At 55.8% G+C, this 104,460-nt stretch overlaps 1 protein-coding gene across 1 annotated transcript; it reads right to left on the bottom strand.

Moving 5' to 3' along the window:
* Positions 1-5,157: 5,157 nt before the first annotated feature.
* Positions 5,158-88,247, bottom strand: LOC122101940 (adhesion G-protein coupled receptor D1-like). The gene is made up of 22 exons (XM_042672427.1): positions 88,170-88,247; positions 88,016-88,052; positions 81,999-82,082; positions 80,287-80,382; positions 78,540-78,662; positions 71,106-71,285; positions 64,617-64,871; positions 60,804-60,865; positions 59,477-59,632; positions 58,941-59,000; positions 56,423-56,540; positions 55,428-55,538; positions 53,908-53,983; positions 52,431-52,572; positions 35,414-35,487; positions 30,346-30,469; positions 21,830-21,933; positions 19,920-20,031; positions 19,494-19,647; positions 13,370-13,436; positions 11,931-11,997; positions 5,158-5,253 (listed from the first exon to the last, which is right to left on the bottom strand). Exons 1-22 carry the CDS (start codon positions 88,233-88,235, stop codon positions 5,158-5,160), a joined length of 2,364 nt encoding a protein of 787 aa, XP_042528361.1. The 5' UTR covers positions 88,236-88,247.
* Positions 88,248-104,460: the final 16,213 nt, after the last annotated feature.

The raw sequence follows: 104,460 nt of genomic DNA, 5'->3' as shown, positions 1-104,460 counted from the left end.
GGGTGTGGTGGTGGTGTGAGGGTGTGGTGGTGGTGTGAGAGTGTGGTGGTGGTGTGAGGGTGTGGTGGTGGTGTGAGGGTGTGGTGGTGGTGTGAGGGTGTGGTGGTGGTGTGAGGGTGTGGTGGTGGTGTGAGGGTGTGGTGGTGGTGTGAGGGTGTGGTGGTGGTGTGAGGGTGTGGTGGTGGTGTGAGGGTGTGGTGGTGGTGGTGTGAGGGTGTGGTGGTGGTGTGAGGGTGTGGTGGTGGTGTGAGGGTGTGGTGGTGGTGTGAGGGTGTGGTGGTGGTGTGAGGGTGTGGTGGTGGTGTGAGGGTGTGGTGGTGGTGTGAGGGTGTGGTGGTGGTGGTGTGAGGGTGTGGTGGTGGTGTGAGGGTGTGGTGGTGGTGTGAGGGTGTGGTGGTGGTGTGAGGGTGTGGTGGTGGTGTGAGGGTGTGGTGGTGGTGGTGTGAGGGTGTGGTGGTGGTGTGAGGGTGTGGTGGTGGTGGTGTGAGGGTGTGGTGGTGGTGTGAGGGTGTGGTGGTGGGGTGAGGGTGTGGTGGTGGTGGTGTGAGGGTGTGGTGGTGGTGTGAGGGTGTGGTGGTGGTGTGAGGGTGTGGTGGTGGTGTGAGGGTGTGGTGGTGGTGTGAGGGTGTGGTGGTGGTGTGAGGGTGTGGTGGTGGTGTGAGGGTGTGGTGGTGGTGGTGTGGTGGTGGTGTGGTGGTGGTGGTGTGAGGGTGTGGTGGTGGTGTGAGGGTGTGGTGGTGGTGTGAGGGTGTGGTGGTGGTGTGAGGGTGTGGTGGTGGTGTGAGGGTGTGGTGGTGGTGTGAGGGTGTGGTGGTGGTGTGAGAGTGTGGTGGTGGTGTGAGGGTGTGGTGGTGGTGGTGTGAGGGTGTGGTGGTGGTGTGAGGGTGTGGTGGTGGTGTGAGGGTGTGGTGGTGGTGTGAGGGTGTGGTGGTGGTGTGAGGGTGTGGTGGTGGTGGTGTGAGGGTGTGGTGGTGGTGGTGTGAGGGTGTGGTGGTGGGGTGAGGGTGTGGTGGTGGTGTGAGGGTGTGGTGGTGGTGTGAGGGTGTGGTGGTGGTGGTGTGAGGGTGTGGTGGTGGGTGTGAGGGTGTGGTGGTGGTGTGAGGGTGTGGTGGTGGTGGTGTGAGGGTGTGGTGGTGGTGTGAGGGTGTGGTGGTGGTGGTGTGAGGGTGTGGTGGTGGTGTGAGGGTGTGGTGGTGGTGTGAGGGTGTGGTGGTGGTGGTGTGAGGGTGTGGTGGTGGTGTGAGGGTGTGGTGGTGGTGTGAGGGTGTGGTGGTGGTGGTGTGAGGGTGTGGTGGTGGTGTGAGGGTGTGGTGGTGGTGGTGTGAGGGTGTGGTGGTGGTGTGAGGGTGTGGTGGTGGTGTGAGGGTGTGGTGGTGGTGTGAGGGTGTGGTGGTGGTGTGAGGGTGTGGTGGTGGTGTGAGGGTGTGGTGGTGGTGGTGTGAGGGTGTGGTGGTGGTGTGAGGGTGTGGTGGTGGTGTGAGGGTGTGGTGGTGGTGGTGTGAGGGTGTGGTGGTGGTGTGGTGGTGGTGGTGGTGTGAGGGTGTGGTGGTGGTGTGAGGGTGTGGTGGTGGTGTGAGGGTGTGGTGGTGGTGGTGTGAGGGTGTGGTGGTGGTGGTGTGAGGGTGTGGTGGTGGTGGTGGTGTGAGGGTGTGGTGGTGGTGTGAGGGTGTGGTGGTGGTGTGAGGGTGTGGTGGTGGTGGTGTGAGGGTGTGGTGGTGGTGTGAGGGTGTGGTGGTGGTGGTGGTGTGAGGGTGTGGTGGTGGTGTGAGGGTGTGGTGGTGGTGTGAGGGTGTGGTGGTGGTGTGAGGGTGTGGTGGTGGTGTGAGGGTGTGGTGGTGGTGGTGTGAGGGTGTGGTGGTGGTGTGAGGGTGTGGTGGTGGTGTGAGGGTGTGGTGGTGGTGTGAGGGTGTGGTGATGGTGTGAGGGTGTGGTGGTGGTGGTGTGAGGGTGTGGTGGTGGTGGTGGTGTGAGGGTGTGGTGGTGGTGTGAGGGTGTGGTGGTGGTGTGAGGGTGTGGTGGTGGTGGTGTGAGGGTGTGGTGGTGGTGTGAGGGTGTGGTGGTGGTGGTGGTGTGAGGGTGTGGTGGTGGTGTGAGGGTGTGGTGGTGGTGTGAGGGTGTGGTGGTGGTGGTGTGAGGGTGTGGTGGTGGTGTGAGGGTGTGGTGGTGGTGGTGTGAGGGTATGGTGGTGGTGGTGTGAGGGTGTGGTGGTGGTGGTGTGAGGGTGTGGTGGTGGTGTGAGGGTATGGTGGTGGTGGTGTGAGGGTGTGGGGTGGTGGTGTGAGGGTATGGTGGTGGTGTGAGGGTGTGGTGGTGGTGTGAGGGTGTGGTGGTGGTGGTGTGAGGGTGTGGTGGTGGTGTGAGGGTGTGGTGGTGGTGGTGTGAGGGTATGGTGGTGGTGGTGTGAGGGTGTGGTGGTGGTGGTGTGAGGGTGTGGTGGTGGTGTGAGGGTATGGTGGTGGTGGTGTGAGGGTGTGGTGGTGGTGTGAGGGTATGGTGGTGGTGTGAGGGTGTGGTGGTGGTGTGAGGGTGTGGTGGTGGTGGTGTGAGGGTGTGGTGGTGGTGTGAGGGTGTGGTGGTGGTGTGAGGGTGTGGTGGTGGTCTGAGGGTGTGGTGGTGGTGTGAGGGTGTGGTGGTGGTGTGAGGGTGTGGTGGTGGTGGGGTGAGGGTATGGTGGTGGTGTGAGGGTGTGGTGGTGGTGTGAGGGTGTGGTGGTGGTGGTGTGAGGGTGTGGTGGTGGTGTGAGGGTGTGGTGGTGGTGTGAGGGTGTGGTGGTGGTGTGAGGGTGTGGTGGTGGTGTGAGGGTGTGGTGGTGGTGGTGTGAGGGTGTGGTGGTGGTGGTGTGAGGGTGTGGTGGTGGTGGTGTGAGGGTGTGGTGGTGGTGGTGTGAGGGTGTGGTGGTGGTGTGAGGGTGTGGTGGTGGTGGTGTGAGGGTGTGGTGGTGGTGGTGGTGTGAGGGTGTGGTGGTGGTGTGAGGGTGTGGTGGTGGTGTGAGGGTGTGGTGGTGGTGGTGTGAGGGTGTGGTGGTGGTGTGAGGGTGTGGTGGTGGTGGTGTGAGGGTGTGGTGGTGGTGTGAGGGTGTGGTGGTGGTGGTGTGAGGGTGTGGTGGTGGTCTGAGGGTGTGGTGGTGGTGTGAGGGTGTGGTGGTGGTGTGAGGGTGTGGTGGTGGTGTGAGGGTGTGGTGGTGGTGGTGTGAGGGTGTGGTGGTGGTGTGAGGGTGTGGTGGTGGTGGTGTGAGGGTGTGGTGGTGGTGGTGTGAGGGTGTGGTGGTGGTGTGAGGGTGTGGTGGTGGTGTGAGGGTGTGGTGGTGGTGGTGTGAGGGTGTGGCGGTGGTGTGAGGGTGTGGTGGTGGTGTGAGGGCATGGTGGTGGTGAGGGCACCGTGGTGGTGGGGAGGATGTGGTGGTAGGAAGAAGGTGCCATGGTGGTACGAGGGTGTGGCGGTATGAGGGCACCGTAGTGGCACCTGGCTCCCAGGGAATTTCTCACAGCAGCCCTCACACAACGCTTTCCGTGGAAACAGGTGGGTGTGAAGGAGGCTGCCTCTTCAGAGGGTCTTGGAGAGCAGCGAAGGGCAGGGCAGTGGAGGAATGGGGGTGGCATGTGGTGGGGCAGTGAAGGCCGTGGTCCTGCAAGTGCTGAACCTGGATAGCATGATAATGTCTGCTGGAGACAGACTTCAGACAGACACTGGCTGGCCTTGAATACCCAGGGACCTCAGGAGCTGAGGGGAGGGGGAGGGGGAGGCGGGCAGGGCCTTCGTGCCCAAGCTGAGCTGGGTGGCACGCAGGCCTGGGGCAGAGCTCCAGGTGAAAAAAGGAAATTACTCTGGCCCCTCTGAGCACTCCTCCCAGGGCTCAGCCTTGAAAGTCCCTGGGTTGGAAAGCCCCAAAGGGCCACAGCTACTTGTCAGGTTAATTTACAGTGTTTGGATTCCTTACAGAATAATTACCTCATTGATTTGCTGTTGGGCTGTTTGTCTCTTTTACTTTCAGATCAGAAAAGATAGACTGTAGCTACAGTGACTTACAGTGTCAGCAGCCGTGTCTACGCCTCTCTAGAGCGTCCACACTAACCGCAAGGGGCTGCCTTGCCCTGCCAGCCCGCTGTGCAGGGCGCCCCAGGTTGGGGGAGGGCCCTGAGGCCTGGGCCCAGGGTGAATCCCACCCCACTGTTCCTGGGAGGCAGGCTTCCTTGTGCACAGAATGCCAGGCACAGCTGTCCCGCTCCAGAGCGCAGGGTGAGTCTGGAAGCTGATGTGGAGGACAAAGTGGTAAAGGGGGTCACCATCCTGGAGCTGCAGAGCCCAGGTCCAGGCTGGGGACCTTAAGGTGGTCTAAGCCATCAGCAGGCTCTAATCTTCCATGCCAGGAGGCTGTGTTCTGTGGAGCCCCGTTCACGCAGCAGTGCCACCAACAGGTGCTATTCCCCTTCTGGGCTGAGAGCCAGGAGCCTGGAGTACTGGATCCCCCCAAGGTGTGAATCTGCTGAGTGTCCCTCTCCCTTCTGCGCCCCTCTGGACGGCCATCCCTGGACACCAGCAGAGCCCTCCCTCTCCCCTCCGCACGGCCATCCTGGACACCTGCCCTCCCTCTCCCCTCCATACGGCCATCCTGGACACCTGCAGAGCCCTCCCTCTCCCCTCCGCACGGCCATCCTGGACACCTGCCCTCCCTCTCCCCTCCACACGGCCATCCTGGACACCTGCCCTCCCTCTCCCCTCCACACGGCCATCTTGGACACCTGCAGAGCCCTCCCTCTCCCCTCCACACGGCCATCCTGGACACCTGCCCTCCCTCTCCCCTCCACACGGCCATCCTGGACACCTGCAGAGCCCTCCCTCTCCCCTCCGCACGGCCATTCTGGACACCTGCAGAGCCCTCCCTCTCCCCTCCACACGGCCATCCTGGACACCTGCAGAGCCCCCCCTCTCCCCTCCGCACGGCCATTCTGGACACCTGCAGAGCCCTCCCTCACAGGGGCCACACTGTGTCAGGGCTTGCCCCCGGGGTCCCTGGGATGAATGAGCCACCAAGCGAGGCTGAGAAGCCAGGGCTGCCTGTGACCTCACAAGGACATGGGCGATGGGTTGGTAATGGCAGGAGATGGCTCACTGACCCTCCAGCAGCCTCCAAGAGCTGCACGGGGCAGCTCATTGGACTTACTTGAAGGCACTGGGGTCCCCGTGTATCTTGTAGTTGTCCGCGCTGATCTGGGAGATAACTCTGGTGACGGCGACGAGAATGCCCACGTTCACCTGCAGGGGAGGAGCAGCTGAGGTCAGGGCCACCACCTGCGGAGCCAGACCCAACTCCCTGTAAGGCTGCAAAGACCCCTCCCACCCCCTGCACCAGCGGCACTGCCAGCCCAGGCCTTGCTGAGGCTCCTCTGCAGAAGCGGCCTCAGCCAGAGCCTGAGGCATGTTCCATGCCTCCCCCTCTCCCCCAGCCCTTGGACTCAGGGCCCAGTCATTTCCCACTCCCAGCCTTGTCCCCCTCACTCCCCCTCCCAGAAATCAGCAGGAGCCTTTTGTTGAGCCTTTCATAGCAAGACAATTCCCAGGCTGTGCTGAGGCCCTGGGCTCCACTGGCTGCTTCTGGGGAAAGGGGACCCATGTGAGCCGGCCCCTAGCTCTGTCCAGCCTCCTGTTTATCCTATGGCAGGAAGTGGACGGACGCTTCCTTGTCACTTCCCCTGCATGCCGCATCTTCCCAGCAACTCAGTTCTGCTCATTTCCCCACAGAGGATAGCGCCCCCCCCCCACTCCGTGAGGGTAGCACCAAAACTGCCCAAAAGCTGGGGGACAAGAGACATAAATAGGGGAGCAACCAACACAGCATTCAGGGAGAAAGGGGGACGTGCTGATGGTCACAGTGACAAGGAAGCCACATTCACTAGACATGGAGGGGCAGAGGGACAGCAGCCCCCCACCCAGCCGGGACGGGGGCAAAGCTGAGAAAGCGACTTAGCGACTGCTTCAAAGACAGACACCCGTCCACACCCCCAGGGACCACTGAGGCCCAGCACAGCTCGCGCTCTGCAATCAAGCTGCTGCTGGCCTCAGGCACAGAAGGCCGGCGTCATGGGCGGGTGGACAGGGAACAGCCCTGGGTCAAATACCATAGGCCCTGCTGTTCTGAGATTCAGTGTTTTCTCTTAGAGAAAAAAAAGCTTCAGTTGTATGCCATCGGTTCACTTCCACAGTTCTAAGTGAGAACGGCAATTGCAGCTGTCCCTGTGGCTTTTCTTGGGGCTCTTACTCTAAAGGTTCTGCCTTCCACTTTGGAAATCTCCATCCTGGACACCCCACTGCAGGTGGACTAGAGCAAACAACCTGTGTGTCCACCTCCCTGCAGTCTGGCTGCTGAGCGGGCCCTCACCGTGGGCACCAGATGTGGCGCAGACGAGGTAGCTCTTCCTACACGTGATGGGACGCGATGGCACTGCACCCAGGAGGAGCCCGGCTCTGACAGTGCACGAGGTGTCTGCGGAAACCCCTTGGGAAGGGGAGCCAGGCGGGCTGCCTCCCCAGGGAGCCTGGGAAGCACGGTGCATCGCCACGTCTTAATTGAAAACCTATAAATTATTAGGGAGACAGCTGGCCACTTGTGTCCCGTTTCTCAGCTGTGTCCTGTGGCTGGGGAAGGTTTAACCAGTGTCCGGTAACAGCGGGGCCGGGAAGCCTGGGACTGGCTAAGGCTGGGCAGCCCTGAGTTCAGGGTCTCGTCATTGCCTCTGGGCGCCGTGAAACCAGCTCTGCACAGATCGACCAGATGCTAAGAGAGTACACAGACCACTTCTTCTGAGGTAGAGCTGCCAAGAGGCGCTCACAGGAGCCTCAGCACTTCACACAGGGATTTGTTCAAGACATCAGGGCCCTGATGTCTCCCACACTGTCTGTGAGCCACACACACACCCCTCCTCCCTCCCGGGTCTGTCTGGTTTCATGTGGAAGCTGGGCTGGTCCTGTGTGTGGTGGTGTGGGGGTAGAGGCTGTGGCTGCAGAGGGCGCCCCGGACCTGCACAGGTGCTGCACCTGGGGCCAGAGGGGGATTTTATGGAGACGCAGCCAGGACAGGCCCTGTGCTCGACTCCGGTACCTCGGCCCCCACCTGGCACACGTGTTCTGGTAGTCCTGTATGGGGCCTGGGGCGTCTCATGGGTTACCATCCCCTACCAGAACTGAGACATACTCTGATGGCTGACATCAAAGAAACAATTCACAGCCTGCATTTCAGAAGGAATAAGACACATGCTCACAGGCAGCCAAACTGGCACAGCACCCAGGCGGCGGTGACCTCTGGAGGAGGAAGGGGGAACAATGGGCAGGGCCCGGATTGGGCCAGGCGCTTTCTCCATCTGGCTCAGGGTCACCTGAATCTTACCAGGAAAAGGACGTATGTGCACACATGTATGCACACACACAATGTCCATGTGTACTGTGTCTCTATGCAGGAATCTGTGCACAGTACTATAGTTGTTACCTCTGTGTGTCTGAGTAGCTGTGTGTGCTCACAGATCTGAGTATCCAGCTCTATCTGTCTTTGGGTCTGCTGGTGCCTATGCTGCGACTGTAACTATGTCGGCATTTCTGTTTCCACCTGTACCTGTAGTTATAGGTCTGCATCTAGATGTAATATTATCTTCATCTCTCTGTGGGTCTATCTGGACTTGTGTAGTCATGTCTGCAATTAAAGGTACATCTATGACTCTGTATCTACCTATGTATCTACACTCACCTGCATGCCTGTTATGTGTGTCCTGCATCTAAATGTCACTCTAAACGCAGCCACCTTGGCCTCTCTGAGGAGATGAGCATTTTTGAGTCATAGAGACCCCTTTCTTCCCTGGCCTGGAGGCACCGTTGTCCCATGGGGACATAGGCCAAAATGCTTCTGCTCTCCGCGGAGCCCCTCTCTGGGTGGGGACAGAGAGGCCTGTCAAGTAGAATTGGGTGTGCCCCCCCTCAAAACTCCAGAATGTGACTACTTGGAACAGGGTCTTTAGAGAGGTGATTGCATTAAAGTGAGAGTAGGATAGGCCCTAATCCAACAGGACTGGTGTTCACACAAAGAAGAGGACCATGTGAGGACACAGGGAGGCGTCTGGTGCACCCACCCTGGCCACTGACAAGCCCAGGCCAGAGGCCCTGGGAAAACCAACCTTCCATCACTTGGAACGCGAGACTTCTGCCTTCCGAACAGTGAAGGAGTAATTTCCTTATTTAAAGCACTTTGTCACAGCAGCTTGGGCACTCAGAGCACTGGGTGGGACTGAGAAGTCAGGGAATGAGTGTGTGTATGTGCCTGTGCGTGTGTGTCTGCCTCCAGTCAGGTGACTTGGGGCTGCTACTGGAGGATCTAGTTCTACCCTGTCCTCCGCACTCCTGCGGAGGCCCACGGCGGCCTATGCTGTTCCCTACATCTTGCTTTTCCCGTATGGACCTCCTAGGGCACAGGGACGCCAACTAGCCTGACACGCAGTATAGGCTTCCACTTTCTAAAACCGCTTTAGTTTAAAGCTGTGTGAGCAGCATGGGGTGTCTTAAGATGCTCATACTGTGAAGCCGCCCTCCCTGAACCCTTACCTCTCACCAGGGAGCCCCCTCGAGGGAGCTCCAGCCTACATTTTCTTGTCCATTATGCACTTGGGCAAGAACACGTGCCCACAGAGAGCTTTTACACAAATGGGGTCGGGCCACGCTTGACATCCTGAGCCTGCTTTCTTCATGTGGAGGGAAGGCAGGGATTCCTGGGTAAATGGGGACAGGGCTCCATCCTCTGAAGAGGGGGCACGGCACACGCCCCGACGGTCTGCAGGGCCCTCTGCAGCACCCTCAACTGTCTCTGCCAAGGGCTAGGAAATAAGTGCCATCAGCTTTGAGGGCCACGGTCACGGCTGCAGCGTTCATCCCAGGGCTGTGTCTGAGAGCGGCTGCAGTGGGCCTGGCCTCTCCCCTCCACTCCCATGATCTGGGCAGGGGCCTGCAGACTTCACACAGCACAGAACTCCCCCAAACCTGGAGCAGTCACATAGACTGTGATTCCTTTCCAGCATTATTGGTGATGGCGCTCACTGTCTGGAACCCAGGCCCGCAGAGCTCCTGTGGGCTCAGCCAGGACCCAGGATGCCAGCAGAGCTCCTGCGGCCTCGGCCAGGACCCAGCCCAGCAGGTGACCTGGTCACCAGCAGCTCCCAAGGGCCCCTTCCACACTGCCAGCATGACTCTTACTGGGGCCTCTCTGGTGCCCATGGACCCTTCAAAGCCCCTGTCACCAGTAGGACCCCGTGTGGGGAGCCCAGCAAATACAGGAGGAAGACAGGAGTCATGGGAAGGCCTCCCATCCCACACAGCAGCAAGGACAACGAGAGCCACCACCACGGCCCTCACCCCCAGCGCTGTCCCTCTGCAAACCCTTCAGCCAAGAAGGCTGTGGTGTGTGTGTGGCACCAGAGGCATCTGAGCAGAACCTCAACGAAGAAGGAATAAAGAGCCTCTCAGCATCTCTCCTGGAGTCACTGCTAATTGCCCACCCAACGCGGACAGTCACAGGAGCTGGGAACTGACGGGGAAAGGAGCAGGCTAGGCAAGAGAAAACGGGCTGGCTGTGACATCCTCCCAGAGGAGCGGGTCCTCAGCCTTCACCTGCTGAGGTGAGGTCAGTCCTCAGGTCAGCCTGGAGGACAGTCCCTAGCCGCTATCAGGCAGGGCCTGAGACAACCAGGTCATGGAAGGGCTGAGTGTCTGGGTGCTGCCCCATTCATCATCAATTAGCCTTGGTCCCTGTGATTGAGTACCCAGCCCTCGCCAAAGGTTAAAGGGCAGAATAGGGCATCCAAGAACCAGTTGTGCCTCAATCTGGATAAAAATCTGTCTTGGGTACCAGTGTTCAGAGCACCTCAGGAGTTTACGCCGAGAACTCACATAGCCACGATCGAGACCACAGTGACAGAGAGAGGGCTCTTGCTGCAGACCTCTGCTTCCTTGAAGGCAGCAGGCCAACACAACAGCACAGCATGGAAAGACCTGTGTGGTATGCCCTGCCTGTCCCCTCTGGCATCACGCCACGCCAACCTCAGCACTGAGCGTCTGCCCGGGATGTGAGTGCAAGGGAGCAGGAGAGGAAGTGGACCCAGACTCCAGGGCAGCAACCATGGAATACCAGCTACACGGAGTGCTGGCCAGTCAGAACATCCTCCTCCTCAGGCTCAGCAAGGGCCCATAAGAGGTGACTTCTAACCTGGCTCATCAGGAAGGATGAAACTCAGTCTTAAGAATGTTGTGATGGCTGTGGTTTCTAGGATTTCATGGGAGCTGTGGCTGTGGTCTCTAGGATTCTGTGGGAGCCGTGGCTGAGGTCTCTAAGATTCTGTGGGAGCCATATCTGCGGTCTCTAGGATTCCGTGGGAGCCGTGGCTAAGGTCTCTAGGATTCCGTGGGAGCTGTGGCTGTGGTCTCTAGGATTCTGTGGGAGCCGTGGCTGAGGTCTCTAAGATTCTGTGGGAGCCATGTCTGCGGTCTCTAGGATTCCGTGGGAGCCGTGGCTGCGGTCTCTAGGATTCTGTGGGAGCCGTGGCTGCAGTCTCTAGGATTCCATGGGAGCTGTGGCTGCGGTCACTAGGATTCCGTGGGAGCTGTGGCTGTGGTCTCTAGGATGCTGTGGGAGCTGTGGCTGTGGTCTCTAGGATTCTGTGGGAGCCGTGGCTGAGGTCTCTAGGATTCTGTGGGAGCCGTGGCTGAGGTCTCTAGGATTCTGTGGGAGCCATGTCTGCGGTCTCTAGGATTCCATGGGAGCCGTGGCTGTGGTCTCTAGGATTCAGTGGGAGCCATGGCTGTGGTCTCTAGGATTCTGTGGGAGCCATGGCTGTGGTCACTAGGATTCTGTGGGAGCCGTGGCTATGGTCTCTAGGATTCTGTGGGAGCCGTGGCTGAGGTCTCTAGGATTCCATGGGAGCCCTGGCTGCGGTCACTAGGATTCTGTGGGAGCCGTGGCTCCGATCACTAGGGTTCTGTGGGAGCTATGGCTCCGGTCACTAGGATTCTGTGGAAGCCGGGGCTGCGGTCTCTAGGATTCCGTGGGAGCCGGGGCTGCGGTCACTAGGATTCTGTGGGAGCCATGGCTGTGGTCTCTAAGATTCTGTGGAAGCTGGGACTTCAGTCACTAGGATTCTGTGGGAGCCGTGGCTGTGGTCTCTAGGATTCAGTGGGAGCCATGGCTGTGGTCACTAGGATTCTGTGGGAGCCGTGGCTGAGGTCTCTAGGATTCCATGGGAGCCCTGGCTGCGGTCACTATGGTTCTGTGGGAGCCGTGGCTCCGGTCACTAGGGTTCTGTGGGAGCTATGGCTCCGGTCACTAGGATTCTGTGGGAGCCGTGGCTGCGGTCACTAGGATTCTGTGGGAGCCTTGGTTATGGTTACCAGAGAGAGTTCTGTAGGACCTGGGTGGTCTCCATTTTGGGGCCACTGCACCTTGGAGCAAGAGGCAACCCAAGTGTCATCCTGCCCCAGGAATGGAGTGGGGAATAGAAAAGATACTGCGGGGAGTATTTCAGCTCTGTTTCAGCTCTTACCAGCTTTGCTGTCACTCATAACCAGAGGAATCCTAAAAGTGATGTGTGTGGCTCTGCTAGTACCACTGCCCACTCCCACAGCCTGGGGAGATCGAGGCTGGAGTTCTCGCAGAAAGGGGAAGCACCCACACTTCTCTGCACTCGACTAACACACACTGCCGGCCCTGGTGAGCAGGCCTCCCTCCCCAGCGGGCAGGCCCCAGAATCATGCCCTTTGCAAGACTGCAGGAAGCCAGGCTGAGAGTCACCCACCCCAGAGGAGCCATGAGGAGAGAGGCTGAATGACAATGCACTGCTGTACCCTTAGTATGTCCCAGGAGCCCAGGGTCATTGCACAGCCCACTCTTGCCCATGGAGACCTACCACAATAACCAGCAAGGCAGGGCCCACAAAGGCCCAGATGGCGCCAGTCCCCAGCGACAGCCAGCAGCTGTGGAGGGAAGAGAAGAGTTAACATCAGCAGCTTCACCTGCCATGCTATGGGTTTGACCAGGGTCCCGGGGGCACAGGCAAATGATGCAGTGGCCCCCACTGAGAGAACCTTCACCTGGTCAGGCTGTCCCAGAACTGCATGTCAGGTCAGAACCCTTTAAAAGTGCTGGTCAAACCCAGAGTTAGTTTTCCTTGAAGTACCAAAATCAACATGGGCTTGCCAGGACCAGAGCCAGCACCACTGTCCTCGATGAGGGCCCAGAGGACAGACGAGGAGGCTGTGGCCCTGGCCACCCTCCCAGGGGCTGCAGGTCAGACACTTGCATGGTCCCCAACCTACAGGAAAGGTCCAGCCCATCTGACACTTTCCCTAGCATCCTGAGACACAAGAGGCCAGGATGTGAGATTCTTCCTGGCTTTGAGATGTGTGGCTAGAACTCCAAGCAACACAGCTCCCTTAGATTCTGTATCCTTCCACGCCCGAGGTACCACGTGGGATTCTGTGTCCTTCCACCCCTATGGCACTGTCCAGAACCCAGAGCCCCTAGGATGTGTCACCTTCCAGACTCCTGAACACCAGCTACAGTGGCAAGATGGTGGCATGGGTCTTGGACCAGATTCCCTTTTGTGACCAAGCAAGAGATCTTAAGACCTACCCACTTGGGGCAAGTGTGTTCACCAATGTGTTGACTCAGATATAATGTAGTGGGCAAGGGCTGTGTACTTACTAACTACCCAGGAAAGGCCTCAGGATCTCAAACTTGGGCTGTCTGGGTGCCTAGACCTGTAAGTCTGAGCAGACTACATGCATGGAAAAGCTCCAGTCAGAAACTCCCACCAGCCCCACTCCATTCCTGGGGCACCATGACGCCTGTGTTGCTAGTCCCAAGGGCACAGCTGAAATGGTTTCTCCTTGCCTCTGGCCCAGGCCTTTCTTACTGTCAAGGCCTGGGGTAGCCCCCCAGGGCCTACCTATACCCAGATGCACATGTGTGGATGAGGGCTGCAGGAAGACCCGCCCCCAGGGGCCTACCTACACCCACATGCACATGTACGGACAAGGGCTACAGGAAGACCCGCCCCCAGGGGCCTATCTACACCCAGATGCACATGTACGGACAAGGTCTACAGGAAGATCTGCTCCCCAGGGGCCTACCTACACCCAGATGCACATGTATGGACAAGGGTACAGGAAGACCCGCCCCCAGGGGCCTACCTACACCCACATGCACATGTGTGGACGAGGGCTACAGGAAGACCCACCCCCCAGGGGCCCACCTACACCCAGATGCACATGTGTGGACGGGCTACAGGAAGGCTCACCTCCTGCCCCACTGCCCTCCAAGGCCTGCAAGCCCAGGCCCACTTACTTGTTGTTCCTCCCATAGCTGTCCATGGCTGCTGACATGGAGACAATGCAGATGAGAAGAGGGGTCCCTGCACAGACAGAGGCCAAACATTAAACGGGTTCACTTAATACCTGATGTCTGTGAGAGCTGTGGATACGCAATGGGACACGGAACATCTCCTGTCCTGAAGGAACCTAACAGAGATCATACCTATTCTCTCACTTGCCTACATTCTCACTGAGGATCTGCAGGGGTCTTTGTTGTGGGAGGACCCGACTGGGCTCTGGTTCTCAGCCAGGCTGAGCAGGTCCCCGGGGGACTTGGGCCAGTGGCTGCAGACATTCTGTTTATGATAACGGGTACACGCTGCACGTGGTCTGGATGCCTGCCAAACTGGATCCCCAATCTCTGTGGCTCAAGGATGGGCATGAGACCTGGATGCACCAGTGCGACTCAGCCAGAAACTTCTTTAAGAATACCAAGAAAGAGGAGCTGTCCTGCTGCCAGGCTCCTGGGAAGGGTGCGAGGCATGGAGGGCAACTCTGCAGCTATCTTGGTACCACGGGAGTGGGGATGAGGGAGTTCAAGACGCTGAGAGTGAGGGGATCAAGGAAGGCCACTCCGACTGCACTGAGCCATGCCTGACCTCCCCCACCGCGAGCCTGTTATATTGCACAAGCTGCTAAATTCTCTTTTCACCTAAGCCAGTTTGAGTTGGATTTCTGATGCTTAAAACTGAGTGTGACTAATTAAATGTGTTTAATGTTTTATAGAGCCATGTCACACTTCCGGGGAGGCAATGGCAGAAGAGAAGTTTAACAAGGTAGAAAAACATCTCGACCAGCAATTCCCAGAGCTCTCAGTCTTGCTACAGAGAAAGGATTCTGGGGTCAAACTGCTTTTACAGACTCTGGCCTGACCAGAGTGAACTAGTCTTTAATCTCACTTTGAAGCTCAGGGGGTTTATATGTGAATTCGGCTATGAATCTACAAAGGGAAAATGTATTGTGTGCTCCCCAAGCTAGACCATCCCCGGCGTTTGTTCTGGAAAAGCTGTCCACTTCCATCCCCGCAGCTGAACTCAGAGGCAGATCCCTTGCGAATGTGGTCTGTTCCTGCAGACCATCTGCTCCGGGCTGCTCAGAAGGCACAGCATCAGGCATGAGGCACCCATCCAGCCTCCCACCCCAGCTCTGTGCCCCTGCAGGGCTGAAAGTAGGGATGGGAGGGGCTGGCTCTCTCCCACGCTCTAGGCCCTGCAAAGCCGGTATTTAAGAAAAGCACTCCTAAGGCAAGCTGCACTGCTGGTTTTGGGGAAGTGCTCTAGGACGGTGGCTCTTGGCGTCAGTGCTGGGTGGTCTGGCTCCAGAGGATGCAGAGGGCAGCTTGTCCCCACTGCTTCTCCATGCTACAGTAACCCCCCAGCGTCCCCCGGGAGGGCAGCTTCATGTCCTCCTTCTGAGTGAGGGAGGAAGCTGTCGCTGAGGGGCTCTGCCTGCAGCACGGCCTCCCACTCTGGGTCAGCCTTCAGCTCCTTAATTAATGGCTGAGGTTGAGAGAGCTCTGTTGCCTGTAGACTGTCTTTACTTAGGCCCACAGCCAGCCCAGCCCGGTCGGGATGAAGGATGCCTTTTACAGGCTCTTGACGAAATTAATTAAGGGGAAGCTGACGGGATGATGGATGGAGCTGCGGGTGAGCAGAGCCGCCTGTGCTCTATTTGCGGAGAGCTGCGTCAGGCCACAGCCTCCAGCCCTGCGGGCACCGCATGTGTCAGAATCGGTGCCACACAGTGCCACAGTGCCAGCTGTGCTGTGAAGGTCAGGAGACCTGGACTCCTTGCTTTTCAAAAGAGCACTGAAATTGTATGTAAAGGTCCTCAATTTTTAAACACTGGCAAATAATTACTTTTTTCCAACATTGTACAGATCAAATCAAACCTCTCTCCAGGCTGGAGTGGATCATCTCACACACACACACACACACACACACGTATACACACTGAAACACACTGACGCACCCTCATACACTCACACTCACAGAGAGGCTCCCAGGAAACCCACGGCTCCTTTCTCGCTAAAAGCAGCCCTGTGGCGCCCAGGCTGTGCAACAGAATGGGAGAGACACTGACAAACCAGGTGGCTGGTCTTGCCATCTTCTAAATTGCTCCTACATGAGGCCAGAGGTCACAGGAAGGAGGAGTACTGCTCTCCGGGGAGCCAGAGGGCTGAAGGGGCTGGTCACACTAGAACTGGACTGGGACAGCAATGGGCAAGGCTGGGGTCTAACATGTGTTCAGGTACACACGTGGACCCAGGCAGGAGCAGAGAGGTGGGCACAGGACCCTGGAATGGCCACCCCAATTAGAGGTGGCTCTGTGTCCCCTGCTCCAGTCCCTAGGGCAGCCAGGAGGGATGCATAATTTACTTCCACTTCATCCTTCAATAAATTATATTTGCCAACTCAAAGCACAAAATAAACGTGTGTAATCTGCTGCCTGCATAATGAGAACTGTGAAAACTGCATCTATGGAGAAAACCAGAAGCCAGGAACAGGTCCATAATGCCCCGCCAGTGTTTTCTAACATTTTAAGAATGTCAGGTGCTGGTGTGCAGCACAGAACTCTGGGAGGAAGCAGGGCCCCTGTGCTGGCTGCCACTCCCAGGGTGGGCAAGCGCAATGCAACCAATGAACCATGTGCATGAGCAGCCACCCGGAGACGAGTGCCGTGCAGGCCCATGGCCCCCTCAACTGTCTGAGTAGATTACACAAGCTTCCCTAAAGTTGTGGGAAGTTTACTCAAGAAAATCTTGGTAAGAACGGGGAGGACCAGCTACTCCTGAGCCTCCCTCCCCAGCTCCCCACGAAGGAGGACCCACTCCTGTGAGCTCCTCTGTCGAAGCTCTGGCCCCAGAGCTCTGGCTTCTGCTGACCTCTGGGTCTAGGAAGGGCCATCCAGGTAGGAGCAGCTGACAGGCTGAGTTCCCTTCCTCCAATACTCATTCAGGGTGTGGTCTGTGCAGCACATAGGGCACAGACAAACTCTGCAAACAAGAGGTGACTGCCCACAGGTACCTCTGTCCCCTGCAGGAAGAGTCAGCTTACAGCTGCACTCCTGGGGGCAGCGAGGAAAGCAGACTTTACCCAGTAGTCCAAGTCAGGAAACAGTAAACTAGCAAACAAGGAGCCATGGAAGAGGAAGTCAGGATTTGGATTACTACAATGTATCATCTAAACAGCCAGTTTATAAAAGACGTTAGACACATAAAGAAAGAAGAAAGTGTGGCCGGAACAAAGAGGAAAGCAGGCAGCAGAAGCCACCTTCAAGAATGGAAGACTTCAAAGCACTGTCACAAGTGTGTAAGGAGAGAATGACCCTGCAGCAAAGAACGGAAGGAAGGCACCATGACAGTGTCTTGTCAGTAAGAAATTATCAATTAGGAGGGGAAAGGTTCTTAAGAGAAATGGCAAGAACCAAGCTGAAAAGTGTAATAACTGAAGAAAAGCCTCGCTGAAGACTATGGCAGGAGAAAGTAGTAGGCTTGAAGATGGGCTGCGCTGGGTGAGGGGCAAGGGGGACCAGAGAGGCAACAAGAGCCGTGGACCCCAGGGAGCGTGAGCGCCCCCGACACAAACCTCTCAGGGGCCAGAGGGTCAGAGAGAAAAGAAGAGCACAAGAGAATAAAATGCTTAAAGACAAAGAGAATCCTGAAAAAATGTGTCTTCACACACAAGAACCCTGGGCGGATTAAAAACTGGCATCGTGGAAAATTCCAGAGCTAGAGTCCATGAGAGCAAAATACCAAAAGAAAAAAGAATCCTATGTCAAGCAAAACTGTCTTTTAAAAATGAAGGTGAAATAGAGACATTTCCCAGAGGAATTTGCAGCTGCTAGGCCTGCCCTACGAGAAGACTTCAGGATCTTCTCCAGGCTGGAAGTAGCCCTGACGGTTATTCTAATACATGCATGGACACACACACACACACACACACACACACACGGAAATATACTCAGTACCAATAAGGGAATGATGGCATTATAAGAGACAGCATAAAACATAGCCTTCTTCTCTCATGATTGAGTGAAACAGTAATAGTAAAAGTGAAATTTATATAGTTGTTGTATTAGGCCTGTAACAAGAAGGAAAAAGTCTTCATTAACAGTGCAGAGGAGGCTGAGTAGCAAGGTGTTATCAGAGTGTGGTGATAAAGCCAGATAGTAGCTAGAAGTCACAGGGCAGAAGGAAGGAAGCAGAAACTGCAAATAGGAAGATGATACGACAGATTCAGTAATTCGTGCTCAGACTCCTTTCTTACCTCAGCTCCTTCAGAGGCGTGAGATTCAGTAAAGTAATAGTTATACAACAGACTGTAGAGTTGTACCACATATAGATGCAGTATAACTGTGAAAGAATGAAATAATAAATCTCGCTTCATTTAGTGTAAGTCTGAAATAGGTTTTAATATACTAAGCTGTGTAGAGTAAGCAACAAAGCAGTCGCTAAGTGGTGGAAGTTCATAAAGGGAATTACAGTGTTACAGCAGCCATCACCTGACCCACACGACGGCAGACTAGCCGCCGCAGATGCCAGTCTCTACATACATCAAAGTGTGGATGTGCAAGGGTTCAACAATCCAATGAAAAGGTGGAAAGAAGCACCAAGATCCAACTGTATCCCACCCATGGAGACATGGTTCAGCTGCAAACACACAGACACGTGGATGTGGAAAGTACAGAAAAGAGGCTGGAGGCATGGCTCGATGGTACAGCCTTTGTCTAGCAAGTAAGAGGCCCTGAGTTCAATCCCCAGTCTGCTGAGGAAAAGATGCACCCTGTAGCGAGCAGCTACAGGAAAGCAGATCTCAAGATGAAGAACAACACTGGAGCTAGATACCTCCTCAATATAAAAGGATCTGTTTATCAGAAAGACAAATATAAATGTATGTGTAACCCCCAAACAGAGCCCCCAGAGACACAGAGCAAAACCTAATAGCTGAGGGAATGCAGTAAAATGGAGACACCAATCCTCACTTTCAACCATGGAGAGAAAAAGCAGACAGAAGTCAACAAAGAAACAGGACTTGAGTCACTGTGAACCAGCTCCCTCCAATACCCACAGAACACGCGATCTTCTCAAGGGCAGATGGAATGTTCCCAGGATCCATCATTTACTGAGCTGTAAAGCAAACCCTGATACACTTCAAAGGACTGGAATCGTACAACTTGTTCTGCAACAGAACGGAATTAGGAATCAGTAGAAGTAAAAATATGAGAAACTCACAAGCGTGGAAATTAACACTCATAAATGATCAAGGGGTCAAAGGAGTCAGAAGCTAGAAAACACATGGAATGAACAAAAATGAGGTCCCCCAGATCAAAACATATGGATGCAACTGAGGGAGGAGAAAACACATACCTACATATGCCTGTCCTAAAACCCGACAACTTGTGTTTTTTTCTGAACACACAGGAAGAGAAGCAAGCAGAAGAAAAGCTTTAAAAAAAAGCCCAGGGGAGGAAATAGTGAGGTTTAAAACTGAAATTAATAAACACATCACTGGAAATTATAAAGCTGGTAAAACTAAAAGTTGCTTCTCAGAAAAATGGCCCAATGAGGTCAGAGGCGTAGTAAGTGTTCTGGATGATGTGATGTCTGGTTGTCCTTCCCATCTGGGCCCCTGGAGAACAATGGGGAGCACGCCTGGCCTCCCCATCCTGCCTCCCGCTCCTAGCCCTGCACCTCCTGCCTACTCCAGCCTATCCCAGAACCGCAGAGGTGCCGTAGTCCTCCAGCCCCGCCCCTCCACCTTCCCTAGCCTATCCGGTAGTCATAGAGGGGCTTGCTGTCCTCTGTCCCCAAGACCTTGACGACCATGCTGTAGAGATGCAGCCCCTCCACCAGCATCCACGCGAAGGTGCTCAGGAAGAAGTAGTGCAGAAGCATAGCGAGAGCCCGGCAGGGCACCTGGGACCAAGCAGAGACAGGTCAGACTCTGCTGCTCCAGCAGGCTGTGCAACTGTCTCCGCCTCCCTGCCTCCTCTCTTCTCCAAGGGTCCAGGCTTCAGTTTCTTAGTTCAAGCGGTTTGCCGAGCCCCGTGTCCCTCCCCATCGCACCTGCCCCTCCCCGCCCCGCCCCTCCACCTACCCCAGCCTATCCCGTAGTAGTAGAGGTGCTTGCTGTCCTCTGACCCGAAGACCTTGACAACCATGCTGTAGAGATGCAGCCCCTCCACCAGCATCCACGCGAAGGTGCTCAGGAAGAAGTAGTGCAGAAGCATAGCGAGAGCCCGGCAGGGCACCTGGGACCAAGCAGAGACAGGTCAGACTCTGCTGCTCCAGCAGGCTGTGCAACTGTCTCCGCCTCCCTGCCTCCTCTCTTCTCCAAGGGTCCAGGCTTCAGTTTCTTAGTCCAAGCGGTTTGCCGAGCCCCGTGTCCCTCCCCATCCCACCTGCCCCTCCCCATTGACTGCAGGACCATGGACCGGCTTGCTCGGAGGCTGGCCTGAACTCTGAGCTGCAGAGGCCAGCAGGAGGCAGAGGGTGATGGCAGGGCAGGGCGGGACCTACTCACCGTGCCAGGCTGCCCCTGGAAGCTGATAAGCAGCAGGACCTGGGCCGCCAGGACAGCAAATGACAGGTTGGCATGGATGTGGTAGCGCTGGTTCCTGATAGTGCTGACGGAGCTGAGGAAAGGGAAGGCAGGGTGTGAGGCCCAGGTCAGCTGGGCTTAGCCGCAACTGCTCAGCCCCAGCTGGGCTCCCTGTCCAGGGTCTCCACAGGGTCCCAACACCCATTCCTCCAAGAGCAATCAGAGTGGTCTTTACAAAACCCAACCTAAGGCTGGTACTCTATCCCCGAGTGACAGGTCCCAGCTCCTATCACAGACCCAATGGCCCAGGAGTCAGCCTTGCCAGTTACTCAAATGGCTCTTTCTGTTCCTGCTCACTTGCCCCAGCCCTGGAACCCCTGCACCTGCAGCCCTTGCCCAGCAAAGCTCTGCGTGGAGACTCAGGCCAGCCTTAGAGAGAGCTCCCACCTGCCTGTTCCAAGCAGCTCACCCCTCAGCACGCATGAGGAGACTGCCATGTGCAAACACTGCTCACACTCTGCTCTCCTTGGTTACTGACTGCCACTCCCCCACCCCCTGTATCTGCCTTGCACCATCATTCCTTGAGGCCTGGTGCCATGGCTGAGGGGCAGGATGGTCAGGGATGGCTGTGTCAGGAAGGTCAGGGATGGCCATGTCAGGATGGTCAGGGATGGCTGAGGGGCAGGGTGGTCAGGGATGGCCGTGTCAGGAAGGTCAGGGATGGCTGAGGAGCAGGAATGGTCAGGGATGGCCATGTCAGGATGGTCAGGGATGGCCGTGTCAGGATGGTCAGGGATGGCCGTGTCAGGATGGTCAGGGATGGCCGTGTCAGGAAGGTCAGGGATGGCTGAGGGGCAGGATGGTCAGGGATGGCTGAGGGGCAGGATGGTCAGGGATGGCTGTGTCAGGATGGTCAGGGATGGCCGTGTCAGGATGGTCAGGGATGGCCGTGTCAGGAAGGTCAGGGATGGCTGAGGAGCAGGGATGGTCAGGGATGGCTGAGGGGCAGGATGGTCAGGGATGGCTGAGGGGCAGGGTGGTCAGGGATGGCCGTGTCAGGATGGTCAGGGATGGCTGAGGGGCAGGATGGTCAGGGATGGCTGAGGGGCAGGATGGTCAGGGATGGCTGAGGGGCAGGGTGGTCAGGGATGGCTGTGTCAGGATGGTCAGGGATGGCTGAGGGGCAGGGTGGTCAGGGATGGCCGTGTCAGGATGGTCAGGGATGGCTGAGGGGCAGGATGGTCAGGGATGGCTGAGGGGCAGGATGGTCAGGGATGGCTGAGGGGCAGGGTGGTCAGGGATGGCTGAGGGGCAGGATGGTCAGGGATGGCTGAGGGGCAGGATGGTCAGGGATGGCTGTGTCAGGATGGTCAGGGATGGCCGTGTCAGGATGGTCAGGGATGGCTGAGGGGCAGGATGGTCAGGGATGGCTGAGGGGCAGGATGGTCAGGGATGGCCATGTTAGGATGGTCAGGGATGGCTGAGGGGAAGGATGGTCAGGGATGGTCATGTCAGGATGGTCAGGGATGGCCGTGTCAGGATGGTCAGGGATGGCTGTGTCAGGATGGTCAGGGATGGCTGAGTCTATCTTTGCCTGAATTGGGTCTCACAAGAACTCCTATCATCCGGCTGGAGGCCTCTCCAGACCTTTCCAGCTTGGTGAGGCATGGTGTCCCCATCTTCTCAGCCTCATCTGTTTTTCTAGGTTCCCTGGCAGCCCCATGGCCTTTCCTGGCACCTGAGCTCAGGGAACAGCCCCCACCCCAGAGCACAGGATGTGCAGACGCTGGGCAGGGCCGGGATGCTCCCAGGGAGGTCCAGCGGGGGTGGTGTGTACATCTACAGGAAGCGGCCAGCAGCCTCCCTGAGCGCGGGGGCGAGGGGTGACTCACGACAGCACAGCGAAGGTGACCAGCGTGGCGGCCAGGCAGAGCACCGACAGGGAGCAGCCGATGTAACTGACGGACGACAGCGCCACCTGGTGTCTGTGAGAGAGCTGCAGGTGCAGAGGGACACAGTGGCGTGAGGCTGGCCGGCCCTGGAGCCTGCTTCCCACCCCAGCGTCTACTTCCACCAGCCAGTCCTGTGCCTGTGACCTTGGTTTTGGCATTTCAGGTGTTCTCAGCTGCCCAGGTCCTCTAGCACCCATCCACCTCCTCGTACCCGGGGCTGCCTGGCTGTCCGGCTGCGTGCCCGGACTCCTCCTCGGGTCCTTGGCTTCTGACCATCACAAGCCTCAGTGTCGTCGCAGGGCCAAGGCCCTGCGTGGGTGCCCTACGTGGGCACCCGCCCCCAGCCCAGGACGAGCAGCCACCGTGATGCCCTGCTGCCTCAGCCTGGGGCCCACCCAGCACGGCTGGGGCGGCTCTAACAGCTTCCAGAGTTTAAATTACAGGCTGCTCCGCCAAGCCAGAGGGGGTGGGGGAGTGGGGGCTGTGCGTGGAGGGACAGACTGTGTCCAGACACCACCCTCAAGCGTGTCCACAGCGGTGCAAGTCCAGGGAAACACAGCTGTTTCCTGAGAAATCAGGTCTGTAGACACCCAGATGGAACAATCTCTCAGATACGAGAATACATTTTTAGGACTGTAATCTTCACCCTTTGTCCAGAGAACAAAGGGGCTGTGAGCTGAGAGAGGAGTAGGGAGAAGCGCAAGTCAGGGTGGGCTGAGACAGGAAGAGGAGGAGCTGTGAGGGGGAAGAGCTCCTTATGGCCCCTCATTCAACAGGTGTCAGACCTCCTGCCGGAGGGCAGAGATCCCAGGGCCCCACTGCCCTTGGCATGGCCAGGAATGCCAGCCTTTTAACAGAGGAGAGCTACGGTCACAAGGGAGGCGCAGGCCTGCTCCGCCCCCTACTCCAATGTGCCCAGAGCCTGGGGCCCAGGACACGTCTAGGCCTCACGCTCAGAGGTAGGCACTCTTAGGCTAGCTGCTCAGAGCTAGATCCTGGGTTGAGATGGAGGAAGTATCTACTAAGTATGTGTGCTTGGGCTAAATCCTTGGGCTGGGTGGAATCTCCTACCCCCCCAGTCCTCACCATAGCACCCAGGAAGCAAGGTCCCCCTGCACTGCATAGGGAGGCCTGCTCGCCAGTTCAGCACACAGCTGTGGGGAGACTGTGCCCTCTAGTTAGGAGGAGGGACCAGGCTGCACCACCTTGGACAGGCCCTCACTGAGGTCATCTGCAGGCACACGCCAGGCCTGTGTGATAGCCGGTCCTGTACTGTGTCCGCCCCCAAGAGAAGCCAGTACTGCCTGCCTGCACCCTGCCCCACCCCACCCTGCCTGAGAGCACCGAGAGAGCTCACCAGGCTCTCAGCGGATCCACCTGAGGCCCACTCCCCTCCTGCCAGCCAACTGCAGCCTGCTCAGCACCTGCCGACCGTGGGTCCTGCCACCAGGGGTCCAAGGTAGCCATGGTACAGCTGACATACTGCTGTCCCAGGAAGGGGTGGCATGTCCTGGCTGTGCCCAGCCATTCTGTTCTTCCCTACCCACAGACAGATTTAGAAATGACCGGAAAGGCCTGAAGTTTGCTTCAGGACAAGGGAGGCTCTGAGTCAGAGACCACAAACTCAGATGCCTGTGGGGGCTCACAGAGGACATGGATAGCACGACACCGCTCCTCGAAGCCACGTCCCTCCAGGCAGACACATCCTCCTCTCAGACAAGAAGGAAGGCCAGGCTACTGCCTCTGGTGCAAGCTGAGGCGGGAGGGGGTCAGAGGTGAGGGGGCAGAGGTGAGGGGGCAGAGATGAGGGTGGCAGAGATGAGGGGGGCAGAGGTGAGCGGGGCTTCGGGTGGCAGGTGCTGAGAACAGGGCCCGAGGCCCATGCTCACTCCAGCCGTTCCTGGTGTGGCCAGGTCTGCTTTATTGAAAACCAGAAAGACCAGCTTTATGAAAATACATCTGTGCTTGAAATGCTGGCTACTGATTTTCCCAAATCGAAACCTCGGCAGTTTCAATTTCAAATGAAACTTGTCTCCAAGCCAAAATCAGCCTTTAGACCACTGTTTTGGCTGTCACATGGCAGGCTGTCTGAGGCCAGGCACCAGGAGGGACTCTGCCCGGAACCTGTTCTGGCCCAGGGCTCCTGCACTTTCGCCAGAGCATGCCCAGTGACACCCCAGAACCTAGAGGAAAAGCCTAAGGACAGGCTGGGGAAAAGCCACTGAAGAGACCATGCCTGGGGGAGAGGCCATGCCTGGGGGAGAAGCCATGCCTGGGGAGAAGCCATGCCTGGGGAGAAGCCATGGGGCGGGGAGAAGCCATGCCTGGGGAGAAGCCATGCCTGGGGAGAAGCCATGCCTAGGGGAGAAGCCATAGGGGGGAGAAGCCATGCCTGGGGAGAAGCCATGACTGGGGAGAAGCCATGGGGCGGGGAGAAGCCATGCCTGGGGAGAAGCCATGCCTGGGGAGAAGCCATGCCTGGGGAGAAGCCATGCCTGGGGGAGAAGCCATGCCTGGGGAGAAGCCATGGCTGGGGAGAAGCCATGCCTAGAGGAGAAGCCATGCCTGGGGGAGAAGCCATGACTGGGGAGAAGCCATGCCTGGGGGAGAAGCCATGCCTGGGGAGAAGCCATGCCTGGGGGAGAAGCCATAGGGGGGAGAAGCCATGCCTGGGGAGAAGTCATGGCTGGGGAGAAGCCATGGGGCGGGGAGAAGCCATGCCTGGGGAGAAGCCATGCCTGGGGGAGAAGCCATGGCTGGGGAGAAGCCATGCCTGGGGAGAAGCCATGCCTAGGGAGAAGCCATGCCTGGAGAGAAGCCATGGCTGGGGAGAAGCCATGCCTGGGGGAGAAGCCATGGCTGGGGAGAAGCCATGCCTGGGGAGAAGCCATGGCTGGGGAGAAGCCATGCCTAGAGGAGAAGCCATGCCTGGGGAGAAGCCATGCCTGAGGAGAAGCCATGCCTGGGGAGAGGCCATGCCTGAGGAGAAGCCATGCCTGGGGAGAAGCCATGCCTGGGGAAGAAGCCATGGCCGGGGAGAAGCCATGCCTGGGGAGAAGCCATGCCTGGGGAGAAGCCATGCCTGGGGAGAAGCCATGCCTGGGGGAGAAGCCATAGGGGGGAGAGGCCATGCCTGGGGAGAAGCCATGCCTGGGGAAGAAGCCATGGCCGGGGAGAAGCCATGTCTGGGGAGAAGCCATGGCTGGGGAGAAGCCATGGCTGGGGAGAAGCCATGGCTGGGGAGAAGCCATGCCTAGAGGAGAAGCCATGCCTGGGGAGAAGCCATGCCTGGGGAGAAGCCATGCCTGGGGAGAAGCCATGCCTGGGGGAGAAGCCATAGGGGGGGAGAGGCCATGCCTGGGGAGAAGCCATGCCTGGGGGAGAAGCCATGCCTGGGGAAGAAGCCATGCCTGGGGGAGAAGCCATGCCTGGGGAAGAAGCCATGCCTGGGGGAGAAGCAGCCCAGTGACGGCCAGCTCAAGGCCTGGGTAGCCACCACAGCCTTCCTGGGTGCCCCCCTCCCCACAGGGTGCATCTCTGGGGCCCTCTGGACATGAGTGAGTGTGGGGTGGGGACACCAGACAGGAGAGTTGAGGCTCGCCTGTGTGAGCCCACTACTCTGTCATCCCACGGTAGCCGGCTGGTCCTCACCCCCTCCGTATCCCAACGCCACTGCTCTCCTTCATGACCTTCCTGCAATTTCTTTTCCAAGTTGGCCCTGTGGCTGTGTTGCTTTCCACTAGAGTCCTGGACAGAAGACACCTGTCATACGCCTTGGCAGGGCCAGCCTGCAGCGGCCCAGGCCGTGTTCAGAGTGCCTGACCACTGTGCCCCTGTGGCCTGCCCTCAGACAGAACACACACTCCAGCCCCCACCTGCCTCCTGTGGTCTCTGGGCCACTGCCCTGAGGGCTGACCCCTCCAGGGCAGCTCTGGAGCACAACAGTTCTAGCCACAGCTCACCTAAGTGGGGTTTGCCTGAGTGAACCCCATTCTTTGATGGAACTGCAAAGAAGGCCAGGAAAGCCTCTGGAAATGAGCTTCAAGGAGAAAACAGGTATGGGGAAAGCCAGGAGAGACGCTGAGGGAAGCGCCATGAGTGTGGAGGGCAGCGGCAGCCCAGCCCAGCCCCAGCCCAGCCCCAGCCCTGCCCCAGCCCAGCCCAGCCCAGCCCCAGCCCAGCCCAGCCCAGCCCAGCCCAGCCCAGCCCAGCCCCGCCCCGCCCCGCCCCGCCCCAGCCCCGCCCAGCCCCGCCCCAGCCCAGCCCCGCCCCAGCCCCGCCCCAGCCCAGCCCCAGCCCAGCCCCGCCCAGCCCAGCCCAGCCCCGCCCAGCCCCAGCCCCGCCCAGCCCCGCCCCAGCCCAGCCCCGCCCAGCCCCGCCCCAGCCCAGCCCCGCCCAGCCCCGCCCCAGCCCAGCCCAGCCCCAGCCCAGCCCCGCCCAGCCCCGCCCAGCCCCAGCCCCGCCCAGCCCCGCCCAGCCCCGCCCAGCCCAGCCCCGCCCAGCCCCAGCCCAGCCCTGCCCCGCCCAGCCCCGCCCCAGCCCAGCCCCGCCCCGCCCCAGCCCAGCCCCGCCCCGCCCCAGCCCAGCCCAGCCCAGCCCAGCCCCAGACCAGCCCCGCCCCGCCCAGCCCTGCCCCGCCCAGCCCCGCCCAGCCCCGCCCCGCCCCGCCCTGCCCCAGCCCAGCCCCGCCCCGCCCCGCCCTGCCCCAGCCCAGCCCAGCCCAGCCCCAGCCCAGCCCAGCCCCGCCCCAGCCCCGCCCAGCCCCGCCCCAGCCCCGCCCAGCCCCAGCCCAGCCCCAGCCCAGCCCAGCCCTGCCCCAGCCCCGCCCTGCCCAGCCCAGCCCAGCCCAGCCCCAGCCCAGCCCAGCCCAGCCCAGCCCAGCCCAGCCCTGCCCCAGCCCCGCCCTGCCCCGCCCAGCCCCGCCCCAGCCCAGCCCAGCCCCGCCCCGCCCAGCCCAGCCCAGCCCAGCCCCGCCCCAGCCCCAGCCCAGCCCCAGCCCAGCCCAGCCCCAGCCCAGCCCCAGCCCCGCCCCAGCCCCAGCCCAGCCCCGCCCAGCCCAGCCCAGCCCTGCCCCGCCCCAGCCCCGCCCCAGCCCAGCCCAGCCCAGCTCCAGCCCCAGCCCAGCCCCGCCCAGCCCAGCCCAGCCCTGCCCCGCCCAGCCCAGCCCAGCCCAGCCCAGCCCAGCTCCAGCCCCAGCCCAGCCCCGCCCAGCCCAGCCCAGCCCAGCCCTGCCCCGCCCAGCCCAGCCCAGCCCAGCCCTGCCCCGCCCAGCCCCAGCCCAGCCCAGCCCCGCCCCGCCCCCGCCCCAGCCCCGCCCGCCCCAGCCCCGCCCCAGCCCAGCCCCGCCCCAGCCCCACCCCAGCCCCGCCCAGCCCCGCCCCAGCCCCGCCCCCGCCCCGCCCCAGCCCAGCCCAGCCCAGCCGCAGCTCCAGCCCCGCCCAGCCCCAGCCCTGCCCCGCCCCGCCCCAGCCCCGCCCCAGCCCCAGCCCAGCCCCGCCCCAGCCCAGCCCCAGCCCCGCCCCAGCCCAGCCCCGCCCCAGCCCCGCCCAGCCCAGCCCCAGCCCCAGCCCCGCCCAGCCCCAGCCCAGCCCAGCCCCAGCCCCGCCCAGCTCCAGCCCAGCCCCAGCCCCGCCCCAGCCCCGCCCCAGCCCAGCCCCAGCCCCAGCCCAGCCCCAGCCCCAGCCCAGCCCCAGCCCCGCCCAGCCCCAGCCCAGCCCCAGCCCCAGCCCAGCCCCAGCCCCAGCCCCAGCCCCAGCCCAGCCCCAGCCCCAGCCCAGCCCCAGCCCCAGCCCAGCCCCAGCCCCGCCCCAGCCCCAGCCCAGCCCCAGCCCCGCCCAGCTCCAGCCCAGCCCCAGCCCCAGCCCCGCCCAGCCCCAGCTCCAACCCAGCCCCAGCCCCACCCAGCCCCAGGCCCGCCCAGCCCCAGCCCAGCCCCCGCCCCGCCCAGCCCAACCCCAGCCCCGCCCCAGCCCCCGCCCCGCCCAGCCCCCGCCCCGCCCAGCCCCCGCCCCGCCCCGCCCCGCCCAGCCCCGCCCAGCCCCAGCCCCAGCCCAGCCCCAGCCCCAGCCCAGCCCCAGCCCCAGCCCAGCCCAGCCCCAGCCCAGCCCCAGCCCAGCCCCAGCCCCAGCCCAGCCCCAGCCCCGCCCAGCCCAGCCCCGCCCAGCCCCGCCCCAGCCCCGCCCAGCCCCAGCCCCAGCCCCGCTCCAGCCCAGCCCAGCCCCAGCCCAGCCCCAGCCCAGCCCCAGCCCCAGCCCAGCCCAGCCCAGCCCAGCCCAGCCCCAGCCCCAGCCCAGCCCCAGCCCCAGCCCCAGCCCCAGCCCCAGCCCCAGCCCAGCCCCAGCCCAGCCCCAGCCCCAGCCCAGCCCAGCCCCAGCCCAGCCCAGCCCCAGCCCCAGCCCCAGCCCAGCCCCAGCCCCAGCCCCAGCCCCAGCCCAGCCCCAGCCCAGCCCCAGCCCGAGCCCCAGCCCCGCCCAGCCCCAGCCCCAGCCCCAGCCCCAGCCCCGCCCAGCCCCAGCCCCACAGGACAAGCTCAGGGTTCTGCAGAAGAGGTGGGCTTGGCAGGGACACAGGTCACAGTATGGGCCTTTTAACTCATGAACATGCCGCACATTTGCTAACACTTGTGGGATCTGCCTTAATTTCTTTAACATTCATGAGAAGGTTCAATTTTAGCAGGGATAATTTTAGACCATTTTCAAATCAACTTTTTCTGGCAATGAATGGATATGATCTTCTCCCACTAAGACACCCACAGACTGTCTAAATCCAGTGTCACCAGTGAGTGGTGACAGATTTATCATCAGAGTGCTTCGGGAGCCTGTTCTTGTGACTTTGTGGAATGCACCTCTTCCCTTTCTCCCTAAAACTGCACAATGCTCTGCAACTTCCTGGTGGTCCCTGGTGCCCCTACCCACCATCCCTAAGCTCCTGGCCCTCCCACCGTTCCACAGACTCTCCTGATGCCCACATTGCTCTGCAGACCCCCCTGATGCTCACACCGCTCCACAGGCACCCCTGGTGCTCACACTACTGGTGCTCACACTACTCTGCAGACCCCCCTGGTGCTCACACCGCTCCACAGGCACCCCTGGTGCTCACACTGCTGGTGTTCCACTGCTCTGCAGATGCCCCCTGGTGCTCACACCACTCTGCAGATGCCCCCTGGTGCTCACACCATTCTGCAGATGCCCCCTGGTGCTCACACTACTCTGCAGATGCCCCCTGGTGCTCACACCACTCTGCAGACCCCCCTGGTGCTCACACCATTCTGCAGATGCCCCCTGGTGCTCACACTACTCTGCAGATGCCCCCTGGTGCTCACACCACTCTGCAGATGCCCCCTGGTGCTCACACCACTCTGCAGACCCCCTGGTGCTCACATCACTCTGCAGACCCCCCTGGTGCTCACACCACTCTGCAGACCCCCTGGTGCTCACACTACTCTGCAGATGCCCCCTGGTGCTCACACCACTCTGCAGATGCCCCCTGGTGCTCACACCACTCTGCAGACCCCCTGGTGCTCACATCACTCTGCAGACCCCCTGGTGCTCACACCACTCTGCAGATGCCCCCTGGTGCTCACACCACTCTGCAGACCCCCTGGTGCTCACACCATTCTGCAGATGCCCCCTGGTGCTCACACTACTCCGCAGACCCCCCTGGTGCTCACACCGCTCCACAGGCACCCCTGGTGCTCACACTACTGGTGTTCCACTGCTCTGCAGATGCCCCCTGGTGCTCACACCATTCTGCAGATGCCCCCTGGTGCTCACACTACTCCACAGACCCCCTGGTGCTCACACTGCTGGTGCTCACACCACTCCACAGACCCTCCTGATGCTCACACTGCTGGTGCTCACACCACTCCACAGACCCCCCTGATGCTCACACTGCTGGTGATCACACCTCTCCACAGACCCCCCTGATGCTCACACTGCTGGTGCTCACACCACTCCTCAGGCCCCCCTGATGCTCACACTGCTGGTGATCACACCTCTCCACAGACCCCCCTGATGCTCACACTGCTGGTGCTCACACCACTCCTCAGGCCCCCCTGATGCTCACACTGCTGGTGCTCACACCACTCCTCAGGCCCCCCTGATGCTCACACTGCTGGTGCTCACACCACTCCGCAGGCCCCCCTGATGCTCACACTGCTGGTGCTCACATCTCTCTGAAGACCTCCTGGTTCTTTACGTGGCCTCTGAATGTCTCCCCAAGGGCAGGCAGCCCAGGGGCTTCTATGAACCCCTTCCAGGCGAGAGGCCTCTGTGGCGTCCTTGTCCCCTCCAGTTCCCCTCACTGTGGGCTTTCCATGTGCATCAGGTCACCTTCAGCTCGCCCTTCAAACTTGGTGACAGTGGGTCTAGTCACTCCCGGGGACATAAAAAGAACGGCACAGCCTGGCCATGGGTCTAGGGCCTGCTCAGCCGATGCCAGGCCACTGGAGCACCTACCTCCAGAGGGACCACCTGCATGAGGATGGCGAAGTTGGTGAGGTGCGAGCAGTGGCAGACGGAGTGGCTGAGGTTTCCTTCTGTGAGCGCACAGCCCTGGCTCGACCAGATGCCTTCCCCGGAGCTGAGGATACAGCAGGCATGATCAGTGGGGCAGTGCCAAACCTTGGCCAGGGCCAGAGAGAGCCACAGCCCTGGCCCCACCAGGCCACACACTCATGGCTACCTGTCTCCCCTGCTGGGGAGCGGCAGCCCAGACCTGCAGCATGGTATTCTTAGAGCCTGCCCAGCAGCAGAGTGGACGCTGCTGGTGTTGAGGGGACGACGGCTTCTGCTGGGATGGGGGGACGAGCTGCCCTGCACGGCCACTCTGGAAAGCGCCTGGACTAGGCCCAGCGTGAGACAAAGTGACAAATGTGTGGGTGCCCAGCTCAGGGGTGCTGGGCTATACACACGTGTGCACGCGCACACACACACAGAGCCAAGGAAACTCAGCAAATCCTGAGTGATTCAAGAAACCACTACAGCAGCAAGTGTCCATCAGAGGAGTGGACTAATGAAAGCAGTGTACAGAAATATGGCAAGGTAGATAAATGAGATGCGGTCCATAGAAACACAATAAAAACAAGATACAGCATATAAAAATATGGCCAAACAGAAGCAAAATGCTATACGAGGAAAATAGGGGGGAAACTACTGCGTCCCTAACCAGGGTGCACTGCTGCAGACACCATGATGCCAGAGCACAGAACAGCCCCACTGTGCATGCCCTGGGGGGTGTCCTGTGGGTACAGAACCAACCGCACAGAGGGACCCTCCACCGTGGTCACCTAGGGAGGGAAAAGGGAAGCTAAGCTGTAAAGGACGCAGGGGACACTTCCTTTATGATGGCCTTGCTTGTAACTGGCACGTGACTAGTATAGTTGCTTACAGCAGGCGCTTAGACAAGAAATGACCTCCACAAGCATGTGGATGGCAGGTGGCTAATGAATGCAGCGAGAAGATGGACAATTCTGAAATCATGGTCTGTACTTCTTTGTATTTTCAAGTTCCCCAAAGGTGTCAGAAGTGGTTCTTCGCAGAGCTGCAGCTTTAAGCAATCAGCAAAGACAAACCTTTGCTTCAAGCAAAGGCAGGAGCCCTTAGGGAAAGGAGTTGATAGAGATGAGAAACAGGACTGGTTTGTCTTTGCTTCATATTGAGTTGTAACTGAAACACCACTGTGGATGCCATAGTGCATGTCCATCCACCGGGACAAGCCGTGCCTGTCCTGCACCTCCCAGCTGAGGAACACACACTAGCAGCACACCAGCGTCCCAGCATGTGGCCAGCACCATGTGGAGCCCTTCCCCAGTGGGATCTGAAGGAGGTGAGAATGCCATTCCAAGGGGAGTCAGAGGACTGAGAGCAGCAGTTCTAGAGATGGATGAGTTACTCGAGGGAGGCAGGCAGGAATGCTCTGCAGAGCAAGGCCAGAGCCACTGAGCCACCTGCTCAGCAGAGCCCGGCCCCATCAGTAACTTCAGGATAAGAGACCGACAATGGTGGGTGCCCCTGCCTCACTCTACCTCGCCCTTACGTCTAATTTCCCAGGACCCAGACAGGGATCACCATATATACTGTTACTTTCTACAGCTCCTGTGTCTGTCTGCTGCACGCACAAATGCAACTGTGATTAGAGGTAACCTGAGAATCAGCAGACACTGAACAAGTAGACATGTCAGGAGGTAGATATAGAAATCCTGCCAGACGCTGTGAGTGCCACAGAGGAAGAACACCGTAAGATGTGATGCTGCCTCGACCGGCAGGGGTGCAGAGCCGAGGGTGGCCCCTCACGGGGTGAAGTTTCATTCCCAAAGCCGTTGTAGACACAAGAAGACAGCTCCTGCTGCACAGACACTGAGGGAACAATCCAGCCTCAAAAATGTGCACAGCCCACAACCTCTGAAGTCTGCAGCTAGACAAGAAGTGGTCACTCAACTGCATGAAGAAAATTTGCAAATACAACAAAAGACACAGCTATCAACAGGGGCAGAACACAAAACTAAGATGGGGTGGAATGATAAAAGGAATGTTAAACTAAATAACACCAAGTACTCCCTATGAACATAGACAATATGTCAATTATTGAGAAATGTGTGTGTGCGTGCATGCACACATGCACACACACTCTCAGTGGTCATTGCTGGGGAGGACAAGAATAAAGCACAAAGGGGAAAATAGTTTATGTGGGCACTGGAGTCTCACACTTGTAATCCCAGCTACTCAGGAGGCTCTGAGTATTATGGATTATGGTTCAAAGCCAACCTGGGTAGGAAAAGTCTGTGAGATTCTTGTATCCAATTAACTACCTGAAAAAACTAGAAGCAGAGTTGTGGCTTAAGTGGTAGAGTGCTAGCCTTAAGCAAAAATGTTCAGGAATAACAACCAGGCCCTGAGTTCAAGTCCCAGGACTGGCACAATAACATTAATACTACTTCAGAATGGGTGTGGTGCCATCTGATACCTAGAGGATCATAGTTTGAAGCCAGTGTAAGCAGTAAAATCCACAAGACTCTGTCTATAAAAAGCAGGGCTGGAAGAGTGGCTCAAGCCGTAGAGCACCAGTTGAGCCAGAAAGTTGTGCAAGGGCAAGGCCCTGAGTTTATTTTATTTATTTATTTATTTTTTTGTCGGTCATGGGGCTTGAACTCTGGGCCTGGGCGCTGTCCCTCAGCTCTTCAGCTCAAGGCGAGCGCTCTACCACTTGAGCTACAGCGCCACTTCCGGTTTTCTGGTGGTTTATTGGAGATAGGAGTCTCACGGTCTCTCCTGCCCCGGCTGGCTTTGAACCGCGATTCTCAGATCTCAGCCTCCTGAGTAGCTAGGATTACAGGCGTGAGCCACCAGCGCCCGGCTAAGGCCCTGAGTTTAAACCCCAGTACCAGCAAAATAAAATTAAAATAATACTTTAAGCCTACAGTAGTGATTCACACACATAATCTTGGCTACTTGGGAGGCTCAGACTGGGAATATCGTGGTTGGAAGTCAGTCCAGGTAAAAAAAAATTCTAAAGACCTCATTTCAATCAATAAAAGGCTAGTCATAGTGACGTATGTCTGTCATCCTTGTACATGGGAAGTAGAAATAGGAGGACTGCAGTTCAGGTCAGCTGGGATGGGGAGGTGGGGAAAAAACTCTACTAGAAAAATAACACAAAAAAAGGGCTAGAGGCATGCTGAAGTGACAGAACACTGCCTAGCAAGCGGCAGGCCCTGAATTGAAACCCCAGTATCATAGCGCTTTGCTTTCTAAAAGAATAATATACTGAGGTATTAGTTACATAACTTCTTAGAGAATAAATTTAGAAAAATAAAGTGGCACAGTGAAAATACCTTTCAGAATAAAGGAGACTCATTCTCTTAACCAAGAGCTGAATTTATTTTCAACAGACTTGCACAAGAAAGGCTAATGGAAAGTAGCACGGGGAAATGTCGCTCTGCATCAGACACGGGTGAGACCTCGGGAAGGAAGCCTGCAGGGCCCCACTGTGGGTGTCACTGCTGTGGTCTTGTTCAACTTTCTACAAGATGACCGTGTCAAGGGGGCAGGCAGAAGCCACGTCAGCTAACAGTTATGGCACCTAGGACACGTCACCTAGCCTTCGTGGCACCAGAAGACACAACTGAGGAGTCAGCCAGGCCTGGGCAGCAGGAGCTGTGGGAATGCCGGTCACACTTCTAAAGCCATGAAATGACACAGTACTGACTGAGGGCAGACAACGATGAACTCAACAAATCTACAGCAAACTTAAGGTAACTGTTACAAAAACTTCAAAAGGAAGCATAGATTAGAAGTCATTGGTGAAGTAAAACAGCATCATAAAAATACTCCCAAAATCAAATGGAGAAAAAAATAAGTAAACAAAACACAAGAAGCAAGGAAAAGATGGAAAAGTCAGAAAACATCTAACAAAAGAGTCCATTTTAATCCAACTGTATCAATAATCATATTAAATTCAAGTTACCTAAACACACCAATTAAAAACAAATTGTCAAGCCTGGGTAAAAGGCCTTGAGTTCAACTCCAGTAGTGGAAAAAAAAAAAAGTAAAGGATTAAAAAAAAAAACAAGAAAAAACATAGTCATATGTAGTCTAAAAAAAAAACCCACTTCAAGTATAAATGCACAAATCAGATCAGACAAAAATGTGGGTGAAGATATCCACTCACAGGACGTAAAGATGCAAGCACAAATCTAAAGCCAAGCAGCTGCCTTTAAATGAGACCAACACACAGGCCGAGGATCAAGGAGGGTATTACATGAAGATAGGAGGCTGGACAACCAAAGCATCTGTGCTGCTAGCAACACAACTCCAAACCCTGATAAGGGAACTGGAAACACTGGAGGAGGAAGAGGGCCTTGCGTCTGCGGCGGTGGGGGGAGGGTTGGGGCACACTGCCCTCTGTGTCCTCACTGGGGGTCGGGGAGCCCACACACTGCCCTCTGCGTCCTCACTGGGGACCGGTGATGAACAGCCCTGCTGGGCACCTTTCCCCGCCCCCACTGTCCACTTGCTTCTTCTCACAAGCTCCATCGTTAGTTCTCATTATTTTTTCCAAGGTATTTGTGGGGGTTTTGACAATAGAACTTGTTCCTATTCCTGGATATGCTTCTGGACATCAACTCTAAATATAAAACCCTGAAATGCTGACATCACCCGGCAGAGGGCTGCTCCCCACACCCGTTCCCAGCCACACGCTCAGGCTCCTCAGGTCAGGGGCATCCAGGCCTCAGGCCTCTGCCCAGCCACATAGCATGCTCCATCCTCAACCCCCTCCCCGCTGCCACCATCAGCTCCCCTCCCACGAGCTGGTTGCCCTGGGCTTCTTGAGGCTCATGCTAATGCATCTGCACAACTGGCTGCAAAACTCAGCACCTGTGATCATGCAACCCTGCTGGCTACACGAGTGGCCTGGATCTACTCTGGACTGCGCGACTGGCCTGGGCTGGACACCTATGCCATCTGGCACACAGCCCCATCCTTCCTGCCGCCGTTGTGCCTGCGGGGGCCCCGGCACCCACCGTACCTGAAGTCCAAGAAGGCACAGTACAGGAAGAAGCGGCTGCTCTCATTGGTGGCTTCAAGGTACTGCTTGTGAGTCTGAAATAAGAAAATAGAGATGCTGCGTGAGGTGGTCCTCATGTGGAAGAGGCCTCCTCACAGCTGGAGATGCAGGCTGGTGCTGAGCGGTAGCGCAGCCACAAAGCGTGGCCATCTGCATTCCACCTCGACTCCTGCCCACTTCTCCTCTGCCCATACTGGCCACAAGCCGGCACTGCTGACCGCAGGGCCTTTGCATCAAATGTACCCACCCTTGTGAATGCTGTTCATCCAAGTCAACCGCAGTGCCCTCCCCCCGTCAGGACTCTCTCAAACTGATTCCTTTGAGAGATCTTCTGGGACGGTTTATGGCAATATCACCAGTCCATCCCCAGACTCCACCCTATCCTCCCTAGCCCCATTCCTCTCATCTATTTCTCATAGTCCTGATCACCACATGGCCAGCTGCATGTCTACTGGTTTGCCATCATCCCCCTGTGAGCACAGTGTGGACAGGCCCTTTGGGTCCAGTGCCTGAGGGGCTACACCCAGCAGTGCCTGTCAGGTGAAGGGATGTAGGAATGAGGAAGTGACAGACGGATGAACCATCTTGTTGTCAAGCCCTCATCCTCTCCTGGACCTCCCTGTTGGCCAGCTCAGGCTGACTGCAGCAGAGCCTTCAACTTGACAGGATAGTGGCTCCTTGAGGGACTGTGGCAGGAGCCAGGCCTCAGGCCTCACCCTGTGGGGACACGAGGGTCACTCCCAGGTGGTTTGGCTCTTGCCCGGGGTCTAGCTCTTTCCCAGTTGAGCCAGGCACCTCTCCCCTGGCGAGATGGCTCCCACTGCATTGTCTGACCATGAACATCCTGGCTGTGAGCCTTTGCTGCTCCCTCCACTGCAGCCCAGCGTTGCTGGGAGCCACACCCACGAGGACAGCACATCAGGCACCCCACGCTGGCCTGCACCATTCTAACCTGGCGGTGGCCACAATGCCCACAGCAAGCGGAGCCCCAGGAGGACCCCGGGATGCTCTTCCCCATCCTGGGTGGCTGGACTCCACGTTTCCCTGGTCATATTCACATTGCCCTGGTCTGCCTCTGAGCTCCTGGCCCTCCTAGGCCAGAGATAAATCATCTTCAAGGCAATCAGACCCAGCCAGCAGGCAACAAGCTGAGCATGTGTGGTCTGGAGGGAGAGCAGACATTCTTCAATCGGATCTGGGGCCAAGATCACAGCTCAGAAGAGGAACTCCCTGACTGGGGTCAGCCCTCAGAAGTTTCCTCTAGGGCTCAGCTCTGGGGCTGGGAAGAGTGAAGCTCCTCCATCAGTGTCTGGAGGAAGGCCCTCAACAAGTTTCCAAAAAAGGCTTCGAGATTCTCAGGCAGATGGGAGCAGGCGTTTTTCAACAAATGGGAGTGCAGTTATGCCAGAGGAAGGAAGGTGAGTCATCTTTCGTGGCCCACACTTAATTCTGAAGAGAAACATGGAAGGTGCCAACATGCTATGCACCTCCCTAGGGGGAAAGGGGCTGTCCCTGGTTTTCTTCATCACCGTTGGGCATCCAAGCCCCTCTGAGCTTCATACCCAGGGACCCTGTTGCTCTAAAACATGGGTATTGGCTCCAGCAGAGAGCTTGTCCTTGACAACCTGGTCATCTTCCATCTAGCAGGAAGCGTGAGCTCCGGAAAGTCCCTGCAAGGTGCAGGCCCCTGGCCACTGTGAACAAGATGGGACGCAAGCGGCCCTCCCCTGATCGCTGCTCACATGAAGGGGGAGAAAATACAATGTCTGAGCACTGCCTGAATATTCCTTGTGCAGAGGTCAGCCAGCATATAGTCTCACCCGTGAAGTTAGAGGGCCAGGACGCCTGGGCAGAGGGCCAGGCTCAGACAGAGGGTCTGGAGCAGCGCAGCACCCCAGCGATGGGTGGGCCCACGTACGATTGAGAGCTTCATAGCCTCACACAGGTGTCCAGGCCCAGCGGAAAACTGTTTTTGTCAGATCAAGGGTCAGGAGACTCTCAACTTGAGAAGAAAATGAACAGACGTCAACACTGAGTGACCCAGCAGAGGAATTACTGACAAGCGTTTTCAAAGCAGCCATCAGAATGCTTTCACAAACAGTAACACTTACTTGAAACAGATGAAAATTACAAAATCTTGGCAAAGAAACAGATGACATGAAAGAACTAAATGGAAATTTTAGAAAAACAATAATAACTGAAATTAAAACTTCAATGAATGGGATCAATAGCAAGATAGAGCAATCAAAGAACAGGAAAAATAATTTGAAGAAAAAAAAATCAACAAATCATACAATTTAACAACAGAAAGAAAATACACTGTAAACAAATAGTAACAGAATCTTGGAGCTTGTGGTACCAGAGCAGCCGATCTCACCTCCGTGCCACTGAAGTCCCAGAGGGCTGGCGAACACTCCAGAAATAATAGCTGGAATGTCTTAAATTTGGCAAAACATGTGAACATACAGATTAGAGAAGCAGAACAAACACAAACCAGTGCCCTACGCCTCATAATCAAGACTGCCGAATGCTAAAGACAACGAAAAATCAGGAGCGCAATGCAGGGTGTGACCCCTGCCAGTCCTACTGTCCAACTCTGTGAGCAGCTCACCCATCAGTGTGACTCAGCATCATGCAAGGACACAGTGATGCTGGCCAGGCAAGCTCCACAGACGTTTCAAGCCACCAGCAGGAGCTGGTGAGTGGGGATAGTTGAGGTGTTCAGACATGCACCCCACAGGGATGCCTGCCTGGAAAGAAGAAACCATGGAAGCATATCAAGTGCTCCCTCCACTCCCAGACCTGTAGGACTGCCTCTCTGAAGTGTCCTGTTACTCCAACCATATGGATAGCACCAAATACGTGGAAAATGCCCTTCCTCCTTTTCTCTATCTCTAACCCCAGCTCTGTCCATGGCAGCACGAGAACCCCAAACTCCATGGATGCACGACACTGGCTGTAGGAACGGCACCACCATGTCCCGGGGTAGGGGGGATGACGTACTTCTGCTTCATTGGAGCTCTGCATTCAAGCACCTCTTATGTGGCTGGGGACAGACCCACAGAGGGCAGGGGACCGTGCTGTGGTGCTCCCACGCCATCTGTATGCACCTCTTATGTGGTCCGGGCCAGATCCGTGGGGGACCATGGTGCTCCTATCCACCTGCAACCTTGGCCCAACAGATCCACCTCACCCACAACAGGACTGTCAGTGTTTACAGTGAGGGCTCTCTTGGGATTGTTTTTCCTCCTAGATGTTCCTAAATTGCTCATGAAATGTTGACACTACAAATTATTTCCCCCTAGATACTGGGCTAGAACTGTTCCGAGATGCTCCACAAACTGTTCTGATGCTACCGTGCTGTGATGTAAAAAGAGAAGAAGTGGAGCCCAAACGGATGCTCTGACGCTGGTCTGCTCAGTCTTTCCTGAGAGTCCACCATCATTCTCCTGCCCCTGAATTCCAATGAGACTGGGATCCCACAAGGCTGGATCTGGGCCTCATGAAGATGGATGGTCTTTATTACAGTAAGAGGAACAGACTGGTTCCTAAATCCATCATCTGAGTTGTTCTTGTTTCCAACACTATGAATTTTGTCCTTGAGCCAGAAAACCTTCCTGGGTTATAAACTGCAGTGCAACCTCCTGCATGTCTGAAAAGGGTTACATCCAGAACAGGTGGATACCATGTCCACCTGCCGATGACACTCAGCCATCTACAAATACAACTCTAATACCATTTCCCAGGCTGGAGGATTGGCAGATAATCGGGAAATTCCAATTACAGGTATGCACCCAAATCACCTAGGAAATACAAGACTTCTGCAGAAATGATGGCCCAGATTTAAAAGGTTGAGAAATTCTGTTTTGCAGCCTGACTCTGCAGCTGTGTCCCCAAACCTGATACCCCTCACTGGAATGAGGCTCTGTTCATGAGAGAGACTCTATGGCTCCCAATGTGCACTCCAGAACCTTCTGAGAAAGGCCATGCCTGGTGCCCTGGTGCAGCTCTTACCAGGGTCTGCTTGCCTCCTATTTCTGTTCTTATTGCTTATTTCACATTATCCCATCTGCTACTCTATTTTATATTCTCATAAATAAAACAGCTTTATCCCAATCTCCCTAGGTCCCAAACACATACACTCAACCTTGTCAATAAAGAAGATGTTCAGCTCGCCCTGAAAGTCCTCCACACAAAGGGGTAATATCCGGTGGGCAAGTCCCATGATGCTCCCACCGATTCTGTAAAATGAACACCTATGGAAGACGCTGCTTAACTCATTAGTTAACAGGAAAACAGGGAGGCAATTACTACCCCTTAGAGGAAAAGTTAAGAATCGTACATAGACGAAGCCATTGTGAATGCTGAGGTAAATCTGCCTAAAAGATACGAAACTGGAAAGCTTGTCAAGATCCACGGGAGAGAGTCCATAGGATAAAATCCACATTTCAGTAGAGAGAGCTTCCGGACCCTCGGCAGCGTGGAGCCGAGGAAGAGGAAGGCCCGGCTGGAAGCACTTAGCACTTCGGCTCTACTTCAGTCTTCCACACTTGTTCCCTCCGTAAGTTAATTTTTAAACTAATTTAATCCAACATAGGTTCAAATATTAAATGGATTTTCACGCCTCAGAAACAGGATAGCAACACAGGTATAAAGGCCAGATGAGACTCCTGTCCACACTAGAGAAACCAGTTAACTGCCTACCAGAACTAACCGCCATGTAGGGTAGTTTATGAACTGGGGCTTCAAGAGCTGAGAAGTTGGTGGTGGATGAGGGACACACCTGAGGGGTGGGAAGCAGGCCCAGAGGGGAACTCCCTGATGGCCCCAGTTTCAACAGAGAGAATTTCCAGATGGTGCTGATGGGTAGCACAGCCTCTGGTGCCTGGAACTGGGTGCAGTTCTAGCAGGAGAAACCCAGGTAAGGAGGGTCCCGAACCCATCCGAGGGCCCACTGAGTGCTCCGCTGGGCTATGGTCAGAACCTGCAAGAGGAGACAGCCTGGCAGGGAATGGAGGCTGCACTGGAGTGTGTGCTGCGCAGGACAGCCTGGGGAAAGCCACAGAGAAGGCAGAGCTACAGGTGGACTGCTCCAAAGGTCCTGCCTTACCAGAAGGATGAAATAGCCAGACAGCTAGTGGGTAGGTGAATGAAAGAATGGCAATTCTACTTATACACTAGAAAATTTAAGTTGACCGACAGCGACAGAACAGAGATGACTGGTCACCTTGGCATGAAGGGCAAGAGGGAAGGTATTAATGGGGGCCAGGAAATGGGGTGTACGTGTGCTGACGATCCTCACTGGAGTAATTCACATTTCATACTTAGAGATGGTAGGCACCCCAATAAATCTAGACTGGGTTGTGTGTTTGCATGTGTGTGCAGACTAGAGCTGCACTGGGGAGGGCCCTCAAGAGCCAGGAAGAGGCGGTGAACAGGGACGAGCCGAACTGTACGATAAACCGGGGAATGCTAGACCACAATGTCGGCAACCTGGTCAACAGCTGCTGGTGTTATGCAGAGCAATGGTGGAAGTTGGAAACATCTCAGATTTCCTACTCTGTGACCCTTCCCTATGCAAAGTTAAACAAAATAATAACACTGGCAGGAAGATAGCCGGGCCCATCTTGGTGGGGTCACCGCCATGCTGCTCCCACTTTGCAGACTCGGTGTGGTTGACTTTTTCTGAAATGTGTCCCTGGTGATAGGTGCTGTTCTACTTATTCACTGTAACAGTTGCTACTGAGTCTAAAATTCAGGAAAACAGCCCTATTTACGGGGTTATTGTGGGGTGACGGCCAATTGCTTCTGAGATGATCACCTGTCATTCTCAGATGAGGAAAACCACTTTAGTCTTTCCAAAGCACCAAGCTTGTTCTGTGAAAAGCTTTTACTTAAAAGATACACATTTCTACTGCTTGGCTGAGCACTCCAGCAGAATTAAGTAGCCCTGAACAAAGACTTCCGTGAAAAAAATGAAACACTTATCCCACACAGAGGCCTAGAGGAGAAGAGGGCACCCATGCTGGTGCAGGAGAGAGGAGGGTGGGCAAGAGCAGGGGCAGCCGCGGGCTCCATCAGCAATGACCTCCCGCCCAGTGACAGTGCGGGGATCCCGAGGAGGCAGGCAGAGGACAGGAAAGGACACACGTCGCTGCGAGGGACCAGCACAAACGCAAGTGACGTGGGAGCTCGGGAGCTGGGTGTGGTGGAACGGCCCAGGCACGCCGCAGGGAGGACTGAGGCCTCCGCTCCACACAGTGGCATCACAGCTGACTCCTGGAGAGGATGCCCTGTGCTGACCTCAGGACAAGATGCCTTGGACCCTCAGCTCCACGGCCACCCAGGACCCAAAGGTGATGTGTCCACAAAGCCTGGCCCTGAGGCCAGCAGCCCACCCTTTGACAAAGCTCACGGTAATCCTCTAAGCTGCTTAGGAAAGGACAGAGCCCTAGGATGCTTTAGCTGCGGAATCTACTTGTGCTTTTGTCCGGGCACCTCTACACAAATTAACGCTGGTGGGGAGGGGGCACAGAGTGCCTGCCCAGCGGCATGGTCTGAGCTGAGCGGAGCCATCACGGATGGTCCTCACAAAGGGACCCCGGGGCCTCCTGCAGGAGAACTACACCGGGCCCCTGGCCTCTGAGGGGTTGTCCTTCACTCCCCACGGGCTCAGCAGCTGCATAAGCTGTCCACCCTGCCCAGCTAAGTGGGTTGTCACTGAAGGACGCTCTTGGTGGGGGCGGGCTGTGCTCACATGGAGGACTCAGGAAGGACTACCAGCAGCAGCAGCAGCAGCAGCCCCAGCCTCAGAACACAGGCCCCGACCCTCGCTGGTCTCAGAGCCTCCACTACTGTGGCTGCCAGCGTCACTTCCCCTCACACATCAGGGTCTGTCCACCTGAACCCACACGGGAAAGGAGGCTGGCAGCATGAAAACAGAATGAGATGCAACACAAACCCTCAAGGAGACCCAGCGGCCAGGCAGTGTCCTCTGGAGCAAGCCTGGCTCCTCCCCGTGAGCCAGGCTTTGTGTCAGGCAAGTCCTGAGTCCCTGGCCGCCCCCATCACAGCTGCCAGTGCCACCAGGCCACCCTGACCTAGTCCAGACCATGGCCGAGGTGACGGTGACTCCATCTGGACAGGAAAACCTGCTACCAACGGCCACCAGCCGGCCACAAGTCAAGTGTTGTTTCAGCTGGGATGCACGGAAGTCCAGCTTCTGGCATGGATTTCTAGATCTCTGGAGACTTCACAGTTCCACAGGCAGGACCCACAGAGGCAGAGCAGAGGCAACTTCCCGGACCACCCAGGGAGCCTCATAAGCCCTGAGCAGCTGTTCTATTTATCCAGATCTCCGGCTGTCTCTGTCTCTTTCCCTCATCTCCTCCAGCCCAGAGCTGGCTGGCTGGCTGGCTGGGGGGGGGGGGGGGGGCGAGGAGGTGGGAAGGGGGAATGGGGGCCCTATTTGGTCTGGTGGGAGCACAATCATGCCTGCCCAGAGTGGCTTTCTCCCATCCAACCAGGAATAAATGCATTACAACGTAGACAACAAAGTATCAGACCAGCATGTCATTGCTACTATTTCTGACTGGTCAACAAGGGAGAGAGGCATGCAGTACTTAGGCTGGAAATCTGTCCACACAAGGGCAAGCCAAGCATGGGGTCATGAAGGCACAGGGACCACACGGGTGGAACATGAATGGAGTGGAGACGTAAGTCAGGGCTGCACCTGGTGCTGCTTCCTCAGAAGAGCTGGCCTCACAGCCGGGGGCTGCTTCAAGGGCTCTGCTTGGCCCTGATGTAGCCCTGGGTTCAGATGGCCCCTGATAAAGGGGGAAGCCAAGTCCAGAGATAAGGCTCTGGACCACCATACCCCTCCCACCCCACCCCTTTCTCCTTTCTTCCCCACCTCCTCCTGCCCCGAGGGCTAGGAAGAGTCGAGGGCTGCCCGGAAGTCGATGCTTGGATCTGTTCACTGCCTTGATGGAGACATGGAGAAGGCCTTCCTGCTGCAGCTGCAGAGGCAGAGGGCACAGAGGCCCAGACCCCAGACTTGAGCCCTGAGTAGGGCTATTCCTGTGGCATGCGGTGTACCAGTATCTGAGAACAGGCCTGCCCGCCCCAAAGCACAGGCAGAAGGCAGAGTCTTTGATGGAGCTCTAAAAAGCGGCTGGGTCAACAACCTGTGATCACTGGGGACCAAACCATGGTAGTGAGGGTGCCTGGCAGGCCCCGCCCTGCACGTCCAACACGCCGCCCACTTAGCTCCCGCTGGAGGCCATGGTTGAAACCTGCACATCTGAATCACATCATGGCTGCAGCCTGGGGGTGCAGGAAGACATGGGAGGACGAGAGGGTGTGTCCACAGCCAGCTGCAGAACAGGCTGGAAGGAAATACATTCCCTGGGGAGAGGCACACACACAGAGGACCTGGGTCTCACTGGGTGACCCCATCCACTAGACCTGGCCTCCCTCCCCAGTGCCCTGTTCTGGAAACGGAGTGTACCAGCTTGCATGCCTGGGTCACACAGACTGGGGACTCCTTTGCCCACAGGAAGGACCACGTCCCTGAGCATGCTATCACCATGGTCCAGCTGGTGAGAGGTCAGCGGACGCACCGTGCAGCCCTGCAGTCCCACACACCTCAACCACAGTCCCTTCTCTGCTCCGGGGATAACACCCCAACCACCCCCTTGTGGTAGAGACCAGAGCATTGGGTGGGGGCTTCCAGTTCTGTGCAGCTATTCCAAGAAACCAAGCTCATCTTCCAAGGGAACTGGAGCCCCACCCCAGCCCTGTTTGTTCACTGAGTGTGAGGCACAAGCACAGCCAAAGGGGTGCAGACTCCCCAAGAAGAGCCTATGTAAAGAAGAGCATGTGAAGCTGAGCTCAGGGCCCTGAGGCGGGACACACATGCACACACAGAGCGACAGGAGACCCCCTGCTCACACTGGAGCCTGTGTGGAGGTGTGCACACTGCACGTGGGGGCAGGGGGCTGCCAGGCAGCAAGCCAACAGTGAGGAAGGTGGCACAGACTGCACGAAGCCTGACCTCTGCCCTCACTTATTCTGCTCCTGGTCAGGGTTAGACCGGGGGTCTGGCTGACTATTCATCAACCGCCAGGAGGCCCTCGAGACCTCCCCATGCCCTGGAGAGCTGTGGGCGCAGGCAGGGCATCCTGATGAGGCTGCTCTCAGACGCAGTGCTCCAGCTGCTCGGACACCAGGACGCATGCTGCCCTCGCTCCTTGCCTGCCTGTCCTCCTCAGCCCTCTGCCTGCCTCACCCTCTCCCTGGCTGTGGGCTGGTGCACAGGAGACCCGCAGATTCCAGTGTGACTGCCTTCCTATCCTTGGGAACCAGGCAAGCGATGCTGGTAGTCAAGATGGAAATACTGCTGCATCATGAGCATCAGCCACAGGCCTCAACTTCTGTGTTCCCAGTCCAGACTTCACTGCCCTCCCCTTTTGCTTTTTTGAGACAGTGTCTCAGCATGCAGCTCTGGCTGATCTGGAATTTTTGATCCTCCTACCTCTACCTCTAGAGCATTCCGATTATAAATATGAGGGCTTGAGCCCTATTATAAATAGGGATTGAGCCCTATTTATAGGGCTTGAGAGTTACAACATATAATACTATAATTTATTATACATCAAGATTACAATGAACCCTATTTGCATTATTATAAAAGATAAGGCTGGAGCCGTATTTGTGTTCCACACACATGTGCACAAGTGTGTACATACATCTGTACACACATGCTGCAAATATTTAAGCAGGTAAACAAGGAAAACAGCAGTTCTTGTACAGTGGCATGAATGTGCTGTTTTGTCTCTGATGTGAATGAACCTTCAAGGGATCACCATTCCTTTCAGACACACTGAAAGTAACTGCCTGGGAGAACACAGACTGATCCCCATTGCGACCCCACCGCGCTGGGTGCTGTGTGGGCAGCAGGCATTACCGAGTCTACGTCTAGGGAAGTAGGTGAGTTTTCATCTATTATTTTGGTCTCAATTGCATTGTTATAACGTAGTTTTTTCAAGAAATAACAACATCACACTGCCTAAGTGATGGTTCCTGCAGTGTTTCTATTTCCCTGTCTTAAAACAAGCGGCTGAACATCCTCTCTGAGGCCAGCTATGAACACTGTGCCATTGGCTAGGTGCAGAAGAGCCAAGTCTTGGCTGGGTGAATTTCATGTCTGGAGGCAGGCAGTGCAGTGCGTCTGGAGAGGCAAACAGCAGGCTGAGCGCACTCTGCAGAGCACAGGCAGGGGCTCCAGCTGCAGGCAGAACTTCTGGCCCCGGGAACACCACCTCATTACAAATCCTATGAGCCACATGCTGCATGACATGGAGAAATGTGCCAAGCTGGGGCACCAATGGACACACAGAGCCTACGTGCCTCCAAGGAATAGACATGACACCGTGGGCCACGGCTGGCCCAGGAGGGCCCAGGAGAGACAGTGGAGTTAAGACACAGGAGGCCCTGGAAGCAGGGGAGAAAACTTGCTCCCCAAGTGTGCTGTGAACCATTGCTGTGTGGAACAGACCAGTGATCCCCCATGTGAAGGGCCTAGAAGTGATGTACACTGGAGAGGAGGGGTGAGGCTGCATGCTGGTCAGGAGGGGTGGGCTCTGTGCTGATCAGGAGGGGTGAGGCTGTGCTGATCAGGAGGGGTGAGGCTGTGAGCTCATCAGGAGGGGTGAGGCTGTGTGCTGATCAGGAGGGGTGAGGCTGTGGCTGGTCAATGGTGAGGCTGTGTGCTGATCAGGAGGGGTGAGGCTGTGTGCTGATCAGGAGGGATGAGGCTGTGTGCTGATCAGGAGGGGTGAGGCTGTGAGCTCATCAGGAGGGGTGAGGCTGTGCTGATCAGGAGGGGTGAGGCTGTGTGCTGATCAGGAGGGGTGAGGCTGTGGCTGGTCAATGGTGAGGCTGTGTGCTGATCAGGAGGGGTGAGGCTGTGAGCTCATCAGGAGGGGTGAGGCTGTGTGCTGATCAGGAGGGGTGAGGCTGTGAGCTCATCAGGAGGGGTAAGGCAGTGCTGATCAGGAGGAGTGAGGCAGCGTGCTCATCAGGAGGGGTGAGGCTGTGCACTGGTCAGGAGGGGTGAGGCTGTGAGCTCATGAGGAGGGGCAAGGCAGTGCTCATCAGGAGGGGTGAGGCAGCGTGCTCATCAGGAGGGGTGAGGCTCTGAGCTTATCAGGAGGGGTGAGGCTGTGCACTGGCCAGGGGGGGTGAAGGCAGTCTCCCGGCCTCTCCTCTGTTTCACTGTGACACTGCAGGTGCTAACCACTCACCGGCATACACACAGGTAGAGAAGGCCATGGGGCCTCCATCGCTGCCCACCCAAACAGGCTGCTTCTGCCCCATGGACTGTGGCTCAACATGCCTCCGCAGTGCCAATGGTCAGCAGAGGACAGAGGGCTGAGGACACAGGGTCTCTAGAAGCTGGATTCTCTTCTGGACTTAAGCCCAACAAGACTGACTATCTGGCCTCCCGACTGCTCTTTCCAGTCAGAGTCGGGACAAATCTTGTTCAGCAGCCACAAGAAGCCAGCAGCAGACCCTTGTTCCAGAGAAAACAGTTGATGTGTCTGTCAATATCAAGATTCTTAACTTACACAAGGCAAAAGTGGTCAGAATAAAGCTCGGGCCGGTGGGCTGCAGCAGCGATGCGTTGGTATGTGACTGGCTGGGAGCCCTGAAGTCACACCACAGCAGGCATCTCATCCACTGACGAATAAGGTATGCAAAGTAAAAGACACGCAGGGGGCCAGTCCTCTCAGAAAGGTGTCCAGTCTTATCAATAACCAAAGGAATGCAGACAAAAATAAGCGGATGTGACTTTTTGTCTATCAGAGATAGCACTAATGAGCTCCACTAGTGACAACATCAATTATTACTGCATTAATCTTTTTTTAACTTTTTTTTTTTTTTTTTTACTTTTTAGGTATGAGGAATCGAGCCCAGACTGTTGCAATTACTAGGCAAGTGCTTTGCCACTGAGCTACATCCCTGCATTAAACTCTAGCATAGCTGGAAGGTTGGAGGGGGCAGAGCTCGGACCCTTGCCCAGCTCCATTGAGCTCCTGTATACAGGGAGGATGCATAGCGGAACATCCAGAAACACAGCCATGGAGACCAGTCACGATTTATGGCTCAGGGGACACTGCAGGATAAGAGCAATGCTTATCTTGCTAACAAGTTGAGCAAGGTAAATTGGATATCCGTGGGTGGGAAATAAATCTTGACCCTAGTTCACAGCACACACACATACAATTAGACAAGCGTCATAGATCTAAATGGGAAAGAGAGCCATAAATGCTGAGGGTAACACAGAAGCCACATCGTGACCTTCAGGTAGATAAGACTCCTTGTCCAGGACACAAGAAGCATGGAGCTCAGGAGAAGAGCATGACGGGCTGGGTGCACTAAAACTGACAGCTGCTATTCATCAACAGTACTGTAAGAGCAAACAGGCAAGACCTGACCGAGGAAGAAATATGCCATTCATGGGCCCAACAAAAGTCTCACATCCAAGACCTGCAAGAACTCCCAAAACCAGTAAGAAAAGTAGCAGCAGAAAAATGGGATAGGACAATTTAAAAGAAAAAGTACCAGAGGGCTGAGTGTGGTGGTACACATCTGTAATCCCAGCTGTGCACGAGGCAGAGAGGAGATGATCACCATCTGGGTTGGCTTGGGAAGTAAGAACCTCTCCAAAACATAAACTACAGCAAGAGCAGCTGGAGACGTGGGCCAAGGGGCAGAGTGTGTGCCTAGGAAGCACAAGCCTTGAGTTCAAACAACAAAGGAGGCGTCAATCACTATGTCCAATAAACACATAAAAAGGGACATCAACCTTGCAGGGAAAAGCAAATAAAAACCAGATGTGGAGACACTCACCACTCTGGCGGTGGACCTGGAAAAGATGTCTGCTCCTAAAACGGGGTGTGTGGAGTACGCTCTGCATCACTGGACACCTAGCTCTAACCCTTTCAGCCTAGGAGTCTACAACTCTCTTCCCTCCCTCTGGAGGGAGACACAAACCCTAAACCTCCAAAACAAACACTAAACCTCTGAATTAAACCCTAACCCTCCAAAGCCAATTTTAAAATGGAAAAAAAAAAAGTGGCCACTTAATCAGGGTAATATGCAGCCATATTAATCAGGCCATTGTGTGGGAACACAGGCTCATTATGGTGTTTGTGATGCTGACACTCTGACACAAGACGGTGATCAGACAGGTAAGTGGACTACAAGGCAGCCATGAAAACAATCCCGAGTTCACAGCTACTGTTCTAGAGATGCACACTGCTGACCTAGGACTGGGGAGCTGTGAACAGTTTGCCGGTACAGCCCCCTCTACACAGCCCCAAGGGCTCTCAGGCCCCTCAAACACTCTTGAGAAGGCAACTGAGGTGTCAGTGCCCACCTGTCATCTCCAGAAGGTGGAGTCAGCGGATGCTTAGCTATGTGCGTGTGTGCATCTGTGCTTGTATGCGTGTTTGAACGGCCGTGTCTGGGCACCACCGTATGCGGGGCTGGGTCAGCCTACTCCCTACTCCCTGAAGCACCAAAGATCAGCCCCATCAAGAGAAAGGAACTCCATAAGACTTTTTCCTCATTTGCCACAGGTGTTAAAGAATTAACATTGCCATAATCCAGATCCAAGAGACACCAAGAGAACAACCAGGCTCACAACTCCCTCAGCCTGGCTCTGAACATGACTTAGGAAACATAAACACAGGACTGCATTCATTAGCTCCAAACTGGAAGGGACTGGACGGTAGGGAAGTGGACAGATGGAGTTTCACACAACTGTTCGTGACCAGCCGCTCCTTCCACAGTGATACAGGCCTGCGATCCCAGGGGGTTTGGCTAGGCCTGGGCCTATCTGACTGTCACAGCTGGGAGAGGTGCTCCAGGCACCCAGTGGGTGGGGAGGGAATACTATATTTAGCACCCACGGCACTCAGGTGCTCAGCAGGGGTCTGACAGTCCTCAGTCTCCCCAGCTCAGTGCTGAGAGTAAGTCAAACTGGGTGATCAGCACCACTGATAGACAGCAAACTACTGCACCGTACTGCACTTGAGTGTGACCCACAATATGACCTGCCCTGCGGAGGCACACCAAAGGGCATGCTAGCCTTGTGCAAAGCCTCTGGGGTCTGGACTTTTGCCCACTCCAGTGTCCCAGCCTCCCAAGACCATATGGCACACATGGAGGGAGATTTCTGTACTCTTGGCAGAGGTTTAGGAAGGGAGACTATTGTCCTGCTGGGCCGCCAAGCCTCTGGAGCATGGGGGAGCCGACTTCCCCCTGCCTGGGCAGCCATGGGCCACGTGTCCTGGCCACCGTGGGCCTGCCGTGGCGCAGGCTGGGGGTGCAGCAGCGTGCCCCCTTGTGTCCCCAGCCACTGTGGGCCTGCCGTGGACCAGGCTGGGGGTGCAGCAGCGTGCCCCGTGTCCTGGCCACCGCGGGCCTGCCGTGGCACAGGCTGGGGGTGCAGCAGGGTGCCCCAGGTGTCCCGGCCACCGCAGGCCTGCCGTGGCGCAGGCTGGGGGTGTAGCAGTGTGCCCCTGGTGTCCCGGCCACTGCGGGCCTGCCGTGGAGCAGGCTGGGGGTGCAGCAGCGTGCCCCTGGTGTCCCGGCCACCGCGGGCCTGCCATGGCGCAGGCTGGGGGTACAGCAGCATGCCCCCTTGTGCGGGAATCACCAGGTGCCCACTCAGGAACCTCGGCATGGGCCCATACCCCAGCCCTCAAGACTCTGGAGAGCCCCATCTGCTCTGTGCCGGGAAAAGGAGGTGCTTCAATTTTGGCTGTGACCTTGGGCCATATGTCACGTCAGAATAAACCTCCATGACCCCTGCTCTGTGTTACCTCCCGTGATGGGTGGGGTGCCTTCCGAGTACCCTCTCAGTGTGTTCCCCTCAACAAGAATCCATGGGAAATGTTCCCATCCAACAAATCAATGCAGCTTAGGACACTCCTCCAAACACCCCCAGAAACCAAGCAACCTTCAAAGAAAACTCCACAGCCTGGAGAACACTTGGCCAAGACACACTTCAATTACTATCCTCTTCTGCTATGATAAAAATTCCTCTCTGCTTCTTTTAGACAAGATTCCTTATTCAAGGCTTTCTTTGTTAAAAATAACCACAGTAACCGGCCATTAACTAGGGCTGCATTTTGTCCACCCTTTCTTTCTGGTTTCCAAATTGGCACCTTCTCCTGTGAACCTTCTGTCGACAGCTGGAGACTGGGGGCTGCATTGGGAGCATGGAGCAACGGCCGCTCCCGGGGCTCACTGCCTCCTCTGAGGAGCCAGTGCCTGGCCAGGGGACGCTCCACAGCCCTGCCTCTCCAGCGTCTGTGTGGGCGGATGGGCAGTGCGACAGCCTTCAAGAGAGAAGCTCCGCTTCCAGAGCACAGCGGCTCAGTTCTGCCTGCAGCTCCAGGCCCCGCTAGAAGCCATCCTGTCCCACCTCCTGGGTGCCCAACTCTCCTGCTATCTCTGTCCAGATGTTCCACTGCCACCCACACCTGCTCCTGTGCCCACACTTCTCAGCTGTGCTGTGTGGGGAGTGGGGGGAGGTGGAACACACATGTGGGCAATGACTTCCAGGCTTTTCTGCCTCCCAGAACTCTGTTCAGATCATAGGATCAGTGTGTCTAAGGCAATCTGTGTTCATTTGAACCAGACAGCTTTAAATGGCTCATCTTCAGAGATGAGTCTCACATGCACACAAACATGTCCCCCCCCCCTCCACACACACACGTGCATGCACACGCATACACATTTTCCAGGAAAGAGAAGCAGTTGGGGCTGCCATTCTGTTCTGCATGCACACCTTTCTGCTCTTTGTCACAGCACAATGACATGGCCAGGGGCCAGAATAAGGGAGCGGAAAGGATAGGGGTCTGTTTGTAAATACTTGGAAACAGCCTAAATGCCAGCAGGCAGGAGCGGATGGCAAGCCCTTCATTCGCCAAGGAAAAAATGTCAACTTCACAGATTAGTACAGACTGCCTGTGAGGTGCTGGGGAGACAGACTGAGGGAGCAAAGGTTCCTTTACTGCCTGCCCTTCTCAGGAGAAAGGAAGGGAGAAGAAATGACACTGGGACACAGCGACACAAGGTTAAAGGGAGGAACCATGGTTTTCCATTGCGAATCTTACACTTTATACCAGCCCGATGAACACCAAAGGGGTGTGAGTGTGCAGGTATGTACATGCGCAGACTCAGAGATGCCAAAGCCAGCCTCTGGGCTAGGCCTCTCCCCTCAGGAACCTAATCATGACAACACCACCAAAAACATCTGCTGTCAACCACCGGCTCTCTGCCCCACAGGGCAGCTAAACCTAGGCCACACAGAGGCGCTAGAGGCCATCAGAGGACCCTGCTGCGGGGCACGGCACCGACCAGACTGCCCTGTGTGCAGCTCACGACTTCTGAGCTGCACAGGGGGCTGTGTGCGTGCGTTGGGGGGGGGGGGCACATACATGCATGCGTTGGAAGGGGGGGGCACATACATGCATCTTAGGGGATGGTGGCACGTCAGATGCCCTGTGTTCCGGCTGCACTTTCCAATAGCAGAGTAAATTAAGAGTTAAGACCACAGTGATGAAGGACCAGGGACTGTTTCTCTCACTCAGAGTCTGTTCTGCAGCCTGTTTCCCACTGTCACTCAGGATAACTGAGAACCAGACAGCCAAAGATCCCACAGGACAGTGGCCACAGCCGCGTCTCACCACCGTGGCTGTGCTGGCTCATCCTCTCAGGCTCAGAGGCCCTGTCACCCAGAACAAGGCACGCCACAACTTCAGGTCATAGATAGGGTCTTGCTGCAGCTCAAGGTCCAAGGATGGAGTTTTGAGAAGGGAATACAACCCCTTTACCAAGCCCCTTCACATGCACACAGCCAAAAACACCATGCAGCCAGAGTGGAAGGCACCCCACTCACCAGTGTGTGCCTGAGATGGACGGTGAGCAGGGGAGAACGGGACAGATTCTGGGAGAGAGCAGGCAGCGGGGACACCTCCAGGGAAATCAGGTGGCTAACCGCAGACAGCAGGCAGTCTCTGTAAAACGCTGCTTCAGAAATCCTGCCAAAGAAATGGAGACTGGTTCCAGATGGAACTCCCAGGGAACAGGAGCTTTCTGAGGCCTGGGTCCTCGGGAGGAGCTGGGCTTTCTATCTTGCAACCTTGCTGCTCTCCATGGTGGATTTGAATCTGTCAGCTGAATTCTGCAGGTCAGTACCTTGTCTCTGAAGTCTGATACCAGAACTACAAGGTTAGATGCTGCTGGAAGAACAGATTCATCACACCAGGCTCTGGATCTCAGCACTGGGACCTCCTTGCTGTGTGACCCTGGGCAGCTCACCCTGGCTGAACTTTCTTCCCTAGTTACCAAATGGTAAAAACAGGGATGGTAGCATCTGCTCCTTCCCTATGGAAGTGCTTCAGTTTCCTTCCAGCAGGCAACCCTTCCTTACGCCATCACTGAGCTTGGAGCTGACTCCCTCTAGCTCAGAAGGTATGAACCAAACAGTACATCACAAGACATTCCTCAAGCCACAGTGCCACTCAGAGATGAGCACAGGACCCACAAGACTCAGTGCAGGAGGTGCCTCAAACCCACAAAGTTGGGGCAGGATGCTGAAGGACAAGGTCTCCCAGCTCAGAATCTCCTGGGGGGGGGGGGGGGGCAGGGGACTGGCTGAGGAGGAAGCCCGTTGCAGGGATGGATCCTGAGATAGAGCCCCATCACAATTGAATGCTAGATCAAGCTGCTCCTGAGCTTATGTGATCCAATAAATTCTCCTTTTGTTCAATGTAGTCATTTAAACTAGATTTTCTGTTATATCCAATCTCCAGAAGGCTGCCTAATGTGAGTGGGGCTTGCCTTGTAGAATTAGAGGTGAATTTTATAGCCCTGAAAGCTCTTCAAGGCTAGAACCAGGGAGTGGGCACGAGGTGCCTGAATGAGGGATGGAAGGAGACCATGCTCAGGATCTGGGAGGACAGCACTGACCGGACCCAGGGAGAGAAAAGAGACTCCAGCCTGCCTCACTGCACCAGTCCTGCAAGGTCAAGGCTGAATCTTTGTCATAGGAACAAACTACAGGCAGCCCTCCAAGCATGGAGGATGGTCACCTGGCTACCCTTCTGGTCTGCAGATGTGGAACTGAGGCTCAAGCAGCTGTCTAAGGCCACATGGTCAATCTTTATGGGGTCTCTGCCCTGTGCTCCATAGCCCCATATAACCTGCCTGCTCTAGGTTCTGTTGGGTCCCAGTGCAGGGTCCTGCGTCTCCTCCAGGCGGCCACGGGCCGTACTCCCTCCAACTGTGAGGTGCTGGAGTTCTCTAACCAAACTGCTGTGCCTGTGCATGGCAGCATGGACGCATCACTGAGGTTAGCTGCCCAGGCGACTCACCGTGTGCTGGCTGGCGGGATGCTGTGCAGGTAGTGGTGCACAGAATGATAGAGGAGGCCCACGATGGTGGTCCAGGCTGCCGGAAAAACAGAGATCACTTCAGGACCCCGCAGGGGAGCAGCAGATTCACCTGCCAGCCATGCTCAGCATGGCTGAGCCTAAGGCCCAAGGCAGCTCCTTGGTGGAAGAAAACGAAGGACAGCAGCAACAGCGACTATAGGAGCAGCAGTGCCATGGTTGTTCCAAGGAGTGCCCAGCCGCAGACCCAGCTTTGGGGAGAGCTGCGATGCCAGAGCCCTGAGGGCAGACGGGCACTCCATGGGCTCTTCTGGGAAGTGCCCTTTGCCAAACGTGTGGCAGGGAACGCCCTCTGCACACACTTATGGCCTTCTTGACCCTGGAGGTGGCAGGAGGAGGCGCTCAGGCTCTCAGGTGCTGGCAGCCACCCGGCGTTCACACACTTGACAGCTGGCCCCTCCTCTGCCCTGCATTCCATCTTGAAAAGGTAGGCATGTGTCCCCTGTTCTCCCACGCCACAGGCACATGGCAGCCTATCATCCAGGCTGCTACACACAGTGATACTTCAGACATGAATCCTGCAACTCACACGACAACCACCATGCAACAGGCACTGCTACAGTTTGCTTTTTGGTCCTGTTACAGTATCAGGAGGGGGACACTGTATTTCCCAGGTACAGAATGCTCAGTAATTTGCCCAAGCCATAGAGCCAGCAGTAGCTGAGCCCAGGTTCCAGCCAGACTCAAGGCTTATCATCAGCATAGCTGCTCCCAAGCATGAAAACTTTCTACATGTGGAGAACTCTGGGCACCCGATACATCCTGCACCCAGACGTGGAGGACCCAGCCCTTAGCGGGGCTGGTGGGGTCTCTCCCTGGGGACAGAGCATGCCTGTGTCCTTACCAGGGGAGCTGGAGGCCAGCAGGCTGTCCTCCAGGTCATAGGCAGAGAGCAAGCAGAAGGAACTGGGCACTTAGGGAGGGGCAGAGCGGCCTGGCTGGCCTGGGCTCCATCCCTTGGGCAAGGACCAGGTATCCAGGTGTTGAGGCCGAGGAATTCATCTCCACTGTTCATGGTCCAAGTGGGTAAGCCTGTGAAGGCAGATCCACCTCTCCAGGCACTAGAGGGGACCTGCACCCTGACAGGCTCCCACAGAGTTGCTTGTCACAGGACTTGACTTAGGTTGCATGGTATTGGTACCTGGATCCTGAACTAACCCCTCACCTAACCATAGCACTCTATCTAGGGAGAGGAGATAGGCTGTTATCTTCGCCTGGTAGGAGCTAAGCAGACCTGGAGACACTCCAGACCCACCTGGATGCAGATTCCCAGAGCTCCATCGCGAATCCCTGTCCAGTCCACGGACGGCACAGTCAGGGCTTCCAGAGGCACCCACCCAAGCAAGGGCTTTGGCTGTCCAGCACTTGGGGGTCCTGGCATCAGGGATCTTTAGCCCACTAGTAGCACCCCGGTATCCTTTAGAAAGTCCATTCGCACTTACCTGGGCTGCGAAGGGCCTCACGGGGAATCTCGATATAGCTCTGCCCATGGGCGGGGAAGCGGTAGTGAAGGGCGCTCAGGGTCTGGGGCAGGACCCTGGCCACAGAGAAGTCTATGGGAGGAACGTTGAGGGGAGCAGGTCAGAAAGCTCACAGGCTGCAGGAAACAGGCTGAAAATCACACTGGTATTTGCTTTAACCAAGTAAATTCCCTGTGGAGTGCAAGTCCCCTGAGAAAAAGTGGTAGTAAGCAGATACATGCACATGCACACACCTATGTGCATGGACATGTCAGCACAGGCATGTGCATGCAAGCACCACACATAAAGAAAGGCTCTTGCTGAAAGAATGCCCTCGCTCCTGCCCTCTGCAGTCAGCCCTCTCAATAGTCAGCCATGACGGAAGCAGGGGTGAGATGGTTATTGTGTGCACGTAGCCTCACGATGACGGAGCGTATGCTAGGTGGCTGGCCAGTCCTGTCCAACCTCTGAGAGCCCATGAGGAGTAGCAAGATGAAAACATCAGGGCCTCAACTTTGGGCAGCAGGCAGACCACCATAGCATGGAGGTGGACCTCCTGGCCGGCAGACATCCAGTGCTGCCCTGTGGTAAGCTGCAGGTGGTGTCAGCTCCTGTATGTACCACAGAATGTTAGTGCTCACAGACGAGACTGGGAATACCAGCCATGCCGTCATTGGAACCCGATTCTGCTGTTCACCATCCACCTTCGGTTGTGGCTTCTGTTTCATTCTGAACCTAGACAGCCACGATGAGACAATCCTTTCCTGTGAGGCTCACGTGTACATAACGAATAACACCTCTACCCTGATACGCATGTGCATTTGCCTTCAGCTATGACTGTGTACAAGGGGGACTGTGATTCAGGAAAATGGTGAGGTCCACCTCAACTCCTGACTTTGGGGGCTCAAACAGCAAGAACCATAGCAGGCCAGCACCCTACACCCTTCCTGCACAGTCCCCCCAGTTGTGACACCTACCTGCCAGGGAGGAAGAGCCTGCCAGAAAGACCTGAGGCGGGGTGGAGTGCAGGTTGGAAGATACATGGCCCATGACAGTGTCGATGGTGTTGATCAGGCCTAGCACCAAAGTGTTCTCCTGCAAGCAACAGACATGAAGGGGCCATGAGGGTCCCCTCGGTCACCAGAGAGCACAAAATCACACCTCCCACAGAAGCCACAGAAAGTGAAGTCCCAGCATCCCGCCCCTCAGGAAAGGAGATGGAGACAGTCTCAGCATCCCACCCCACAGGCTGGGATATAGAATAGCATCCCAGCATCCCACCCCACAGGCTGGGAGGCGAGTCCCAGCATCCCGGCCCTCAGGCTGGGAGGCGAGTCCCAACATCCCGGCCCGCAGGCTGGGAGGTGAGTCCCAGCATCCCGGCCTGCAGGCTGGGAAATGGCCATGGCCCAAGGAGATCAGAGCATGGACATGGGTCACACTGACCATAGTCCTGCTCCACTGCTGCTGAGACAGACACTCTGAGCCCTCCAAGCCCTCAGCAAGTCCCGTCCACTTCATGAGGACAGCCAGTGGCCCTGGGCCTCCCCAGCCTTAGGACACTGGCAGTACTCTGTGAAGGGCTGGCTGGTTCAGAAGTACCACATACTGGAAGCACTGGAGACTGCATCTTCTCTGGCTTCCTCCACTCTCCATCTAAGGCCCTTTCTACCCCTCTGCATCCCCAGAGAGAGAGGAGCCCTGACACTGCCCTTGGAAGATCAGGTCCCTCCAGTTTACACAGCTCTGCTGCCAGACCCTATGTCCACCTCAGGCTGACCCTTCTGGGTCCTTGAGGACAGAACAAGGAAAAGAGTCTGTTCTTAGACTCCCTGTACCAGGCCCTGCTCTGCCTTCCCTGTCTCTCCTCCCACCTTTAGCCTTGCAGATGACATATCTGTCTCAGCCTTCCACAGTCCCTCACCAATCCATTCTTTGGAGAACTCAATGAGCTGGAAATAGAATGCAGAGGCCAATTTTAGGCATCATCTTTAGGCAGGTGGCCTGATTTCAATCAGCCAAGCAGCTCTGCACACAAGGGTCTGTGTGCATTTCAGTTGGGAGCAGATACTTAATTCTCTTTAATGCACATCAGAGCCTGCCGAAGCCCATAGAGTTCCATGATTATTCATATTTTGCAGAAGATCTCCATATTTTGCATTCAAAAACAGTTCATTTCAATGAATGCAGAAACTCATCTGTCTGAGTCCCCCACCTGCTGTCCCCTTGTGACTCCCTGGCTGTAGCCTGTTCACAGCATCCTTTTGAAATTAAAACCTTGAGGAGTAGTGCTTTCTTAAAGAGAGAATCTGTTTCTCAGTAATACTGTACTGACTTACATTCTAAACACTTTCTTCTGCTTCTGCCAATGTTCAACAATCTCATTTCATTTGAAGTTGTTCAAATAAGCAGCTCACCAAATGCAAACAACTCACTCAGCCTTATTAATAAAGAAGGGAATGAGACACTGCCTCTAGAGCTGGAAATCAGTCTAGAATACATGTAATGGTGAAGGGTCAGGGGCAAGAATGCTGTAACAGGTACTTCTGGTCCAGACCCTTCAGGGCCAAGGCTTGGAAGTCCTGCCAGCAACCCAAAGCCACATGTTACCCTGGCAACAGAAGATGGACAGTAGAGCCAGGGCCTGAGACACTGCATGGAGAGGAGTCTCCTCTGACCCAGGGCAGACTCCTGTGCCTGAAAAGTAGGCGTCCTCTGAGCTAGGCTGCTGCAACGTGGGGCTCTGTTGTTACTGTAGTAGTCAAACCCATCCTGACTAACACACAGCATGCAGAAGATTCTAAGGAAAAATAGGCTCAGTCAGACATACGTGTGTGTGTGTGTGTGTGTGTGTGTGTGTGTGTGTGTGTGTGTGTGTGTAATGTAGATGCATATGTGAGAACTGAAACTAAACTATAAGGGATGTACACAACGCTGACTTAGTCTTAACCTTTGAGGTGATTTTCATGCTACGTACTTTTTTATGATTGTCGCTTTCCAACTTCTCCATAGTTATTTACTGACATATGCTTTAAACAGGTAAAATCAATAAGTTTTTTAGAAATAAAAGAAAACCGCTCTGCCTGCTCCCTGGTTATTTTAGCTGCAGAGAACAAGAGCTTCTTGTTTCCACACTTTAATTGTAACACCATAGCATGCTCTATTTTCGCTTTACTCAGAGATCTGTAAATACCAAATATGTTTCTTCAGTACTATTCAAGAATGATATGACGTTTTAAAAGTATAATGCAGAAAATGACAAAGATCAACTCCTGAAAGGAAAGAAGTCACCCCACTCCTCCCACAGGACAGGGACACATCAATGACTGATGCTACAGGGCCCTCTGCTAGGCAGAGGTCAGCTGATACCCTGGTAAAATGAGCTCGGCATTCCAGAAGGCAGCTAGATCTGGGCAGGGCTGTCATGCCACTTCTAGGAAGACAGAATGGTTCCCTGGCACACACATCTTCAGATCAAACTGTTTCTTCTCTTACCTCTGATGTGTAGGTCCAGCTGGGCAGGAGAAGAACTTCGCCCACCGTTCTGAGGAAGGTCTACGGGGGAAAGTGGCCCTGGTTAGTGCACACCCTGAGGCCTCCACTTGGAACCCACCAGGCCTCTAGGGGTCAAAGGCTGTGTTTTGCATACAGTGGAAAGCAATAGTGGCTCACATTAGCGCATTGAAGTATCAGGCTGTATCTTATAGACGCCATCCCGTTCGGTCACTGTAAAACCAGTGACCACCATGTGGATGTCATAGTAAAGCCAGCCCACTGTGAGGATGCAGCTGTGACACATTCATCAGTGCCCACAGGCCAGCGCCCCACACACCCACATCCAGTCAGGTGCTCTGTCCACTTACTCTTCCCTTCCCTGACAGGAGGCCCAAGCGGGTAGGGAAGCAGCAGCACGGAGGGGGTGGGTGTGTATTATGATTGAATACATACAAGGCACCAGCTGTACCATCAATGTTTAGGTCAAGGCCCTGGTCCTGTTTTTAACAAGACTAGTGATTCCTGGGCTCTGTTACCTCCGTGAGGTTCAGTGCTGTTTCTTCAGAGAGGGACTTGTTGGGTAGGCTGCGTGACACATTTTGAAGATAACGCAGTACAATTCCAGGTCTTTCGAAGTTCTTCCTCTCCTCTGTGAGATTGGCTATGATGGGATGGTAGGCATCTGTGGGCACCTGAAGGAAATTGGCCACGTGACCTTCTGCTGAGCACTAAAGCCAGACAAACTGTACAAGTACAGGGTCATACACTGGAGCCACGGCTAGGATCCCAAGATAGTAATGACATGGCACTCTGAGGCACAGCACTACATCCCCACAACTAAGGTGATTCAGTCCATGAACTGAGTGTAGACCAGCTTAGACATGATAGCACCAGGGAGAGGCTGACGGATGGGGTGGGGTGGGGAGGCCTGGAAAGAGACTGACAGGGATGTGGGGGTGAGAGGAGACAGGGGAGAGGCTGATGGGGTTGGGGGTACTGAGGAAAGGCAGATGGGGGACGGGGAGAGGCTGACAGGGATGCAGAGACAGAGGAGAAGCTCACAGGACACAAGAGGACTAGGACTCCAGCCCATGCAGACACTCGAGTGCATACTTGCCACTGAATCTCTCAGACAAAGAGAGTTCTTTGGCTACTCATGCAAGTTTGAGTGGGCAATACTTTTTCTATGAATCCTTTCCTCCAATTCCAAAAGGAAAGACAGGATGGGGGAGCTGAGCAGGAGGCAGCCCTGGTGGAGCTCTGCTCTGCTCCCTTCACTTTTAGGTAATGGAGGTGACTAGAGATAGTAACGAAGAGTGTCCTTTCTTCAGGCACTCTTGGCACCTAGAATCAGCCCCGAAGCTGGCTTCCCTCCAGCCATTTGTTATTTCTTCTCAGACACTGCACTCCTAGTCTGAGAGCACTCAGGCTAAGCAAAACCTGAATGTTGGGGGGGGCGGGGCAGGAGGAGAGAGAGACTGATGTTAGGCTGCTAGCCGCACCTGAACACACTCCTGGCATGGACTGACGTGAAGCTGCTAGCCTCACCCTGAATGTGCTCCTGGCATGGAGGGCTCCTGGGCAGATCCCTGGGGGTGTACCTGGGAAGGGCATATCTTGTCTATGTCTACCTTTCTCAGCTGCCAGGAAATGGACAGCTTTCCTCCACTCCACTATGATGCTTCAGCCTTTCAGACTCAGACTCAAGCAAAGGAACCGGCCCACCCTGAACTGAGCCTCTGAAACCATGAGTCTAAATAAAGCTTCCCCCCCGCCGCCCCCCCCCCCCGGCTGTCTTCCTGCTATCTGGTCACAGAGGTGGAAAGCTGCGGACACATGAGGACAAAAGAAATCCCAGCTCACCATGGTGTAGGCTGTGGGGGTCACGAAGAAGCTCGGTGGTGTTGAAGACAAAGCATGTTTTCCTGGAACAAACCAACCATGCCTCAGCAAAGGTGCAACAGGACTGCCCTTCCTCCCCTCAGGAAGTTCTGTCCTTATTTAGAAGTTACCAGCTAGAGATATTCATACAGCTCAAAATGTCTGGAGTAGGAATGTTGCTTGAAAGATAAGATTAATATATTGGCTAGATTAATTAACATAGCTAGAGTATGTAGATTCTCCCAGCTTAAATTATTTTCCCACTTATATTCTAAACTGTTTTGAGGACTGGGAAGGTGGCTCAGTGGTAGAGTGCTTGCCCTGCATGCATGAGGCTCTGGATTCGATTCCTTAGCACCACATAAGCAGAAAAAGCCAGAAGTGGCGCTGTGGCTCAAATGCTAGCCTTGAGCTGAAGAGCTCAGAGACAGTGCCCAGGTCCCATGACCAACAAAAATAAATAAACTGTTTTGAACAGCCTTCATGCAAGTTATCATATAAAAATAATTATTAAGCCGCGTGCCAGTGGCTCACGTCTGTAATCCTAGCTACTCAGAAGGCTGAGATTGAGGACCACAGTTCAAAGCCAGCCCAGGCAGGAAACTCCGTGAGACTCTTATCTCCAATAAATCACTAGAAAACTGGAAGTGGCGCTGTGGCTCAAGTGGTAGAGCGCTCACCTTGAGCTGAAGAGTGCAGACAGTGCCCAAGCCAGAGTTCAAACCCCATGACCGACAAAAAAAAAAAAAATTATTCAAGGTATCACCAACTATAAATAAGGACAGGAAAAGAGGCACAGACTTGCCGGAGATAAAGAGCAGTGCTTCCCCTGGGAGAGAGGAAGGGAGACTGAACCCCAAAGAGTGGGCAGAGGAGCTCACAGAGATGACTTCATGTCACTATGATCTCTGAGACCAAGGTGAGGCCACATTACTGGTCTGTCTCTTCCACCGACTTCCTAGATAATCCTCTTCATTCTTGGAAACTAACTCAAGATTGCTTTAGGTGACCTGAGGAAATTATATTACTTCCCTTGCTGGCTTGGAAGTGTCAGGGCTTTGGGTTTGGCTGGGTGACAGGAGGGGCAGTCCTGACACTGATAGAAGAGCTTTGTTCTCTATGTCAGAGAGACATTCGCTCCAAGGGGTTAGAGAGTAGCCACAGCAAACTTACACTAACTCATGTGAGGCCACTAAATCCAGGGAAAGTAAAGTCTCCCCTGTTGGTGGTGACCACGTGAAGCCTGAGAAGCAACACTCGGCCTAGCTCAGCCCCACACTGCCCCACCCTGCAGGCAGCTGGCAGATGCAGTGTGTTCCTGGCATACACAGACGCATGTCTTCAAATTGCATGGCTCTGCGCACAGCCTTCACTTTCTCCACTTCCCTACAGAGGAGCTGCTTCTCATCCCAGCGGCCAGGGCAGGGTGACAGATGGTCAGCACTCTGCCTTTCTAGGGAAAGGCCGCTCCTATGCACCTGGACAGGTCCATCAGGAAACGGCATCGGCTCCAGCTGATGGGGTTAGAAGGAGGCGCCTCAGACAGGGCACTCATAGCAATGCCTTCTCTGAGAATCTGAGGTCCCCTCACAGCTGCCTAAGAACAGTTTCTACAGGCTGGATTTCAGCTCCAATGTCAGCCTGTGCATAGCTGCCCCAGCCCTGTCATGTTGAGCCAGCTGAGCCATGAAGAGTTGGGCCACACACAGGACCTTCCAGAGGCCTTCTTCAGTTTTCTTCAAAAGCTTGGTCTCCAAAACCCAGTCTCTGCATGAGAAAGGAGCTGATGGCTATGGACACAGCTTGGGACAGGCACAGGAATTATCTCAGGAGCTCTAAGTGTTCAGAGCCACTGTCCTGGGTTTCCTATGGAATCTAACATCACCTTCCCTACATGTGGAGGGTCCAAGAGGGCCTGGGGCACAAAAGGCCTGGAGGAAAGGACCGGAAACAACTGCAACTATTCCCAATGTCAGTAAAACAGGCACCTGCCAGGAAGTCAAATCTGTTTGTGATACAAACAACACCTTAGTCTCAAAGTGACAACTCTTGAGTCCCGGGCAACAAAAAGCAAAACATTGATACCACTTTCCCTTCTACTGGACACGATGATCCTATCCTTTCTGTGAAAGTAACTGAGTCCCATTTTCCTTGGTGAAGGCTACAGGACAGAAATGCCCAGAGCTGCCCTGGACACTGCTCCCTCTTCTGAGGCCCACATCTCCAATCATCCTTTGGGTTTGGACCAGGCTGACCCCTGCTGTGTCCAGGGATGAGTTGGACTCAGGAATAGCTAATCAGAACTATCATATGCAACCACAGGAATTAGCTGAACAAGCCAACCACACTCAGGTCCCACCCAGCTGTGGGAGGTGATGGGGAAGGGAGGCTCTGTATTTCTGCTGAGGTTGCTGAGGGGAGAGGATGTGGCCCATGAGGGGACACAGCCATCTTGGCAGCCACAAGACCATTTAATACGGACAAAGGCAGTGTCAAGACAGACTCATAGTAGCAGAGATTGGGACATGAACGGAACCAGTTCTGAAGCAAATTCTCCCCTAGACTTTTCATTGTGTGAGATAGGAAAACAGCAAAATAACAAATGGTCTTCTTGGCTGAAGTGGTTCTGACCTGGGTTTCTCCCACCCAGTCAATAGTGGCCCAATGAGGTCAGGTCCTGATCAAGGGTGGACCAGGCTGTGGGACCTGGCTCCCACCGCATGGGTCCTAACTGCCCCTGGGTGCCAGGGCAGCTCACCAAATGTGTAAGGGGCACACATGGTGACTGTCATTTCCTGACAGACTGCTCTCTGTGTAAACAAAGAAGTGGTGGGCACAATGGTGATAGAATCATGCATATTAATTTTAAATCCATCAAAGGCTCTCTGGCAACATGCCACGTTCCTTGCATGGTGCCAGTGGCCTGGTAATTTGTCACACTTTGTCTTTGCAACACCCCCAGGAAAGGAGGTGACGGTATCTTTACCCAATTTTACAAAGGAGAAAGCTATGAACAGAGAGATAAACATTGTACAATTCTATTCGTATGGAATCGACAGAACGGGCAGGCCATGGGGCAGACAGACGGGTCTGTGGCTGCCAGAGGCTGGAAGGAGGGAAATGGCAGGTGACTGCCAAAGGGGCACAGGGTTTCCTTTGGGAGAGTCCAATGTTTTGAAACTAGATGAGGGTAGTGGCCACACACTGCAGATTTAATTTGCTAAATGACACTAAATTACTCACTTTTAAATGGTTGTTAATGGGATTTACTTTTTACCACAAACTTTAAAAAGCCCCATGTTTAGCACAGTAAAAGTCTGAACCTTGGTCCACCTGCCCACAGCCCCTGCTCTGTACCAACCTGGAAGGGGCATCTTTGGGGCTCACAGGGCTGATCAGGGAAAATGGCTCAGGAGAGGTTTGTGGACCAAATGCACTAATGCACCCCATGTTTATTATCCAAACCTTTCTGAAACCACCCATCACATACACCTCGAAGCCCTGTAGTACTCAGGAGAGTATTAATCCCAGAGTATCTCTGGTGAATTGGTGAATTTATCTTAGGGAACAGGTGTTCTGGAAAACAACTGTATTTATCAGGCTCATTATGATATAGCTCACACCTGCAGCACTGCCGGCTGTGACCCAGGAGACTGGGAAGGAGGGTTGCTAGAAGAGGGCCCCAAGACCAGCCCTCATCCCACCTCAGCCCTCCCACTCACGGGCCAGTGGCCCCGCCCACAGCCACTCGCTCACTGGCCAGTGGCCCCGCCCACAGGCCGCCCACTCACTGACCAATGGCGGCTGTGAAGTACATCTCAATCTCGTCTGGAGTCAGGGCCCGTTCCCAGATGATGAACTCGTCAAAAGCTCCGTTCTCATATCGCTTGCTGTGGTCCTGCTCAGACCCAATCACCAGGTTGACGTGGGGCTCGCCGTAGGTGTGTGACACTTTTCCGCTCGGATCAGAGGTGCTCAGGGTGCCATTGACATAGACTTTCAGGCCCTCCTTGGATTTCCATGTAAACAAGATGTGAGTCCAATAGGGACCTGGAAAAGAGAGACACTTGTGAGAGCCATCGGAAGGAGTGTTGTGCCTCGGGCTCTGAGAACAGCCTCCTCTCTCAGGATGACTGGTAACTTAATGTAGGGCCTGAGGCACAAGTTTAGTCAGTTTTAGCAGTTCTTTTGCTTCTACCCTTGAATTTTCACATGCGAGTCACGAATTTAAATCCTGACGAAGGTTGATAAAAAAAAAAATTAAGGCAAGACAAAGAGCCTCAGCCACTCAGACCATGAGCTCATTGTCAGGAACAAGACAAGGGTGCTCTCACAACTTTTCAACTTCCTACTGCCAGTCCTGGCTAATGCAAGATGGCAAAAAAAAAAAAGAGGAAAAATGTATACACAGGTTGAGAAAGATATAATAAGCTATCTTTGTTTGCAGATGGTATGTGACTATGTAAAAAGCCTGAATACACTGACCACAACAAGAAGAACTGAGCTAGGCAGGTCACACAAGCCTATACACAAGGCCTAAGCCAAGGAACACCAGGAGTGGACCTCAGGTGAACTCTGTATGACCATGATGTGTTAATGCAGGCCAGCAGCACCTGTGGGTGCCAACTGTGGGCAGAGGTGGAGACACATAGGATCGCTCTATTCTTTGCACTGAGTTCTGCTGTGGATTGAAAGGTCTGTTGAGAACCACAACAGCACACCATCCAGCTGTACTGGCCAAGCCAGCAGACGCCAAAGAGCTGCAGCAGGGAGCAGCTGAGAGTGGAAGCCTCCTTGAGGACCGGGTCTGGATGCTGACTGGCCAACTGAGGTTGGTTGCCCCATCTGGAAGGCAGACCTGCACCCACCATTCACACCAGAGATCAAGCCCATGTACTGCCGGTCTTTTTATTTCCAAGCAAAACTGGGAAACCCTCATGCTAAAATGAAATCATAAATAATGGCTGAAACTCATCCAAAGTATTTTTAATACTACTTAGGCAATCACAGAACAGGACTATAAAACCTCTGAGGTCCTGGGCCCATGGCCTGTGGTATCGGTCTTAGCTATGGCACAGAATGTATTACAAGAGCCATCTAGGCAAGTGTGGTAGGCTAGACCAGCCCATCATGAGGAAGCCCCTTCTCTTCTGGCCACCTGTCTCATCATCAGGAAGCCCCTCCTCTTCTGGCCTGAGAGCCATGTTCATGTATGAGAAGATCTTATACCACTTTGAGGGCAGCTTGCTGGTGCCCAAAGGGGCCCTTTTGTTTATGAGCTCTGTAAGAAGTTCTAATGGGCTTGCTGCAGAGAAACAGGGCAGCCCTTCTAAAAAACACAGCACCCGCCACCTAGCCATTGAGGATGACCAGCAATTACATCAGGGCTTCTCACTCAGGATTGTGAAACATTCTAAATAATTTTGAGTCTCTGGAGGACACTGGGATCCTAAACAGGCCCACAGTATTATTACTCTGGATTCTGAAAATGAGAATAACAAATCCCTTTAATGTACAAATGAAGAACATATTTCCCTGCAGAGATGTTTACAAAATCTCTCCATTTCCCTGCGTGAAAACAGTAGTTTATCTTAACACGTGTTAAAGTTCAAAGAACCTGCCAGGTGCCTCGCATGATTGTCCCAAGGTGCACTGGGATGAGGCTCTTATACACACACAACTCTGACAGCAAGCAAGAGGTGGTATGGGTCACAGCTGAGGTTCCAATAGTACTATGTACGGCGGAGTATAGGCGGCCGTGGGGATCCAAGAGGGCAAATCTAGAGTGTGTGTTAGGAGCACAGGTAGAGGCATGTTATGGCCTCAACTGCAAATGAAAGACCCAAGCACAGGTGGTAAGAACCTGATTCCACACACTGCAAGGCACAGAGGTGGAATCTAGGTAGACCATGTAATAAGTGAGTCACAACTTCCCTCGAATGAACCAGAAATAAATTTCCCAAAATACTTCAAAGGTACCTCTTTTCTACGGAGGCCTCCATCTTCAGCTTCCTCCCCCCCTCCACCTTTGCCCAGCCCTTTCTGGTCCCCTCCTGGCCTGCCAACTGAAATCCCCCATGGCCAAGTCTCTGCCTTTTCAAAGTCCACTGTGGACCCTCCCTAGCCTTCCTTGTTTTCTCCCTACACCTCAGCCTCAGGCCCAGTAGATGATCTTCAAGGCCTTAATAAGAACCTGAGGACCTTCCCACCCCCATCAAGCTCAGCATCTCAGCATCTCTGCCTCTTTCCAGTGTCCCTAGTACCACCATCACCAAGACCACCGGTCCTCAGTGCTCCTCCACCACCACCAAGACCACCGGTCCTCAGTGCTCCTCCACCACCACCAAGACCACCGATCCTCAGTGCTCCTCCTCCACCACCAAGACCACCAGTCCTCAGTGCTCCTCCTCCACCACCAAGACCACCAGTCCTCAGTGCTCCTCCTCCACCACCAAGACCACCGATCCTCAGTGCTCCTCCTCCACCACCAAGACCACCAGTCCTCAGTGCTCCTCCACCACCAAGACCACCAGTTCTCAGTGCTCCTCCTCCTCCACCAAGACCACCAGTCCTCAGTGCTCCTCCTCCACCACCACCAAGACCACCGATCCTCAGTGCTCCTCCTCCTCCACCACCAAGACCACCAGTCCTCAGTGCTCCTCCACCACCAAGACCACCGGTCCTCAGTGCTCCTCCTCCACCACCAAGACCACCAGTCCTCAGTGCTCCTCCTCCACCAAGACCACCAGTCATCAGTGCTCCTCCTCCTCCACCAAGACCACCAGTCCTCAATGCTCCTCCACCACCACCAAGACCACCAGTCCTCAGTGCTCCTCCTCCTCCACCACCAAGACCACCAGTCCTCAGTGCTCCTCCTCCACCACCAAGACCACCAGTCCTCAGTGCTCCTCCTCCACCAAGACCACCAGTCCTCAGTGCTCCTCCACCACCACCAAGACCACCAGTCATCAGTGCTCCTCCTCCTCCACCAAGACCACCAGTCCTCAGTGCTCCTCCTCCACTACCACCAAGACCACCAGTCCTCAGTGCTCCTCCTCCACCACCACCAAGACCACCAGTCCTCAGTGCTCCTCCTCCTCCACCAAGACCACCAGTCCTCAGTGCTCCTCCTCCTCCACCACCAAGACCACCGGTCCTCAGTGCTCCTCCTCCACCACCACCAAGACCACCGGTCCTCAGTGCTCCTCCTCCACCACCACCAAGACCACCAGTCCTCAGTGCTCCTCCTCCACCACCAAGACCACCAGTCATCAGCGCTCCTCCTCCACCTCCACCAAGACCACCAGTCCTCAGTGCTCCTCCTCCTCCACCACCAAGACCACCAGTCATCAGTGCTCCTCCTCCACCACCACCAAGACCACCAGTCATCAGTGCTCCTCCTCCACCAAGACCACCAGTCCTCAGTGCTCCTCCTCCACCAAGACCACCGGTCCTCAGTGCTCCTCCTCCACCAAGACCACCGGTCCTCAGTGCTCCTCCTCCACCACCACCAAGACCACCGATCCTCAGTGCTCCTCCACCACCAAGACCACCAGTCCTCAGTGCTCCTCCTCCACCACCACCAAGACCACCAGTCCTCAGTGCTCCTCCTCCTCCACCAAGACCACCAGTCCTCAGTGCTCCTCCTCCTCCACCACCAAGACCACCGGTCCTCAGTGCTCCTCCTCCACCACCACCAAGACCACCGGTCCTCAGTGCTCCTCCTCCACCACCACCAAGACCACCAGTCCTCAGTGCTCCTCCTCCACCACCAAGACCACCAGTCATCAGCGCTCCTCCTCCACCTCCACCAAGACCACCAGTCCTCAGTGCTCCTCCTCCTCCACCACCAAGACCACCAGTCATCAGTGCTCCTCCTCCACCACCACCAAGACCACCAGTCATCAGTGCTCCTCCTCCACCAAGACCACCAGTCCTCAGTGCTCCTCCTCCACCAAGACCACCGGTCCTCAGTGCTCCTCCTCCACCACCACCAAGACCACCGATCCTCAGTGCTCCTCCACCACCAAGACCACCAGTCCTCAGTGCTCCTCCTCCACCACCAAGACCACCGATCCTCACTGCTCCTCCTCCTCCACCAAGACCACCAGTCATCAGTGCTCCTCCTCCACCAAGACCACCAGTCCTCAGTGCTCCTCCTCCACCACCACCAAGACCACCAGTCATCAGTGCTCCTCCTCCACCAAGACCACCAGTCATCAGTGCTCCTCCTCCACCACCACCAAGACCACCAGTCATCAGTGCTCCTCCTCCACCACCACCAAGACCACCAGTCCTCAGTGCTCCTCCTCCACCACCACCAAGACCACCAGTCCTCAATGCTCCTCCACCACCACCAAGACCACCAGTCCTCAGTGCTCCTCCTCCACCACCACCAAGACCACCAGTCCTCAGTGCTCCTCCTCCACCACCACCAAGACCACTAGTCCTCAGTGCTCCTCCTCCACCACCACCAAGACCACCAGTCCTCAGTGCTCCTCCACCACCACCAAGACCACCAGTTCTCAGTGCTCCTCCTCCACCAAGACCACCAGTCATCAGTGCTCCTCCTCCACCACCACCAAGACCACCGGTCCTCAGTGCTCCTCCTCCACCACCACCAAGACCACCAGTCCTCAGTGCTCCTCCACCACCACCGAGACCACCAGTCCTCAGTGCTCCTCCACCACCAAGACCACCGGTCCTCAGTGCTCCTCCACTACCACCAAGACCACCAGTCCTCAGTGCTCCTCCACCACCACCAAGACCACCAGTCATCAGTGCTCCTCCACCACCACCACCAAGACCACCAGTCCTCAGTGCTCCTCCTCCACCAAGACCACCAGTCCTCAGTGCTCCTCCTCCACCACCACCAAGACCACCAGTCATCAGTGCTCCTCCTCCACCACCACCAAGACCACCGGTCCTCAGTGCTCCTCCTCCTCCACCACCGAGACCACCGGTCCTCAGTGCTCCTCCACCACCACCACCAAGACCACCAGTCCTCAATGCTCCTCCACCACCACCAAGACCACCGGTCCTCAGTGCTCCTCCTCCACCACCACCAAGACCACCAGTCCTCAGTGCTCCTCCACCACCACCAAGACCACCAGTCCTCAGTGCTCCTCCTCCACCACCAACAAGACCACCAGTCCTCAGTGCTCCTCCTCCACCAAGACCACCAGTCCTCAGTGCTCCTCCTCCCCCACCAAGACCACCAGTCCTCAGTGCTCCTCCACCACCAAGACCACCAGTCCTCAGTGCTCCTCCACCACTACCAAGACCACCAGTCATCAGTGCTCCTCCACCACCACCAAGACCACCGATCCTCAGTGCTCCTCCTCCACCACCAAGACCACCAGTCCTCAGTGCTCCTCCTCCACCACCAAGACCACCAGTCATCAGTGCTCCTCCTCCACCACCACCAAGACCACCAGTCCTCAGTGCTCCTCCTCCTCCACCGAGACCACCAGTCCTCAGTGCTCCTCCTCCACCACCAAGACCACCGGTCTCCAGTGCTCCTCCTCCACCATCACCAAGACCACCGATCCTCAGTGCTCCTCCACCACCAAGACCACCAGTTCTCAGTGCTCCTCCTCCTCCACCGAGACCACCGGTGTTCTGGGTCTGCCTCTCTTGCAATTACTTAGAATCCAGCAAGTTCCAGGACTCATGGATAACATTTTTACAACAGAAATTATCTGCAAGCAAGGAAGAGCAGTGCCTCCCCTAACAGCACCAGCCATGCAGCAACCGCTGGCACTGTAACAAGGCCCCCTGACCAATACCAAGATGAGGGACAACCAAAACCAGGGGCCCAACGGAGACCAGGGGCCCAGAGCTATTTGGTACTATACATCCCTTCCCATGGGCCCAGTTCTTCTACTAAAGCCCCAGTGCTTGCCTGTACAGGGAAGACGGGCTGAAATGCGTATCCTGCCTCTTCTTGCACTGCCTATGGTGTGAATGAGCCTCCTTTCTCTGATCTTTATGTGGTATATTAGGGTGAGGCCTGACAGGATTCCCTGGAGTTTGGACGCAAGGCCTAAGCTGGTTCTCCCATTGCCCTTTGCTTGCAGGTTCTATTCCATTCCCACCTCCACTCCACAATGCACACAGCAGCTTGCAGTGAGCTCCCAGTCAGGACTGCCTGGCCCAGCTCTGAACCCCTTGTCACAGGCTTCATGCCCTCCCAGGGACTCCTTGCTCATGCGCCCCCACAGGCTCCGCCGGGTCCTGCTGTCACAACAGCATCAGGAGCTCTGGGCTAGAGACACCACTCACCTGGAGGGCTGAAGGTAGCCTCCCATGTCATGGAGTTGTCACGCGTGTACAGCTCCACGGAGCCTTTGCCACCACTGGAGCAGACTCTGAAGCCATCAGAGATGACCTGTCCCCCATAGGCAGAGGAGACCGGTCTGGACTGCTCGCCTTGTGTCTTCCAGAAAAAGGAAAACGTGACCCCTGAGGACAGAAAGAGGTGGGTAAGCTGGTGGAAGCAGAATATGTACAAGCCACTCAGAAGCAAAAGTGCACTGAGGACTGCTGGCTCATGTCTGCCAAAGGTTCACTAAATACCTGATGTAGACAGTCTAGTGACTGGCTGAGGTCAGATCCCATGCAGTCCACTCCCAGGCTTGCAAATGCAAACCTTCACCGTGGCCCTTCTTTTTCCCTGTCCAGACCCACCAAAATCTTTTTTGTGAATACATTTTACAAAGAACCATCTTGTATATATGGGTTGATAAACACTTGAAGAAAACATTTACTGCTTCATGAATTTCCTTCCATGTCCATAAATACACTTGTACATTGTCATTTTTATATCTTCACAGTTACATCCTAACAGAGTTCATAGCTTTTTAAAACAAGCTCCTCTGCTGAGTTGTAAGATGTTCTTTAAAATTTTGAAAGAATATTTCAAATGGAACTTGAAGCTAATTTTTTTGCACATCTCAAATTATATGTTTTAAACTAAATTCTCAGGAGGAAAGTTCTTTTCATGGGAGAAATGCACGTTTAAAGTCTGTGCTGCCCCTGGCACTTGCCTCCCGCAAGTGCGAAGGCTCATAGGAGGTTCATGGGAGAAACACATTTTAAAGGCTGCGATGCCCCTGGCTCCCACCTCCTGCCGATGGCTCACAGATGCTGGCAGCAACCATTTTTCTGCAGACACCATCTGCAGGCTCTTCCTAAGTTGACCCCCAGGCCCATGCTGGGAAAAGCAGTTTGCCATGTGGATGAAGTGGTCCCTGTTACAATGGTCAGTGCAACGAGCTGCTCCAGGTGGACCCGACCCCCAGTCTCCAGATATGGAGGGGCACAAAGCCAGCCTCCCACAAGTCTGGGGCCCAGCTTCTCTCTCAGGGCCACAGGGCTCAGCTGTGTTGGCTTGTGGCCTTGTCATTACCCTGTGCATCTCTAACCACCTACCTATACTCTGCTTCCTACCTCCAGTAAGCCATACCCACCTCCCCTTCCCGCTAAGTAAGAAAACAGTTTTCTTGCATATGTATTTACATACTTGTATTACACGTATATGTACACTTGTATTAATGTATGTACATACTTCTATTACATGTATATGTACAATTGTATTAAAGTATGTATTAAAGTATAGTGATGTGTATGTACACTTGTATATGTATGTGTGTATTGCATGTTTGGACACCACAAGTTATATGCATGTATATGTTTGTATGTACAGTTTTGTATGTATTGTGTACATGTATGTCCTGTGTGTTGTGTGTGTACTCATGTGTATGTGTGAATACACTTGTGTATGGTTATACATGTATGCACTTGTGCATATTACATGTGTCCACAAAGATACATACATATCTGTATGTTGTGTGCATGTCTACACATGTGTACATTGCATGTCTGTGTTACATACATGCACAGCCACACATGTGCACTCTGCAGCAGCCTGGCCCCAAGTCAGGCTGGGGTCAGTGACCACCCATGATTCCTGGCTGAGAACAAACAGAGCTGATGAGGATGGGGCAGGGGCAGAGGGGAAAAGGGAGAAGAGTGGGGGAGGAATCACCCTGGAACCACTGAGTCTACAGAAGGCAGCTGCTACTGGTAGAGAAACTGGTGTCTTGTTGATAGCCATCCTCACTGTAGTATCTCTGAATTGACATATTTGTTTCAAGACTTTCCAATGTCCTATGGCAGCTAAATGGCTCTGTATCTTTGTGTGGTCAAAGCCCCAGCATAATTAATATAAACACGGAAACCCTGGCATAACTTTTATAACCCTGGCTTGAACTTCTCACTCTATTGCTTTTGTAAAAGGAAACTCTCACAGAAATAGAAAGTGAGGGAAAGGATGACATTGTCCAAAAAGAAATGCATTCATTGCCTTACTTATGTAACTGTCACCCCTGTGTACATCACCTTTATGAACAATTTTAAGAAGAAAAAGAACCTCAAGATTTTGAATGTTCTCACCACCACAAAGAAACAGTGGCAGTCTGGGTGACAGATTCATCAGCTGAGCTAGTCTGGTCATCCACAATACATACTGGACCCGTGATTATGCACAATCACTCTGGATCAGCTACAAAGGAAAGCTGACTTTCAAAGTAGGACTAGGGACATGGCTCAAGTGGGGCAGAGGCAAAAGAGGGCATGAGACCCTTAGTTCAAACCTCTATACCACAACCAAAACAAACAGAAAACCCCATACCATGAACTTTACAGTACTGGGAGAGTCCTGGACTCTGGAAGTCTCCAGTGTTCTACCTGGGTCCTTGGGGCACCTTGCAGGCTGCTGAGGAAAGCTGAACCATGGGGAGTGCTACATGACATGAACATCATGAGAGACAGCGGAGGCGGCAACCTATTGTCATTGTGGTACATATCACACATCCTGTGGACAGTAAGAGAGGCTGGAGGGCAGCATGCAGGCCACACTCCAATGGTGGGAGGAGGGGACACAGTCCCAGACCTCTTCCTTGTACTCCATGTCACGGAGGTCAGAGTGAACACCAGACTACCCGACTGCCTCTCTATGCTCAGAAACAACTGATTTCATAGCAAGGCACACATGGTGAGTTGTGAAATTTTTGTTATGAAATGTAATCCCAGTAGGATTCACAGAAGTCGATATTTCCCAAAAGAAAATGTTGCCACATTTAATTCCTTTTCCTCAATTCAATATGATGCTGTCCTGGCCACAGGACTCTCCCCAGGAAAAATAAATAATAAAAAAGTCAATACTGTTAGGTAAGGATTAGGTAATAAAAATAAATCTTAAAAACTCAGTGTGGTGTTGGATTGAGGACATAAAAGCAGGTTGTGGACCCGTAGCCTGCTTCTTAGCTCACTCTGCCTAAAACACGATGGGCCCTCTGGGGATGGGCTTGTGCGCAAATGCCAGCCTGTGTCTCCAGTCTGAAGAGACTCAGTGTTGTCACAACCAGAGACTGAGATCAATATGGAGAAAGGAAAGGTAAGGGAAAGAATGAAGCCCGACACTGACCAATTGATTCTATACGTTGTTCTTGCAACGAGCAGTGAATCTGAACCCATCCAAAATGTAAAATGAGGCGCACGTCCTCAGAAGACAGAGGTCCCTGGAAATGACTGGGAGCTGTAAGTTCACAAATATTAGTGCTGTGCAAGGTCACAGATGAAGTCAAGAGATGGATAATCTAAGCAGACAGTCCACCTGAAACACACTCACTCATGTCCACCTACACTTTCGAGGCCCAAGGTGAAATGGCCATAAGAGAGTGTCCAGAGGTCCAAACGTTCAAGCAAAGAAAGCATGGAAGACGAGATGGTCTTCGTCCTGGAGGTGACGGTGGCACAGCGCCGACACCGGCCCGCGGCCCACACGGCGCCGCTCAGCGTCGCCCCTTCACAACTGTCCATCGAGAAGCGTCTGGTCTCCACGTTGCAGACCACGGCGCTCGGTAAGAACGAAGGTACCGAGCGGAGGCCGGCGGCCCCGCGGGGGGTCTCAGCTCCTCGGGAGGCGGAGCTCTGCCGACCGCAGCTCGATTCCTGGCCGCGCCTGACAGGAGCGCCCGCGGGACTCCTCCCCAGAGGCCGGAAGTGGAGCTGAGGCTGACAGGAGCGCCCGCGGGACTCCTCCCCAGAGACCGGAAGTGGAGCTGAGGCCTGACAGGAGCGCCCGCGGGACTCCTCCCCAGAGGCCGGAAGTGGAGCTGAGGCTGACAGGAGCGCCCGCGGGACTCCTCCCCAGAGGCCGGAAGTGGAACTGAGGCCTGACAGGAGCGCCCGCGGGACTCCTCCCCAGAGGCCGGAAGTGGAGCTGAGGCTGACAGGAGCGCCCGCGGGACTCCTCCCCAGAGGCCGGAAGTGGGGCTGAGGCTGACAGGAGCGCCCGCGGGACTCCTCCCCAGAGGCCGGAAGTGGAGCTGAGGCCTGACAGGAGCGCCCGCGGGACTCCTCCCCAGAGACCGGAAGTGGAACTGAGGCCTGACAGGAGCGCCCGCGGGACTCCTCCCCAGAGACCGGAAGTGGAGCTGAGGCCTGACAGGAGCGCCCGCGGGACTCCTCCCCAGAGGCCGGAAGTGGGGCTGAGGCCTGACAGGAGCGCCCGCGGGACTCCTCCCCAGAGGCCGGAAGTGGAACTGAGGCCTGACAGGAGCGCCCGCGGGACTCCTCCCCAGAGCCCGGAAGTGGGGCTGAGGCTGACAGGAGCGTCCGCGGGACTCCTCCCCAGAGACCGGAAGTGGGGCTGAGGCCTGACAGGAGCGTCCGCGGGACTCCTCCGGAGACCGGAAGTGGCGCTGAGGCTGACAGGAGCGTCCGCGGGACTCCTCCGGAGACCGGAAGTGGGGCTGAGGCTGACAGGAGCGTCCGCGGGACTCCTCCCCAGAGCCCGGAAGTGGGGCTGAGGCCTGACAGGAGCGTCCGCGGGACTCCTCCGGAGACCGGAAGTGGGGCTGAGGCTGACAGGAGCGCCCGCGGGACTCCTCCCGAGACCGGAAGTGGGGCTGAGGCTGACAGGAGCGCCCGCGGGACTCCTCCCCAGAGACCGGAAGTGGGGCTGAGGCCCGCGTGGCCGGGCACCAGCCTCGACCCAGCGGCAGCGCCCGGGCCCCGAGGTCGAGCCCTGGGCCCGGACGCCTCCGGACCGGCCTCCCGGCCCCCATGCTGCCGCGAAGCCGTGGGCGGCCTGTGGACAGCGACGCCTCTGGGCGTCGGGGACAGGAACCCTGGACGAGGGCGCTTCGTCCCGTGCCAGCTTGACAGGAGGGAGCGGCCATGAAGGGCGAAGTCCATGCTACCCCGAGTTCCCGGGCCAGGCAGCAGGAAGGGAGGAAGGACGAGGTAAGGACAAGCGGACTCACAGGCTGGCAGGAGGGAGGCCCCGCCGCGGAGAGGCCGAGTCCGGAAAGGGCGAGGGCCAAGGCTCCGCCACGCTTGAGTTCCAAGTGGCGAAATGGCGGGAGCAGAGCGTGCGCGCATGCGCAGTTATCTGGGAAGGGCGGCGGGACGCAGGGGCATGCGCACCAGTGGCCAGGTGGCGGGGAGGAGCGTGCACATGCGCACAGGCATGCACACTTGGGTGAGAGGGGACGCCTGGGCGTCGTGCAGCCCAGTTGCAGCCCACGTGCCCGTCAGGCCCGGCGGGGACCTCTCGCGTGCGTGCGTGCGTCCGGCGCGGGGCAGTCGGAGCAAGGCGCCCCGGCGTCAGGAAGGCTGCTGGCTCCGGTGATGCCGAGGTACGGCGCGCCGAGCCTGCCAGGGCCTCCACACCGCCAGACCCGCCCAGCCCCGCGTCCCCGGACCACGCGCGCCCAGCCGGCCCAGCCTGCTGTGGCTCGGGCTCCCCGTCCGGAGCCTGCCTGCTGCGGCTCGGGCTCCCCGTCCGGAGCCTGCCTGCTCCCGAAGCCCGCGGCCCGGCCTCCGGGACCTTCCATCCCAGGCCGCCCCGCGAACATTTCCACCTTGTTCCAACAGCTTTCTAAAGTTAGCCACCTCGTGCCTGCCAAGGGGGAGCGGAGGCAGGGCCTGGCCCGAGGGCCCCGGCGGGGAGGCCGGACACCCCGATTCCCAGAAGGGGAAGGGGAGGTGACTACAGCCGCTCCCGCTTGGCTGAGCGGGGTTAGAGATGGCTGCCGTGGCTCCTGCCTGTGTTCCCAGGCACTCTGGAAGCCGAGATAGGAGGATCGTGGTCTGAGGCCAACTTGGGCAAAAACGCCAGACCCTATCGGGGGGAGGCATGGCTCAAGTGGTAGAGCACTTGCCTGGCAAACCGAACAGTTTCAGTTCAAACCCCAGGACGCCCCCACCGAAAGAAAGTTGTTAATCCTAAGCCCCTCAAGAGACAATTTAGCCCAATGTCAGGAATAACTACAAAAGACCAAGGATCCCAAAATGGGAATACGCCTTTTCTTGAGGAAAATAGAAGCCCTTAAACATTTCCTATTTTTCTATTTTTGTAGCAGCTAATTTAAGATTTTTAATTCCAAGGCTACTGGGCCTTGGGGTACAGGGGCCTTGCTGGGAAGCTTTGAGCCACACTTCCCTTGGGCCCTGCCACAGGCTCCCTCTGGGTCTGTCATCGGGGAAAGTACCAGCCCTGGGACTCCCAGGACCTGGGGGAGATAAACTCTAGCTGAGCCACAGAGATACTCCCTTCCCCAGAGCAGCTGCTGCCTGGGAGGCCAGGGAAAACCATATGAAAATGTCCCACTCCCCAGAGCTCAGTCTCTCCTGCCTCCCACTCCCCAGAGGGGAGTTTGAGTTTGCAGAAATAAGCCTGCTGTGTTCCCAGGGCTCTTTGAACTGGGGACAAGCTCAAGTCCTATTAGCTGCTTCCCAGCCTAGGTGTTGACCTCAGAGCTGTTCCACACACGTCTGAGCCTGGCAGAGTCTGAAATGTAGCCTTCCACATTTGTCTGTTCTCATTGGAATGGAGTCTGTCTCTTCCTAGAACCACACACAACCTGTTGCCTGGGGCCATCTAAGACCCAAGATGTCTCAGAGCCTTAAGCAGGACTGCATGAAACTTTTCTACCCTTAGGAACAAACATTTCCATTTTGCCTAAAAGAAACAACTTGAAAGCTCCAGCTGGTAATAATGGCAGAGGAGAGACAGCTCAGAAAGTTTCAAACTCAGCCCAGATGTGCTGTGTGCACAGCCAGACCCCAGGAGCAGGTTGGCCTCTCACGAGGAATGAGGAGAAGGGTGGGTCCCTGCTTGCCCTTTCCCACCTGTTCTTTGTCCATGCTATCACTCTAACCATAGGCCTCGGCTGATGGTGGGGACAGATACAGCAGCCCTGCCAGCTGCCCTCAGTGGCCCGGGCACAACCAGTGTGAGGGTTAACAGGCACACCCTGCAGACTGGGCATCCACATGTCAGAACCAGAAATAACGTGGTGGCAGCCACACCATCAATTTGCTTCCCACAAATGCCGCAGCCCCATCCCAATCTGGGCGGGTGGCAGCAAGGTGGCTCCCCAAAGGAGGGTCCCCTCCTCTCTGACAAGATGAAATATCACCATCCCATAGCTCTGGGCCATGATGGTGTATAACTCCCATCTCCAGGATGGCACTCCAGTCTGAGCTCAAGCTGCCTATGTTGCCTCCGCTCCCTCTCTCCAGCTTGTATTTGACATTTCATGCTATAATTGATGGGAGCTTCATGTTCACATCTGCCACTGGCCAGAGAAGCAGCCATTACCCACAATGAAATGCATGGAAGTAGGAGAGGCAACAGTCACTTACCCTCAGGGCCACACTGAGCCGGGTTGCTGATGCAAGACGTCTTGTACCTGCCGTAGTACAGGAGTGTTACCCCCTTCTCCTCCTTGAGGTAAATGCCTTTGTTGACCTTCCCTTCCACAATGTCTGAGTGAGAGGAGAGACAGCACTGTGTGTTAGTGACCCTATGAGACTGGAAGCCTAAAGACACAAGTCAGATTCACAGCTTCCTTGTCTTCATAATTGCACATTCATAATACCACACACTATCTAGAATATTAATGGCATTCATTAATATTTAACTATTAGTAATTATAAATAATATATAAGTTTAAGTGTTAGGTGGTAAATTATTATAATATCCTATTGATGTCTTATTAATGTGTCACATGCATTACAGCGGAATGATACAGTAACTGTCCTTTTTGCCAATGGTTGAACCCACTGGGGTGAAACGAACGGCTGTGCCCCGCTGTCCTAATCATATCACATGCTGCCGGATCCGTCCCAGCCCATCCTCGTTTCGAATTTCCTTTAGTAGACTGAACATGGAGAATGATGTGCTCTCTGTTCTCCTGAGCTCGGCTTAGGGCATTCTAATCCCACCTGGCTTTGGGGCCTGTGTTTCCGACCTGGGAGGGCCTGGGACAGTCTGAGGAAGGCCCGCCAGCTGCAGGACCCCACAGCCATAAATCCCTTCAGAAGCCCTGCCCATCCAGACATCTTGTTTTGTCCTGTTTCCAACTCAAATGTGTCTGATGGAGGAAAGACGAAGGCACGGAGTTTTTAGAGAGGATAAGCGGGGCCTATGAAACCTAACAGTGGCAGCATCTGTTGTTCACTGTGGTCAGCTTGCTCATCTTCCTCTGCTACTTGGGAGAGACTGGGGAGAGTGGCCCTGTTGGCTTTGGGTACAGTATATACCCAGGAGCTGTTCGGCCTTCTGACCCAACACTGCCACCCCAGGCCAGCTTTGTGACTGGATAACCCCCGGACACCACTGTTTGTCCTTACTGTGTTGAAACTATTGTTTTTACTTACCCTGTTTCTTGCCAGAGAGATCTATGTCTTATACAGCACTAAATGGATAAATAACAGTTTCTTAACTGAGTTAGTCTGCACAAACCCCTAGGCAAGACCATTTGCTTGGCAAAATTAATTGCAGGAGCCAAACACCCCACAGTTGAAGGAGCAACTGGGAGATGGGCTAGAAAATGGATCTATATGATCAGAACTGGTCTCTGAGGCCCACCAAATAAATGCCACAATTGCTGCCCTTCTGTTTCAGCTGCATGGAGAACACACAGCCCTGTGGGCTCTGGGATCATTAAAGAAGACAGTAATTCAGTCATGACTCTCGTGGGGGTGTGTCTTAGAAGAAAGCATCTTAGGAGTTTTAAAATCCAGCTGCAAAGATAATGCTGATTTTAACGTTTGGAAAAGATTAAATTCTGGATAAAGCACTTTGAATTAATTTTGATTTTCCTTGAAAAGGGCTTCTTCTCCCCTCTTTCTGTGTTTTGAAAAGATCTCATCTTGGCTCGGTTTTGCTCTGGAAATAAGCTTCCATTTCAGAATCTGCTGGGAGTATGGACAAGCACCTGCCCCTCTGAGCCTGGCCATCCACCCTGGCTCTGTCTGCTTCTACTTACTGCTACCCACTTATCTGCCAACCAAGAGAGTGGCATCCCACAGGACTGGACTGCTGAGCCCTCAAGTTCACTGGAGATCCCAACATGACAGAAATCAGAAACAGACATAAGGTGCTCACCTACGGTTGCAGAGAAATTGGAGTAGGCAGAGTCATTGGTAGAAACAAAGGTAGAATTGTGGGAAGGGAGCACAGTGAGGTTGTGGGCTCGCAATGCTGGGTGAGACAACAAGAGAGAAGGCACAACACATGAGTGAGACGACGGCAAACGCAAGTAAACACGCAGGGCCGGCGCGCCTCTCAACGAGGCCTGCCCGCAGGGGACCCCTTCCACCCCGGCCGCCCCTCCCCAGGGCTCCTCTGCCCTCATGCCGGCCAGCTGCAGCACACTGTTCATCCCAAAGATGGGTGCAGGAGCTGTCTATCCCGGCCACAAGCTCACAGGTGAGGGTTCCAGAGTGGCTCCACTCCCACACAGAGGCATGGTTGAGAGATAAGATACTGAACTTGGCCGTTTGTGAAATGGCTACAACAAAAGGATTTATGGGGATGGTTTGGTGAGAACTGATGAGACACAAACAGGGCATGAACACAACCATGTGAAATGGTGACAAGTGACAAGACAGAGCCTAGTCGCAGACAGCAGGCAGCAGCACATCCATGGCGTGATTCCCAGCCATCCACCATCCTTCTTCCTTGAGGACCTCTCATTGAACTGAAATGTGCCAGGGCGGCCTGGTGGCAGGGTGGCATGGCGAGAGGAGACCACTTGATGCTCCACTTCCAGGGTTTCCAGAAAACACTGATCTGTTTATTTAGAGTCTGACCAGAGTCAGTGCACTCAATGGACAGCGGTCAGCCCCTTTGCCAATGTATTTGTGTGATTTCCTGACTTAATCGATTAAATGACTGGCTCAGATGGGGGCTTGGGACAAGCGCTCTGATAGGCAGCTATCAGACTCTTTATTGAAATGACTCCTAATATATTAGTTGCTGGATCCTGGGCAGCGAGCTATTTATTTTGACAACGCATTTCCACTTTTCAGGGGTATTACCTCCGAGAGCTTGAAAACAAAGACCCAACAGGAAAAAAATGAGGTTTGACCAGGGCAAGTGCTCTCTTTTCTCTGAACCAGCCACATCAGAAACTTGCAGTGTGTTTTCACCCCACCGAAGCATGAATTCAGAGAAAATATTTGTCTGTAAGGCTGTGCTCAGGGGCGGCCATCCACGTAAGAAGAGGACAGGCCAGCAAACCACACTGAAGACAGCGCCCTGTGTCCTTCCCAGAGGCCCTCCCCCACCACCAGGCCATGACTGAAGCTTGCAAGAGTGTAAGGAAACATTTTAAAGGGTTCTGTGGATTCCTGGCAGCATTCTAAATCTCAACCATAGGAAGGTGACAGTGTGCTGGCAGGGTGGGGCGCATGGCCATAGTAATCAGTAGCCTGTGTTTTTTTAATGTATTACATGGGATGGTAGCATGGCTCAAGTGGTAGAGTGCTTGCCTAGCAAGCATGAGGTCTTGAGTTCAAACCCCAGTTCTGCCATATATGTGTATGGATGTTTATACACAAACACACACACACACACACACATACACACACACTGCACAGGAACCAAAGCAGAAATGACTGGAACACAGGCTGAGCTCTGTACTATGGCACTGTGGCTGGACACATCAGCTACTTGATAGCATCAAGAACAATAGTTAAATTGTTCAAAATTTCTATTTAAAAGGGGGTCTCGGGCAGAGGCATGGCTCAAATGGTTCTCCTGGTGCCCTGATGCCCCAGCCCCTGGCCTGCAGCACTCCCAGTGCCCAGGTCTACCTCCAGTTGTATCCTGAAGTTCGTGGATCCCGTCCACATCTTCCAGTGGCCAGTAATGGGAAGCAGAGGCCAAGACAGCAAAGCCTGCAGAGGAAAGGATGGAGCTGTGAGCTGGACCTTCGATTGATTGGGGAGAGTAAATGAACCCCACAGTAAGCCAATGTCTACCATCATTGGACAAGGAAAGAAATTATGAAAAACAGTTCTGGAAGGACACGAACCTCAGTGCTGCTAGACATTGTTGGTGGACGTATTTGGGAAACACTTTCTTATCCGTGCTAACAATGACTGACAAGATAATTGTGTCCTTTGCCTATTTGTAAGATCAGCAAGAAAGTCCTTGCTCAAATTACATGCAAGGCCATGTTAGACAGGATATTTCCTAGGCCCAGCCCTACTGCCCCCTCCCCGCCCCCCACTGTACCTGTATCCTGCCCACTGAGAAGGGCTGGCTTCATGATCTTTCTGTTTACGTATTATGCAGATATACTAGTTTCTAGTCTCATGTTACATGAACAGATGAAGTCACTGACTTGCTGGTTAATTGCAGAGTCTCCCAGATTTGTCTGTCTAATCTGGCTTCAAATCTCCATCTCAGCCTCCTGAGTAGCTTGGATTACAGGCATGAGCCATTGGCACCCGGCTGGATAGCTTATGATAAAGATGGTGTCTTGAACAAGAGAAATATACTCAGCAAAAACTGGTGGAGCCATTAACTGTTTGAGGAGAAAAAAGGAGCCCACCTCATGCTTTATACTACCTGGATTAAAAGATGAGTGTAATAATATTAAATATAAAAGCTTTCTGAGGTGATAAATTTGACTGCATTGTTTTAAATTTTTGCTCAGAAACAAGTTAAACTGTGAAATGATAGTATTTATGTAATATATGTGACAAAAGTGTCTTGATTCCTTCTTGGATGTATTATGGCTGCTGTATCTTTAAACCTCTCAGGCTGAGGTATAGCACTTGCCTAGCATGCCTGAGAGAGTTCCTGGCTTTGTCCCCAGCACCAAAACAAAACTCCTCCTGTTAAGAAATAACTTGTTAGCTGGGTGCCAGTGGCTCACACCTGTAATCCTAGCTACTCAGGAGGCTGAGATCTGAGGATAGCAGTTCAAAGCCAGCTCAGGCAGGAAAGTCTGTGAGACTCTTATCTCCAATAAACCACCAGAAAACGAAGTGGCGCTGTGGCTCAGGTGGTAAGAGTGCTAGCCTTGAGCTGAGGAGCTGAGGGACAGCACCCAGGCCCAGAGTTCAAGGCCCATGACTGACAAAAAGAAAAAACTTGTTTCCCTTTTGTCCTTAAAGCATGTTAGATACAAAAGTCTAAAATGTAAGCCGAGGACAAAGTGCTTTCTGGAGCATAAAGGCAAGACTCTGCCCACGGCCTAGCTCCTGTTTACAGGCCAGAGAGTCCTGCTGGACATCTGGAGGCTGTGTGTGGAACTCGGAGAAGCAAGAGGCCAAAGCACCCACTTCATCTACCATGATTTCCACCTAAAATCGAGGATACTCACTGAAAAAAACCTTCACTGACTTTTATTTACCATGGGAACAATCAGGAAAAGAAATCACATATAGTGTATAGAGAACAGAGGCCAGCTCAGCTCCCCTGTGCGTCACTGACGTACGGACACAACACCCTCTCACCATCTCCGGTGACTGAGGCTGCAGCTGGTTCTGGGAGGAATTGCTGAGAAACATAGGTATGGCATCACCCCGGAAGGAGCTGCAACCCCAAGGGGGTGCCGGGGAAGAGGTGCTCAGGAGGGGCTGCCGGACCTGCTGCCCTGCTGCCCTTCCCAAGGCACCTAGCCCCTGTGACGCACTGCCATGTGAACTCACAGCTGGGCACAGGGGCACGGGCACAGACTGTTGCTCCTACAGGCCAGGCCCATCCTGAGGGCATGGCTTTGCAGGTTAACCAGCTGGTGGCATGCATCTGCTGACAGGCAGGTGCCAGCGATGAAGGACCAGGGCCTTTGTATGCCGTGTCCTGCCCTGGAACAGGGCAGGAGGGCTGTGGCAGGTTGAGCTGCAGACACCCAACCACAGAACCCTGTCCATGCCATGTTGGTGCCACTGCAGGTCAGTTGTCCAGAATCTCCAGGTCTCTGCTTTTGGAGAAGTTAGAGATCTGGGTGTTCTAAGTGTAAAATTCCCCCCAATTTAGTCCTGGCAATTTTAAATAACAATGAGGTGGTGCTAACAGGATAGGCCTGGCTCGTCCACAGGCCCATATAACCTAAAGGATTCAGAGAAACCAGAAAGGGTCTTGCTCTTTTGTGACAGAGACAGGCTGCGGCCACCTTCCCATCACCAAGGAAGGACCAGAGCTGATCTAGTCAGCCACATGGTCTCGCAGGCAGACCCACCCAAGGCAAGGTGTCTTCTTAGACATTGTGGCTCGTCTGGCAGTCACATGGCCATTTGGGGATGAGTCAGAGACAGGAGAAGACAGTGCAGGGAGGTTGGGAGAAAGAAGGAAGAGGAAGGGAGGCAGGGCAGGGTAAGAGAAGACAGAGGCAGGGGAAGATTTCCAGCCATTGCCATCATAAGTCTTGCGCTCATATCTAAAGTTCCATCATTTTAGGTTGGCTGGGAGAAGACAAGAATTGATGGTGACAACAGCTCATAATTTTCCTGGTTCCTCTCTGCCCCTTGCCTTCGGTTATCTCCATCCTCCCCTTCCCAGGACTCCACCTTCAAGGGGTCCTTCAAATGACCTGTCCTTGGTCCCCACCAGTCCATCGCTGCCTGCTGGGCTCTATCCGCCTCCCTTCAACACTGAAGCTCATTTCCCCGCAGGCTGTCTGCTGTTCCCCACTGCTTGGAAAGCTGGTCCTTGTGTTTTGTGTAGCTGCCTCTTTCCAATCCAGGTCTTAGCCTCCCCTCAGGCCTCCTGGCCCTGTCACCACCCTCTCGGCCCTCCCCCGGCGGTTACCTCCACCAGACATTCTGTGCCTGGTCTGGTGTCTGGCCCCTGAGTCAGACTTCTGCTATGTAAAGGATTCTATCTCCTCTCTGTGTTCCATGTGTGTGTACATGCATGTGTGTGTGTGTATAATTCAGATTTTTTTATTTGAAATCTCCCAAGGTCCGGATGTTAGTCATTACAAACATACTCTAGCTGAGCACTGGTGGTTCACACCTATAATCCTGGCTACTCAGGAGGCTGAGATCTGAGGATCACTGTTCAGAACCAGCCTGGGCAGACAAATCTGTGAGATTCTCTGTCTCCAGTTCACCACCAAATAGCCAGAGGTGTTTCAAGTGGTAGAGCATCAGCCTAAAATGAGAGTGTGAGGCCCTGAGTTCAAGCCCCAGTATAAGCACAAAATTAATAAATAAAAAAATAACTCCACAGGTAGAATGGGTGATGAAATGCAGGAATGAGTAGAGACCAGTTAATCATGAACATAGGGTACACAGGGAATGCAATTATATCTGTAGTCCTTGCCCCTAGAAAGTCACTATCTGAGAGACCCCTGTGTCTGACAGGATGACAGTGCTGTTTTTCAAAAGGCCATCGTGAACGTAGTTTTCCACCCTAGGAAGGTGACATTCAGGTTCCCACAGTGCAGGGCGGGCCACTGTCGACCACACACCACAGGGTCACTGTGTGGAATGATACACCGTGATTACCTGCTGTGGGCTCCCCAGCCTCCCAAGAGGCAGTCAGGTGGCTGCCGGGCATGCTGGCCCCAGCTGGGGTCAGAGCCCCACGGCCCCCGGGTAGGAAGGGTCCGAGTGGTGACGTGGCTGCTACTTTTCTCAATTCCCCCGGTCCTCATTACAGTCATTACCTATAAAAGGACATGTTTATAAACTTTTGCAAATGACTTGCAGTCTCCTAGCCAGCACCATCTAGGGGTCGGAATTAACTGACAGGCACAGCTTCGTATGTTGTCATGGGGAGCCAGGACCAGGGCTCGGTGCCTGGGTGGTGGCAGATGTCCCTGCCCGGCTGGTCCCAGTGTCCGCTCTCCAGTCTCTCCACAAAGTGAGGACAGGATAACCACACTAAACCTGCTCGGCGACCATCCACAGCACAGAGGCTCCTGAGAAGCGGCGTGATTTGAGATCACTTATGAAGCTAAGCCCCCTGCGTACTGGCAGAGCTAGGGATCCAGCAGCCCCCTGAGCCAGTGTGGACAGATGACCCGGCCTACACACCCAGAGCATCCCCTGGGGGTGTGCGTGCGGCCTGGCTCAGGCTTCCAAGTGAGGCGCCACCCAGCCGGGTCCCCTCTGCCACAGATCAAGGGCAAGTGACCTCTGCACACCGACGAGGCAGAGGGCACACGGCCGGATGCCAGGACGGACCAACATGAACAGCATATCCTGTTGGGCCTTCTTACCAAAACTGAGGTTTGGTATGGCTGCATGAACCAGGACACTAGCAGTGCCCTAGCTCAGCTCCAGCTCCCACACCCACCCAATCCTGCACCACCGTCCTTTCCCGGTCACCTCCTTGGGTGCCATGCCCCTGACTGCCCCCGATGCCTGTGTCCTGGTCCATCACTCCCATCGCTGAAGTGCAGGCCTGGGAGATCTGCCACCCGGTGCAACCCTGTAAAGATGCCCAGCACACTGCTGGCAAACGCTTAACAGCTAACGCCCTGAACAGCTAACGCCCTGAGGGTGATGCGTGCCAACCCTGTACCCACCCCTTCTCCCCATCTGACCAGGGCTCCCTGTGTGTGCCATGCCTGTGTCCATCTGCAGGGCTCCGGAGAGGCGGCCGGGCACCCAGCAGGCCCCACAGCTGTGGACGGGGAGTGGGGGGGGGACACTATGTCCAGGGGCACAGCCTGGAAGGCCTTTGGAGTGATTTGGAGTGTGTTGGAGTGATATAGGGGAGCCCTGCTAGCTCTGACCATGGACCCCTTTTCCATGAGCAGACCCCTCCTCACTGCACGCCTCCTTAGTGTGGTGACAAGTGTGGCTACCTGGCCCCTGGGTCCTTCCGCTGGGGCAGTGGCTGGGGAACAGGTGGGCCCATGGCTTCCACACGCGTGCAGAGGATTTAAGGAGGGAGGGCCTTGAAGATGTGGGTGGGAGAATCGGCCACCTCTCTACTCGGAAGGGCAGGGTTGAAGTGCACCTACATGAGATTGCCAGAGGGCCCTGGCAGCCGGGCCGTGGCCTGGGCTGGAGCTCCAGCAGCCATCACCACGTTCCCTGGAAGCAGGCGGGCTGCTCACGGCTGCCAGGACCGCACCCCCACCCCCACCCCCCGAGTCAGAGGCCTGGCTCCAAGCCAGCCATAAGCCTCAGCAAAGGGTCAGAGTTAGAAGCGGCTGGGAGCCCCAGGCCTAGAGCGGCCAACCCGGCTCCCGGGCCGCTCACCCCTTCCCATCCCTCCCTTCCACACCTGGTCTACACACACGGGCACGCTGCGGCAAGGCCAAAGGCGGCCAGGTACCTGTGCCTCATACCTGTAATCCTAATAGTCAGGAGGCCGACACCTGAGGATCACAGTTTGAAGCCAGCCTGGGCAGGAAAGCCCCTGAGACTCTTATCTCCAGTTAACCACCAAGCAGCCAGATGTAGAGCTGTGGCTTAAGTGGTAGAGTGCTAGCCTTGAGCAAAACTGAAAGACAGCGCCCAGGCCCAGAGTTCAAGTCCAGTACCTTCACGCACTCGCACACTCACTCACACACATGTGCAGGCCAGGTGAGGTTTCCCCATGCCATGCCAGGCACTGGCAGGACCAGCCCTGCCAGGACGGCGGCACATAGGGCTTGTGGCGCAGAGGGAGCTCTAGCGGGCTCAGGTGAGAGAGGCGGGAAGCACATCCCTTCACCACAAGGTTCCATGTGTCCCACGAGACCAGCTTCCATATCACAGTGTGAAGATGTTGGCCAGATGGCCCCATGGCGGGGTCGACAGAGGGCAAAGAGGAGTAAAAGGCGACCCTGGACAGCCAGGGTGCTGATCAGCTCTCCCTAGGTGCCAGCTAGGCAACGAGAGGCCGCGGCCAGCCAGCCCGCGGAGGTGACACCTCTTACCTGGGTGGTCCTGTGCTCTGTGTGGGACTGCACACACCTGCAAGGGAAGGTCACACTGTGAGACACCCGCAAGAATCACAAGGCCACACCTCGGGACGCCGGAGAGCCTCCACAGACGTCCACATGGACACACCGCGGCTGCTCGGGACGTTACCTGGAATCCACAGACACAGAGCAGCAGCCAGGAGCGCCAGTGGGCGAGGGACGGCAGCTTCTTCATGGTTCCCAGAGGTCAGAAGAGGCGGGGCGGGGCCCCGCGTGGAATTCCTGAGAGGGGGGCTCTGGCCTCTGCTTTCCTCTTCTTTGGGACAGGGATATTTCACAGGCTTCAGGACTTGAAAGTCAGCTCTGTGGAGTTTGTGAGAGAGGCGTGCTCTCTCTCTCTCTCTCTCTCTCCCTCTCTCCACCTAACAGGCAGCGGACTGCCAGAAGCAAAGGCCAGCTCCAGACTGAGAAAGCATCCAAAAGGCTGCACCACAGCCCTCGGGCCGCCCGCCGTCCCCCAGAGGGACCCGCCTTCGGGGCTGGGCGGGGCTGGCTGCCCTTCCCGCTTCTGCCTTGAACCGGAGGGGAACCGGGAGGCTCTGCCTTAGTCCCGTAGTCCCGGCTCCTGAGCGCCACAGCTGCCCCTCTGCCTGTGCCTCAGGCTCTGGGTGGGGAGGGAGTGAGGTCAGCTCTAGTCAAACTTCACTGTCCTCTCTCTATTTATATCCTGTCCCCGCTGTGTTCCTGGGTCCTAACTCCAGCCGCTCAACCAGAGCAGCCCCACAACCACACAGACATGGAGATGGGGTAGGAGGTGTGTTAAGGTGTGTGTGAGACACAGAGTGTGAGGGTTGTGAGGCGGTGTGAGTGCAGTGGCGTGAATGTGTGAGGGTGGGTGCAAGTACAGATGTGTGAGTGGGTGTGAGTGCAGGGGTGTGAGGAGGCATGGGTGGGTGTGAGTGCAGGGGTGTGAGGAGGCATGGGTGGGTGTGAGTGCAGGGGTGTGGGTGTGTGCAGGGGTGTGAGGAGGCACGGGTGGGTGTGAGTGCAGGGGTGGGGGTGTGAATGCAGGTGGGTATGAGCAAGTATGTGAGGGGGTGTGAGTGCAGGGGTGTGGGTGTGAGTGCAGGGGTGTGAGGAGGCATGGGTGGGTGTGAGTGCAGGGGTGTGAGGAGGCACGGGTGGGTGTGAGTGCAGGGGTGTGAGGAGGCATGGGTGGGTGTGAGTGCAGGGGTGTGGGTGTGAGTGCAGGGGTGTGAGGAGGCACGGGTGGGTGTGAGTGCAGGTGGGTATGAGCAGGTATGTGAGGGGTGTGGGTAGGTGAGAGTACACGGGTATGAGGGTACAGGTGGGTGTGTGCAGGTGTGTGTGGGTGTGAATGCAGGTGGGTACGAGCAGGTATGGGAGGGGTGTGGGTGGTTGTGAGTGCAGGGGTGTGGGGGTACGGGTGGGTGTGTGCAGGTGTGAGTGGGTGTGAGTGCAGGTGGGTGAAGGGCTCCCGGGGCTGTGGGGTGAGCATAGAGGTGCACATTACAGACACTTCCTTCTGGGCTCAAGCCCCATGACCACCACCAACAAAAGATACCTTCCTAGTAGCACCTCAAACTCACTCTAACAAACACTTGTGGATGAAACCACAAGCTCTGCTGAGACTTGGGTCTCTATAAATCAGAGAGAAATCAGGTGGCAGAAAGGAGGTGGTGTGCTGGGCTGGCCACGTGGGCTCCTCGGCCCTGAACCAATCAGGAATGCCAGGGTGACTGAGGGACCCCGAGGAACTCCGGCACCTGCCCGTACCCCCACTGCCAGGTCAGAGCTCACCTGTGATAACCAAGTCAGACCCCCCCCCCCCCGCCAGCTGTGCCTCAGTTTACACAAGGACAAGGGTTCATCCAGCCTGCCTGACCACACACACACACCATGGCCAGAACTGTTACTGCCACCAGCTCTGTCTGGGGATGGAGCTGAGGACCCAGCACACCCCGCCCCACACCTCCCCGCTCCCCACAGCTGCCCTCCTGGGCAAATTTCATGGGTGAAATCCTTCACCTGCAGCGTGGAGACAGTGTCCACTCTCAGGGGTGGTAATGAGAAAGAGCGACATGTAAGGCTCTTTGTAAAGTGCCCAGAAAAAGTGCACACTCCAAAAATGCTAGCAGGAGCCTCACTGTCCTAGAAAACAACGCTCAGTAAATGGGATAAAATGATCGTCTCTACTGCCGGACTTTAAATGGGAATTACGAATCTGTGTTCAGTCCACTTCCTAAAGAGGGTAAGAAAGTCTGCTGGGGGAAGGGAAAGGGATGTCAAAACCCAAGGTGATTATTTAATGTGTGCCTTGGGCTGACAGCGTCTGCGATTACATCTGCCCGACCCTGGGCCTCCCTGCCTGGCTGGAGGCTCCGACGGGCTTGTGCACATGCCCCTTCTGCAGTGTCAGGAATCCTGGGACTCCAGACCCCAAGGGCTGCGATCGCACCCTCTAGCCTTGTGCCTCGGTGTGATTGCCAGGGGAGAGTAATTTACAGCCTTCCCTTTACACCTCGTCATTCTCCACACACTTTCTCTGCTCCAGCAGCCTCCACTGGAGCAGAGAGAAGGGAGAGGCTGGAGGTTAATTGCTCTTCTCTGGCTCCAAACTTAAGCAGGATAAAACAAGTGGTTGAATACAGAGACCTTTCCTATTTCCAGGACAGAAAACACACACACACACACAAAACTGCGGTGTTTGCTTTTAGGTGGAGGAGGGGTGGCTTAATACAGAGCTCATGTGAGGCTCCAGCTGGCCTCAAACTTGTGATCCTCCTGCCTCTGGAGTGCTGGGAGTACAGACAGGTGCAACTACGCTTGGCTATTGGGGTGCAGAGGGTTTGAAAGGCAGTTCTTGTCATTACAAAATGATCCTCAGGAAATGGAAGGTGTCACAGCCCCTAACTTCCTCCCCACAGCTGGTCACGTGAGTCCTCAGGTCTCCCCTTGCTCAAGCTCCTGTTGGGCTGCCAGGTCCTAGGAGCTCCGTCCTTGGCTAAGAACACGTAGGGGATGCAGAGGCTCTTGGAGCACCACGGCATGCTCCAAACAGAAGTCACAGCACAGAGGAGACGAACGGAGGCCCAGCTTCCAGGTCCAGCCTGCGTTTGGCCCTGTTTGTTTCCACAGCAACGTCGGCAGTGTCTGCACAGTCTGTGTCTTTCACTCTGCAAAAGTAGACCAGGCAAGCGACCAAGAACAAATGGAAATCTTCACACTGAGAAGGCAATTACTGGAATTAAACATGGTGCCGCCCTTGGTAAGACCCACTGATGGAAATGACGTCACCTGTGCAGCAGAGAAGCGGTGATGATGGGAGATGGGAGCCTCCAGACCAGGGGCCAGCAGCCGGCGGCGGAGGGCGCTCTCCAGGCCCGGGGGGGGGGGGGGGGGAGAGCGTGCTGCCAGGAGTGTTGGTGAAGAAATAATGGCTGCAATCCAGACAGACAGAGGACAGAGACACAGACATCCTATTGGCTCTGTTTTGTTATTTCTTTAAGAACCCTGACTCCTACAGTAACAGAAGCAGGAGGTTAGCAAAGGGGTGTCATAGAAATGAAGGCATCACATTTACAGAATGCCCCACCCAACAATAGCAGAACCACAGGAAACCTCCACCAAGATAAACCTATCTCAGGCCATAAAATAAAATCTAATCAATATAAAAGACATGGAACCATATAAAACTTGCCCTCCAGACATTATGAAACAGCGATAAGCCAGCAACAGAAGAATGGCAAGCAAAAATCAAATTGCTTAGTAAAAACCACTCCCGCCCAATCCACAAGTCATTCTTTGTTTTTGTTTTTTTGGTCTGGTCGTGGGGCCTCAACTCTGGGCCTGGGTGCTGTCCTTCAGCTCTTCCATTTGAGCCACAGCGCCACTTCCAGTTTTTTTCTTTTTTGCTTATGTGGTGCTAAGGAATCGAACCCAGGGTCTCATGCATGCAAGGCAAGCGCTCTACCACTGAGCCACCTTCCCAGTCCCCACAAGTCATTCTTAAACAATAGATAATACATTGAACTGAGTAAAAATTGAAAATATATCAGATTTTACAAGGTACAGCCACTGCGGTGTTTGGAGGAAAATTCATAAGCATTGAATACCTCTGTTAGACACACCTTGAATCAGTCATTTAAACTTCTATACTAAGAGGATAGAAAAAGCAAAATAAACCCAAGGAAGCAGCTTGCATTCCTGGGCAGAGAAATCGCTGCCAAAATGGAGGCATTCCACAACTTCCCTGCCTGTGAATCTTCAGTGACACAGAATTACTCAGGGGGGTGGAGTCGCTCGCCCCTCCCTGAAGCTCGTACATGACTTTCCAACTTGGTATCTTTTCCTTAGTGTTTTCCAACCAAACAGTATCCCAGCTACCTGCCTATGTGGTCCTGTCCCCGTGTGTCCTGTCCCCACGTGGTCCTGTCCCCACGTGGTCCTGTCCCAATGTGTCCTGTCCCCACGTGGTCCTGTCCCAATGTGTCCTGTCCCCATGTGTCCTGTCCCCACGTGGTCCTGTCCCCGTGTGTCCTGCCCGTGTGTCCTGTCCCCACGTGGTCCTGTCCCCACGTGGTCCTGTCCCAATGTGTCCTGTCCCCGTGTGTCCTGTCCCCACGTGGTCCTGTCCCCACGTGGTCCTGTCCCAATGTGTCCTGTCCCCGTGTGTCCTGCCCGTGTGTCCTGTCCCCATGTGTCCTGCCCGTGTGTCCTGTTCCCGTGTGGTTCTGTCCCCGTGTGTCCTGTCCCCACGTGGTCCTGTCCCAATGTGTCCTGTCCCCGTGTGTCCTGTCCCCACGTGGTCCTGTCCCAATGTGTCCTGTCCCCGTGTGTCCTGCCCGTGTGTCCTGTTCCCGTGTGGTCCTGTCCCCACGTGGTCCTGTCCCAATGTGTCCTGTCCCCGTGTGTCCTGCCCGTGTGTCCTGTCCCCACGTGGTCCTGTCCCCACGTGGTCCTGTCCCAATGTGTCCTGTCCCCGTGTGTCCTGTCCCCACGTGGTCCTGTCCCAATGTGTCCTATCCCCGTGTGTCCTGCCCGTGTGGCCTGTCCCCACGTGGTCCTGTCCCAATGTGTCCTGTCCCCGTGTGTCCTGTCCCCACGTGGTCCTGTCCCCGTGTGTCCTGTCCCCGTGTGTCCTGCCCGTGTGTCCTGTTCCCGTGTGTCCTGTCCCCATGTGTCCTGCCCGTGTGTCCTGTTCCCGTGTGGTTCTGTCCCCGCGTGACATGTCCCTGTGTGTCCTGTCCCCGTGTGTCCTGCCTACGTGGTCCTGTCCCCGCATGGTCCTGTCCCCATGTGTCCTGCCTGTGGGGTCCTGTCCCAGTGTGTCCCTGTGTGTCCTGGGCTGGCAGGGCCACAGGGCTCCACCAGGCTCCTCACCCAGCCTCTAGCCTCAGATAGAACGCCCCCACACATAACAGTAAGCTGTGCCCTGTGTCCTGTGAGCTAGGTGCTACCTAGAGATTCGGCAGTCTGGCAAATGGGCTCTGTTGGCTCCATGGCCAGATTCCACTGCCCAGCAGGGACCACCAGTGCCCTGAGGCCACGTGGGGAGCTGGCAGGACCACCACAAAGGCCATTGACACAGACGCCCTTCACCCTCAGCTTGGTGATGAGGAGGAAGGAAACTTCCAGAACCTCAGCAGGCTCATCCCATTCACTTAGTCCCAAAGGACACCACAGGTAGTTTTGTTTTCAATAAGGAAATAAAAGGCAACCATACAGGCGCTCCCCAGGAGGTAATACCCCAGCCGTCTGCACTGTGGGCAGATTCCTGTGCCTGTGGAGAGGAGACTTGGACAGGCTTAACTGGTAAACATCGTTCCTGCTTGGTCCCATGTCCCATGAGCTCTTAGAACCAACTCCTGGGGGCCGGGCACCAGTGACTCACACCTGTCATCCCAGCTACTCAGGAGGGCAAGATCTGAGGATCAGGGTTGAAGGCCAGCCTGGGCCAGAAGTGAAGGTGTGACTTAAGTGGTAGAGCACTAGCCTTGAGAAGAAGAAAAAAGCTCAGAGACAATGGCCAGGCCCTGAGCTGAAACCCCAGGATGGACATCAAAAACAAAATAAAAAGCCAGCCGAGTCCTGGAGGAGCGGGTTCCCACACCCTGCTGAGGCTGAGGTGCCAGTCCCCACAGGTCAGGAGGTTTGGGGCAGGGGAGGAACCGTGAGCCTAGAGCTGCCACCCCAGGCCGCATGCGCGCCCCGGCACCAGCAGGAAGGGCACAGAGATGCGCAGGGAAGTGGGGCAGCCCTTGCAGCCTCTCGTGCTGTGGTCCGTGCGGGTCAGTGGCCTCTCGTACGGTGGCCCGCACGGGTCAGCGGCCTCTCTTGCGGTGGTCCACGCGGGTCAGTGGCCTCTCGTGCGGTGGCCCGCACAGGTCAGCGGCCTCTCTTGTGGTGGTCCACGCGGGTCAGTGGCCTCTTGTGTGGTGGTCCGCGCAGGTCAGCGGCCTCTCTTGCGGTGGTCCGCGCGGGTCAGCGGCCTCTCTTGTGGTGGTCCACGCGGGTCAGTGGCCTCTTGTGTGGTGGTCCACGCGGGTCAGCAGCCTCTCTTGTGGTGGTCCACGCGGGTCAGCGGCCTCTTGTGTGGTGGTCCGCGCGGGTCAGCGGCCTCTCTTGTGGTGGTCCGTGCGGGTCAGCGGCCTCTCGTACGGTGGCCCGCGCGGGTCAGCGGCCTCTCGTGCGGTGGTCCGTGCGGGTCAGCGGCCTCTCATGCGGTGGTCCGTGCGGGTCAGCGGCCTCTCGTGCGGTGGTCCGCACGCGTCAGCGGCCTCTCGTGTGGTGGTCTCTGCAGTTCAGTTCCCCACTTCCCCTACCCCAGGCACACTGCTGGTGAACCACGTGTCAGCGTCTCCAGGAACGTGAGGGATCCAGGACTAGAGGGGGCTGAGCTCAGGCGTGAGCATGCCATCCTGTTCTCACCACGGGGAAAACACCCCGCCTGTGCGGCTCTCGCGCCCGCGCCGCGCCCTGAGCTGCTTCCTGAGACTTCACTGAATCACCTGAATATTGATCAGCAGCGCCTGGCTTCCTTCCTGTGCCTCTTTCCTTCTGTCCCTCGGCTGGAGTATTTCTAGGACAAGAACAACCCTTTATTGTCTTTTACCTGTGCTCGGGGACCCCTGCCAGACCCGGTGAGTGCCACGGAGGAATTATAACCGTGGAAAATACCGGCCAACCGCCAGCCTGCAGGAGTGGCATGAGACCCCAGAGCCGCGGAGTTCCCGAGCGTGGCATGGGCAGCGGGCGGTGCGGCCTCCAGGGAGGGCGGCTTCAAGCTTCGCACCACAGCCTCAGAAAGGGCGCTTCAAAGTCATCCTGAGTCAATAAATAAGAACAAAATCGCTGCAAGGTCACAACCAAACCTTATAAGACATACAAAGCCCTGGGAAAGAGGGCGTGTGAAAGAGAGAGGAAGAGAGAGAAAGAGAGACCCATGAACTGTGAGTCCTAGCCAGCCACGGCGGTGGCCGGGCGCACCCCGATACACACGACGCCCCACTCCAACACCGCATCTGCCCAGGGCAGCGGGAGAGGACAGCGGCCCTGAGCGCCACACAGCTGCGCAGGCCGGAACCCGCTTGCCGCGGAGGCCTGGGGAAGTCCAAGCTTAATCTGGGGGATGAGAAGGCCCCGGAGCGCGCTCCTCCCAGCGCCGCCGTAACCGGCTTCATCCTGCCTTTGCTCTTGGGCTGGACTTTTTTTTTTTTTTGCTCTTGGTTTTGGGTTTTTTTTCCTCCAGAACCTTTGACTTGCTCCTGGATGTGTGAACTTGTGAGAGGAGCGGAGAACACCAAGACCTGACAGAAAGGACTCGCTCGTGGAGCCCTCCCTCACCAGGGTCAGCACCGGCTTCATCCCCCCATCCTCCGAGCGGGGTCGGGAGGGGGTGGCTGTGGCTGGAACGGGTTCTGAGCCCCCCCACAGCCCCACCGCCCCGTCCTCTGAGCAGGGGCTGCCCTGCCTGAGCTCCCCGGGTCCCTAGAACCCTCACAGCCATCCTAATGAGATCGATGCTTGTCACACCTTTAGAGACAGAAGCCTAGCGAGGTCCCCAGAGGCAGTCCCGGTGGGGTTGTAAAGATCCAAACCCAGAGCTGCTGACCCCCAAGTTCTTTTTTTTTTTTTTTGTTGGTCGTGGGGCTTGAACTCTGGGCCTGGGCGCTGTCCCTCAGCTCTTCAGCTCAAGGCGAGCGCTCTACCACTTGAGCTACAGTGCCACTTCCTGACCCCAAGTTCTTACAGAAACAAAATATGCCTGTCAGAAAAGCTTGCCGCTCCGACTGTCCCAGAGTGCACAAAACACAGTGACCACCGCACACCCCCCGAGATCACAGAACAGTGACCACCGCACACACCCCGAGATCACAGAACAGTGACCACCACACACACCCCACGATCACAGAGCAGTGACCACCGCACACACCCCGAGATCACAGAACAGTGACCACCGCACACACCCCGAGATCACAGAACAGTGACCACCGCACACACCCCGAGATCACAGAACAGTTACCACCGCACACACCCCGAGATCACAGAACAGTGACCACCACACACACCCCACGATCACAGAACAGTGACCACCGCACACACCCTGAGATCACAGAACAGTGACCACCGCACACACCCCACAATCACAGAACAGTGACCACCACACACACCCCACAATCACAGAACAGTGACCACCGCACACACCCCGAGATCACAGAACAGTGACCACCACACACACCCCGAGATCACAGAACAGTGACCACCACACACACCCCACGATCACAGAACAGTGACCACCGCACACACCCCGAGATCACAGAACAGTGACCACCGCACACACCCCGAGATCACAGAACAGTTACCACCGCACACACCCCGAGATCACAGAACAGTGACCACCACACACACCCCACGATCACAGAACAGTGACCACCGCACACACCCTGAGATCACAGAACAGTGACCACCGCACACACCCCACAATCACAGAACAGTGACCACCACACACACCCCACAATCACAGAACAGTGACCACCGCACACACCCCGAGATCACAGAACAGTGACCACCACACACACCCCGAGATCACAGAACAGTGACCACCACACACACCCCACGATCACAGAACAGTGACCACCGCACACACCCCGAGATCACAGAACAGTGACCACCGCACACACCCCGAGATCACAGAACAGTTACCACCGCACACACCCCGAGATCACAGAACAGTGACCACCACACACACCCCACGATCACAGAACAGTGACCACCGCACACACCCTGAGATCACAGAACAGTGACCACCGCACACACCCCACAATCACAGAACAGTGACCACCACACACACCCCACAATCACAGAACAGTGACCACCGCACACACCCCGAGATCACAGAACAGTGACCACCACACACAGCCTGTCACTCCACCCCCCACTTCCACAGCCACCCCCCACCGACAGGGTTACTTCACAGTTTTATAATTCTTTTTTTTTGGGGGGGGGGTCCGGTCGTGGGGTCTGAACTCTGGGACTGGGCGCTGTCCCTCAGCTCTTCAGCTCAAGGCTAGCGCTCTACCTCTTGAGCCACAGCACCACTTCCGGCTTTTTTCTTTTTGCTTATGTGGTGCTGAGGAATCGAACCCAGGGCCTCATGCATGCAAGGCAAGCGCTCTACCACTGAGCCACCTTCCCAGCCCACAGTTTTATAATTCTTTCCAAGACTTTGGAACTGTTCCCAGTCTGGTAGCGTCCTCCCGTCTGGAGACTCTTGCTTTATTTAACCTGTGGAATCATTTCCGCTGGAGCCTTGTCGATGGGCCCTTCTACAGTCGGAGGCATGGCTCGGGTGGTGGAGAGCCTGCCTGGCAAGTGCAAGGCCTGAGTTCAAACCCAAGTGATTGATTTTCCTCATTGGCCACCATCATAAGATGTGGAAATTGGCAGCATTAAAGCCAGAAGTACCTTCCTCCTTAAGAGAGGGCTGGGAGACGGGCGCCGGTGGCTCACACCTGTCATTCCAGCTACTCGGGAGGCTGAGACCTGAGAATCTCGATTCAAAGCCAGCCTGGGCAGGAATGTCTGTGACTCTTATTTCCAATTAAGCACCAAAAAGTCAAAAGTGGAGCTGTGGCTCAAGTGGTAGGTAGAATGTTAACCTTGAGCCAAAGAGCTCAAGGACAGAGCCCAGACCATCCCTGAGTTCCAGCTCCAGGACACAGACAGACAGAGACAGACAGACACACATACACACTCACACGCACAGAAACAGGACCAGAAGCTCATGTTCACCCTTAACAAGACTTCAGGTGCCCCAGGCCACGAGGCCGTGTTGTGAGTGTCGGGGACCCGAGGTTCTGTCTCAAGCAGAGATGGTGTGAAGTCCAGGCACGGTTTTGAGCTTTTGGCAGGAACTCAAAGATGAGGAACATAGACCCGAGGCAGCTAAACACCTCCATATGTCACTTTTCTGGTATTTGCATTAGCATGGTGTAAAATCTGTGGCCAAATAGATTATGCTATAGCTACACAGAAAATAATCCCTGGCCCGGTGGTTTTGGCTGCCTTAGCTAAGTATGGAATCCCCAAGTTCATATCATAACCCCTGGTGCAGCCAGGAGCTGTGTGGAGTGTGCATGCTGTGTATGCGGGGTGCACACTACATGCCATGTATGCATGGTACATGCATTATATGCACATGGCATGTATCTGCTGTGCACAGGGTGTGCATGTGTGTGCACACATGGTATGTGCATGGCGTGTACACTGTGGGCATGGTGTGTGGTGTGTACACATGCACATTATGTGTACATGGTACATTGTGCACATGGTGTGTACATGGTGTGTGCATATGTACATGGTATGTACATAAGCTTACATAGCATCTACATAGTGTGCATATATGGAACATGCATGGTGTATGCACTGTGTGCATGGTGTGTGTATGGTGTGCACACTGTATGTGGTGTGTACACACAGTGTGTTCCTTGTGTGTACACAGCATGCACATATAGTATGCGCATGGAGTGTACATGGTGTATGGTGTGCACACTGTGTGTGGTATGGACATACAGTGTGTTCCTTGTATGTATGCAGTGTGCACACATAGTATGTGCATGGAGTACACATGGTGTGCATGGTGTGTGGATGGTGTGCACACTGTGGTGTGTGCACACAGTGTGTTCCTTGTGTGTACGCAGTGTGCACACATAGTATGTGCATGGAGTATACATGGTGTGCATGGTGTGTGTATGGTGTGCACACTGTATGTGGTATGTACATAGTGTGTTCCTTGTGTGTATGCAGTGTGCACACATAGTACGTGCATGGTGTATATACTGTGTGCATGGTGTGTGTATGGTGTGCACACTGTATGTGGTATGTACATACAGTGTGTTACTTGTATATACGCAGTGTGCACACATAGTATGTGCATGGAGTATACATGGTGTGCATGGTGTGTGTATGGTGTGCACACTGTGGTGTGTGCACACGGTGTGTTCCTTGTGTGTACGCAGTGTGCACACATAGTATGTGCATGGAGTGTACATGGTGTGCATAGTGTGTGCATGGAGTGTACACTGGGTGCCCATCACCCTCTTCTCTTCTGGTCTTTTGCAAATTGGGATGAGTTGAGAACAGGCCGGGCTCCCAACCCGAGACAAGTCCTGTGGAAAGGGGGCCGGAGCCCGCCCCTCCCGCGCCCCCCCCCGGGGCAGATGCAAGGAGAGTGGGTGCTCCTTGAGCCGCACCATGAGCACCACAGTGGCGCGCATCAGGACAAACGCGCCGCCTCATCAGGCAGGACTACACGTCAGGAGAGCGTGGCTTCCGTCTGCGTGGTGCCTGCAGCCAGTGGCGGGGGACTGGGCCAGGGGGCTCTGGCCCCCAGGACCTGTCACCCCTGGACCACACCTCCTGACACACACACCTTGGAGGTAAAAATTTCAAGAATTTGGGGTGGGAGTAAACAGCCCAGCTCAGGAAAGACCTTCACAGATGTCTAAACCCTGAAAGCAGGAGAAACGGCTATCACTCATGGAGGCTGGGCATCAAAGGCGGGCATCAGAGGCCAGCATCAGAGGCCGAGCATCAGAGGCCAAGCATCAGAGGCCAGCATCAGAGGCCGAGCATCAGAGGCCAGCATCAGAGGCCAGCATCAGAGGCCAGGCATCAGAGGCCGAGCATGAGAGGCCAGCATCAGAGGCCGGGCATCAGAGGCCGGCATCAGAAGCCCCACACCTCCCAAGGCCTGCAGGGAGGCAGGGCTTGTAGCCATCCTCCCACAGTCTTGTTCAGTGGTACAAAATGGTGCCCCATGAACCCTAAAACCTTCGTTTTCAACCAGGAGAATAGAACGTCCAGCTTAGAGGAGGAGGATTCCTGTGTTTAGCTCTCCCAATAATTTTACATTCCCTGGTGGTGTTAAATGTTGGGTAGATTTATAATAGAAAGCAATTATCAGACAGTTTGGTCTTCAGCTAATACAGTCCCTTTAAAATGCAATGTTTTCTGGAGGAGCTGATAAAAGCCAGGCTCAGGCGATCACATTTTGGGAGGCAATTTCTTTTATATTTTTGAAAAAGTGATTACAGACAAATTTGCTTTGCCAAAAAAGCCAACGCCTAGTACACTTGTACTTTATTTTCCTGGCATCCCTCAGTTCCTTAATTCTTTTGCAATTAGAGAAATATTTGATAATAAGTTCTCTTACTGGAGTCAAATTCCTCTCTCCTCCTCCTCCTCTTCCTCCTCCCTTCCTCCCTCCCTTTCTCCCTTTTTTCCTCTTCCTCCTCCCTTCTTCCCTCTCCTCCTCCCTCTCCTCCTCTCTTCCTCTCCTCCTCCCTCTCCTCCTCTCCTCCTCTCCTCCTCCCTCTCCTCCTCTCTTCCTCTCCTCCTCTCCTCCTCCCTCTCCTCCTCTTTCCTCTCCTCCTCCCTCTCTTCCTCTCTTCCTCTCCTCCTCTCCTCCTCCCGCCCCCTCCCTTCTCCTCTCTCCTCCTTGGCTCCCCCCAGTGTCTCCCCACTGCTGGGTTTTGGGGCCACACAAGCACAGTGTGGTGATCCCCCGACCCAGGAGGGCTGCTCGGCAGGTGCCCTCCCCTCCTCCTCCCGCACTGAGGTGATATTTGCTCCTGAGACAGCAGGACCTTTAGGCTGGCCTGAGGCCGACATCACAACTCCCCACCTGTCCTGGAGGTGGTACACGCGCACGTGTGCGCGCACACACACACACACACATGTGTGGGGACAGGGCAGAAGGCCATGTCTACCCCCATCTCAATGGATGGGGCTCCGTGTCCACTCCCTGGCCTGACTCCCGGCCTGACCCCCAGCCTGACCTCCGACCCCCGGCTCCCGCAAACCCACAGCCCCATTTTTCTAGGACTGGGCCAGCACTGGAGCAGCCCCGCCCAGGCGCCTGGTGTCAGTGGGGTGCTCACGCTCACGCACCCGCAGCGCTGACGCAGGCCCGCCCCACCCCTGGCCCACAGCCCTGGCCCCCACGGGCGGGTTTGCAGCCAGCCCGGTCATCCTTTGGCTACGGAATGCTGGCAGGGAGGCCCCAGGCCGACCTCCAAGAGCGAGCTCACGCTCTGGGCGTCAGCGATAAAGCTGGCTCCACCGAGAGCACGGGGCCCCGCCGGGGAGACTGAGGCCGGGGAGACTCAATACTGCGCAGGGACAGTTCTACCTGGAGCCTTCTGCCCACACCGGACCCTTCCCCAGCGTGACCCTCCGTTCCTGCTGCCAGGTCCTGGCTCCCGGGGTGTGAGGTTCCACCTTAGAGGGACAAAGCCAGCTGCCCCACCCAGCAGCCCGCCCTCCGTGGACCCCATCTCTAGGAGAGACCGGGTGCCCAGGCCCAGGTCCCCCCCTGCCCCGGGGGATCCTCCAGCTGGCTCTGCCCGTCTGCCACATCCAGCTGGCTCTGCTGGAGACAAAGGTGACTGCGGTCCTGCGTGGGAGGCAGCAACGGGCCAGGGTGGGGCCGGCCACAGGCCACAAAACGTGGCCCACTGCCCCACGAGCCCAGGGCGCCGGACCATGGGCCGAATGCCAGACTCCTGCCAGGGAGAGCAGAGGAGACCACACAGCCTCCGAGGGGCGCCAGGAGAGAGGCTCCATGCCCACCGCACCAGGCGCCATGGGGCCCGTGAAGAGCCTGGCTGCCTGGCGTGGCTGCCAGCATCTCTAGAACTTGGCGACTGATCTGTGGTCGCCCAGAGGGGTGTGTCCCTGCCTGGTCACCCCACTTCCAGCCAAGCCCCCCTCGGCACATCAGTGGACACACCGGGCTTCGCCACCCTGCTGGAGAGCGTGGCCACCGGGGGCCGCGGCTCCGCTCCCTCCCTCCCCATCAGAGAGAAAATCAAAGAGACGCAGCCACGCTCCCTTCTCGACTCCGGTCTGCCTCGGGTCTCCTGCCCCCCTGAGAGCGCCCTTCCCCACCATCGCGGTGGTGGGGTGGGGAAACCACGGGGCTGGGGCGACCCTGACATCCACAGCAGGACGAGGCCGCCGAGCGCCGAGTGACCACCCGCGTCCTCCACCTCCCCAGCACCGCCGCTGCCAAGCCAGCTTTAATCACCTGTGCCCTCCGGCCGGTCTTCCGTGCCTCGGCCTCGGCCTGGCCATGGGGCAGGGGAACCGAGCCGGTGCTCTGTGTGCTCCAAGAGGGGGCACATGGCTGCTCCCCAGATGGAGTCTGGGTGCTTCTGGGTGCTCGCTGTCCTGGGGGGGTCAGGGGGGTCCACAGGTGACGAAGGCCATCTGCCCATTCCACATTTCTGAGGCTGACCTCCAACCCCAGGCTCTGCTGACCCCTGGTGGCCGTCCATGTCCGTGGCCCAGGTGGAAGGAATCTACGCAGTAATACTTGGTGCTGGGCTGCAGCACACCAGGTCAGCATGTGATCCCCGCCTGGCTGTCAGCTCAGTCTGTCCAATGAAGCTGTACTTCCTGTAGAGAGAAGGGAGTTCCTTGGCCCGCCCCCTGGCACAGCGCCCAATGGGGCGGGGACAGGTCCCGGGTCACCTGCTGGCACTCTCACGTGCAGCAGGCCTCAGCTGTGCTCGCGGCCCCCTCTCCAGCATGCTTCACACTCACCTGCCAGTGAACCCGAGGCCCTCCGCCACCTCCTCCCCCCCTCCCTCCTGGGGCTGGCCCAGCCTTTGAGCCAGGGCCTCCGCCTCCACTCAGCCTCCTCCCTCACTCCTGGTTGCTGGTCCACAGCCTCTGCCATGCTTGGGACCGAACACTGACGGCCAGACTTGCCGTTCTGCACGTCCACTACCACACAGACCCCATACACACAGCTCTGCCTGCCCACTGCCCATCCCCAGCCTGGCACGGTCTTACACAGTGGGGACCCAGTTTGCTGTGGCATGCTCTCCCTCGGGGCGAGTCTGTGCCGCACCCTGGCGCCCGGAACCACTCCCAGCTCATACAAACCCACCGCCCGAGCCACACCTGGGGAGAGTGTGAATAAACAATCCAAACAGCCACAGCTGCCTCTGTGCGGAGTCCGCCCCTCCTCCACCCACACACCAGACCTAACAAACAGCCTCGAAAAACCCTACCGTCCTCCAGCACTTGCAGATCCACGAAGCCTCGAAGCCACCACGGAGCCTGGCGTAACCCTCCGCTGCGTGGGCCACCGCCTTGCATTCACTGGGCCCCAGGCAGTGCACATCTGGAGCCCTGCTTCCAGACCCCTGCCAGCTCCCTCACACCACCGACTGACCCCCACAGACTGCATCCATCTAGGCCGGAGACACAAAATCATTCCAGGATGCGGCAGCTTCGTGCACATAATCAATGGAGTTCCAGCCCGGACAGTAGCTGGGCTGGAGCTCTGGGCCCAGAGGCACAGCCCAGGCTCTGGCCTGCCCGTCCCCATTGTCAATCTCTTCCTGCAGTGCAGAGCATGTGTGGCTCACTTGTACCCTGGCCCAGCCTGGCCTGTGCCCTCCTGCCCACATCCTGCTTTGGCCAGCAGGAAACCGACAAGAAGGTGCAGAGAGAGGAGAGAACCCATCCTGACACTGGATCTTCCTTCCTGGTCACCTGCAACTCAGCACTGCAGCATTGAGGAGGAGGAGGCCGTGACCCCAGGCAAGCCGTGCCGGGGTCAAGCCCGCCACCTGTGCAACCAAGTTGGGGGCGGGGGGGGGGGGGGGGGGGGGGGGGGAGGCATACACAAGTCAACATGGAGCACGGGCGCCCCCTGTGGCTGGACATGGAAGTGCAGGCCACAAGTGTGGAGCACGGGCGCCCCACGAGGCTGGATGGGGAACTACAGGCCACAAGTGTGGGGCTCGGGAACCCTTGCGTGGCTGGAAGCGGAACTGCACTAGGTACACGGGCACCCCGTGTGGCCGAACATGGAACTGCGCCAGGAGGGGAAGAAAGGGTAGGGGAAGAGGTAGGAGGGGAGG

This window comes from Dipodomys spectabilis, unplaced genomic scaffold (genome assembly GCF_019054845.1).
Source record: "Dipodomys spectabilis isolate Male_0828 unplaced genomic scaffold, ASM1905484v1 ptg000712l, whole genome shotgun sequence".
Classification (NCBI taxonomy): Eukaryota; Metazoa; Chordata; class Mammalia; order Rodentia; family Heteromyidae; genus Dipodomys; species Dipodomys spectabilis.
This window is presented reverse-complemented; position numbering and strand designations above follow the sequence as displayed.

Bases quoted from the DNA above. Each gene is read 5' to 3' on its own strand.
- LOC122101940 (XM_042672427.1), bottom strand. From the start codon at position 88,235: ATGAAGAAGCTGCCGTCCCTCGCCCACTGGCGCTCCTGGCTGCTGCTC. The intron at 13,437-19,493 runs GTAGGTGGAGGG...CTGTCTGTGCAG, and splicing joins CTACTACGGGATAGGCTGGG to GGACCCCTCTTCTCATCTGC. The intron at 5,254-11,930 runs GTAGGTCTCCAT...CCTCCCCTGCAG, and splicing joins CTGCCTTGCTGGTTATTGTG to GTGAACGTGGGCATTCTCGT.